Genomic DNA, 117,225 nt, shown 5'->3' with positions numbered 1-117,225 from the left:
GCAATAAAGAAAAAAAAAAAACTGGACAACTTAGAAGAAATGGACAAGTTTCTAGAAACAAACAGTCCACCAGAACTGAACCAAGAAGATATAGATCATTTGAACAGACCGATCACTATAAGTGAAATAGAATCAACAATAAAAAAACCTCCCTGCAAACAAAAGTCCAGGACCAGACAGCTTCACTGGGGAATTTTACCAAACATACCAAGAAGAGCTCATTCCAATCTTTCTCAAATGCTTCCAAAAAATTGAAAAGGAGAAAATGCTTCCAAACTCATTCTATGAAGCCACCATCACCCTGATACCAAAGCCAAACCAAGACACCACGTAGAAAGAAAGCTATAGGCCAATATCATTGATTTGCATAGATGCAGAAATCCTCAACGAAACATTAGCAAACAGGATCCAACAACACATAAAAAATGTCATACACCACGATCAAGTTGGGTGCATCCCCGGGACACATGGATATTTCAACATACATGAATCAATCAATGTGATACACCACAGAGAAAGGACAAAAATCACATGGTCATCTCAGTAGGTGCAGAAAAACCATTTGATAAAATTGAACACCCATTTATGATAAAAAATCTAACCAAAGTGGGTACAGAGGGAACATATCTCAACATAATACAAGCTATTTATGACAAACCTACAGCCAGCATGATACTCTTCAGTGAAAAGCTGAAAGCCTTTCCGCTAAAATCTGGAACAAGACAAGGATGGCCTCTGTCACCACTTCTACTCAACATAGTAAGCAGTGGAAGTCCTAGTCATAGCATTAGATGACAACAACAACATCAAGAACAACAACAACAACAACAAAAAGGAATGAACGGGATCCAAATTGGAAGAGATGGGTAAAATTGTCATTATATGCAGATGACATGATACTATATAGAGAAAATCCTCAAGGCTCCACACAAAAACTATTAGAGCTGATAAAAGAATTCAGCAAAGTAGCACGATACAAGAGTAGCATACAGAAATCAGTGACATTTCTTTACACTAACAATGACATATCAGAAAAGGAAAGTAAGGAAACAATCCCTTTTAAAATTGCATCCAAAAAAATAAAATACTTAGCAATAAATCTGACCCAGGAAGTGAAAGCCATATGTGGAGAAGTACAAAACACTGACTAAGGAAATTAAATATGACTTAAAGAAATGGAAAGATATCCCATGTTCTTAGATTGGATGAATTAATATTGTTAAGATGGCCATACTACACAAAGCAATCTACAGTTTTAATGCCATCCATATTAACCCAGGACACTTTTCACAGAACTACAATAAATTATCCTAAAATTTAAATGGAATCACAAAAGACCCAGAATTGCGAAGGCAATACTGAAGAAAAAGAACAAAGCTGTAGGAATAACCCTCCCAGACTTCAGACAATGTTGTAGAGCTACAGTAATCAAAACAGCATGGCATTGGTACAAAACCAGACATATGGATAAATGGAACAGAAGAGAGAGCCCAGAAATAAATCCACAAACTTTTGATCAATTAATCTTTGACAAATGAGTCAAAAACATACAGTGGAGTAAAGACAGTCTCTTCAGCAAATGGTGTTGGGAAAACTGGACAGCTGTATGAACATCAATGATGTTAGAACACTCTCTCACACCATACACAAAAATAAACTCGATATAGCTTAAAGGGTTAAACATAAGACAAGACACTATAAACCTCTTAGAAGAAAACATAGGCAAAACATTCTCCAACACAAATCTCAGCAATATTCTCCTTGGGCAGTCTACCCAGGCAATAGAAAAACAAAGCAAAAATAAACAAATGGGACCTGATTAAACTTACAAGCTTTCACACAGCAAAGGAAACCATAAGCAAAACAAAAAGACAACCTATGGAATGGGAGAAAATATTTGCAAAACATGAGACTGACAAAGGCCTAATCTCCAGAATATAAGAACAGCTCATACAACTTAAGAAAAAGAAAACAACCCAATCCAAAAATGGGCAAAAGACCTAAACAAGCAATTCTCCAGTGAAAACATACAAATAGCCAATAGGCACATGAAAAAATGCTCCACATCATTAATTATTAGAGAAATGCAAATCAAAACTACAATGAGATATCACCTCACACTAGTCAGAAGGACTGTTATTCAGGAGTACACAAAGGATAAATGCTGGAGAGGCTGTGGAGAAAAGGGAACCCTCCTACACTGCTGGTGGAATGTCATTTGGTGTAGCTGTTATGGAAAACAGTATGGAGATTCCTCAAAAGACTAAAAATAGACTTTCCCTATGATCCAGAAATCCCACTTTTGGGCATATATTCAGAGGGAACCTTCATTCAAAAAGATACATTCACCCTAATGTTCATAGCAGCATTATTTACAATAGTCAAGACATGGAAACAACCTAAATGTCCATCGACAGATGACTGGATAAAGAAGTGGTATGGTATACAATGGAATACTACTCAGCCATAAAAAATGATAAAATAATGCCATTTGCAGCAAGAGGGATGGACCTGGAGAATGTCATTCTAAGTTAAATAAGCCAGAAAGAGAAAGAAAAATACCTATGATATCACTTATATGTGGAATCTTAAAAAAAAAATACAAATGAACTTATTTGCAAAACAGACTCTCAGACATAGAGGACAAACGTGGTTACCATGGGGAGGGGGTGGGAAGGATTAATTGGGAACTAGAGATTTATATGTATAGAACAGATAAACAACAAGTTCATGCTGTATCTCACAGGGAACTATATCCAATACATTGCAGTAACTTATGATGAAAAAGAATATGAAAACAAATATATGTATGTTCATATATGACTGAAGGATTGTGCTGTACACCAGAAATTGACACAACATTGTGAACTGACTATCCTTCAATATATATGTGTGTGTGTATACATATACACAAAAAATAAAACAGGATCCCAGGAGGCCTCAGTGCACTTGTGCCAGCCCTTAGAAACCATGATAATGTGGTAAATTCCCCATTTAGCACATATCAGTATGGAGCAGATGACATTCAAACAATTCAGTGCAGATTCTTTCCAGTCCTGGCATTGCCCAGGTATCCTGGACCCTCACTGGCAGGTGGGCACAAATGGACTCACGTGCACATTGACACTGGGATCTCACCGGCTTGAGCAGGAACGTGCACAGGAACTCCCTTCCCAAGATAATCTTGGGAGGCCCCAAGAAAGTGGTTTACCAGAGTCCACACCCATCTAGGCATTGCCAGCAGTCCTAGTCTCTGGCCATCTCTCTGGTTGGAGCTCTACCACTGACGTACCACTATGCCTAGCTATGTGCCCACCACAACGATCGATCCATAAAAGCTCAGCTGTCTCTGGAAGGGGAAAGACAAACATTCCCTCCCTTGGTGGTAAACTCAGTTATAGGCGTCTCAGGCTGCGTTGCTCAGGCCCTGGATGTCAGTGAGTTACTGAGATGACATGTGGCTCACCCACACTCTCCACTAGGTCAGGGGAGCGCAGGCAGTTCAGCCGCAGTAGTAGCCATCCACTGGCCCTAAACTCCTATTCTCCACCCAACCACAGCAGACCTGGGCTGGCTGTGCCCCAGGGGCCTGGCCTTCATATACCTTGTTCCTGAAGTTAGGTGATTCTCTGCCCATCTTGTATGCTCTGACCTCTAACCAAGGGATCCCACTATATATCTCATCTGCACAACACACTGACCAAATTTCAGCTCCAGCCCAATCAGTTTCCCCATTGCCTGAAACCAACTTAGTGCTTAGTATTATTATCCTGGTTTAGTTTTTTTTTTTTTTTTTTTAAGATAAACTGAAGCCTAGTAGGTTTTAAGTAGCTTTTCAGAAGTGACATAGGTAGGAAGTAGTGGAAGAGGAATTCAAAACTTGATCTCTCTTGAGAGAACTTGAATGTCTTTGTCCTTCTCACTCCTGCATGTTGTACCCAGATGCCTTTTACCCTGTCTGACTTCCCCTCATCACCTGGGGAAGGCTTACTCTAACGTGTCCCAAGAGCAAACCCCAGATACCCACTACTGAACAGAGAGACTAAGGTAGGGGTGGAGGGAAAGGACTAAGCAGGGGACAGAAGGAGCCAGTGAGCCTGGGAGTGGGGCCTGGACTGTCACTGAAGTCACTGGCAGGGAGAGGGACTTGAAAGGTATGTCTTCAGGGACTCCCTGCCCTCCCAAATGGTGTGCTGGCATGGGCTGCTGGTGCTCATTGCCAAAGTCAAACACAGACAAGCTACGGAGGGGAGAAGAAACTAACAGAAATCATAGGCTTCCGGTTCCTAGTCTAGGGTGTGAGGATCTTGGAAGTCATCCCTCCCATCCTCAAAACAAGAAAAAATGAACAGACTGAAAAGAAACAACTCTTTCTAGACCCATCAAAGATCTGAGGTCACAGGGCAAACCACTGCCCTGAGAATTGGAGAAGCAGGCAGATGCTTTACACGGTATGATTAGAGAACCCAGGCCCAGTGTGGGCAGGGACTGGAACCAGCACTGTGACACGCAGGCCCCAGGTCCAGCTTCTCCACGGGATGAGCACTCCAGATGAGGGAAGCACAAGCCTCTCTCCTGCTGGTCAGGGCTGGCACAAGCTGTGGTCGCCGCTGTAATGCTCAGCCAACCCATGGCTGAGTCAACGGACAGCACTTACCAGCTTTGACAGCTGTGAGCCTCGGCTGTGGTCCGTGCCCGTGACGTCTTGAGGAAGGCCAGCCTTTCTACTGCAGGGAGTCAGTCTTGAACAAGTAAACCTCGCCCTCTAGCTACTTCAAGAATCAAAACCCAGCCATGGCAATCTCAGGTATACAGCTATGAGAAATGAAAACATATTTCCCCACAAAAACTTGTATACAAATGTTCACAGCAGAATCATATGATATAATGCATAATTGTGAGAAAAGTGGAAAATAAAGTATATTTTCATTTTTGTTTGTATCTGAAACATTGGAAATATCATTTAAGAAACTAAGTAGTTATCTAATAATGGTAGGGGGAACTAAGATGTCACAAGTGTGGAAGTGAAACTTCTCAATGTACAGTATTTTGTTATTTTAACTTTAAACGGTGAATGTGTTCTAAATTTGAAACAAAGTTTTAGAAACAATAGGAATTATAGTTCCCAACAAGACTTGAAATATTGTAAACATGAACAATGTTTTTAAAATACATATAACTATTCAAAATCTGAGTTGGGAATAACAGTGGTAGAAGAGAATCTGTGAATGTCAAACTTTCAAAATGAAATCAATAGATAATGTCTAAATTTGAAGCACAGTGTTTAGAAAACACAAAATGTCTTTAATTTATTTCACAACCTGTTAATGCATTTCATAATTTTATTTATTTATTTGTTTGTTTGTTTGTTTATTTATCATTAACTCTTTGTACCTTATAGAGATCTTTTACGCAACACTATTTCCCATGACAAAGATACATTTACTTGAAATGCGGTAATTCCTCCAGTTTTGTTTTAGTTTTTTTCTTCTATGAAGTTTAAGTAAAATTACAATGAACATTTTTGGTTTAAAAAAAAAACTTGTATGCAAATGTTCACACCAGAATTAATCCTAATAGACAAAAAGACTACAAATCTGTGGGGCCACCAGACCCGCCCCCGGGGTCACGAAAGCCAATCCGCGCGCAGGCTTCTCGGCCCCGCCCCGGCGTCCTCTTCCGCACCGTCCCTCCCTCCGCCCACTCGAAGGTCAGTTTGTCAGGCGGCCAGGGGGAATCATGTTCGAGCAGCTGGCTGTTCTGCGGTTCTCCCGAGCGGCGCAGGCCGTGCTCCCTCCGGCCAACGGCGGCGGCTGCAGCGGCGGCAGGGCAGTCCCTCCGGGAGGCGCGGTGTGGGCCGAGCGGCTGCCGCGGAGCTTCGTGCCCAGCTCGGCGGCGGCGGCGGCGGCGGCGGCGGCGGCGGCCCCAAGATGGTCCGCGGGCAGGTATTCGACGTGGGCGGCGCTCCAGCAGCCTGCTACACCGGCGAGGGCTCCCCCGACGTGGTGTGGTGAGTGTCCGCGCCCGGCCTGCAGGCCGCGCCCGCCCGAGGGGCCCCCCGCCCGGCCTCGGCAGACGCAGCTGCGGCTTCGGCCCCACGACCCGCGACCCCAACCCCGAGCGCGGCCCCGACCCCCGCAGGGCTGCCCCGCAGTCCGCGCGCCTGGGGTCTCGGGCATGGCCGGGCGGTTCGCGCTGGGGCGTTGCTCGCGGCGCTTCCCGGGCCGGCCCTCGCTGGGCGCGGGGGTGGGGGTGGAGGCCGGGAACGTGGCCTCCAGGGACCCCCAGAACGGGAACGGAGCCCCCACCTCCGGGTGCTCCTCGCAGCCTTCCCTTGAGGTCGGACTGTGAAGCCGCGAAGTCCTTCAGGTGCTCGCGGCGGCGGCCGTGGTCTGGGAAGCGGTTGGCAGCGGCGTGTGTGCACAGCCCTGAAGTCATCTTGTTTGCCCCCTCGCCTGCGTTTTCTGCGGCCGGCTTTGCTTCAGCACCTTCCGTGCTGCCAGGGCTGCTCTCTTGCGCGGGCTTTCTAAGCAGCATGAGCAGCACCAGTGTTGGTGTGGAATGTTTCAGTGTTGAAGTTTTTAAGTGGTTGTTGGTGTGGTACCGTTCGCGTTTCAGGAAGGGTAAGTCGGCATTCCTGTCTTGATTTCTTAAGGGGTCATTTGGAGTTGGGCCTAATTTGACTTTTTCCCCTTGTACCGCGCGTGAGCTCCGTTACTAGCGTAAAGGCACCCAGTCGTTTTAGCACAGTGACTGTGGACTTTCCCAGTTACTGCTTTAGTGCTCAGTGTGTTTGCAGCCCTGATGGAGTTCTTGCAGGACCACATGCAGGCTCCCTTTTCTGGCTCCACATCCCTCAGAAGCGTTCATGGAATGTGGGGGTGGGTGTTGTTTTTTATTAGAATCAGCTACCTGTGGTATTTTGTGCTGACAGAGACTTGTGGAGCTGATATTTTGTAAAGCTTAATGTTTCTCGAAAGACTTAAAGATTTTAAGGAAGAAATTTTTTTTTTCATTTTCTGAATCTGTTCGTTAGGAATTTTGCCTTTTCTGTGCAAAGTGCTTTCCTAATCATAGAGGATATAAAGAGTGGAGTTTGAATTGAGCCTTTCCAAGTGGGTGTGGTTTTGATATAAAGACAGGTGCAAGTGACAGTCTAAGCTGTGGAATCCAATCCTGGAAAAGGAATTAGGTGGCAAATTGTGGAGGACTTTGTAGGCAGAACAGAGTTCAATTTTATATTTGTGCAATGGAGAAACAGAGTTTTTGAAAAGAGACAGGCACACGATCAGTTTTGAAATATTTGAAGAATCTAAATAAACACTGGTGGAAATGAGAGGAGAAAACCGAGGTGGAGAATCAGACTGTGTGACCTTCTAGAGGTGAAGTGATGTAGTGGCGTGAAAGATGGAGATGTTAGAGTCAGTAAGGGGCTCTTATCAGAGGAGTGGTGGACTTTTCATCATGGCAGGTATGGGATGAAGCAAAGGATGATGAGGTCTTACAGGGTAAGAGGCTGAAGAGGTGGAATTTGGATTTGGGAGAGATTCTGAGACAGGACGTGGTGGTGTGGTTTGGGGAAGGTTGTTAATTCCAAGGCTTCTAGCTTGGGGCCATGGTGGCAGGAGTACTGTAGGCAGAGGAGGTTTGTTAAGGAGAAATACTGAGTTCTGGTTTGGACTCGTTAAGTTCATGATGCTGGTTTTTGAGGCCCTTTAGGCTGTATCTAGAAGGCATCCTGAAAATGAAAGGGATATGGCATCTGGAGATGAAAATTTGTGTAAGTGGTAGTCTGGTGTGGATGAACACAGCTTCTTATTTGAGATCTTTGGTTAGGTGAAATTGCATGCATGTATTCTGTGTGTTTATCTTTTTAGTAAATAATCCGTAGCATTCAGTAGATTTTCAAAGCATTCATTATCCCAGAGAGTTTAAGAACCAGGGAGACAGAACAGAAAGAGCAAAGGAGGAACCGTGACAAGCAAGTAGTTTTAAGAGGTGGGCAAAGGAAGCTGAGGACTGGTGGGATGTATAAGACCCAGGAGAAAAGGAAAAAAATGGTATGAAAGAGAGAAGCTGAAGCTGTATGCTTCATGACCTAATTAAGATAAGTATGTTGGATAAATTCAGCTTGAAACATTTTCTGAATGTGACTGAGAAGTCATGGGGTCATCTCCATAGAGATTGTAATTGAAGCCTTGAGAAGGCACAAGATAAGAAAAAGTGAGTGAGCTGAGCCAAAGAAATGCCTGACTTTAGGTGTCCATAGCAGTCAAGCTACAGAGGAGGAGGAGGAGGAGATGTGGTCAGAGACCAGAGACCTGGGAGTCCACATTGTCAGCAGAGCCGGGGGACAGAGTGGTCAATGGGGATCGGTACTGAGGACTGTAGAGAGCACAGTGCAGCTGGAGGACAAGCTGTTGGATTTGTTGACTTTCAGCTCTCCTAAAAAATAGTTTTAACCAAAATTTCGTTGTGCTCACATTCCTGGTGGTACAGTATCTGGTCTTGTTAAGGTGTCTGTGATGATGGCAGGCTAGTCAGAACTGCCATTTAGCCAATGCTTTCTGTTACTTTTTTTTTTAAGCATATGTTAATTAGTCGTCTTACCCACACTGCAGGGGTGGTTTCTTTCAGTTATTGGAAATTTGAGTCACAGTGAGTTTACTTAATTTGCCCACAGATACCCGACTAGGAAGTGGTAGAGCATCTCTGTCTGGTTCCTAAGTGATGCTCAACCAAAGATCAGAGTTTAGAAAATACATGCTTTCAATAGTAGAAAATATCTATTGTCTGCTTTCTGTGTGATTTGCTTTTTTTAGCCTTTTACAAAAACCTTTCATGCAAGGTCATTCTCTTAGAATTCATTGAGCTCGAGTTCTCTGTGAGGACTCAAGGGGTGCCTGCCCTTCAGTAGCTCCTGCTGCAGGCAGCGGGGTGCAGTTGGGTGGGAGCACGGAAGGGCTGGGTGGCGTGGGGCTGCCTGTGTCTGGCTTCACAAACCTTGGCACTGGGTATGGATGTATGACTGGGAGTTTGCCTTGAGACGTGCACTCCAGGTAGAGGAGAATGCACATGCCAGGGCACGGAGGTCTGAGCGCGGTACATCCGGTCAGGGAAACCAGTTGTCTGAGAAGGGAGGGTGTGGGTGGGCGCCTTAGGGAGAAGGCTGGAGGGGAGGCAGCTGGGATAGGTGGGGCCGAGTCCTGAAGGACTTTGTTTTCTAAGGAGCTGGGACTTGACCTGGTAGGTGAAGGTCATTGAAGGATGCCTTTTTTCTGCTGATTCCTCATCACATTTTGTGTTTCCCTCATTGTCTCTCTTTGACTTCCTCCCCACTGTGCTTGTTCTCTCTTCTTTCTGCTTATTTAAGGGTACTCAGTGGGTGTGAATTTTTTTCCTCGTCTCCAGGGGCATTTTGAAATGTATGTGGGTTTTGTTTTGCTTTTTGTTGTTACATTGATTGGAGGTGTTATTGGCCTTCGGTGTGTATGTGGTGGAGGTGGACGTGCCACACGACCCGCGTGCAGTGCACATGCAGCAGTCAGTCCCTGCACCGGAGGAGCGTCCTGTTAAGATGCCAGTGGTGTTTCCCTCCAGCCTGTCCCCAAGAAAGGCTGGGCCCTGGGCAGGTCCTGCCTCCTTCTGAGATTCATCTCCTCCATGACCTTGCCCTTGTTACTCTCAGCTCTAGCACTCTCCCCATCCTTCCCTGGAACTTTGCTGGGTGTTGGTACCGCCTGTTTGAAAGGCAGGACCAGCAGCAGTATAAATCCTCTACAGACGCTCCAGACCAGATTCCTAGCTGTGCTGGCTTAACTGTTAATGTAACTTTTAATAATATAGTCTCTTGTGTGGTTTTTAGAGCTCAAAGACGTGAGGAGATCACCTTACATGAGCAACAGAAAATCCAGAGTTTCTGAACAGTTTTGAGTACAAGTAAAATGAAACAAAATTCATTTTGATATTAGCAACATCCCTAATAATGCACTCCTGGTGGTTGGAATGATTGAGTCCTTTAAAGTTTGGTAGAACTTGTTTGTAAAGCAGTCTGAACCTGGATTTTGTTTGAACCTGGTTTTGATGGGAACATGTTAAACTACTGATTCAAAAATTTTTTAACACATGGTTACAAGATTTTACATTTTCTGTTTCTTCTTGATAATTTATATATTTCTAGGTGTTTATTTTACACTTATTGGAGTATTTTTTTTACCACTTCTAATTTCACTTTGACGTATTTAAGCAAATGTAAAGCATACCTTTTAAAAAAATTAATAAATAATGTAATTATTGTGCAAATTGTAGAATAGAACATTGTCAGTTCTTTAGAAATGTCTTATTAAATCCCCTTCTAGAGGTGACCGCTATCCTCAGTTTTGTGATAACTAACTACCCCCAGCTCCTACTCATCTTTCTAATCTCAACTGAAATAGTGCTGACATGGATAAGCTTTTCCTGACTAAGCTCCCCTTCCCCCCTGCAGACCATACAGTTCCGGTTGCAAATTACTGTAGCACCATTTAGAGCACGTAAAGCATTTTGAAATGTACATTTTATGATTAGTTTATTGTTTGTCTTTCTTTCCTAGACTGTAGTTCCTTGAGGGCTGAGCACCAAAATGGGTCCTCAGTACCTCTGAATGAATGAACGTGTCTGGTTATATCCATTTGGCTTTCTTCATGAGGAAACTGAAGCTTGAACTGTGTAGCGTAGTCATTCTTCCTTCAAGTGTGGAGTTTGCCACTTACTAGCTGACGGTGTTTACTTAACCTCCCCAAGTCCCAATTATTTTATCTGTTCCACAAGAATAAAAATAGTACCTACTTCTTAGGTTGTTTTGGGGGTTACATGAGGTGCTGGGAACATAATGAAGTACTCAGTTAGTGGTAGCTATTGTCATTAGTGTTGGGTCCTACCCAAGGCCATCAGCTGTTTAATGTGGAGGCTGCCCTGGGTACCAGTTCTCCTTCATGATTTTCTCCATACTGAGATCGTTTGGAATTCTTGCAAATTTATTCTGCTGTGAGCCAGAGTTCATCTTTGTACTTTCTTTGAAAAATGGGTTTGCAAACTACCCTGAGAAGGTGTGTGCACATGTGCCCGATTACAAATAAGAATCACCACCACCCCCGCCTGCCCCCTTGAACTAGATGGAAGGCATTTCTGATGTGTAAGGAAAACTTGTGCTTACTCAGGGAACAAGAAGGTTGGGAACAGGTTTTATAGGACTTTGAATATCAAATTAAGGTCTTTGAAATCAGGTATTTTGGAAATTAGAAATAATTAAAGGGTTTTAAGTAGGAGGTGAATTCTGTGCATGGAATTATTTGTAGAAAATTGCAGTCAGAATGGAAGGCTGGATTTGGGTGATGCTCTGAAAAAATCAGGAAAGTTAGGAGGGAGAGCTGGGCTTTTTGGGAGAAAAAATGAACTTTTATAGATTCAGGTTGAATTGCTTGTTGGACTTCTAAATGGAAGTGGCTTCAGGTTAAGTACATGGGACAGAGTCAGGAGAGAAACATGGGATGGAAATACTGAAACCACGTGTGTAGTATGACTAAAAAAGTAATTGAGCTATTAACACCTAGTACACTAGCAAAAAGGCTGATCCCACAGTGCTTCCCTGTGATAAGGAATTGTTAGCTATTATGTACTTCTGAATACACTTGAAGGTGATAAAACTGTATTTTAAATAGTATTCTGTAAGTTAGAGTTTTCACCAGTCAGCATGGCCTTCCCACTAGTTAATCTGATTTAGTGATGTACAATTTAGTAAACTGTGGTGGATTACCTTGGTTGTGTTTAAGGAGGGATAATTGAAGGAGACATGCTGCTTTATAGCTCTTCTCTAAAAGGCTGAAGAAAAGCAGTAAGTATTAAGCACTAGATTGATTTTACAAATATGTTACATATACCACATTCTTCAAAAATATGCCTCAAAAGGAAGGAGAACATGAAAATTAGGACAAAGCTCTTGACATGAACCTCAAGGAGGTGGTAGATTCTTAAGTCCCAAGATAACCAGCTTGTGTGGGGGGGGGAGTCTATCCTGAATACCTCACTGACTCAAATGATTGTCCTTTTATTTTTCTTAACTAGGATTTGTGGGGCTTGGAATAAACAGAGTTTATGCCAAAAGTTCATTGAGTAAAAATCTTATAAAAATTGTGAGTGTAAAGATTAAACTGTTTGCTTCTAATATTAAGATATAGTGTTGATATCAATCTGAAAATGATTTTTCCCCTTTTCCCTCCTTACCCTACTGATTTCTGTTTAGCTCTCAAAAGCTGTGGATGCTTTAAAATCTGATAACAAAGTGCGGACCATAACAGAAGTGAAGTCCCAGGGATATTCTGTGCTGGTATGTAAATATATTGTTTTTAAAACTGTAGTCTAATTTTTCCTTAGTGATAGCCTGTTTTCCATTATGAAGTGGTTTGAATTTTGTTACCAGCAATTCTTCTTTGTCTGTTTTTTTACTGCTTTACCATAAAAAAAATGCATGTCAGTATTAGAAACTTTTACAATATAGTGGAAAAGTTGTTTTGGAAGTTGAGAAAATAATTCAAGCCATTAAAATATTCATTTGTAGTACATGAATAATATTTATGAAAGGTCAGCTTGGAAGGAAGCATTGTGTCTTCTAGTCACAACAGTGTGTTCTGTATTTATGAGTTGTTTAAAAAATGCTGTATTTGAGTAGCAGTAGCTGCCCCAGGACAAAATGTTAAGCACAGATGTTCGCTTTGGAGGTTGGTGTTTGTGGTAGTACTCACTCAGGTATGTGTCCACAAGTTGTATTTTTAAATTGGTACCTACAGCAGCAAAAGCTGTTTTTTTTTTTTTTTTTTTTTTCTGTTTGTGCTGTGTTACCAAAAGCCAGAGATTAAGTTATCTTGCATTTTCCATATTTGTAAGTATTTCTGAGTCATGAATTTGAATGACTCTATTTCAGTTAGTAAAAAATGTAGCTGATAAAGATTAAAATGCTGATAATATGCAGTATCATTGTAATTTATGAATAAGTAAATGAAAGTAGAAGGAACTGAGGCATAACTTTTTTTTTTCAGTAAAAATATAAATGAGATAATCCACTTGAGATAATCAGACACCTGAGGGAACAGCATACAGTGATTTACTCATTCCACACGTATGTTTTGAGCATTTAGAGTCTACGAAGAGCAGTGCAGGGGACATAGGGGAAGTGTTTCTAGACAGAATGTTTTTACAGCTGTCTTAGTTGTGGCTGATTTTGGTCAGTTTCATTGTTAAGGGTCCTCAGTTTCTCAAACTTCAAACCCTGTATCTTCCACCTTAAAATATGGCAGAATTCTATGGTATTTAGGAACATTCAGGTATGAATGAGTTATATTTTAGCTTTTGATATAATGTACTGTGTCTAAAAGGATTAGTTCAAGCTTGAGTTTGGTAATCAAAGAGAGCAGGATTATTCTTGTCAGCAGCCTGGGAGATGATGTTCTGAGTACAGGCTTCTGCCCTTACATCTGGCAAATGCGAGTAATGCTGCCCTCCCGGTAGCGTTGTTGGAGGTGTCATGTGACAGTGTACGCCAATGCAGTGCTCATTATTATAGATGTTAATAGTTTTTATAAGGGCTTCATATATTTAAATTTTTTCCTTAAACAATATGGAAAACTTACACTGAGAGAATTAGGATTCTTATATCTGTGACCTTAGGACCAGGTGGATGGCTGTCTCTCCAGGTGACTGAGTCTAACACCATACTGATGGCTCTGAGGACCACTGAGAGGCTCATTGGTGAGACACAGAACAGTCTGGGGGCTTTTAAGGGAGGCCCAATTCTATGAATCTTTGAGGAGTGATGGTGGTGTAGTGAAGGCAGAATGAGACTTCAGAAGTAAGTGCTGATGGTCATAACTCATTACCGTCTGTGTTGGTAGTAGGTTTTATAGTTATACCACTATAATTACTGATAGAATTCTTTTTGTTTTACCTATTCCTTTGCTGCCCATTTGTTTTAGGTCTCCACAATATTAATGCTCTTTGGAAAAAGTTTCAATGCTTTAGTACAGTTTACAGGTATCTTTTATAGGTTGCTGTTTTGGAGACATACTAAGTAACATACCAGGTGCTTGACCAGATTAAATACTGCTGGGCTTGAATACTTTTTCCCAAGGGCCAAGCAAGTCTGTTTTCTTTGCTCTGTGTACTTTTCATGATCAGGATAATCTCCTATACTTTAACTCATAAAGTTTGTTACTGTATTTTGTCCAAAAAAAAAAAAGTTTGAATTACAGAAAAATTGGAGAAAATCATTTGTTTTAGTAACTCAGTGTATAATAGAACCATTCTTTTGAATCTCTCTGAAAGGTTTTCTTTTCTTACATATATTTGAAACAGACAGTTTAGTAGGTCTGTCTTTATTAATATGTATACATTAAGTGTACTATAATTCTGCATAAACAAAATCTCTTTACATACGTAAGAATATTTAAACATATTCTATATTAGTATAAAATCTTAATTTTAATCAGACCTCATTTATTAGTTATTGTTGAAGTATAGTCTTTCACATAATTAGAGCTTTAATTTCTGTTCTGAAGCAGTCATATTCAAAAACAAAATCCTCAAAAATGTAAATGTACTCATTTATTGGTTATGTTAGCTCCTCAACCCCCTAAAGTTACTCATTTTCCCTCTTCCCTTTCTGCCCCCACAAATGTTTCTCTTCTCTGTATGTCTGTATTCTAGTGGCACCTTGTCTATTTCCAAACACTTAAAGCTTGTGAAGTGGTCTTGCCTCAAATTTCTTGAGGACAGGAACTTCTATTTTCTTTTTTGAGAATCATCTTACATGTTCTAACAACACAGTGTGTAATAGGGACTCAGCAGGTATTTGCTGAATCTAATCAGCCATTACACTGTGCTGTGATTCACTGACTTTTTTTTCAGGGGCTATTGGGATGTGAGCAGTTTCTCTGAAATTCACTGATAGGGTCTCTGGCTCCTGATCTTGGTTGGTTTTCCATGTCCTTTTTTTTAATATGCTACAAGAACAGATAATTAAGCACTGTTAATAAAATGATCCCTCTATGCACTGCAGGTTGGACTGAGTGATTTCTGACTTCTCATTTAAATCTTTTATTTAGAGTCAACAATCGTATTTTACTTATCTTTACATTTTTAAAATTATATTTTAGTTTAAAAAATAGGTAGTATGTCAAAATGTATGAAATGTATACAATATGTGTGAAAAGTATACAGAGAAGTCCCACTCTTACCCACTCCCTGTACACCATTCTTTCCCAAATAAAAGTAGCAATTTTTATTATTTCAATTCATCCTTTTAGTATTTCATTGTACAGATGCATACAAATATACATGAATATGCAGATATGTAAGTGCACTCAGTAGAATGTTAAGATACTACTTAAAGTGATAAAGTGAAAACTACATTACAGTGTGAAAAATACATAGTATGAGAAGAGAGCTACATGTGAAGTGTTACTCCCATTATGACTGCACCTGTGTGAGCTCTGTCTACAAATAAAGTCACAGCTTAGGAGTGATGGTTTCTTTTTCCCACCTTCAAACTTTTGGTAATAATAATTACAGTAAGAAATTATATTAAGCTAATAGATACAAAGTAAATAATTTTGAAAAAATTACCAAGTATATTTAGTGTATTTTTCCATTTGGGTAACTAAAATTGTAACATTAATTGCATTTCTGAATTATTGTTGCAACATTTAGCGGGAAAAATTTCAGAATAAAAAGACCTTATACAGCTATTCAGATGCTTTCATTTTACAGAATCTCTGTGAGGTTAAGTACTTGGTTAAAGGTGGTGGCTCCATTGGAACTACTTCTGACTCTTAGGGCAGAGTTTTCTTTACTGTAGCAGTGATTTTAAATCTTTTGCAATATGAAGTCTCCTTTTTAAGTTCTTACAATTTCAGGCACTTACACACTGTAGTGGTCCTGTGTTGACTGAGAAGATATGTAATATCAAAATGCCACTCTGGGTACAGTAATCTATTTAGATGAATTTTCTATTTGACTACAGTAATACCTAGATCCAGAAAAAATATATATCGTAGTTATGGCTGGAGATGATGTTTCCTCCATGTACGTGCTTTCAGATAACCGTGCCGTGCCCTAGGACCGACTCCAGGTTGGGATTCGGTGTCACACGTATACTCCTCCTTGTGGATGCACTGCTTCTGGGTTCATGGCTTGCCTGTAAGTCTCTTAGTATCCTGAGAAATAACATTTTGATAGTCAGAACTCATTGTGAAATGTTTAGGAGTTAAATTTTTTAATATATTATCTTTGACGAAATTATGAAAAGGTCTTTTTAAACTAGGGTACTGCATCAGATGTAACTGATCCTGTCATCTGTTTATTTTTTTCTGTTAGTGTTCTAAGGCTAAGTAGCAAAGTACATATGTGTTGTTTTTACCATAAAATTTTTGAAATGAAGTTTTTTGAGAAATTACTGAGACTGAGGATCTTTTCTTTTGAAATTCCTGAAATAGATTATAAACAGTTCTTGGTAATTGATTCCTGTATGTAGAACTCTAAATTGAGTATTTCACTGAATTACACTAGTGTGGGTTTTTTTTTTTTTTAAGTAAAGGTACTTTTGCTTCTGCTTTTCAGTTCTAGTAAATTGTGTTTTGACTAAAAACTTCTCACTAAAATTGTCAACATGCTTTATTATTGAACGTTGTATTTTCAAATGGATGTAGATTTCATGACATGGTTAGATATGTGGAGGCCTCTGTCTAATGAACTTACCTAACTCAGTATTGTTTCAGAATCTCAGGTTAAATTATATTTGTGTATGTGAGTGTTAGTCCCTTAGAGACTTTATAAGTGAAAGCTAGATATCTACAGATCTGTGTTTAGCATAAGATTCTTTTTTTGGAAATTAAAAAAAAAATCTGTTATAGGGATAAGAATTTCTTGCAAAAATGCACCAATTTTAAGTACATATGTTGTTGATTAGTTTTGACAGATGTTTAAACCATGAGGGTAGTTGTGCTATAGAACATGTTCTTTACTTAAAAAGCTTTCTTTTTTCTTTTTTAATTGAAGTATGATTGACTTATAACACTGTGTTAGTTCCAGGTGCATGGCATAGTCATTCAGTCTTCCTATACATTACGAAATGGTCACTGTGAGAAGTCTAGTTACCATCTGTCAGCATACAGAGTTACTAAATATAATCGACTGTGTTCTACTGTACAGTTCATCACCGTGACTCATTTATTTTGCACCTGGAAGTTTGTACCTCTTAATCTCCCTCACCTATTTCACTCATCGTCCTACCCTTGCCCCCTCTGGCAACCACCTGTTTATTCTCTATCTGTGACTGTTTTTGTTTGGTTATGTTTGTTGATTTGTTTTGTTTTATAGATTCCATGTATAAATGAAATCATATGATCTTTGTCTTTCTCTGTCTAACTTATTTCATTTAGCATAATGCCCTTTAGGTCTATCCATGTTCTCGTAAGTAGCAAGATTTCGTTTTTTTTAATGACTAATATTCCACTGAAAATATATATCATATCTTCTTTATTCGTTTGTCTATCAGTGGACACTTAGGGTGCTTTCATATTTTGGCTACTGTAAATAATGCTGCAGTGAACATAGGGGTGCATATATGATTTTGAATTAGTGTTTTTGTTTTCTTTGGAAGGCTACCAAGGAGTGAAATTGGTGGATCGTATGATAATTCTATTTTTAATTTCTTGAGGAGTATCCATACTGTTTGCCATGGTGGCTGCATGACTTTACATTCCCACCAACAGTGCATAAGAGTTCCTTTTTCTCCACATTCTCACGAACACTTGTTATTTGTTTTCTTTTTGATAATAGCCATTCTGACAGGTGTGAGGTAATATTTCATTGTGGTTTTGATTTACATTTCCCTTGTGATTAATGATTTCATGTGACTTTTGGCCATCTGTATGTCTTCTCTGGAAAAATGTCTATTCAGGCCTCTGCCCACTTTTTAATTGGGGTGCCTGTGTTTTTGATACTGAGTTATATGAGTTCTTTGTATATTTTAGAGATTAACCTCTTATTAGCTCTATCATTTGCAAATATATTTTCCCATTCAAATAGGTTGCCTTTTTGTTTGTTGACAGTTTCCTTCACTGTGCAGAAGCTTTTAGTTTGATATAGTCCCATTTGTTTATATTTACTTTTGTTTCCTTTGCCTGAGGAGTCATTTACAAACAAATTATTGCTAAGACCAATGACAGGGAGTATACTGCTTTTGCTTTCTTCTGGTTTTGTGGTTTCAGGTCTTATATTTAAGTCTTTAACCCACTTTGAGTTAATTTTTGTATATTGTGGGAGTAGGTAGGCCAGTTTCATTCTTTTGCAATAACCATCCAGTTTTCCTAACATCATTTATTTCCCTGTTTTACGTTCTTGCCTCTCTTGTATATTAATTGCTCCTATAAATGTAGGTTCACTTCTGGGCTTTGTGTTCTGCTCCATTAATCTGTGTGTGTGTGTTGGTGCAAGTACCATGTTGTTTTGATGACCGTAGCTTTGTAGTGTAGTTTGAAATCAGGGAGTATCATACCTCTAGCTCCGTTTTTCTTTCTCAAGATCATTTCCCCTATTTGGGTTCTTTGGTGTTTCCATAAACATTTTAGATTTATTCTAGTTGAAATGCCATGGGTCTTTTGATAGGAATTCACTGGATCTGTATATTGCTTTGGGTATTGTGGTCATTTTAACAATATTCTTAATCCACAAGCATGGTATATCTTTCCGTTTGTTGGTGTTGTCTTCAGTTTCTTTCATCATTGCCCTACAGTTTTCTGAGTACAGGTCTTTTACTTCCTTAGTTAGATTTGTTCCTAGTTATTTTATTATTTTTGATGCATCTGTAAATGGGATTGTTCTCTTAATTTCTCTTTCTGATAGTTTGTTGTTAGAAAGGTAGAACTTAAAGTTTTGTACCCTGCAACTTTACTGAATTCATTGATAAGTTATAATAGTTTTTGGTAGTGTCTTTAGGACTTTCTATACATGGTATCATGTCATCTGCAAATGGTGACAGTAAAATTCTTTACATCTGTTCTTCTCCCACATTCACTGAACATCTTTATGATCTTTATCTTGAACTCTGTCAGGTAGTTTGCTTATCTCCACTTCAGTTAATTCTTCTGGAATTTTAATTTGTTTCTTTAAAATATATACTTTGTTGCCTCATTTTTCTCAATTCTCTGTTTTTAATTCTGTGTATTAGGTAGGTTGGTTACACTTCCTGATCTTGGATTAGTGGCCTTAGGTAGGAGATGTCCTATGGGGTCCAGCAGCACACTCCCCTCTGGTCACCAGAGCTCTGTGCTCTAGGGCTGCCCCCTATGTGGGCTGTGTGAACCCTTCTGTGTTGGCAGGGCTGACTGCTGTGGTTGTGCTGGGAGATGAGGCTGGCCTCTGACATGGCTGGCTGCCAGGCTCTGCCTTGTGCAGACGCTGCAGATCACTGGTGGGTGGGGCTGGGTCCTGGGGCAGCTGGCTTTGGGATCAGGTTGTCCTGGGGCTGGTGCCAGCCTGCTTGTGGGTGGTGCTGTTAAAATCTGTCTTATGCCCATATGTAGCCTATCCCTTCCCCTACTCCCACCCCCTTAAAACAATGACCTTCATTGCTTTTACCATAGTTTTTCCTCTTCTAGAATGTCCTACAAATGGAATCCTTCTGTAGATGGCCATTTGTATCTGGTTTCCTTCACTTAGCATAATGCTTTGAGGTTGACCCATGGTATATGTTCCAGTAGTTTCACTTTATTGCTGAGTATGGTTTTCATTATATTGCAGAGCATTTGTTTTCCATGCTGAGTAGTCCATTGCATAGATACACCACAATTTATCTGTTTAGCAATTACTTGTCATTTGGGTTTTTCCACTATTTTGACTTTTATGAACATTCACATATAAGTCTTTTTGTGAGTGTGTTTTTTTTTTCTCTTGGATAAGTACTTAAGAGTGGAATTACTGGGTTTTGTCATAACTGTACATTTCATTTTATAAGAGGCTGCTACTATTTTCTAGCCGTTTTGCATTGCCGCCAGCGGTGTATGATAGTTCCAGGTGTTCCACATTCTCGTCAACGCTTCATGTTGTCAGTCTTTAATTTTAGACATCCTGATGGATATGTAGTTACCATGTAATTGTGGCTTTAGGTTGCATTCCTCTAATGCGTAATGATTTTGAGCATCTTTTCTGGTGCTTTTTTGTCACCTGTATCTTTTTTGGTCAAGTATTTATTCACATCTTTTACCAATGATCTAGTAAAAATATAAATAAAAGATCATCTTTTTATTGAGTTACAGAGTTTTTAATATATTCTTGATACAGACCTTTTGCTGATGAATGTTAAATGATAAATGATAAGTAAGCATATTTTTACTCCTGCTCTTTGGCTTGTCTTTTTCTTAACAGTTTGTTTTGAAGAACAAAAGTTTTTCAGTCGAAGTCCAGTTAATCAATTTGTTTTCTTTTATGGCTTGCTTCTATTTTGTGAACTAAGAAAAATTGTCCTACTTCAAAGTCACAAAGACTTTTTCACTGTGTTTTCTTCTAGAAAGTTTTCAGTTTTTATGCTTTATACTTAGACCTATGATTCATTCTTAGTTACTTTTTGTATATATTGTTAAGATGTGGATTTAGGTAATGTGGTATAATAAAATATATATTTGGTTTTTGCCCTGGGTTCCTGGCATAGAGCTCCTAAAATCCTGGGAATTTCTTTGGAGTAATAAGAGTATCTTTTTTGTGCTAAGGAGATGCCTGAAGGCAGGGGCCCCAGATGACCTTAGAATGGGGCTGGTTGCCAGAAAAATCAATCCTGACTTTAGAGGGTTAGAACTTTCAGCCCTACTTCAGCCTTGAGAAGGTAGAGGGGCCAGAGATTGAGTTAATCACTACTGGGCAGTGATTTAATCAGCTATGCCTGTATAGTGAAGACTCAATTAAAAAACTATATGAACAATGAGGCTTGGGGCAAACTTCAGGGTGGTGAACACGTGGGATTGTTGGGAGGGTGAAACCTTTGTGCCCCTCCTCCCCTGTATCTTGCCCTGTACATCTCTTACTTTCGGCTGATCCTGAGCTGTATCCTTAATAATAAACTGGTAAATGTAAGTAAAATGTTTTCCTAAGTTTTGTGAATTATTCGATTGATTTATTGAATCTGATGAGGGGTTTGTGGGAACACTTAAATTTTTAGCTGGTTGGTCTGAAGTCTGGATTATCTCCAGGACTTAGGACTGGCATCTAAAGTGAAGCAGGCTCATGGACAGTGCCTTTAACCTGTAGGATCTGTGCTGATTTAGGGGGTTAGTATCAGAATTGAACTGAATTGTTGGACACCCAGTTGGTGTCAGAATTGGTGAATTGGTACATAAACCACCGCCTCTCCCCCATCATAGGACTGGCTGGACTGACCCTCAGAAAGTGCTTTACTTATTATTACTGGTTTATTTTAAAGGATACAACTCAAGAACAGCCAAATGGTAGAATGCATAGGGCAGGCTTGGGCTGGAGGGTGTTTAGAACCTTCCATGCCCTCTTGGGTGTGACACACTCCCAAACATGTGTTTGACAACCTGGAAGCTTCTTTTTTCTTTTCTCTTTTTTTTTCACCAGGGTTGTGGGGAGGTAATTAGGTTTGTTTATTTATTTGAGGTGCCAGGAGTTGAACCCAGGACCTTGTGCTTGCTTAGCAAGCACTCTACCACTTGAGCTACACACTCCTCCCATCCCCGGAAGCTTCTTGAACCCAATCATTAATGATTTTTACAGAGGTTCCATTACATAGCCACGATTGATTGAATCATTTGCCATTAGTGATCAGTTCAGTCTCTGGTCCCTCTACTGTCACCATAGGTTGAAGGGTAGGGGTGAAAGTTCTAACCTCTTATCATGGCTTGGACCTTCTGGTGACCAGCCTCCATCCTAAAACTCTTAAGTGGCCCTCCAACTGTCATCTCATTAACATAAACCCAGCTATGGTTGAGAGGGGCTCATTATAAATAAAAACAAAATACTTCTATCACTCAGGAAATTCTAAAGGTTTCAAGAGCTCTGTGCCAGGATACAGTGACAAAAACCAAATGCATTTTTTATTATACTTCAGGGTTTTTTTTTTTTATTCATATGTATGTCCAGTTCTTTCACCATTTATTAAAGACTAACTTCCTCCACTGAATTATCTTAGGACCTTTCTAAAAAGTCAGTTGAGTCTTGGGAGTTATACCCAGGCTCTTATGCTCTTTACTGTCTCATTACTCTGTACAAGTCTTGAACATACTCGGCTAGATTTAGTCCTAAATACTGCATATTTTTTAATGACATTGTAAAGTGTGGAAATGCAATTGATTTTTGTATATTGACTTTGTGTCTTGCAACTGTATTAAACTCACTTTTTAGTTCGAGGAATCATTTTTGTAGATTCCTTGGTATTTCTATGTAGATGGTCAAGTCATCTGTAAAAAAGGACAGTTTTACTTCTTCCTTTCCATTCTGTTGGCCTTTTGTTTTAGTCTTATCTTAAAATTAGGCCCTTATTACAGTGTTGAATAAAAGTGGTGAAAATGTCCATCCTTGTCTTTTCTTCAGCTTTAGGGGGATGCATTCAGTCTTTCACCATTAAGTGTAATTTAGCTGTAAGTTTTTCATCAGTGTACTTGACTATGGTGAAAAAGTTTCTATTCCCAGTTTGTTGAGTTTGTTTTTTTAATCATGAATTGGTGTTGAATTTTATCAAAAACATTTTTGTACCTATTAAGATGATTATATGGTTTTTCTTTCTCAGTCTCTTAATATGGTGAATTGATTGATTTTCAAATATTAAGCAATCTTGTATTCCTGGAATACACCCTTCTTGGTCATGATGTACTATATAGCTTTTATATATTGCCGAATTTAATTTGCCAGTTTTGTTGATGAATTTTGCACTTCGTTCATAAGGGAAATTGGTTTTTAATTTTCTTTTCATGTCTCTGTCTGTTTTTGGTGTCAAGGTATTATTGGTCTCATACAGTGAATTGGGAAATGTTCCGATTCTGTTTCTTCTGTCTTGCTGGACAAGCTTGTGTAGAACTGGTATTTGTTTCTTACATGGTTGTTTGGTAAAATGTACCAACAAAGCCGTCTGGTCTCGGAGCTTCTTTGTGGGAAGATTTTTAACTAAGATTTTAATGTCTTTAGTGGATAGAAGACTATTCATGTTATCCACTCCTTTTTACATTTTGATAAATTATGTTATTTAGGGATATTATATGTTTTATCCATGGTTTTAAATTTATTGGCATAAAATTGTTCATAATATTCCCTTATCCTTTTAAGATGTCTACTGAATCTATATTGATATCTCCTTTTTCATTTTGATACTGATAATTTATGTCATTTTTCTTAAAAATTCTGGCAAAACATTGATTACTTTTTTGATTATCTCAAAGAACCAGCTTTGATTTTTCCCCCCTGTTTTCTGTTTCATTAATTTTATTAATTAAGTAATCATTTTCTTCTATGTGCTTTGGTTTTAATTTACTTCTCATTTTCTAGCTTCTTAAGGTGGAAGCTTAGATCATTGATTTCAGTCCTTCTCGCCTGATATAAACATTTAATATTACACCTTTAATTTCTTCATTTGAACATGCCAGAGATGCCATTAAAAATGGCTTAGAGTACTCTTTTTGTGGAAGTAATAATATTGGCTGTTGCTAATTCATTTCTGACCTTGTTTCCATTTTTAAAAAAATACTACCTAAATAATATTTTATGCTCTTAGATATTATTTTCTTTTTTAAAAATAGGAAGTATGTATTAGCAGTAACTTGCTGACTCATCTCTCTGCTCCATTGTTGGCCCACTGTAGCGCTTTCCCCTTAGTGTAGCCTGAGTAATCTTAAAAAATAACCACTTCACACTTCCGACTCCAAATAGTCCTCAGAAGTAAAGTGTGGTGGGCTGAATAATGCCCCCCGAGGGTGTCCGTGTCCTAGTCCCCAGGACCTATGAATATGTGCTCTTACAGCGCAAAAGGGACGTCACAGGTACAAGTAAGTGAGAGATCTTGAAGTGGAGAGGTTATCCTGGGTTATCCAGTGGGGTGAATATACAGACAAGGGTCTGTATAAGAGGGAGGCAGGAGGATTAGAAGTTGAGAAATGAGAATTAGGAAAAATTACTATGAGGGAAGAAATGACAGCAATGCGGGGAAGAATCCCTGAGCCGAGGAACGTGGACAGCTTCCAGAAGCCGGCAAGGCAAGGGAGCTCATTCTCTGGTGCCTCAGGAATGCAGCCCTGCCAAGTTTCAGACTTCTGACCTGGAACTGTAGGGTGATTCCACTGAATTTGCAGTTATTTGCGGGGAAGCTGATACCAAATGTGTGAAGTCTCCTGCCCCGGCTGCCTCGCCTTCCCCGCCGCGTCTCTCCCCTTCTCCCCCTCGTCCATCCCGCTTGGTCTCGCAGCCCTCGTTCTCTGCTAGAAAGAGCTCAGCTCCCCTCAGACACATTGCGCTCAGCGTTCCCTTTGCTTGGAAAGGCCTCTGCTCAAATGTCATCTCCTTAGAGAGTTGTTACCTGGGCATTTTCACCAAAACAGGCCCTTCCACTTCCCCTCACTGTCTGTCACATTTTCCTATTTTAGCTTCATCTTCGTACTTCTCAGTTCCTCAGTTTATTTTTTAGTTGTTTGTTATCAGTCTGCTTCTTGTACAGACAAGCTCAATTCCTGGAGTCGGGGCAGCAGCCCAGCACCCGCACGGTGCTGAGTCCACTGAAGGTACTTAACAGGTAGTTCATGGGATGAAGAATTGAAGAATTTTCGTTGCTGATGAAGTAACGTTGGCCAAGTGTCATGGTTAAGTAAAACGAGCTTTGTGTTTTGATACAGTGCGTGTATAGGTGGCTTATAGGGTGAAGAAGAGGCAACTGCCTTTGGCCATTCTCCCCAGTCCCCTGTCCAGGCCTGCCCAGTTAGGTCATGCTGCCTTTGGTGGGGAGCGAACATTAGAAGGCACCAGAGGCCAGAAGAGGTCTTCCATGCAGAAGTCCCCTCTTTCATGAGGCCGGGGGAGTGTAATTCAGCCCGTGACCCTGGGTCAGGTTCGGTAGAGCTCCAGCAGCTAGAAGGGCAGAGCTGAAAAAATTAGAAAAACATTGAATTTTTATCAGTCTGCCTCTGGCAATTTATGTTTAGCAGGACAGTTTGCTTTCTGAGAGGGTCCCATGGGAGCCAGAGTTAGACTAGACTAGGGTTAGGCAAACCTTTTCAGTAAAGGGCCAGGTATTTTAGCTTTGTGGGCCTCTTGCAGTCTTTGTCATATGTTATTAATTTTTTTTTTAATTTTTATGATGCTTTAGAAAAAACCAGACTGTTTGTAGCTTGAGGGCCATGTGAAAGCTGGGTGCAGAGTTTCTGCAGGGTGTGGTGTTCTTACCCCTGGTTCAGGCTCTGTTCCTTTGTCTTGTCTGCTTGACAAAGTCCTTTTTCTGGGACCTGGCCCCTCACCTGCAGCTGGAGAAGCCACACTCAGCATCCTTGAGCTTCACAGGAAGATGTTAGACATCTGACCCTTGGAGGCTGTGTTGTGTGTCTTAACATACATTAAAAGTGCCCTTTTTTCATGTGTGATTGATGAATGATTCTGCAGACAACTCTGCAACTCACCATTGTACAAATACTTTGTTCAGTGAGAGCATCACTGAGTGAATGCTAGATTTGAAGGCCACTACCAGTTAGGAGGATCTTGAGAATTAAGGTTCCTGGAAACCTCCTGATTAGAATTTCCATGTGAGTAACTTAGGACTTTGGGAGTCAGAATACGATTTGAGAGACATGGAGGTAGTCAGTGTATTCACATTTTCGAAAATAAAAGCAAAGCCAACATGGTTAATGCATTAAATAACAATGTAATTTACTCATTTAAAATATTTGTAATATTACGTACTTGTTATCTCTTAACTGTGAACCTCTGGGAATGTTCTCCTCTTGGATTATACGAAATATCTGTAAATTGGTTTTGCTTTTGTACAGATAGAAGAGCCCTTACTGGGTGTCTGTGTTTAAGTGTTGTTTTGTTCTAGCAGGCAGTTACTCTCCTGGAGGATCTGCCCAACCCTTTTGAGGCTTGTTTTAAAAGTTTGTGATGCCTTTACTAAATTCCTGGGTCTTCTGTGTATTCTCTTGTTTGCTGCTGGTCATGATGTGAACACCAGGAGTTGTTCAGGCCAGAGCTCCCTGTTGTTCTTTCTTCGATAATTGCCTATGAAATGGCAATTGCCTCAGCTTAAAGCTTAAGCGAGCCCCATGTAGTTTATTGGAGCCCTTTCTCTGAGAGGCGCTCTCCTCCTCTGGTTCCCTGTCCTGCAGATTCCAGCCACCCAGCCTCCCTGAGCTCTCATGTCTCTGCATCATCAAGATGACTGTGCTGATCTATTTAGGGCCCCCTGCCTCACACCCCAGCCTAGGAAGTGCCTAGGAAAGAAAGCTGGAACAGTCAGTGGGCTCCCAGATCAACCTGTCACTACTTGTTGATCAGCTTCTGAAAGATATGTCATATATGTGGGGTGAAGAAGGGCTCGTGCTCCAGTACCACTTACTCCCCCACAGTCAGAGGTAGAGGTCTGCAGTTCCCTTAGTGGGGAATGGTGTTTAGCAACCAACATCGAGTGCTCAGGATGCTCATTGTTCCTGGGGCTTCTCTGTTTCTAGGCCCTTTTACTGCACACAGCTAAGAAATAGAGAGGTAAAAAAGTTAGATTATGTATATACACACACATATTTATGTCAAGGTCTGTATTTATTGTTGAAAACCATGAGTTCATACAAATAACTCTATTTCCAGTTCATCACCACAGGATTCACTTTTACTCTCTCCCATTCTGTAAATGTCTTATTTGCAGTATGTTTACTCATTTGCTCAATCCTATAATAATGGAGAAAATAGTTTTCAGAATTACTGACGCATACCACTGTGATAAATAAGCTTTCTAACCAGAGTTTAATGTTTAGAGTACTTATGTCTTTAGACTGAGGGTAGAGAGTAAAAATAGCGTGTTGAAAAGTTATTTACATTATTTCCCCTTTGGTTAATTATGTTTTATTCATACGAAGTAAAATTAGGTTTCCTCACTGGTTTATTTCACTTTGAGTATGTGAAGTGTCAACACAATTTCAAAAGTCAAAGCTATCCATGGAAGTGTCACTACCCCCTTCCTCCTCTAATCCCTTCCGATTTCCAGCCTTGAGGGTTGTTAATGAATCTCCTTAGTTTCTAGTTTATCCATCATGTTTCTTTCTGCAAAATTAAGGATGTACTTGTTTACGTATTTCCATTCTTGTACAAGTAGCGTCCTGTACATACTCTTTTGTCCTTTACTTTTTTCAGTTAACAGTATATCCTAGAAATCACTCCGTATTAGTTCACAGAAATGTGATGATAGCTGAAGTATATTAGGGTTAATGAGACTTTCTGAAGATGGTGCTATGTCCCCAGTTTGCAGGCTGATGACACGGATCCTGATCCTGTTTGACAGGGAGAAGTGACACGACTTTAGAAGAGAAGCCTTCACGTAAGCCAGGGGGCCTGGGATGCTGGGCAGAATGGAGGTTTTGGGTTTGGGTTGGTGAAAGGACACTTCACTGTGAGGAAAAACGAAGCCCTGTTTATTAGAGCCTGAGTTCTGATAAAATTCTATGTCAGAGCACTCATTTTCATTAAATGGGGAGTTATTATAAATGAGGAAAATTTGCTATGTAGATTTTTTTAAATTAATTTTTTTAGAGAAGTTTTAGATTCACAGCAAAATTGAGAGGAAGGTACAGAGATTTCCCGTATACCCCGCCCTGCCTCCACTCACGAGTAGCCTCCCTCGTTATCAGCATCCTCTGCCAGAGGGGTGTGTTTGTTACAATGGATTAACCTACACGCTTACAAGTGAGTAACCCTACCCAAGGGTTCACTCTTGATGTGCGTTCTGTGGGCTTGGGCAAGTGTAAAATGACAGGTATCCACCATTGTCGTATCATACATCGTATTTTCATTGCCCTAAAAGTTCAAAGTGATCTGTGCTCAGCCTGTTCATCCCCTTCACGCCCACAACCACTGATCTTTTTACTGTCTTCATGCTTTTACCTTTGGCAGAGTGTCAAATAGCTGCGATTATGTAGTATGCAGCTTTTTCAGATTGGCTTCTTTCACTTAGTAATATGCATTTAAGTTTTCTCCATGTCTTTTTCATGCCTTGAGAGCTCTTTCTTCTTATTGCTGAAAATTTTTCTGCTGTATAGACATATCACAATTGGTTTATCCATTTACCTACTGAAGGACACCTTGGTTTCCTCCAGGTGTTGTTGATTATGAATAAAAGCTGCTGTGCAGACTTTTGAGTGGACATATTTTCAACTCCTTTCAGTAACTACCAAGCAGCATGATGGCTGGATTGAGTGGTAAGAGTCTGTTTAGTTTTTTAAGAATCCACCAAAATGTCTTCCAAAGTGGCTGTACCATTTTGCTTTCCCACTGGCAATGAATGAGAGTTTCTGTTCGGCATTCTTGCCAGCATTGGGTGGTTTGGTCAGTGTTCCAAATTTTGGCTATTCAAATGAGTGTGTAGTGTTATCTCTCTGTTGTTTTAATTTGCATTTCCATGATGAAATGTGATGTGGAGCATCTTTTCATATGCTTATTTGCCATCTGTATATGTTTTTGTGAGGTGTCTTTTAAGGTCTTTGGTTCAGTTTTTAATCAAATTCTTTATTTTCTTATTGTTGAGGTTTAAGAGTTCTTTGTATATTTTAGATTACATTCTTTTATCAGATGTGTCTTTTGCAGATACTTTCTCAGTCCATGGCTTGTCTTCTCATTCTCTTGACATTGTCTTTTGCAGTGCATAATTTTTAGTTTTAATGAAGCCCAGCTATCCTTCATTTCTTTCATGGATTATGCCTTTGATGTTGTATTTATACATTGAATTTAATAGATCAAATTGGGAAGAACTGATATCTTAAACATTTTGAGTCATCCTATCTGTGAACGTAGACTATCTCCTCTTAGTTCTTTTTTGCTTTTGTTCATAAATTTTGCAGTTTTCCTTGTGTGGATGTTGTACATATTTTATTAGATTTATATCTGAGTGTTTCATTTTTTGAGGTCCTAATGTAGCATTTTAAATTTCAAATTCCACCTCTTCATTGTTGATTTATACAAAAGCAGTTGATTTTTTAATATATTAATCCTGTATCCTGCAGCCTGGTGTAATTGTCTATTAGTTTCAGGAATGTTTTTTATTCATTATTTTGGACTTCCTACATAGTAAATAATCATATCTGTGAACAGTAACAGTCTTCCTTCCCTATCTGTATTACTTTTTATTTCCTTTTCCTGCCTTATTGCATTAATAAGGGCTTCCAGTATGACTTTGAAAAGAAGTGGCTTTTACCTGATTATAGTGCAAAAACCTAAAGTTTCTTCACCTTTAATTGTGTTAGTTGTAGGTCTTTAATAGATATTCTTTATCAAGTTGAGGAAGTTCCACTTTATTCCTACTTTATTGAGAGCGTATGTCATGAATGGGTGTTGAATTTTGTCAGATGCTTTTCCTGCATCTATTGATATGATCATGTGATTTTTTTTTTTTTTTCAGCCTGCTGATGTGATGGGTGATTTTAATTGATTTTTGAGTGCTGAGCAACCTTGCATATCTGGGATAAGTCCCACTTACTTGTGTTGTATAATTCTTTTTATACATTGTTGGATTTGATTTGCTAGTATCTTCTTGAGGATCTTTGCATCTGTTCATGACAGATACTGGTTTGTAGTTTTCTTGTAATGTCTTTTTCTGGTTTTGTTATTATGGTGTTGTTGGCCTCATTGAATGAGTTAAAAAGTATTCTCTCTGCTTCTGTCCTCTGAAGGAGATTGTAGAAATTTGGAATAGAGTTGACCCTTGAACAACACAGATCTGAACTGCACAGGTCCACTTACATGCAGATATTTTTCAGTGGTAAATAGTACACTACTATGTGGTCCTTGGTTGGCTGAATCCATGAATGCATAGAAACTGTGGATCCAGGGGGCTGACTGAAAGTTATACACAGATTACCCCTGCATTGTTCAAGGGTCAACTGTTACTTCTTCCTAAAATTTTTGGTAGAAATCACTGCTGAACCCATCTGGGCCTGGTCCTTTCTGTTTGGGAAGGTAAAGTATTTATTCAGTTTCTTAAATAAACATAGACCTATTCAGATTATCTGTTTCTTATATGAGTTTGGGCAGTTTGTATCTTTCAAGGAATTGGTCCATTTCATACAGCTTACCAAATTTGTGGGCATAGAATTATTCATAGTATTCATTTTATTATAATCCTTTTAACGTCCATGGGATCTGTAGTGGTGTCACCCTCTTTCATTTCTGACACTAATCATTTGTGTCCTCTCTCCTTTTTCCTTTGTTAGCATGGCTAGAAGCTTATGTTTTATATTGCTCTTAAAGAACCAGCTTTTTTTCCTGTTGATTTTCTCTTTTTTGTTGTTGTTTTTGTTTTCAGTTTCATTAATTTCTCTTTAATTTATTATTTCCTTATTCTGCTCACTTTGGATTTAATTTTCTTTTTTTTTTCTTTTTTTTAGTGTACTAGGGTGGAAACACAGATTATTGATTTTAGACATTTCTTCATTCATAACATGCATTCGGTGGTCTATAAATTTTCCTTTAAGCACTAATTTTTCTGTATACCACAGATTTTGATAACTTGTGTTTTCATTTTCATTTACTTCAAAATATTTTAAAATTTCTATTGAGATTCCTTCCTTCCTCCCTCCCTCCCTCCTTCCCTTTCTTCCAGTTATATAGTGCTTGAGATCTCTTCTTTGACTCATGTATATTTTAGAAGTGTGTTGTTTCATCTGAATATTTGGGGGTTTTCCCATTATTTTTCTGTTCTTAATTTCTTGTTGAATTCAGTTGTGGACTGAGAGTAGACGTTATATTTCTTTTCTTTAAAATTTGTTAAGGTATGTGTTATGGCTCAAAATGGGGCCTATCTTGGTGAATGCTGCATGGGAGGTTGAGAAGAATGTTTATCCTGCTGTTGGATGAAGTAGACTGTAAGTGTCAATGATACCAGTTGATTGATGGTGGTGTTGAGTTCAGTTATGTCCTTCCTGGTTTTTTGCCTACTGGATCTGTCTATTTCTGATAGAGATATATTGAAAATTTTAATTATGATAATGGATTGTTCTATTTCTTCTTGTAGTTGTGTCAATTTTTGCTGCATGTAGTTTAATGCTCTGTTGTAAGGTGCATATGTGTTAAGGATTGGTATGTGTTCTTGAAGAATTGACCTTTTTGTTATGTAATGTGCTGCTTTATTGCTGATAACATTTGCGGCTCTGAAGTCTATGTGTCTGAAATTAATATGTCTACGCTTTCTTTCTTCCAATTAGTGTTAGTATGGTATATTTTTCTATATCCATTTACTTTTAATTTATATGTGTCTTTATACTTAAAGTGAATTTCTTATAGACATACGTAGTTCAGTCTTGTTTTTTAATCAGCTCTGACAATCTCTGTCTTTATTGCTGCATTTAGACATTGATATTCAAAGTGATCACTGGTACAGTTGGGTTAATATCTACCATGATGGTTACTATTTTCTATTTGTTGCCCTTGTTCTTTGTTCCTTTTTATTTCATCTACTCTTTTTTTTTTTTTTTTTGGCCTTTTGTGATTTTCATCGAACATTTTATATAATTCTATTTTCTCTCATTTCTTAGCCATATAAGTTATATTTCCTCTTTTTACTCTTTTTTGTTGTTGCTGTAGAATTTGTAATATACATTTACAATTAATCTAAGCCCAGTTTCAAATAATGCTGCTTTATGATATCTTATAATAAAATAATCCTAATTCTTCCTTTCCATCTTGTGTAATTGCTGTCATTTGTTTCACTAATGATAAGTATATATAAACATGTGTACAGGTTTATACACATATATACACACATGCACATATACATAAGATATATCCATAAGTATACATAACTGAATACCATTATTATTTTGAACAAATTATTATCTGTTAGTTCAAAGAAGAATAAGAAGAGTAAAAGTTTTTATTTTACTTTCACATTCCTTTTTGGATACACTTCCTTTCTTTATGTGGATCTGTGTAATTTTTCCTTCCCTCTAAAGAACTTTGTTTTTTTAATATTTCTTGCAAGACAGGTCTGTTGGTAGCAAATTTTCTCAATTTTTGATAAAGTTTTATTTTCCTTCACTTTTGAAGGATGAATTTGTAGGTACAGAATTCTAGGTTTGGTATGTTTTTCTCTCCACATTTTAAATATTTCACTCCAGTCTCTCTTTGCTTGCATGGTTTTTGATGTTGGGTGTAATTCTTTGTTCTTTTATGGGTAAGATTTTTTTCCTCTGGCTTTCATCAGAATTTATCTTTGACTTTCTGTAGTTTGAAAATATTATGCCAAGTTGGGGTCTTTTTTTTTTTTTTTTTTTTTTATTTATTTATTTGTTTGCATTGGTGTTCTTGGTGTTCTCTGAGCTTTCTGGGTCTGTAGTTATGTGCTGACATATATTTAAGGAGATTCTCAGCCATTACTGGTTCAAATATTTCTTCTGTTTTTTTCTCCCTTTCTTCTCCTTTTGGTATTCCTAGTATGCACATATACTTTATACTTTTTGTGCTTGTCCCTCAGTTCTTCAATGTCGGGGTTTTAATTTTTTTTCAGTCTTTATTCCCTTTTTCAGTTTTGGAAGTTTCTGTTGTGATAGCCTCCAGCTCAGAGATTCTTTCCTCAGCTCTGTGCTGTCTACTAAGAAGCCCATCAAAGCTGCTGTTCATTTCTGTTACAGTGTTTTTCATTTCTGACATCTCTTTTTGTTTCTTTCTTAGGGTGTCCATCTTTTCTTGCATTTCCTGTCTGTTCTTGCATGCTGTCTACTTTATTCGTTAGAGCCCTTACCATATTAGTTATCATTATTTCAAATTCATGGTCTGTAATTTCAACATCTCTGCTACATCATGTCTTTAAATTGTGTTTTTGTGATTTGGTATGCCTTCTACTGTTCACTTGATAGCCTCACATGATGATATGCTGGGTGAAGGACCCGCCGTAGATAGGCCTTTAGTGATGTAGTGAGGTGGCGGGATGGGAAGTATTCTGTAGTGCTAAGATTAGGTCTCAGGTTTGTCAGCCTGTGCCTCTGAACTGTGAACTTCGCAGGTGTTTCTCAGGGTTTTTCCTGCCCCCTTAGGTGGGACTGGATGGCTAGAGTGAGCTGGAGTTGGGTGTTCCCTTCCTCTAGGTTGTTAGGCTCTGGTTAGTTAGTTTCCCCTGAAGGCAGGCCTTGTTAAGAACAGAAGTCTTTGATGTTTCAAAATGGCTCCTTTTCCCCATCCCCTGCCAGAAGGAGGAAGGAGTTTTTCTCCAGTATTTACTCTGAGAAGCCGATGAGGCTCTTGGAGGTAAATCTCGCACATTGTTGGGTACCCTGGAGTCTTTAACCCACAGAGTTGTTCCTACTGAGCCTCCAGCAGTTCATCAGTTGCATTTCAGGGTTTCCTACCCTGGCGGTGGTTTCCACTGCTCATGAGTCTCTGCTCTGGAATGTTGTGGTTCTCTGTATCTGCCTGTTTTGTTTTTTTTGTCTCGGGGGCTGCAGTTTGCCCTGTGCCTTCATCTGCTCTCTTTCCGATCCTAGAAGAGTTGCTGATTCAGTCTGTTCAGCTTTTTACTTGTTAGGACAGAGTGACAACTTCTTGGCTCCTTACATGTGGAGCTGGGAACTGTATGTCTCTATAACTTTTTATAGGTTGAAATTTTATATTTCATTGAATTAAAGGGTAGTTTCAGATCCAGAATGAAGTCTAAGCTAAAAGTTCTTAAGAATTAGTGTTGCTGTTAAGGTTTGAGAAGCTATGAGGGTAGTCATAACAAGAAGACTATGTTCCTGAGCTTTACCTGGTTCTCTCCCACTCAAAACCTTGGCTAGAAGTTCCCTGTAATGATTGGGGCTTACCTTTATGCCTTCACCAGTCAAGAATCCCATTCCTTGAGAACAGAGTAATCTGAAGCTGGACCCATTTGTTATCATTTATAATATATCATCTAGTACACAACAAGCATCAGTTAGGATTCTCTCAGTTTCATGTTACAGAAAAATGGATTGTGTACTTACTTAAGCTGTAAGGTTGTTAGGATTGCTCTAATTGAGTAATTCTGGATTGTTATGAAGTTCCTTTGGCTTCACTCTTTTCTGTCTGCCAGCTTCATTCCCAGCTTGGTAGCCTGAAGCTTCAGTAGTTCAGGGCCTCCCATCCATGTATGACCATGTTGAAATGAAGATAACACTTTTGCCCAAATTCAGGCTGGAGCCCTCAAATTGATTTTGATTTGACTTCTTGGGGGAAGAAAGTATGCTGGTTAGCTCAAGCCAGCCAGAACTGACCCCTAGATGTGGGAGTGGATTTAACTTCTCTCAGAATACATGGAATGGGGGATGAGGGGTAGAGGGTGGGCTAGAGGCAGACACCAGAACAAAAATAAGTGTACCTTTAGGAAGTGGGAAGAAGGCGGTAGATGCTAAGTAGACAGCCAGCATTCATGAATTTTAAAATTCCTGCTATCAACTGTCTTCTGTTATGGTCCAACTATAAAGAAGAACACAGATTCCTTTAATTTATTCATTTATTTATTCATCAGATTTCTTGGAGGGGAGCCTGTTGTGGTCTAGTTGCTGTTCTGGGATCTGGGAATACAGAAGTAAAAAAGACTGAAGTCACCTGTTCTTGTGGAGCCTCCAGAGGTATGAGGGTGGAGGAGGCAGTTAAAAAACACTAATGTAAATGTGTACTGTGTCCAATAAGTGCTCTGAATGCAAATTAAACTGGGCAAGAAGAATGAGTTGTTGTGGCTGGTGTGGAGGATTGCTGTCCTGTACTTGGTGAAGAGGGAAGTTCTCAGTGAGGGGATAAATGAGTAGAGAGTCCTGGATACGTGAACCAGTGAGCCTTATGGGTGTCTGTGGAGGAGTGTTTTCAGGCAGAGGGGGGAAGCAAGAACAGAGCCTGGAGACAACATCATACTTTGCAAGATAATGGAAGAGCAAGGAGGCTATTGTCTCTGGAGCAGGGTGAATGAGAGGAGGGGAGCTAGGAGGTGATGTCACAGAAGTAGGAGTCCGAGTGATGTAGTTTTTGCTTCTACTCTGAGTGAAAAGAGAATCTGGAATTTTTTAAGCTAAGGAGTGACCTGATATGACTCAAGTTTTAAAAGGCTTGCTTTGGCTGTGTGTTGAGAACAGACTGTTCCAGAACTTCTGCCTTTTGATCCTCAACAGTTAAGATTGTATTTGGACCAGTGTACCAGTGCTGGAGGTAGTGAAAAATTGTTGGATTCTACATGTATTTTGAAGGTGGAGACAGGGATTTATTGATGAAAAGGAGGGGGTGTGAGGGAGAAGAGTCAAGGTTGACTCTATTTTGATCTGAACATTGGAAGGATGGAGTCACCATCAACTGACAAGTGGAAGAATGCAGAAGGAGCATGTTCTGTGGGAGGAAACTTAATAATTGGGGGAGGGGAGTGTTTCTGGAGTTCACGATGCATATCAGATATTCAACCAGATGTGTCTAGTAGGCAGTTGAACTTAGGAGTCTGTAGTTCAGGGTAGAGGTCTGGGCTTGAGGTAAAAATTTTGATATCATTGGTATACAGGTGGTATTTAAACTTCTGAGTAAATGAAATAAGAGCAAGTAAAATAGTCCAGAAGATGGTTAAAAAACAGAGGGAGGTGAAAGGAGAAGAAAAAGAACTAATGGGCTATCCCCAAATGCAGCGGTCAAAATAAATTCAAATTTATTACCTATCATAGTCAATGTCAGTGTACTAAATTCTTTAGAAGACAAACAATAGCTGGCTTAAGAAAAGTTATCACTAAGCTGCTGTAAGAAACACTTAAAACATAAGGATATAGGTTGAAAGCTGAAGGGTGGAAAAAGATACACCATTCCAATACTGACTAAAAGAAAGCTCATATAACTATATTGGTATCAAATTAAATACACTTCATTAGAAATAGTTATTAGAGATAAAGAGGGTCAGTAAGTCATGATAAAAGGTTCAATTCCCCAGGTAGGTATAATGCTCAACTTTTATGCTGTTAGAAAAGGCCTCAAAACATACAGTGCAAAAATTGACATTTTTTATGAATTGTACTTTTATGAAAATAGGAAAATATTTCTCCTTTTAAGAATTGATGCTTTATGATTTTCATTCTTTTTTAGAGGTCTTCTGAAGAACAGAAAATTTACTTTAAAAAAGAAAGTTAAAACTCTCTCTTTCTAGTTACTGTATGGGTCATTGGACCTTTTTATGAATCTAAGATGCTATAAATTCTTACATCACTGTATCTTTATATTGGAAATTTCATCATCCTAGATTTTATCATTAGTCTTTATTCCCAACTATGCTAAGAAAAACTAAAATAAAAAATGGAAGAATGAAGGAATTGTCTAGAAAGATGATGGAATACTCAAATCAATGCTATGGCATTATCTTTGAGTCTTTATTGCATTGCCTCAAGAGTTGCACGTATTTTAAGAAAATACAAATGAAGTCTGGAGGTACCATCTTTGTAGTCTTCTTTTAGTTTTCATTGAACACAGTTGAAAATTTAGAACTTTTCATTTTCTATCCATAATGGTTAAGAGTAGAAAAGTTGACAGAGGAAGACATTTTACAGTTGTTAGATGGATAAAATAATGATCAAAATAGACAGTAGGACTCTAGGCCCTAATTACAATGGTGAACTTGATCATATGAGTGAAATCTTAGACTGTGAGTCATCAGATGGCAATATCCTACATGAATTTTCTTGAACTCAAGAACTGATCAGTGACAGTGTATTTCTGTGGTTTCTATAAAGGAAATACGGGCTTTGCATCAAGTTAGTCATTAGGCAGAAAGGGCTTCATCATGCAGTATTTTGTGACAAAAAACTAGACTGTCCCATTTTGCCAGAAGGATGTGTGACAATATTCTTGAATTTCATATAATGCTGTGCATGAACTTGATGCAGTTTGCACTTGAAGAGTGTTGAAGGCAGGTGTGTATACAAAGGTGATAGGAAGAGAACATGTAATAGAGAAAAGAAAACAAGTCATTGGCTTGATCATTCTGATGGATGTTTATAAATCTGCAAGTGAAAATATTTTACAGTCAGGGAACAAAGAATATGGGTGTCAAACTTATAAGCCATCAAAATTTTCAGAAGCACTACATTTCTACAATGCAAGTTCAAGAAGCAGCAGAAGTAATGATCATCTATTAGAGATATATTTGAAATCTGGAATCAGATTTTATAAAACTGTATGTCCCACATGTCAGTTGATGACCAGTTTTATTCAAATGATATAGCCCTTTCATGTGTGTTTGTGTATGTATGTGTGTGTGGTGTGTGTAAATGTGAGTACATATGAATATAATCACATACGTATTTGTAGGTATGTGTGTGTATAATATACATATGTGCACATACCAGGAAAATATAAAAATATGGGGTTTCCATTTCAATTTTGACTAGTTTCCAGCTAACTTGCTTTTTTTTAAACATTCTTTATAGATTTATAATCATTTTACAATGTTGTGTTAACTTGCTTTTTTACTATCCTTTTATTTTTCTGTATTTACCATCCTTTTATTTTTACTATCCTTTTATTTTTATTTTATTATCTTTGCCTCCAGCAGTTGATGACTGTGCATCCCTTTCAAGCACACATGAAATATTCATGAAAATTAACCATCTGCTTGGCTATAAAACCTCCACAGATTTCAAAGGCTGAGTTCTGTCACTATAGGCAGTTACAATAGAAGCCATTTACAGAAGGTAATTAGAAAAAGTCCCATACATTGAGAAATTTAAAATAATTTCTAAGCAGCTTAAAGCTCAACAAAGAAATTAGGAATTTCAATGGAAATGAGAACATATTCAGAATTAAATTCTAGCAAAATACTTTAAAAGTTGTGTAATATAGTTAAGATTGTATTTTAAGAAAGAATAAATGATCAGGATGAATAAACTAAGAATCCAATTTAAAAAATGACAAAAGTAACTACAGAATAAACCCAGATAGGGTAGAAGGAAGGAGATGAAGATGAACATAAACTTATGACATAGAAAACACACAGTAAGTAGTGAGGATGATAAAGTCCAAAGCTGGTTCTTTGAAAGTCAAATAGTCAAACTTCTGGAGGGGAAAGCACCAATGCTCTCATGAGTTCAGGGCCTGCCATTGTCTAGAAGGCCACAGTTAGGGATGTATTTAACCCCCAGCCATGCAGGATGATCCACTTTTCTGCCACCATGTCTTGAAATTCATCTGCATTAAACTTAGTAAATCCTCACTTCTTGGATGATACGGGTCTTTTGGGGCCAGGGAACTTGAACTTGGCCCTGCATAGGACCTCAGTCACATGCAACTTGTTCTGCAGCTGTTCTGGTTGGACATGATGCCTTGGCCAATGTGGCCCCTGGGCTCCCAGTGCGCTGGGACTTTCCAAAGGCACCTGGAGCACCTGTCTGGAGCCTAGATTGGGGACAGCATGAAGTTAGACATGAATGTCCACAGGAAAGGGCTGTCTCCAAGGCCCCTTGGAGCAGTCCATACAAGCAGCAGGCAGTGTGCACTACTGAGGGGGCTCCTGTTTGCAGCCACTGCACACCAGGCCCCCTGGGGAAAAGAGCATGGCAGGCTTACTTGGCTGCAGAATTTTAAATTGAATTACAATGAACATATGGAAAATTACACAAACCATAAGTGTATAATAAATTTCTACAAAATGAACTCACCTGTGCAGTCACCACCCACATTAAGAAATGAACGCTACCACTGCCAGCACACCACAGTTCATTCCTTATGCCTCCTCTGTTATTAACCATCTCTCACCCAGAAGATGCTGGTGTTTCTCTGATTTTCATTACCAAATACTAATTTTGCCTGTTTTCAAACTTTATGTAACTGGAATTATCTAGCATGTACCCATCTAAGCTTGACTTCTACTCAGCATGTTTGTGGGATTCAGTATGTACTATTCGTCTAGGAATCGTGTCATCATATTTGGGAGTATTTCACAGTTCGTTACGCTGTTGATGAATGTTTAGTGTGTTGCTGGTTTCTGCTATTCTGAATAATGCTTCTATGAATGTGCTTCTGCCTGTAGTTTTTTAAATTGAGTTATAGTCAGTTTACAATGTTGTGTCAATTTCTGGTGTACAGTGCAATTCTTCAGTCATACGTGAACATCATACTATTTTTCACCATGAGCTACTATAAGATATTGAATATATTTCCCTGTGCTATACAGTATAAACTTGCTTATCTATCTTATATGTACTGTGCATTTTTTTTAGTGTACATATCATGCATGTGTGCACTTGGGGTGGGATTGCTTTCCAAAGTGATTTTTACTGATTTTTATCCCTAGCAGCATTAAATCAATTTCCATTCCTCTATATCTTCACTAACACTTTAACTCTGTATTGCTTATAAAACTTATGTTTTTAATTTATGTTTCCTTGTTGATCAGTTATGTCATATTCCTTTTCATCTCTTTATTAGCCGGTGTGTTGCCCTCTTTTTTGAATTGTCTGTATCATTTGCCTGTATTTTATCTTCCCGACTTACAGCCCTTTATATGCACAGGACACGTGTATTTCAGATGCCTTTTCCCACTCTTTCACTTGCATAATCCCTCGCTTAATGATATCTTTTGAGGAACAGAAGTTTTTAATTTTAGTGAAATCTAGTGTTTTCCTTTTAGACATCTTTGGAAAAATCTTTAAAAAAATCTTTTTACTAATGTCTTGAAGATATCTTTGGATGTTTTCATTTAGAAGTTAATTGTTTGACCTTTCACATTTAGGCAGTAATTCACCATTAATTGATTTGTTTGTGTATATGATATGAAGGGTCAAGAACTGTTTTTTCCCATATGAAACTTCAGTGGTCTCATTCCCATTTATTGGAATGTTCCAGCAGGGCCATCTTTGTCATAAATCAGACAGGTATTTTCTGGACTTGCTGCTCTATTTATCTTTGAGCCAATTTGAAGTTTTTTTAATGACTAGCTTTACAGTGTATCTTCTTTTAGTATGTTTTTCAACTGTTTCTTCTTCAAGAGTATCTTGACTGTTATTGGGCTTTTGCACATCCATTTTGTCAGTTTCTAAAAGCATTATGGTTTTGATTGGAACCACACTGAATCTATTAATTTGGAGAGAATTTACATCTTTTAGTATGGTGTCTACCAACACTCCATACAGTACTACTCCATAAACACGGTGTAGTTCTCCATTTATTTAGGACTGCTTTAATTTAGATTTTGTAGGTTTTTGTGTCAAGATCTTATACATCTTTTGTTAGATTTATTCCTTGGCTGTTTGATTTTTTAATGTTAATATAAATGATGTCTTTTTAAAATTGCACAAATTTCCTTTGCTACTATGCAGAAAGACACTTGATTTTTGTATATTGAACTTGTATCTATTTTCATGATTTGTAAATTGTTTTGGCTATTCTTCATGTATAATTAGGTCATCTGCTAATAATGGCAGTTTTATTTTTTTACCTTCTTATCTTTGTAATTAAAAAGTTATTCTTATTACACTGACTAGTACATCTGTTCCCATCTGTAGAGATTTCTTGATCTCTGGGAGGAAATAACTGACCATTAAAAGTGATGTTAGTTATAGGTATTTTATAATTGCTTTTTATCAGATAAAAGAAATTCTTCTATTCCTAGTTTGCTGTGACTTTTTAATTAATAACAAAGCTTGATTAGAGAGGACACCAAAAACACAAGTAATAAAAGAGAAAAATTGATGAATTGGACTTCATTACAATTAAAACTTCCAAAACCCATCAAGAATCATCAAAAGATAAGCCACAGACAGAGAGAAAATGTTTGTAAGTCATATTTCTGAAAAAGACTTGTATAAGAATAAAATGAATTATTTAGGGAAAAAATGAGCAAAAGATTTGAATAGACACTTTAAGAAACTAAGGCACCGTGAAAAGATGCTTAACCTCATTAATCATTTGGGAAATGCAGATTTAAAACCAGAAAAGATACCACTTCACATCCACTGAGATGGCTGTGATAAAAAGGCAGACTGGTGTTTGTGACCACGTAGGACAACAGAGACCTGTAGGCATTGCTGATAGGAATGTAAAGAGGTGCGGCCACTGCAGAAGACAGTGACAGGTTTTATTTATTTATTTCAAAGTTAAATAGAAATTTACAGTGTGACCCGTTAATTCCACTCTACCCAAGACAAGTTAAAAAATTTCTCTACACAAAGATTTGTCTGCAGATGTTCATGGCAGTATTTTTATTATAGCCAAATGGTGAAAACAGCCCAAATGTCTATCAACTGATGAGATGATAAACAAAATGTTTGTCTGTCTCTACAATGAAATGCTATTTGGTAATGCAAAGGTAAAAAGTACTGATTCATCTCTGTATCATGAATGAATGTGAAAAGCACTATGCTACATGGAAGAAAGAAACAGAAGACCATATATGAGTTTATTTATATGGAAGGTCCAGAAAAGGCAAAGTTGTAGAAAAACAGATTAGTGGTTGTCTGGGGCTGGAGGTGGGAACAGGGAGTGCCTGCACGTGGGTGTGAGGGATCTTTTTGTTATAATGGAAATGTTCTGAAACGATTGTGGTAATGGTTGTACAACTCTGTAAATTTACTAAAAAAATTGAGTTGTGTATTTAAAATGAATTGTATTTTATGTAAATTTTACCTCAGTGAAGATGTTAAAAAATGGGTGTTGAGTTTCATCAAATACTTTTCTGCACCTGCTGAAAATTTATATGACTTTCACCTGTATTAATTTTAAAAATTAAAAAATTTAGTATTAAAGCAGTTTTATATCTTGGACTGAGTATAAATTGGTCTTGGTAGATTTTATTTATGTTACCACTAGGTATGATTTGACTAATATTTTGTTTAGGATTTTTTGAGACTTTATTTATGAGAAAAAATGGCCTGTCATGTTTTTTTCTTACAATGTTCTTTTCATGTTTTTATTTCACTGTTCTCCATATAAGCATTTGTAAGATTGATGGTAAATGTTTTTCATTGTACGTTTTGAAGAATTTACTGTTGAGGCCTTATGGGCATGCAGTTTTTGTAGGAAAGTTTTGAATTACGTATTTAATTTCTTTAATACATATTTGTGTCTTCAGATTTTCTATTTCTTTGTCATCTTTAGTAAGTTGTGTTTTCCTAGGAATTTGTTCATTCGTCCTTTTTCAAATTAACTGGGCCAGAGTTATTAATTATAGTCTGCAAAATCCTTAGTACTGGCCTTCTTTCATTCTTGATTGGAATTTGTGCTTTCTTTTATTTTCCATTATGAGTCTTGATAAAAGATCTTTTATTTATTTCAGTTTTTCTTAAAGAGCCACCTACTTTGATTTTTCTCTCTTGTACATTTATTTTCTACTTAAATTTTTTACTGTAGTTTTTACTATTTCTTTTCTTCTATTTTGGGATTTTCCCCCCTATTTTCTATTTCTTGATAGGGTTATTGATAAGGATATTTGACTGCTTGCTTTATCACTCCTGTGAGAGGTCTGTTAAAATCCACTGTGGTTGTAGATGTGTCCATTTTTGCCTGTATTTTGGAGCTGTCTTTTTTATGTTTTTTATTTATAGTTCTTATGACTTTTTACATGGATCATCATATTTGTTGTCATAACGTGACCCTCTGTCTTGAGCCATGATTCTTGCCTTTGTTCTCCATTGTCAGAGATTAAGATGACTTTACAAGTTTTATTTCACTTGATGTTGGCATGTTTTTTACCCTTTTACTTTAGCCATTCTGTGCTCTTATATTTTAAGACATATCTCTTGTAAGCAGTATAAAATAAGATTTTAAACTCTTCTCTCATAATCTGTGTGAGGATTTTCCTGTAGTGTTTCTTTTAGTGTGGGCTTGCTGACATCAGATTGTGTGTGGGGGGATGTCTGGGTGGGTGTGTGAAAATATGTTTATTTCACCATCATTTTTGATGGATTTGATTCTTTTGGAATTCTACGTGGGCAGTTATTTTCTTTCCCAACTTTAAAAAGATACTCATTTTCTGTCTCACACTGTTGTGTGGATAAAGGTGTGTTCCATGACTTCTCTGCTGGGACTGCTGTGCAGTGAATGGGCCACAAGTGTTACAAGCAAACCTTGATTCCCTTTAGCTCCTGGCATGGCTTCCAGCAGCCTGGTCTCTAACCTGAGTGTGCTTTTCAAAGCATGCTGTGTGGTTGCAGGGTCAGAATGTTGGTAAAAGCCCCCCGTCAGACCTCTGGTTGGTGTGTTAGAGGGCACTGTCATGGTGTCCTGAGACCAGAGGACATGATGGATCCCATGATGCAGTTACAGGGGCCCCTCAGGGCCACCTCATCCAGAGTCCTCGTCTGTCTCATCAGCTTCCACTTTTTTGTTGCTTTGGCTCCTCTTTCATCCACTCCCTTCCCCCGTATCATACTACATTTAGCTACTTCTGTTAACCAATATGTATTAGCTAACACGCACTAAGCAACATTTTATATTCTCAGTTTACAGTTATATTCTCAATGTTAAATGATAGTGAGTTGAACAATAATTTCATTAACAAATACATCCTACTAATTTAATGTAGCATTTTTTTGGCCCTACTAACTTTTTTTCTATGCTAAATTTTAACTTTTCCTAGAAAAAATTAATTATGAAGATATTATATCAGACATCCAAAAACATTTAAAGACTAACATATTGAGTAACCATCACCTAACTTAACACAATATTGCAAATAAAATTGAAGTTCTCTGTGTCCATTGCCAGTCACCTCCCTCCGCTCTGCCGAGGTCACACGAATTGAATTTGGAATTTATTACTTCCATGCATGTTTACATCCCTAAGTAGCATTCTTCTTTTAAAAAGTATGTAAATAGTTATTATCCTGTGTATCTTTCTGTAATTATATATAATTATAAATGTTATGTTTATTTCTATACTTACAAATTTTTCAACATTGTTAGTTTTATCCATATTTATACTTTAATTCCTTCATTTTAATGATGCACGTATAACATTCTGTTGTATAAATATGGTCCAGTTTTATTATTAATACTTTTGTTGGTTAACTAGGTTATTTCCAATTTTTTTTGCTATTTTTATATATGTTACATTGAATGTTATAGTACATGTTTCCTTGGGCGTGTGTTTGAGAGATTTCATAGGGTATGTATACCTAAGAAGTGATGGGTTGTGGGATGTGTGCTCAGTCAGCTGTAGTTCTCACTCCCACAGGAAGTGTGTGCGCTCAGAATGTCCCGGCCTCAGCTGATACTTGATTATTACTTGTCATGATCAGTTCTAGTGGGCTAATGAGAGAGTGAGTAGCTGAGCTTATACCTTCTATCCTGTAATTATACTTTGTCTTTTATTTGTCTGTTTATTTAAATAGGGACCTACCTTGTCTCAGAGAAGTTAATTTTATAAAAAAGAATGTCTTTGTTGAGCCACAAACAATCCCTTAAGGAATTCGTTGTTTATTTGTGTCTGTTCCCCAAGTTATGAGCACGTGGTAAACTCATAATTATGAAACTGTCCATTTGTATATACTTTCAAATGATTGATTCTGAAATGTGATCTGTGGTCACCAAGTGGGCACCATGAAGGCACAGTGATTTTCATAGCAGTGAGGTGTGATTTGCCCTTTTCACTGAGTTGGCATTTGCACTGATGGGGCAGAAGCAGGAGTGGGTAAAGTGCCAGCATCTCTGCAAGAACCAAGAAAGTGGCATCAATCTGCAGTTATTTATGTTAACATGAATAGGTTTATTTGTATTATTCAGTGAATAAATAAATATTTAAAAATTTTTGTTGTTTCATTTTATAATAGAATAGCTATTGATAGATTTATATTACATAACCTAAAAAAAGCCTCTTCCTCTAAGAGTATGAAGAGGGCCTGAGACCACAAAGTTTGAGAACCATTACTTCAAGCACATGGTAGATATATGAACAAACAAGTATTTTATTCTTTCTGATGCTGACCAGGGTCTTTGGGATGGAAAAGTCAGATAATAGAATTCCTTTAGTAGATAAATTCAGTCTTATCTTCAAGTTATATGTGACTCTTAAGTCAATTTTCAATTTGTTGCCTTGAAATTTTGTTTATAACTATATTACATTTGTAAATAAAATATTTTGCAGGCGGTGACCTTAAGGAAAGAGTAAAAATGAATTCCGATGGAGTTGCCCCTTTTGTCTCCAAAATAAGAGCAGTGATTAATGAAATCGGTAAGCACAATTAAATTGTTTAACATGCTGAAGATGACCTTAAATGTCAGATTTAAAAGTTGCCCACTATGTTGTATATAAGCTTTGACTAAAATATATAATTAGATTGTCATGACCTATAGCTGGTTGTAAAGCAGCATGGAATATATTTAATTTGAAAAATTTTGGAAAATATTTTATAATGAAGATGCCTCCTATTTATGATGACGTAGCATATAGAGGTAGTTATTAGGAAACAGAATAATTTGGCGTAAGCCTTTGATGTAAAGTGTCTATATTTCTTAAATAATTGCACCAACATTTATGGATTTGGAATTTTTTTGTGTTTTATGTAAATAGGATCATACTGTTTCCTTAGACTTCTGTGTAATGTTTATATTTCTGTACATATCCAGTTACTTTTTTATTAATACTTTTTAATATATTGCTGCATAGTAATCCATAGTCTTATCCATAATTTTAAATTATTTCTTCATTAGGGTTTTTTCTTGTTCTTTTGGTTTTTTGTTTTTGTAGGTTTTTTGCTGTTTTTGTTATTTATGATAAAATAGTGATTATCTTTGTACAGAGTCTTTTAGAACATTAGTATGTGCTTATAGGCTAGATTTCTAAACATGCTGTTGCAGTTCTGAGTATCATAGGTTCATTTTCCATGTTAATAACTCCTACCAGATTACATTGCAAAAAGTTTATAGTAATTTATATTCTTATCAATTGCATGACAGTACCTGTTTCCTCATATTCTTGTTAGTATTTAATGTTGCTGTTTTTTGAGTTTGCCAGAGTTACAGAAAAAAATACATCTTAGCATTTTAATTTGCATTTCCCCAGATGCTAGTATCATGTTATATCTTTTCAGATTAGATATACCTTTCCTCTTCTGTAAATGTCTTTTGTGTTCTTCATCCTTTTTTATATAGCATTATTTAATAAATATTTATTTTAAAGCCATTTTTATGTTAGTCATTTGCTGTAAATTTATTACAGGTTCATCTCTGAATGTTCCACCCTAAATCAGTTCCAGGAGCTTTAAATATCTAGAGGGTACTTAGTTCCCTTCATTATTATTTTCTTTTTTCCTTGAAGATTTTCCTTGCTAAATCTCACATATCAGTTCTTTCAAATAAATTTAGAATTACCAGTTTGAAAGTGAAGAAGAAAAATACTTTTGTGAGACTGTGATTGGAATTTCTCCTGATCTTGTTTATTAAGAACTGACATTTTTATGATACTGAGTCTTTCCGTCCACCATGTGCATGGCTGTCATTTTGGGGGGATTGTTCATGTTTTAATGTTCTTTGAAGCTTCCTTCATGTTGCCTTTGGTCTTGTATCTTTTTTCCGCTCTCATATTTCTCCCTAGCTGTATTATAGCATTTATTCCTTTGAGTGGAATGCCTGTATTTCTGTTGAAGTCTGGTTGTTATTATACGTCTGTAGGAAATTGGTTAAATTGTATGTGCTTATTTTGTATCATGCCAGCTTACTAACTACTGGTATCAGTTACTGTTATTTCTGAATTGTGTTTTCCAGAAAACAGAGAAGTTTTATTTTATATAAGCAATGCAGTTTTTCTCTCTTTTTTTTCCAACATTTTAATCTTAACATATTTTTCATATATTTTTATATTGGCTAAGGCTCATGGCACAATATACAATGTTAAGTGATCATGTTCATCCTACCTTTGAGTTTGGTGAATGCTTTTACTGTTTTGCCAATAATTATCAAATTTAGGGAGTTTTCTTCTATTTCAGCTTGCTTAGGAGTTTGTTGCTCTTTTATAATCGACAGTAAGGGTTAAAGTTCGTCAGCTTCCCTTTTGGTGTGTGTCAGGATGCTATACATTAGAATTTGTCTCGGTTCGCTTTTATTATACTAAATTGTATTAACAGACTTACTAATGCTGCACTGGCCTTATGTTACTAGGAGAAACACCACCTGGTCATTGTGGTTAGTTGTTATAGTTGTATTTAATATATGGTGCTGGATTCAATTATAGATTTTGATATAGTCATAGCTGAGATTGATCTACTTCTGTTTTTTGTGTTACCCTTTCTGGTTTAGTATCATGATTATACAACCTTCATAGAATGAAGTGAAAAGGTTTTCATATTTTTCTGCTGTATACAGGGATATCATCTGTTATTGGAAATATTAGTAGAATTTGACCCATGTGACATCTTTTGGGATCTTGTGTGGTTTTGTAATTGTTTACTTGTATTTGGCTGGGGGAGGGGCTAAGTTTTAAAATATATGTATTTGTTCTTGTCACCTTTCTACCTTTTGTTTATCCTGTGCCAGGGCTGCTGGGGACTCTCCTCTGCTTCTCTCTCCAGCTTCAACCACGTGGTCAGGTGGATGTCTTGAGGCAGAGCAGGGACTGGGTTTCCATGTTAGTCAGAGAGCTTGACCTTGGAAGGAAAAGTTGATGCTGTCTCTAATTTCATATATGTGCTAGGACAGATGGCTAAGACTGGTTCAGTTGTAAACATTACCCTGATGTTTCCTCCAGACCTTTTTCTATTTTATTGATTCTGAAATGGGACTTTTTCTGGGACTTTTTAAATGAAGGACTGTTCCTGTTTTTGTAATGGCATTTTCTTCTCAGTGATTGTAGCTGTAGCATTTCTGTTCTGGATCCTGATCCAGTGTATTTTTTTTCTGCTTCTGTGAGTTCCCCAATATTTGTTAATGATTCTCTTCATTACAGCATGACATTGGCTACAAAATTTTTAAAATGTCTTTTGTGGTGACTTAGATTTTTAGGGGCAGGTTAACACTGTCTTGCTCATCTGTTCAGTTAGTATATTAAACCAGATGCTGGCAAACTTTTTCTTAAAGGAACAGAGCAGATATTTTAAACTTCAAAGGACACCTTGGTTGCTTCCAAGTGTTGGCAATCATTAATAAAGCTGCTGTACACATCTGTGTGTAGATTTTTGAGTGGACATGTTTTCAACTCCTTTGGGTAACTACCAAGGTGGACGATTGCTGGATCATATGGTAAGAATCTGTTTAGTTTTATAAGAATTTTCCAAACTATCTTCCAAAGTCGCTGAACCACTTTGCCTTCCCACCAGCAATGAAGAGAATGTCTGTTGCTCTACATTCTTGCCAGCATTTGGTGTAGTCAGTGTTCCACACTTTGTCTATTCTCATAGATGTATAGTGGTATCTCCTTGTTGTTTTAATTTTCATTTCTTTGATGACATAGGATGTGGAGCATCTTTTCATATGTTTATTTGCCATCTGGTGATGGCATGTGTTAAGGTCTTTTGCTCAGTTCTTAATTGAACAGTTCTTTGTATATTTTAAATAACATTGTTTCATCAGATGTGTCTTTTGCAAATACTTCCTCCCAGTCTGTGGCTTGCCTTCTTATTCTCTTGACATTATCTTTCACAATGGGGAAGTTTCTTATTTTAATAGGGTCAAGCTTATCAATTATTTCTTTCATGGATTGTGCCTTTCATGTCATATTTAAAGAGTCATTGCCATACTCAAGGTTTCTAGGTTTTCTCCTATGTTATCTTCTAGGAGTTTTACAGTTAGATCTGTGATCCATTTTAAGTTAATTGTTCTGATGGGTGTAGGTCTATGTCTAGATTTGTGTTTTTGCCTCTGGGTGTCCAGTTGTTCTAGCATCATTATTGAAAAGACTATCAGTGTTCCACTATATTACCTTTATTCCTTTGTCAAAGATCAGTAGAGTGTATTTATGGGGTTGACTTCTGGGCTCAAATAGTTCTGTTCTTTGATCTTTCTAATCCTTTGCAAATCTCGATTACTATAGCTTTATAGTAACTCTTGAACTTTGGGGGGTGACAGTCCTCCAACTTTGTTCTTCTCCAATATAGTGTTGGCTATTCTGGCTCTTTTGCTTCTTCATATAAATTTTAGAATCAGTTTGTGAGTAGCCACAAAATAACTTGCTGTGCTTTTGACTGAGAATTGCATTATACAGATCACATTTGGAAAAGTCAACATCTTGACAATATTGAGTCTTATATCATTGCACACAGAATATCTTTCTATTTAGCTATCTTTAATTTCATGCATTTGGTAGTTTTTCTCATATAGATCTTCAACACATTTTGTTAGATTTATATCTAAATATTTCATCATTTGGGGGTATTAATATAAGTGATATTTGTTTTTAATTTCAAACTCCACTTGTTCAGTTGTTGGTGTACAGAAAATGGTTGACTTTTGTATATTTGCCCTCTGTCCTACAACCTTGGTATAATTGCTTATTTGTTCCAGGAATGTTTTTGTTAATTATTTCAGGTTTTCTGTACATAATACATGATCATATCTTTTGCAAACAGAGCTGGTTTTATCTTTTTTCCCAATCTGTATTACCTTTTATTTCCTTTTCTTGTCTAATTGCATTAGCAAGGACTTCTAGTATGATGTTGAAAAGGACTAGTGACAGAAGACATCCTTGTCTTGTATCAACTGCTCAACTTTGACATATAGTGCTAAAGCAGCCGCAGACAATGTGTAAACAAATGTGTTTTTCTGTTACAATAAAACTTCATGCGTAGTGAAATTTGAATTCCATGTAATTTTTATAGGTTGTGAAATAGTATTTTTGAATAATTTTTTTCTAGTGCTTGAAAAATATAAAAACCATATTATCTCATAAGTTTTACTGGAAGAGGCACAGGGCCTAATTTCTTCCCTTTTTTCCTCTCACCTTCCCTCTCTTTCTCTCTCCCTCCCTCAGTGCCTTCCATCCATTCATCCATCCATCCATTTCTGATATCTTACGTCTTATTTATTTTTCCTGTTTTATGGAATTCTAATTTTCCACTCTTTATTTACATATTTAAAAAAATCTACTGACTTCCACTTTTAATTTGGACAGCTTGCCTTATGCTTGGCTCAGGCCTTTTCATTGGTTTTTGCTTTTTTGGTGATTTAAAGATTTTAAGGTCTATGAATTCTTTGATAACAGCCTTACGTGTTGTTCATGGAAAATTAATGGTGCATAAGACTTAAAGATGAGTTGGAGAGTGGAGGGAATAGTAAGAAAAACAAAACAAACACCAAAAGAAAGTTCATCAGATTCTTAAAACATGTAAAGGGGAAAAAAGAAGCATCACGTTAGTAAGATGTTGAAATAAGTAACAAAATTACCATTAATGTCAGTGAATTAAAGTTGTTAAAAGACAGATGTTTAGAGCTGATTAAAAAAAAATAAAAATCACCTGTGTATTGTTAATAATAGCCACATCTGGTGTACTTTTTTTAATCCAGGAGATTACCAACCAAAAGAAAGAGCTATATTGATATATACTTGGAGAGAAAAAAGAATTATTAGTAAGAGAGAGAGTCACAGCATATGATAAAAGTTTAAAGTTTTTAGGAAATGCCATTCTAAACTTGTATGTATGTGAAAACATATTTCAAAATGTACAAATAAAGCTATATTGGATATAGTATAAATTGGAAAATCCTTTATCATTGTGGATAAATTTCAACCCATCTCTCCCAATTTATCATGGAGTCAAAAGATAAAACTTAAAAACAAAGATTTCAACAACTTGAATATCCAATTTGATTTAATAGACACTTAACCCCAAATTAGAGAATGTGTGTACTTCTCATGAATATGTGAAACATTTATAAAAATGTATTATGTGCTGAACCCTAAAGTCTTCATTAAATTTCTGAAGATTAGTATATAGAGACCACACTGTACACAATGCAGTTAAGTTAGGAAAAAAATACATAATGTAGAGATTTAACAACATATATTTGTAAATTTAAAAAAGATGATTTAATGATTTAAATAACTCATTAGAAAATGACCAAACCAAGCTTAAGAATGCGATAACTGAAATAAAAAATAACACTAGAAGGAATCAGCTGTAAATGAGATGACACAGAGGAGCAGATGAGTGAGCTGGGAGACAGAGTAGTGGAAATCAATGAAACTGAACAGAAAAAAAGAAAAAAGAATAAAAAGAAATGAGAGCATTTTAAGAGACCTACAGGTGAGAGGAAGGTCTTGATTGTAGACACAGCAGCGATTATAAAAATTCCATGAAAAAAATCATGAAAATCTTTATGCCAATAAATACAAAATTTCTGTCTGAAGAAATTATACTGTGGAATCGTCACATAATGCACTGAAGAAATTGAATCCATAGTTGACAGTTTTTTCACAGACAAAGCCCGAGGCCCAGTTTTTACATGTTAAGTGACTTACATTTCAGATTCTTTGCCTAGCCGGTGAGGAACAGATCATTACAACCCTATACTACCTCTTCCACAGAACAGTGGAGTGAGAGTTCCTTCCTAAACTCATTATTCCACATCAGCAGCACCTTCATGCATAAATACGACAAAAACAATGGAAGAAAGGATTGAGAGGAGCCACTCTCACCTGTGAACATAGATGAGATCAGTAAGTTTATTAAAAAGACCAAGTTGGATTTTCACAGGAATTCAAGTTGGGGGAGAGAGATTTCCACTTGAAAATATTAAATTTAATTCATGGCAATAGCCAATTAAAATCATAGGTTTTTCTCAATAGGTTGAGAAAAAGAATTAGAGCAATGTCAAATCTATCACAGATAAAGCTCAAGGCAAAACCAGCAATGGCAGAGCACGTCTGTTCCTGTCCTGTCTTCTTAGTAAATGCTCGTTAGTATCATCTCCTGTTTTAGCACTGAGATTTCAAATCAAACAGGCTCTGTACTCACAGACTATAAAGCAATAGTAGAATAGAAGAAAAAAAAATCAACGGGTCTCCTAAAATCAGAAAAAAGACAGAATGCCCTCCCCACCTCTGTTCAACATTGTTCTGAAAATTCTGGCATGTGTGCAAAAGCAGGGAGTAAAATAAAATAATGACTGAAAAAGAAGAAATACAACACTGTCTTTCTCTAGTAGTGATTGTCTCCACTGAAAATCTATAAGGATCAAGAAATTATTAGAAATAATTTGAGTGTTGCAAGATAGCTGAATATATGATTCATATTAAAAAATAATTTATTGCCTTTCTTGCTACCAGAAACAGACAAGCGTTATCAAAGAAAGATAACATTGACAGACAGTAGGAACAAAAATGGATCTAGAAATACATGCAAGCTGTTTGGAAAAATTATGAAACTTTACTGTAAGAAATTTAAAAAATTAAATGGAGACATTATCTTATTGAATACAAAGATTCAGTATCAAAAAGATGATTCTCACAAATGAAATTAAGTGCATTAACTTTGTGAGGAGCTTAGTGGGTATAGACAGGTTCCCAAATAGCTGAATATTCTTTAAGAAGAAGAAAATAAGTGTCCTTGCCTTATTATACTCAAGACCTATTTCAGAAATATAGAAATTAAGATGGTATATTATTGGCTTTGGGATAGACAAATTGACCAGTGGAGTGGAATACAGAATCTAAAGCAGGCCCGTGAAGTAGGGGAACTGCTGTTGAGAGAGGAGGCACTGCAGATCACTGGGGGCTGGAAAATACATGACTATAGTTATGGAATAAAACAAACTTATATAGTCTTGATGGAGTGAAAAATTTCTTAAACACAAAAAAACACAGAGAAAAGTTGATATGTTCTATGAAATTGAACTTAAGAGCATCTATTTGTTAAGACACTCTAAAGAAAGTAGAAAGAAAAGCCACAAACTGAGAGAAAACAATTGAAACACATAGCTGCCCAAGGATGGATGGATGGATAGATAGACAGACGGACAGATGCACACACATGAATCAACACATGCATATGTACATGAAGCCTGGAAGCCAATAAGACAGAAAAATGTTTCCCACAAAAGGAAAGAAAAATGGGAAATATGCACAGGAAAGATGACCATTCTCACTGGTAATCATAGACATGCAAATGCATACCGCAGTGGGACACTGTTCTGTACCTACCAGGTTAGCCAAAAATTCTTAAGCCTGCTATTACCAAGAGTTAACAAGGAAGTGGATCATTAGGAAGTGTATACACTTCCAGTGGGAGTATAAATTGGTGTGGCTGGTTAGGAAAACAGTTCGGTGTTGTCTTATAGATTTGCGCATCCACATCCCCTATGACTCAATAGTTCACTTTTTTTGGTGGGGTATTTACCTAGAAGGGTGACTTTAGGACTGTTTTTACTAGACCCAGAGCAACAAATATATTTTTAGTTTGGTCCAGTAAACACATAGGGGTGGGTGAGTATCAAAGGTTCATGAAATAACCTTTCTTGCATTGCATTTTGATACTATTTTATAATATTTTTAAAACTTCCCAACTTTGACCTTCTAATGATTGCATTGCTACTTGGAGTTTGACACTACACTATTCTATAGGTATTTTGCAGGTGCATCTCAGGGAAACTTTTACCTGGATTTAAGACAAAGACTATTTATAGTAGCAATATTGTTCAGAATAAAAAGCTGAAAACAACCAAACTGCAATGACGGGGGAATGGATAAATGTTTTGGTCCTTTTGTGCAGTTGGATGTAGACAGCATTGCAAATAAGTGAGTAACTTAACACATGTAACAGCAAGGATAAATCTTTGAAAAATGTTGAATTAAAACAATATATAACTTTTTATAAAACTGAAAGCATGCAAAACTATATAACTTGGAGATATGTAAGGAAGTAATGAAATCACATACACAATACACACACAGAGGAAAAGTGTGAGAATGATAAACACAGACGTCAGCGGTTACCTTTGGGTTTGGAAAGGCAGATGGAAGAATAGGTGAAGAACGCTTGGACAGGTAGGGTATATTAGTTCTGACCTGGTTCTTACTTTGGTGATTTTAAGGGAATTATTATTATGCTTCATTATGTGTACATGCTAAATATGTTCTTTATATTTGCCAAATTAGGTCAAAGATTTTAGTAGATTCATAGATCTTGAGTTCTGCAAGCATTTCTTGTGTTATTTCTTGAATTATTTTCTGCATTTTTTTCTTCTATCCTTTTTTCCTTATTTTCAAGAGAAGCCAGAATTCTAGAGTTTTAGAAAATATCTCCTAGTTTTAAGGTTTTTATTGAGGGAGGAAAAAACCCTTTGAGTGTCATACAGTTGATTTATGGACCAGATTTTGCACATAAGCCTCCAGCTACTTTGGGGTCCTTACCCTCTAGTTCTCCTCAGATAGTTCATTTTCTGTAGAGAAGGGCTTCCTGGGGGTTCTTTTCCCTGGAGGAAATGGCTTGTCTGGTGGGTGTTAATGGATGCTGGTAGAGGAGGATCCTGCCTTGTACTCTTGAGGCTGTTTTCACATACAGATGTGCTGGTGCCTGCTTATATGGACCTGAGGATTGTTAAATTGTCAGGAATTTTGTGAGCTGGTTTTCAGCAACTGTATACATCTTAAGATCCGTCATCGTAGCTGTATCAGTAATAGTACAAATCAGAACGTATCCTTCCTGTTTGATACCACTTTCCCCTCCTGCCTCCTGTTACATTGCCATTTTTCATTCCCTGCGGTTGTCTTTTTGAGATACTACATTATTTACTTTGGATAAACACCCAGAAGTGGGGTTCCTGAGATCACATGGTGGTTCTACTTTTAATTTTTTGAGGAGCTATATGCTGTTCCATAGTAGTTGCACCAATCTACACTCCTACCAACAGTCCACAAGGGTCCCCTTTCTCCCAAATCCTTGTCAGCACATGTCATCTTTTGTCTTTTTGATGACAGCTGTCCTCACAGGTATGAGGTGATGTCTCATTGTGATTGTGGTCTGCAGCTCCCTGATGAAGTGGAGCACCTTCTCATGCACCTGTTGGCCAGTGTACGACTTCTTTGGAAAAATACCCGTTCTGTTCCTGTGGCTACTTTACAATCAGATTGCTTTTGCTTTAGTAATTGAGTTGTGTGAGCGTTTTATATATTTTGGATATTAACCCCTTATCAGATAGATGATTTGCAAATATTTCCTCCCATTCCGTATGTTGACTTTTCATTTGTCAATGGTTTCCTTTGCTGTGTAGAAGCATTTTCCTTTTATTAGCCCCACTTTTGGTGTCAAATCCAAAAAATCCACTGGCAAGCTAGTATTAAGAAGCTTACCATCTGTATTCTCTTCTAGGAATTTTGTGGTTTCAGGCCTTATTTTAAGTCTTCATTTTGAGTTGGTTTTTGTGTGTATTTAAGATAGGAATCTGGTTTCATTCTTTTGCATGTGGCTGTCTAGTTTTCTCAGCACCATTTATTGAAGAGACTGGCCTTTCCCTATTGTGTATTCTTGGCTCTTTATCAGAAATTAACTGACTATGTATGCGTGGGTTTATTTCTGAGGTTTCCAACCTGTTCCATTGATGTATGTATCTGTTTTTAATGCCAGTACCCCAGCATTTTGAGTACTAGCCTTGTAATATAGTCTGAAATCATAAAGCATGATGTCTCCAGCTTTGTTCTTCCTTCTCAAGATTGCTTTGGCCATGCGGGGTATTTTGTGGTTCCATACAGTTGTTACACATTTTAGTATTTATCCTAAGAGGTATTGTAATCATTCATGAGTTTGGAGCAAGCTCATATTTTTCAGAAAAATCACTCTGGTTTCAGTGTGGAGAACACCTTGAATGGGGTTTCAGGGTGGGAGGGGCTGGATAAGTTAGGAGATGAGGGTGTATTTCAGAGTAAGAGACAAGCTTTATTTGTACTAGGGTAGGAGTGAAATGGAAAGAGAGGCGCTGACCTGAGACAGCAAATGTAGGGTGATTCTTGAACAAGGGTTGTTCTTGTCTGCATTCTATCAGATTAATCACCACATTCATGTAAAGCTCTTTCTAAGGGAAATACAATTTTCACAAAGTTCACAGAGTGTACTTCTTATGAGAATAGTGAGAGAGAGAGAGAGAGATCTGAATATTGCACACAGTGTCCTGGAAAGGGGAGCTATTTATTAACTTGTTCCTGGGAAAGACCCTAGCAACTCTCTTCTGATATTTGCCCAAGAATTACCCTGAAACACTCAGTAATGAAGAACTTCATTGCAAAGGCTTAGTTCAGTAGCTCTCAAACCTTAGCCTCATCAGAATCATCTGATGAGCATGTTAACAGATTTCTGGGCCCAACCCTCAGAATGTCTGATCTGGAAAATAGGGATTGGGGCCAGGTATTTTTCAGCTAAATCAAGTTTCCCAGGCAGTGCTGATGTTGCTGGCCTGGGGACTAGTGTAAGAAGCACTGGTTAATTAGTGGTGGGGTAGCCAAGAGGTGAACTTCTGGGATTAGACACAAAACTCTGTCCCTTTCTAGTGACGGGACTTGGGGAAATCACTCACCCATTTGTGCCCTTGTTTCCTTATGTGGGTCTTGACAAGGTTTAGAATGAGGAATGTTTATAAAGTTAGGGTGGGCACACAATGAACATAAATACATTTTTATGAAAAAGAAGATGAATTTTATGTGCCTCCAATATGCTGCACGTCTCAGTGTAGAGTGGGACTGCTAACTCTTTCAGTTCATTCTTGGGAAATGCTCATCAAAGTTCAATGTGATAACAAGTCTTCAGTCAGTAGCCTTGAAGGGAAACCTAGCTCTGCTCCATCTCTGCCTCCTCAGTCCTGGTAAATTCCTAGTAGGACTGTGTGTTAGGTGATTGCCTGCCTGTCCCCTCTCTCTCATCCCCACAACCTTGGCACTGAGCCTGCCCCTGGACAGGGTGTCTCCTCTGGGAATGGGCAGTTGATGGAGGTGGCTAGAGAGCTGACTCACCCGTGCTCTTGGAAGGCAGCTGTGGGCAAGTTTTCCCAGGTTGCACAAGCCATGAGTTTCTGAAACAGAAGGAAAGACATCTCCTGGCTCCTGGCTGACCTCATGGAGACAGTCGTGGTGTGTCAAGAGGAGGGAAGGGAAGGAGAAGACCCATGGAGACCTGTCATCTGAATGTTAGGTGCTCCCAGGTTCTTTATTAATAAGCAATAAATGGCTCACCTACACATTCCATCTCTAAAATTTCCATGGGTAAAGGCTGGAATGTTCTTTACCTGGAATTTGCACATGGGAATCTAGTTGCTTTCCAGAGAATGGGGTGGAACAAAAGTAGGGCCAGAAGATAGGTTAGCTTCTGCTGAAACCACCCCTCAGTCAGCCTTCAGGTATAGGGTGGAGCTGGGGGAGGTAAGGCAGAGTCGGTGTAGGCTCATTTTGAGCTTCTGAAGAAAGTGTGAAATCCAAACGATGGGCGGCAGGAGAGAAAGTTTGGCTCGATAATTAGGTTTTCTCAACCCTAAATTTAAACCTGGGGCAGGGAAAATGCACCCCTTTACCTGGGCCTTCAGGCACTGTGCCCTCTTTGGGCAATGTCCGAACGTGATAAGTCCTCTCTGGAGCGACCTTTCTCACCATGTAGTTACTGTGCAACATTTGTTGAGTTCCCACAATGGGAACGTGTTTAAAGCTTGGCCTGGCTCTGGCCTGGAGGAGTTGTGGGTTTTGTGTTTGGGACATGAGGACACTGAATTTTGAGTCCTTTGGGTCCTTGCTTCTCTGTGGGGAAATGGAGGCAAGTATCAGGGCCAGGAGAGCTGGTGAAGTTCAAGTCAGAGATTCTGCCCTTCACTCTAGTGATCTTGTTTTTACCTCCACGTTGGTGTGGCCCCACCTAGCAAAAGTTCTTTTAGGGGAGATACCAGTTATCTGAATGGTCAGCAAAAAATGATGTTTTCCTATTATGGACAAAGTGTAATGAAAGCATCCAGTGGTTTGAGCCAAGGCAAAGATCTGAGAGTCTCTGACATAGTTTCTAACATCTAAGATGCTGCCCACTTAACAATAGTTCATCTAAAGCCTAGCAGAGAATTCAAGTTTTGTTTGGCAGAGTAGTAATTGGGTGAAAAGTGTAAATTATGTCAAAATAAGAATGTGTTATAATTAGAAATAAAGAGCTAAAATCTATTTCCTTTAGTTAAGTAGTATAATTGGAACTTCTCACTCCTTAGCATGGCTTTTATAAATGCATGCTTAATAGTTTTATTTGCTGTCAGTAATTAATAGATTATTAATGTTTTCCTCACCTCTGGTGATAAATTTTAAATTACAAAAATTATCCAACAGCTTTAACTTAAACAAGAAACTAGATATTGAAATAAATTTGATACTTTTTTATTACAAAAAATTGGGGAATTCACATTATTGTTTATTCATGTCTCCCTTTAATCAGCCACCCTGGGTGATCCCCCACCACAGGAAATAAATATGCTATGTGCCTCCAGTGCACAGATAAATGGGGGCTCATGGTCACTGTTAGACAGACTAGACCTTTTGAGGAAGACTGACCTAGCATTTTTCTGGAAGCACAGGGCAGCAGAACACCCACCCATGGTACTGCAGAGTGGTTTCAGGGCATCCTGAGTATCAATTCCCAGCCTTGGAGACAGAGTCCATCAGCTGATCATCTCTGGCCATAGCTCATCTGTGAGTCCCAGCGGGCCACTTGACCAGCAGACATTTACTAAGCACCTACTATGAGCTAGAAGTGTTGATGTGCTTGGGACGCCTCAGTGAAGAAAGCAGGTAAAGATGCCTGCTCTCTAACAGGGACACAGACAGTTATGATAAATGCAAGAACACTTATCACATGTCATCATTATTCTCCCTTTGCCAAGATGCAAGATTGCCAAGAAGGACTGGTTAGACTAACCACGAGGAGGCAGCCTACCCCGGGGGTTTAGCCCTGATCCCATTGCTAGCAGCTGGGGCCACCTGCCTTCTACTGTGTGTTAAAGGCAGCTACCACTCAGGCCCTGGGGGATTTTACCAAGGGCAGAGTCCACAGTTGAATCTCTGTCCCGATACAAGGGGACACCAGAGGGCTTCAGAAAGGGGTTGTGTGTGTTTAGGGATTCGGAAGGGCAGGTTTCTGCTTCACTCCCTGCCTTAGACTGTCCTCTCACTGCAGGGATCACCAGTCAGGGCTGACAGTGGGACAGCTTCTTCAACAACTAACTCCCTAAGCCTGGATTCTGGGGCTGGGGGCAGCCTTCGGTGGGGCAAGCAGAGCATCTTCCAAAGACTCGCATGCCCTCTTTGGGAACTGAGAGCCAGAGATAAGCAGTCATTCTATTGTAATTTTTTAAAACCATATTCTGCACTGCTGTTTTTTTTTAAACATCTCGAAGTTTGGAGAGTTAATAACAGAAACATAAAATATATTTAAACTCTTTAAGATATGATTGGAGATCTTGAATCAAGCTTTAAAACTAAAGTAACTTTGAGATGAGATCAAAGTCAGAATATTTAGTGAGGATCTTTAGGAAAGTTCATCCTCAGGCCAGGATGATCCTGAATGAAGTGCCACTGAGTGGTCAATTCAAAGGGGGCAGATTAGCACCGAGTTGCTCCTGTGGCTGCTTAAATAAGACACAGATGAGGTTAATTTTTTCTCATTCACTCAATCACACTTCTTCTGCAAGGATGACTGATAATTCTCTCTCTTGTAATTTTCTTTTATGATAGTGATTTTTTTTTTTTTTTGCATTGCCTGGACAGCTCAATACGGACAGCACAAATTTTTCCATCCTATTTTAGTTCTCAAAGTATATTGATTTTTAATTTACGAGTCAATTTTCTAAGCAAGCATATTTTATTTAGCATGAAAAGTAGTGCCAATTTTAAACATTATAGAGTTATTTCTCCAAGGAAAATCACAAGCTAGAAAGAGAAGTGAAAATTTCATTTGATGAGATTCAAATGGCAATTGGCAGTTTGTAGAAATATTTTCTTATCCAGAACAGTAGCTGGAAGTCCATTTATGAAATGATACCTAGCCAATTTCTGTGCATTTTGCAGAGAGAGGACAGATTCTGAGGAATCAAAACAAGTTTGCCATTGTCTTGTAAGCCTGATGTGAGAGACAAGGGGAAGATGGAATATATAAAGCTAAAGTTTCCCCTTTATACATATAAACACATATATTTGAAATCAGTACATTAATAGATCATACAGTGTTGCTTCTCAGAAATTTTCTTTCTGTGTTTTCCTTGTCTTACCCCCGTGTGCCCCCAAGCTCCCTCCTTGCCTCATGCACAGGTATGACCACAGGACATGGTCTTTGGTTTTCATGGCACACGTGGAATTTTCTACTACTATTGTCCATTGCGCACATGCCTACTTGCATGTATGAGCATAGATGCAGAGGGCTTTTCTTTGTTGTTTTAAAAATGGGATAAGACAATATACACTATTTTTGCACTTGACCTTACTTTGTAATTGCTCATGGACATCTTCCAAAGTCATTAAATATGCCTCTAATTCATCCTTTCTGATGGCTTTGGTGTGCATGAACCAGAATTTATTAACCGTTCCTTTGTTAATAAACATTCATTTGAGTTCCTCCCTTTGGCCAGTAGGAACAATGCTGAAAGAAATGCTTAGACGTCCTCACAGTTTTAAAAAAGAACTTTACTTTTTAAAGAAGAGTTTAGGGTCACAGCAAAATTAAGAGGAAGGTACAGGGACTTCTCATATACCCTCTGGCGCCACACGTGCATAGTCCCCTCCATTGTCAACCTCCCCCATGGGAGTGGGGCATTTATTACACCTGATGGACCCGCACTGACACATCATGATTACCCAGTGCCCATAGTTTGCCCTAGCGTTCACTCTTGGCGTAGCATATCCTATGGGTTTTGACACATGTATAATGACACGTATCCATTAGTACAGAATCATATGGAAGTTTCACTGTCTTAAAAATCCCCGGTGCTCCACCCTTATCTCTCCCTCCTAACCTCTGGCAATCACTGATTTTTCTCCTGTCTCCATAGTTGTGCCTTTTCTAGAATGTCTAGAAGTTGGAATCATACATGTCCTTGCATTTTTGTTTCTGTGGGGTAGATGAAGGTGGATACAGAATTCTGAGTTTTGATTTTCAGTCCCCTTTGGCTCTTCTTTATCTGCCATAGGTGATGGAAAGGTCAAAACTCACCTGGCAGAGCCTTCACAGCAGAGAACAGCCATGGGCCTGAGTCTGTGGAGGGGAAGTGGCCTTTGCCTGAGCCTCTTCCAATGCCACCTTTTTCCTCCTTGGAGTGCAGCTGATGCTAAGACCATTTTTAAAGCCTCATTCTATAATTTAGCCATCATTTTAGCAAGTGTTTATTGAGCATTTACTCTGTTCTGGCAGGAGACTTGTAGGACATAGATATAACACAGGCCATATGGTCCCCTGACTTCATGAAATATGCAAGTGCTTTGTAGGAACAACAGAAGGGCTATAAGGCCATAATGCACAGAGCTAGAGTGGTCTGGGGAGATGGTGTTCATAAAGACCTACTGGGGACTCGGACTGGACCAGGAATGGAAAAGGGGAGGGGCCTTTTGGACAGATAAAGCTCTGAGGTAGAGAGGGACATGGCCAACTCCTGTCTGTTGGAGCAGAGAAAGGGTCAGCATGGTGAATGGCCAACACTGGAGACAGGAGGGCCCAGACTGGATGTGGCATTGCTAGTCTTTCAGGGGTCTTGAACTTGGCTGTTGGTGAGGAAGGGATGAGCATGTCAAGTTAGGGATGGCTGTGGCTTAGACCACTAAAGTGGGATGAGATTTAGAGTTAAGTTGATGGTTTTAAGATGTAGCTTTCCCCCACTTTTAAGATTATTGTAAAACAACATAGCAATGAAAATAATGTACTCCCCCCCCCCCCAGATTTGTCTGATTATCTATTTAGAATAAATTTTAGAAGTGATCCTCTGGAGCAAAATTGATATCTGTTAACATTTGGTACCTCTTATCAACCTGCCATCTCCAGCAGCTGTGGGGTTGATTCTCCCCATCAGCATGGCAGTGGGCACTGACCAGACCCACCACACTGGGTGCAGCCAGTGTCTTAAATATTCCCAATCCGATGGGCAGAAAATAAGGTCTTGTTATTATTTGCCTTTATTACTTCTGTGGTTGAATTTCTCAGTAACATTTCGACGTCACAAAACATGTTTCACTTTATAGTTTCCTAAAATGAAACGTGGGAGTGAATAAGGTCCATTCTAGGACTTTCCATCTTTTAAAAACGCATCTTCCACTGGTCACCTGATGAATTGCTCTTCTCTGTAGATGTAATTATGCTCCTGGAATACGTGTTAATTTACTTTCAACAGTGAAACAGTGATGACATCAAATAGGGTCAATCAAGAAAATGGCTTGAATCAAAAGAAAACACTGTAGCACCGTGCTTTTAAGAGACAGGCATGTCCTCAGTGATGGCAAGGTGAAGTACCAGATGTGGGGAAGGCTTTTTATCTGATGATTCTGTAGGAATGCAGTTTATCTTTTTGAACTAAGGGGTAACCAAAAGAGACTGAAAATACCAGAAGTAGACACCGTATTACCCAGCGTGTGGCGGGTACTCCTAGGTGCCAGGCCCTGTGTAATAGGCACGTGAGCACGTTCCCCTTCTCGAGTGGATTTTCAACCACCCCCTGAGGTCGGCCAGCCAGTGACAGTGCAGAAACTGGCATAAACCTGGGAAGCAAATAACAGCACAAATGCCCAGATTAAGCCAACACTCTGGCTTCTTGTGTATTACTGATTCTCTCCATTAACAGTGGCCACTCACGGTGACCTGAAGTGCCAGGTGCTCAATATAAACCCAAAGTTCTAGTATCATATGTGCCAACTAATAGCAGCTCATAGAAATGATGAGAGCTTTTCAGGAAAGAAATCCATTCCTTTAACTCAAAAAAATTCTTGTATTCCTTTATACTTTTCCAGAAAAAAACATTGTCCCCAAAACACCACTCTTCAACATCCAGGTTAACACTGATCAGGTTGTAGAGGAATCTCAGGTAGAAAAGTGAACAGGTCCTTGGAGCCTGCAAGGAAAGTTTGTTCACAGTTTGTCTGGAAGGCTGCACATCAGAAGTTTCAGGAAATTCTTCGACCTGGGTGCTCCTGCCCACCAAGAGGCACACACAAGAGAATCACGTCTGCATCATCACAGTGTAGCCACTCACCACATTAATAGTGTTACCAAGTCCAAACTCATTCTGCTCGCTGCATGACAAGCCAGTAAATCAGGAGACGAGGTGTTGGGGCAAGGAATAGCTACTTTATTCAGGAAGCCGGCAGAATGACAGGATGGCAGGCTCATGTCTTGGAGAACCATCCTGTTCCAGTCAGAATACAGGCTCCTTTTATACAAAAACAAAAAACAAAAAACAAATGGGAGGGGGTGTGATTGGCTGTAGCAAACTTCTTGGTGTAGGAATTCTTTGTTCCTGCAGCTGTCAGAGTGGGCCAGGTCATGGTGCTCCTCAAAACCTCCAACAAAACAAATGTTACTCTCTATTCTGCAACTTTGTTATCTTTACGTGAGTGCAGAGGTAGCAAGACTAAGCCTAGAAAAAAAGGGAACAGTGGTTAAAGCCAAAGGATACGATCTAATTATAGAGTCAGATTTGTTCTTGTCTATTGCAAGATCACAGAGGCCTGTTGGTATCTGGACCCCAGGGGGTTGCTGAGCTAATCCAGAAACATCCTCACTGAAGCAGTTGCTCCTTTGGTTTCCTCTTCAGTGTGTGCTTAACATTAATTAAAAAATCAGTCTCCTTTGCTAACCCCAAAAGACCAAATAACGCATTCTTCTTGTTATGAGCGAGCATAATGAAGCAGAGTTACATTTCCATATACTTAACTGCTGTTTTGTTTTTGTTTTTGTTTTTGTTTTGTCTTTTTTCAGAGAAGGCACATGTTTGTTAGTGATCTTGGAGTCACTTCTCATACCTGGTGATCATGAACTCTTTTATCATGTGCTTTGGAGACTTAACTTTTCCCAAAAATCAGGGATTTAAATGACAGAAACAGAGCCCACAAATTAAAGAACCATTTCTGGCCAGCTCCCAATGTCCTCCATTGAAAAAGAAGTGTTTTGTGTGAAGTATTTATTTCTCTTGGTTCCATTTCATGGATGTGGCAGGATGTCAACAGTGCGAGTTGATTCAAAGTGGTAGCTTCTCTGTGCTTTAGTCACAGCAAAGGGGTGTGTATTGGTCAGTGTTCTTGAGACAGAGCCAATGGGATGCACACACAAACATTTATTAAAAGTAATTGGCTTATGAAGTTATGTACATATATATATTTAAAATATATGTTTATTTGTTATAAGGAATTGGTTCATGTAATTACGGAGATTGGCAGGTCCACATCTGCAGTGAGAGCTGGCAGGCTGGAGACTCAGAAGAGCCAGTGGTGCACATGAAGTCAGAAGGCAGTCTGCTGGAGAATCCCTTCTTACTCTGGGAAGGATTGGTCTTTTTGTTCAACTTGGGTCTTCAACTGATTGGACGTGGCCCACCCAAGTCAGGAAAGGCAATCTGATTTAGTCTTTCAACTTAAACGCTAATCGCATCCCAAAAGACCCTCACAGACATAGCCAGAAATGACCAAATATCTAGGCCACCTGAGACCCAGTCAGGTTGACTCACACTTAACCTTCACAGAGAGGATGCTGTTTTAACCTGGAAATGAGTCAGTCTGTGAGCAAAAAAAATGGAATAAGCCTGGAGTGTGTGTTTCTCTCATTCGTTTTATTTAGATTTGTGTGACATCACACAGGGTGGCTGAACCATGATTTATTAAGATCCCTGGTGAATGGACATCTAAATGGTCTCTGTACTTTTGCCTTCATGTCCGTAGCCTTGAGAACCTGTGGAGGTATTTCTGAACGATGCATTCCTGGAGTCAGATTACTGCCAAATTGCCCTCCCACAGGGGCTCTGAATTTCCTCTCCCGCCTTTCTCCTCATCCTTGTTAGCCCTGAGTACTACCAGTCTTCCACATTCCTGCTAATCTCAGCAGAGAAAAGTGACCCTGTTGCTTTAATTTACCTTCTCTGATCACTGTCATCCCTTTACATTTCTTCCATGAACTGCTTGTTAGCTCTTTGGATGCTTTTAAACAAGAAACATCCCACCCTCAGAGCTTCCTTTGCTAGACTGAGAGTTGGCGGGCCTGCTGTGGGACTTGCCGCTTCGTGCTGAACCCAGGGGCTCTCTTCCAAGGTTATTAATCACATCCTGCATTGAGTGCTGGACACTGTAGTTTCCCCGCAATTGTTTCCAGCAGTTCTCCTCGTCATTCTTCTGAGGTGAACTCTGATTTAGCTCTATTTTATGATGAGAAACTGAGACCTAGAGGGATTAACTCACTTTTCCAAGGTTAATATACCAACACTGGTAACCGCTCGGTTTACTAGTATTAACCAGAGTTTAATACATTGCGTCAGGAGCAAGTTTGCAGTGTTAATGAGAAAAAAATAACTACTAGCATCACTGGATAATTTATTAAAGTACAATTTTTGCTTTGGCTTCATAATTTTCTTCTTCCATCCCCTCAAAGGCCTTGCCTCAGGGCCATCCTCAGGATAGAAATGAATTGTACAGCTGTTCCACTTTCTTGGTGTGTGTGTGTGTGTGTGTGTGTGTGTGTGTGTGTGTGTGTGTGTGTGTGTGTGTGTATGTGTTTTAAAACCAGACTAGACTTTGGGACATGGATCTTCCAGGAAGGAGGCTGTAGGCACAGAGGGACAGGCTCTCGGGACAAAGAGGAAGCTCTAACCCTGCAGGAAGAAACATTTCCCAGCCCAGGGAATCCCAGGGGCTATGATGAGAAGCTGTGGTGGGCAGGCCCAAAGCCCTTACAGAGCTTTGTGGGAAATGGCTGTGCACCCACACAAGCAGTGAGCCTTGTCAACCAAAACACAGAAGACCTTTCAGAATAATCTGCTTGGTATTAGGCTCCCAGGACCACCATGTGGCCCCCTGGAGAGCTGGGAGGAGGTTCCCATAAAGACAGAGATTGAATTTTCTACCAGCTGTGTGGGATAGGGATTTCGACGCAGATCTCATTTAATTTTGAAAAAAATGAGACATTTCTTGCATTCCCATGTTAATGTTTGCACGTTCATTTTTATTACATAGAAAGAGCATATCTCAGGCAATTACTAAGGTTTCCAAGGTGTTAATCAACAAAAAATGCAGCAGAGTCAAATATCTTTAGCTCAGTGAGCAAAGGAATAAATGGGTTCCAGACCACTAGACAATGACAGTTTGATTGAAGCCTGGTGTCTGGTTCCTATTAGCCAAAATGGAGGCAAAATATGTGTTCAGGGTTTCCTGCCACTTAATTTAAAAAGTAATTTGGATTTCATGGGCCTCAGTTGAAGTTTGGTTTCGGGGATCCCATAGGCATGAAACCACAAGAAGCTGTAATGAGCTAGACAGGCTCATAATTTCTTTGCCGTATTGTAAAAGCAATAATCACCTCTCAGAATATTTGGAAAAGAGACAACAGTGACTCACAATCCCACTCCCAAATACAACTTGTAGTCTTCTCTTGCACATTCTTTGAGTGTTCTTCCTGTGACAATGGCAGAAAGGACGTTATATCAGCGTGCATGTGTTTGTGTCCACGGCAGCGTGAAGACGTCTTATCAGCATACACGTTTGTGTCCACAGCAGCATGAATCACAGAAGATACTGCATGTTCTATGCCTTCACAGCATTGTTCTCGTGGCTTTACATCGTCATCATGAGCACTGCTTGTCTTCTTGCTGATGGTCCATCAGAGATAGACCCTCATTTCCTTCTACATTCCCATGGTGCTGAGTTGTTAGGATGCTGTCAATATTTTGCTCCCAGAAATAATGACATGGCCACACCTCTGCACAGACAGCCACGAGCCGAAGGCAGGACCTCCCATGGATCTGCCTTCATGCCTGTCACCAAATTGCCTCCGAAAGAGCTGTGCCAGTTTATACTTGGCAAAGCCTGCTCCTCTAAACCTTCACAGTGTTGGGCATTCTTCTTATTTTTCAGATTGGTTAGCAAAAACGGTGTATCCTTGGTCTAATTTTATGCTTTAAGATCACTAATGATTTTGAACATCTTCCCATGTGTTAATTAATGAGCGGTTGGGCCTCTGTTGTGAGTCTACTTCAGTGACAGTGGCTGTGTGCATTTTAATTGCTATGTCTGGTGTACAGAGAAGACTGGGAAGCTCATTTCCCTAGAACTGATCTTGTCTTCTCAAGATGCAAAAGAAAAGTTGAGACTTTCAGTGAGTGACGCACCTGTAGTTTAGAACAGCCCCTTCCTGGGTTGTGCTCAGCTGCTTTGAGTGTCGGTCACATCCTGGCTCTCCTCTGCTCGTGGCCACAGATGCTGTGGGATCCTGGCCTGTTCCTGGCTCCTGGGTCTTCCCATGGTTCATCTTATAAAACTAATTCCCATAAAAAAGATGGGGCTCATGTGCCATGGTTTTTGAGTTCATTTTGAACTCATTAACTAACCAGCAGGGAAGACATAAATACTGACCCAAGTTGGTTAGAAGTCTGTTTAAGAAACTGGAATTTCTGCAGTTCGTTAGGAAAAGTGTGGGTGAGACTTCTCGGGTGTGTCTGAATGGTCATCATTTCCTGCAGTCTTAAATGGGAACACAGACAAAAGCTCTCTAACTCACAGCTTCTCAGAGATTTCTGCAGAGACTTCCCGGAGTTTTCTCTGTCAGCTTGGCTGAGCGGCAGTCCCCAGTTATACAACCAAGCATCCATCTAGGTGCTTCTGTGAGGGTATGTTATAGATGTGATTAAAGTCTTCAATCACTTGTCTTTAAATAAGGGGGATTATCCTGGATGACATTGGTGGGCCTGATCCAATCAGTTGAAGGACCTCACTGAGCAGAGCCTAGGCTTCCCTGAGGAAAAAGAAATCTACCATTGACAGCAGCTTCAGTCTCTGCCTGAGGGTTCCTGTTCTTTCCCACTATCTACCTGACAAAGTTCATACTTGTTCAATGAGACCCCAAAACCACGTGAATCATTTCCTTATGACAAACCTCTTAATACAGATCTCCTACTGCTTCTGTGTCAGTGACTGAACCCTGGCTGACATACTCCCCATTGCCCTCATCATCTGCCTCCCACTCCATCCCATCCCCTTTCCTCTTCCACTCTGAAAGGACTTTGTGTGCATCCCATCCTCCACTTTTCCCTTGGAGCCACCTGGGCAGACAGTGTAGACAGGAAAGTCAATTACAGATAAGAAACTATAAACCAGGAGGCACCTTAAATGTTTCTGTCCCCTTCCATCCAACATTTCATTACAAAAATTTTCAAACGACAGAAAATTTGAAAAGGTTATAGTAAACACCTGTACAATCTATATCCCACCACTAACATTTTATCACACCTGCCTCTGTTAAGTTTCCATCCATATATTCTTCTCCTCCTTCATCAGCCCATGTTATTTTTTGATGTATTTCAAAGCAAGTTGTGGATATTAATACCTTTCTCCCTAAGTGCTTCAGCATGTACAACATTAATTAAAATGTAAATATTAATGGATAGCTCTTTTTTTGAGGAACATTTCATACAATGAGATGCACAAATCTTAAGTGGACCATTCAGTGAGTTTTGAGAAGTTCTTCCAGCTGTGTGATCTGAGCTTCACCCACAGGACATCTACATCACCCCAAACTTCCCCCATGTTCCTTCCCAGTTGTCCTTTTCGTTCCCCACCAGAAGCTGCCACTGACTGTTTTCCCTCCGCAATTAGTTTTGCTTATTCAAGAAATTAATAGATATAGAATCACAGAGTCCATATTCCTTTGTGTCTGGCTTTTTTCATTCAACATGATGTTCTTGAGAGTCATCCATGTTAACTATGTCAGTTGTCCCATTTTGCATTTCATTGTACAAATACATCATGATTTGTGTGTATATTCTCCTACTGATGGGTATATAGTTGTTTTTGGCTGTTATGAATAAACCTGCTATGAATGTTCCTGTAGAAGCCTTTCTGTGCATATATGTTTTTCATATCTTTTGGGTTAATATTTAGGATTGAAATTGCTCTGTCATGTGGTAGGTTTATGATTAAGTTTATATGAAGAGACCAGACCTTTTCTTAAGGGGGTTGCACTGGATCACACTTCCACCGGCAGTGCTTGGGGGCTCTGACTGCTCTATATTTTCACCAGCATTTCAAATTGTCAGTCATTTATTTTTAGCTCTTCTGGTGGGCATTCATTGCAGTCTCATTTTGATTTTAATTTACACTTACCTGATCATTAATGATGTTGAGCCCTTTTTCATGGTAACACTGTCTTTTGGTCACATGTTTACAGACTCCTTGAATCATTGTCACCCCCAACTTTGTGGGGAAACATGGCAATCTGGTCAAGAGTTACATTCTGAAAATCTATCTTGAGTGGTGTCTTCATGAAGCCTAGGTCAAATTCTTGACTCCAGTGGGGAATCTAGAGGCAAAAGGCCTTATACAAATGCCAAGTTCCCAGCCAAAGTGACATTCTAAAAGGTCAATAAAGCCCAGGTCTGCAGTACATGACTAAGGGAGCTACTGAGAACCATGGGAGTCAGTGAGAACCATGGGCATCAGTGAGGATCACGGGAGTCAGTGAGGATCATGGGGTAAGTGAGGATTATGCGGGTCAGTGAGAACCATGGGGTCACTGAAGACGATGGGGGTCAGTGAGGTTCATGAAGGTCAGTGAAAATCATGGGGGTGAGTGGGGATTGTAGGGCTAGTGAGGACCAGAAGGACTAATGAGGCTATTGGCCCTGAGATTTGGGGTGTCTTGTCCACCTCCATGCATTGGCAGTGAGTTGTGTAGGGATGTCTTGGGAAGGACTGTTGGGGGTAATTTTTTGAGTAGGGCAATAGATTTCATTCTTATGAATTAGCATGTGATATTCATAGAGTAAAATGATTGAATGTTTTTCTGCTGTATATACCATAAACATTTCTCCCAGGCTATTGCTTGAGAGTCCAGCTTCTGACATAATGACTCTCCAATCTGGGAGTGGAATTATGATGGTGTTTTTCAGATTTTAATGTGTAATTTAACCCCTAATGTATCTGCCATTCTGCCATAGCTGACAACTATGGTTCAACAAAAGGCTTTAACTAACAGATAAATTGACAGAGTCACTCAGCACAGACAGAGAGGTTTGGTGGTCAACATTCCTCAAAGCAGAACTTTCAGGCTGAATCAAGCATGTGCCTGGAAAATGATTTGCCCTTCTAGCCACTCTGAATCATTTCCTTAAAGGGGAAGATGGGTGGGAGCTGGTGGTTCATACCCTCTGTTCCAAGCAAAATACATTATGCAAAGCTGGACTTCTACAAAGGATCCAAACATGAGGAGTGATTTTTACATTTTAAACAGCTTTTGTTGGTTAAGAGTTCACTAGGGATTAATTTGAATTTCAGGTCCTTCTCTAGTCAAAACACAATTTGATTGTTCAGAATTCATCAGGCAACTGATTCTCCCAGGCAGATACAGGACCAGAGCAAGAACTGGCCTCCCCAGACACAGGGTGGGGGTCTTGGTCCCCTAGGAGACAGGACAGCATAAGGCAGTATGCATGCTGGGAACACCCCCTCACCCCCTGGTTTGTGTTGGTCCTACGTGGTCGAGCAATGCAACACTGCTATAGTCTGAATGTTCGTGTCCGCCCAAATTCATATGTTGAAACCCACCACCCTCCACAAATTTTTGGTCAACTAATCTTCAACAAAGGAGGCAAGAATATACAATGGAATAAAGACAGTCTCTTCAGCAAATGGTGTTGGGAAAACTGGACAGCAGCATGTAAATCATTGAAGCTAGAACACTCCCTTACACCATACACAAAAATAAACTCAAAATGGATCAAAGACTTAAACATAAGACAAGATACAATAAACCTCCTAGAAGAAAATATAGGCAAAACATTATCTGGCATACATCTCAAAAATGTTCTCCTAGGGCAGTCTACCCAAGCAATAGAAATAAACAAATGGGACCTAATTAAACTTACAAGCTTCTGCACAGCAAAGGAAACCATAAGTAAAACAAAACAACAACCTATGGAATGGGGGAAAATTTTTGCAAATGAAACTGACAAAGGCTTGATTTCCAGAATATGTAAACAGCTCATACGACTTAATAAGAAAAAAACAAATGGGCAGAAGACCTAAACAAGCAATTCTCCAAGGAAGACATACAAATGATCAATAAGCACATGAAAAAATGCTCAATATCACTAATTATCAGAAATGCAAATCAAAACTACAATAAGGTATCACCTCACACCAGCCAGAATGACCATCATTCAAAAGACCACATATGACAAATTCTGGAGAGGCTGTGGAGAAAAAGGACCCCTCCTACACTGCTGGTGGGAATGCAGTTTGGTGCAGCCACTGTGGAAAACAGTATGGAGATTCCTCAAAAGACTAGGAATAGACTTACCATATGACCCAGGAATCCCGCTCCTGAGCATATATCCAGAAAGACCCCTACTTCAAAAAACACCTGCACCCCAATGTTCATAGCAGCACTATTTGCAATAGCCAAGACATGGAAACAGCTTAAACGTCCAATAGATGACTGAATAAGAGGAAGTGGTATATTTCTACAATGGAATACTATTCAGCCATAAAAAATGACAACATAATGCCATTTGCAGCAACAAAGATGTTCCTGGAGAATGTCAGTCTTAAGTGAAGTAAGCCAGAAAGAGAAAAATACCATATGAGATCGCTCATATGTGGAATCTAAAAAACAAACAAAGAAACAAACAAAACAGAAACAGACTCATAGACATAGAATACAAACTTGTGGTTGCCAAGGGGGCAGAGGTTAGGAAGGGACAGACTGGGATTTCAAAACATAGAATAGATAAGCAAGATTATACTGTATAGTACATGGAAATATATACAAGATCTTGTGGTAGCTCACAGCAAAAAAAAAAAATGTGACAATGAATATATGTATGTTCATGTATAACTGAAAATTTGTGCTCTACACTGGAATTTGACACAACATTGTAAAATGACTATAACTCAATAAAAAATGTAAAAAAAACAAAAAAAAAAAAACAAAAAACCTAACACCCAGTGAGATGGTGTTAGGGGGTGGGGCCTGAGGAGATGAGTAGCTCATGAGGGTGGAGGCCCCAGAAATGGGATCAGTGTCATTCTAAAGAGGCCCCCAGAGCCTTGCACCATGTGAGAACACAGTGAGAAAACAGCCGTCTCTGAATCATGAAGTGGGCTCTCACCAGACACCAAGCCTGCCTGTGCCGTGATCTTGACTTCTCAGCCTCCAGGACATGCGAAATCGATGTCTGTTGTTTAAGTCACCTGATCTAGGGAAATTTTGTTACAGCAGCTGGATGAAGGGGCGCTCATCTGGAGTCCCTGCATTAGCACTAGCTACATTGCAGAGACTGAGAAATCTGGGGGAGTAAGTGGTTATCTTAGTCAGCTGGGGTTGCCGTAACAGAACACCATAGACTGGGTGGTTGAAACACCACAAGTTTATTTCTTACAGTTCTGAAGGCTAGGAGTCCAAGATCCAGGTGTCAGCCAATTTGGTTCCCCAGTGAATCTCTCTTCCTGGCTTGCAGATGACTACCTTATGGTTGTGTCCTCACAGAGAAGAGAAACAGAGCAAACTCTCTGGTCTTTTCCTGAAAGGACACTAATCTCATCATGAGGGTCCCGTCCTTATGACTTAATCTAAACCCAGTTACCTCCCCAAGAACCCATTTTCAAATACCAACACACTACGGGTTAGGGTTTTAACAGCAATTTTGGGAAGGCACAATTCATTCTACAGTATTCTGCCCCTAGCCCCCCCAAAATTCATGTTCTTCTGCCATGCAAAATATATTCATTTCATGCCAACAACCTCCAAAGCCTTCATTCATTCATTATCAACTCTCAAGTCTAAAGACTCATCTCAATCAGGTATGGATTAGACTTGAGCTATAATTCACCCTGGAAGCAAAATTCCTCTCCAGCTGTGAACTTGTGAGGCCAGACAAATGTGCTTCCAAAATGCAATGACAGGTCCCAACCAAGTACAGAACAAAGTGAGGAAGATTCGAGAAGATCTTAAGACTTGAGAATAATCCTCTTTGGTTCTGTGTTCAGCTGTCTGGACCCACTGGGGCGGCACTTCTGCCTTGAAGACCACTGGGGTGATTTATTATGAGACTGTTATAAGGAATTGTCTTATGTGGTTATGGAGGCTAAGTCCCAGGTCTGCAGGCAGCAAGCTGGAGACACAGGAGGACCCAGGAGAACCAATGGTATGGTTCTAGTCTCAGTCCTAAAGCCTGAGAAGTAGGGCAACCGATGGTCTAAGTTCCAGGCCTAGTTCCAGTTAGAAGGCAGAAGACTGATGTCCCAGCTCAAAGACAGTCAGAGAGAGCAAACTCTCCCTTCATCCACATTTTAGTCTAGTCAGGCCTTCAGCTGATTAGATGCGGTCCACCGACATGGGGGAGGGCAGTCTACTTCAATCTACTGATTCAAAACTAATCTCATCCAGAAACACCCTCACAGACACAGCCAGAATCAAGTTTAACCAAATATCTGGGCACCCCAATCAAGCTGACACAGACAATTAGCCATCACAGTGACTGACTGACGGAATGAATGAATGGTATCAAATTGTTCACGGCTGTAGAAGCAGTAAGGACAGGACTGCAGGCTTCCCAGGGCATCACCAGTTAATTCTTTGAACCCTTCAAACTGACTAAGATGATTTCTCAGAGAGTCCCCAAAAGACATGGCAGCAGGGGCGGCTCTAAGATGGGTGAGGTGGAGGTGGGATGGCAGTGGGGTGGGGAAGAAGGCAGTGGGGTGGGGAAGAGATCAGTGGGTCTCTGCCCCTGACCTGGGGTCACCACCTCACCTGGTTTGGTTTTCTCCACAGTTTGTGGGCCATCCTGTGTCCTCTGGCTCAAACCTTCTCCCGGGCCAAGATGAAACAAACCCAACAAGAGAAGTCATACGCACTCAATTTCTCTCCTTGGTGGCTAACTTTGCCTCGTTCCCCTCTCACCTCACGCCAGCCTACATCATCTGGGCCTCACCAGGTTGGAAAACCTCCGGGCCTGGGCTTTCTCCCAGGTAAATGAGTGACTGAATTAGACTCATACTCTGAAACTTTTCTGTTATCTTTTGTTGTTGTCCTCTTAACTGTTCCATTGTGCATTTCTTGTTTCCTCGACTAGAAGGTTGCTCATTCAGGGCAAGGACTGTGGCTTTATGCACCTTGAAATTCCCACCTCATTTTACAGCCTTGAGGAGACACCCATCTCTTGCATTTTTGCTGGATTGGGCTGCATCACGGCTACCAATCCAGCCAGCCACCGGGATGGTGGGAAAGGGACATGCACTTTTGTTTCTGTTTTAAAAGCAAATGAAAGGTGAAACTCCAGCTGATGTGAGAGAAGACAGCTCTCTGAAATAAGCAAACATGGGACACGGTCCTCATGGCGAACTGGTTTGAATTTAAGCAAGTTTCTTCCCTGGAAGAGTGTGAATTATCACCACAGCTCTTGCTCCAGTGATCAGCCTGGCCTGTTTTCCTACCTGAGGACATGTCAGACGTGTGTAGAATTAGAGAAAATAATACAAGGGTCGATGCATTCCTGCTGTAGGAGAGACTGCGGTGCCCCGCCCACACCCCTCAGGCTTTGGAGTTCCGTGTAGACAGTTCCTTCAGATGCCCGTGGTTCTGCCTAGGGCTCAGGACTTGGTGGACAAAGCCCTTGCCCTCAGGGGGTGGCCCTTGGGACTTCCATAGTTTCTCAGAACAGCCCCAGGTGATGCTCATGAACCCCTGCCCCCCATATTTGGCTTCCTTTCCTTTCCTGCCTCCCTCATGTGCCTCTGTTCACCTCTCGATTCCTGTACCAGAGTCAGCCTTGGGGGATCCAACCAAGACATCCCCAATCTAGATTCAGAAATTATCAAGATTTTGCCACACTGGCTTCCTGTCTTCCCTTTTCTCTGGAGTATCTGAAAACAAATCCCAGATGTCACGAGATGACACTGATGGTTTATGGACCTGCTCCGGTGGGGGAATGGAGCTGTCTCCCTGATAACGCTCCCACATGCATTAGCACAGCCCCATCCCGCTCCCCCCCGCCCCACCCCACCGCAAGCCGGGGTTCCCAGGCGAGCCATCTGGACACAGACTGGGAATGTGCCAGCCCATGTATCACTTTTTCTTTAAGTGAATAAACTTAAAGCTTCGAATTGTGGGTAGGTGTGATAAATTGTGGAAGGAAGATTCCCTTTAAAAGAAAGGACCTTTCATTAGATGGAAGATAAGGAACAGGAGAAGACCACACTTAGCAAGCAAGGCCAGCTGCGCTTGTGGTGGGGGAGCAGCTTGCTGTGAAAGACACAGAAAAAGACATCTGTTGGCCCCAGTGGTTGCTTTCAAGGGCATTGTTTTGTCAGGGCCAGGTCCCCTCCTTTGCCTGCACAGGTGAGGGTGAAGTGACACGGTCACTTCCCAGGCTCCTTAAGACACGAGTGAACATCACAGCTCTCTCTTTCAACGGAACTGAGCAGCTGGTTTCCAGAGGAACGTTGGTTGGTTACATCCTGTCTCGAGGTTTCCTCTTACATTGTGCCTTGCTGATGGCAGAGATGCGTGCACCAAACACCTCCCGATATTTTGATTAATGGAATAGACAAGACTCCTGCCGTGTTCCCTGGATGTTGGCAGAGAACACAGCAGGTTCCACACGAGTGGTCCAGGGGCCCGAGGTAAGTGAGTGGCTTCCAAGAGCCACTGAAAGCAGGCCAGATGCATGTTCTCCCTGTATTCCCACCAGATATCAGGGAGGATGATGGAGAAGGGAAGTGGGTGTGTTGATGATCTCCACGTCACAGCTGGGAGAACTGCGGCCAGAGCCCTGTGTGTGGGGATGGATTTGGGTACAGCGCTGGGAGACTGTGCACCCTTTATCAGCTTAAAAAAAATTTTTTTTGAAGGGGAGTAATTAGGTGTATTTATTTATTTTAATGCAGGTACTGGGGATTGAACCCAGGACCTCAAGCAAGTGCTCTGCCCCTGAGCTATACACCCTCCCCGCCCACCCCATCCCCCCCCCCCACCGCCACTATCAGCTTTTGAAAGTTGCTCTTGGAAGCTGTGCTTTTAGTCCCACAGTTACGCTGTCAAGCCTTCACTGCCCCAGAGGAGGGACAGGTGGCCTGTCAATGGAGCAGAGCCCCTTGTGCGGTGGGTGACTTTGGCCTGTCCGTGAACTAATATTTGGGGATTTCTGCTCTGGGTACCTCACAGCTTCCCAGAGATACCACAGGAGGTGGAGACAGCTGAATGAGGGCTGTGTGTGCTTCTGTCCTCTGCTGATTTACAAGCCCTCGCAGGCAGCACTTCACATGATCCCAGTGAGGCTTGGGAAGAAAGTCAAAGGATGGGGTTAGCGATGAAGGAAAAGGCATTGCCACAGGCTGGCTGGGAATGCAGGGAGCTGCCCCAGTGCCAAAGGCTACGGGGACCAGCATTGCCTGAGGCCCCGGTGTGAGCATTGGGCGCGGGGTGTCTGGGGGCTGTCCCACAGACAGAGCTGGCCTTCAGTGCAAGTGGGCCTCCGCTCCTGCTGCCTGATTCGGGGTGCTTCCTGTTCCCCCAGAAGGCAAGGTCCTGAGGGATGATGGCTCCAGGCCAAACAGCTGTTTGGAACAAGGTGGTGAAGGAAACAACAGAGTCAAATTTAAATTGAAAAGATGCTCTGTTACATCCATTTTCATTCGAAACCATTTAGAAAGAGAAGAGCTCTTTGAAATCAAAAACACAACTTAGTCCATAGGGACTCATGATCTCTCTGCAGACAAGCACTCAGTTCGGGCTCCCAGCAGACCCCCGAGTCTTTCTCTGCATGGTCCATGTGCTCTGACTATGCTGGGGCCGTCACAGAAGGTGCTGGCTCCGGACTCTGGGGAGAGGCCTGCAGCGTGACCCCACACACCTCCTGGATCCCCAAGAGTCATGGGTGGGGTTTATTTTATTCTCTGTTTTGAGGATTCAAACATATCACTGTGTCAGTGACCAGTTTGCTATCTTTAAGGGCCAACTCCATCAAAGTGGCAAATGCCATCTGTCATGGGCTGAACTGTGTCCCCTCAAAATGCAAAGGTTGAAGCCCTAACCACCAGCACCTCAGAGTGTGACTGTGAACAGAGGGCCTTCAATGAGGTGATCAGTGTAAAATGAGGTTATCAGGGTGGGTCCTAATCCAATACAACTGGTGTCATTATAGGAAGAGGTGACATACAGAGGGAAGATCACGTGAGGACCGGGGAAAGGGCGGCTGTCTAAAAGTCAAGGAGAGTGGCCTCAGGAGAAGCCACCCTGCCCTTCAAATTCCAGCCTCCAGAACTGAGAAGGAATAAACATCTGTCGGTTCAGACCCCATTCTGGGGTGTTTTGTTACGCAGCCTGAGAAAAGTAACACCCTGTCTGAACTAATACACTGTCGTGCAAATGCACTCCCTCCAGCCGGCTCTGCATCCCCACGCAGCAGGGGAACTGGATTTCAGGATGCTTGGATCTCACCCAGGCTGTCAGGTGAGTCTTTTTTTTATTATTCTGTTACACTATTATGCTTTGAAAAATGTATCAGTTAATAGTTTTCCATTTTTATAGTGAATCCTGAGCCATGGGCAGCAGCACAGTGAGGTGAGCTTCGTCGCCCAGAGCTGACGAAACCGAGTTTTGAAACAGGGTTTCAAAAGGAAGACTTAAGACCTTAGTCAGCAGCGTTGGTGGTAAAGGTCTGATTCCTGTTGGGGCTTTTTGAAATATCAAAATTAGCATGTGGATGCTTTTTACTGCTTTCCTGGCCCCTTAGCTGTGCAAGGGCCTTGGCTAGGAAAGGCAAAATCAGAGAAAAATCCAGAACAGTCCAGTACACTGATTGTTGTGTAAGCAGGGCTAATCCCCTTAGTTGGGGTCCTTTTGGGATAACTTCTACACAGACATGGGAGTCACACTTGGAGAAGTATGGAAATTAAGAATTTATTATACTCACACAACCCAGAGAAGGGACCCAACATACCCAGAGGGCCACACACATCACCCAAAGCTGAGTTGAGCTTGGCTGGCTGGAAAACAGGCCAGGAGAGGATGGTGGGTGAGCACCTTTGTTAGGGTCCTGAGAAAGGCAGCCCTGGCAGGAGGGAACCCTTCTTTGGCTACTTTGAGCTTAGGTCAGCAGAGAGGAGGAAAGAGGTTGGGAGTCCTCCTGAGATTTATTGCCTGGGCACAGTGGAGAGGAGGCTGGCCCTGTGAGGCTCACACAGGTGGGTGTGCAGCTGTGGAGTCCTGAGGCCACAGGTGTGTTACAACTGACCACATGAGCCTCAGTGGTTCTCACACAGGGTGAATTCCTCTTACCACTACGTGGGGGAGACGTTGAATGTAGACAGGAGGTGTTGCCGAGGTACTGGACAATCAGTGTGAACATTGAGGTTAGAAATGGGCCCCCCAGTTTGATGACCAGTACTTAGAAACCAGTATGTAGCCAGTCTCCCCGTTCTGCAGGAGGAGAGAAAGGAATATAGGCCTGATACCTCTGGGTTTAAGGAATTTGCTAACTTCACTTAAATAATGAAATGATATCACAACCTGTGGAATCTTTAAAAGGAAAAAGAGGACACTAATGAACTCATCTATAAAAGAGAAACAGACTCATAGACATAGTAAACATTTTATGATTACCGGGGGAAAGGAGATAGGATGGGATAAATTTGGGAGTTTGAGATTTGCAAAGGTTAATCACAATATATAAAAATAGATAAAAAACAAATTTCTTCTGTATAGCACAGGGAACAATGTTCAATATCTTGTAATAACCTTTAATGAAAAGGAATATGAAAACGAATATATGTATATATATATGCATGGCTGGGACATTGTGCTGTACACCAGAAACTGACACATTGTAACTGACTATACTTCGATACAAAACATGCTAAAAAAAAACAACAAAAACAACAACAACAAAAACCCTTTAGTTTTGTTTTGAAAGATTTCCCACCTTCTCTAAGTTGTTGGAGGCGTATCCTCACCAGAATGGTTGACGTTCACACAAGAGGATCTTTGACCGGCAGGTAATGAAAGGCTCAAGGACTCTCAGTGACCATTTGGGTCAGAGGTTCTTGGGCTTCTTGGGTCAGAGACAAGTTCTGGATATTTTTTGAGCATGTTCTGTGTGGGCAGCAGATAGCTGTAGATTAGCTGAGATATTTGACGTGGTTTGACTTGGGGAGGTGGCAGCACCTGTCCCCGTTGCAGCTGCCTCCACCACTGTAGCCAAACTTACTACTAGAGATGCAGGGCCAGGTGCCTCACCCTCTGCCTGTGTGAAGAGAATGGAGATAGTCCGATGGGGCAGATGTCACGGGCACTCCTGACGCCATGAAGAATGGCAACGGGATTTGACTAATCTAAACAGTGAACTTAGTCTTGCAAGAAAAGGGACAAATCTCACGAAATTTGGCTTCACTGAAGAGGGTAAGTGGGGAGGTGCTCTGAGAGAGGCCGGGCTCCTGCTCCCCAGACTAGGAAGTTACACAGGCAGTCAGACATTCTCCCCTTAACAGGCATGCCAGAGAGATCCCCCTCCCCTGAACAGAGGACATAGCCTCAGTTAAAGGGTAAGATCTCGTAAGATTTGGCTTCTTGAAGAGGATAAGGGTGAGGTGCCATGAGAGAGGCTGGAGCACTGCCTGACGGGGAGGGCAAACAACATAGACCATTATAAATGTTTTCATAATACTCATGCCAGTGTGATTCGACTTTCCTGACAAAGGGACTTAGCCTCAAAAGATAAGGAGTCAAAGCTCCTGAGATTTGGTTCCAGTGAAGTGGGTAATGTGTAAGGTGTCATTGGAGAGTCTGGGCTACTGCTCAGTGGAGCAGGGAAGCCACACAGAGAGTAAAAATTCTTTTATTAACAGGAGCAGAATTGGAATTCCTCCCTTTTGAGGTGGGGACTTAGTCTCATGAGAAAAGGGACAAATCTCGTGATATTCCTTGGGCTTTTGGAGCCAATGGAAGCTGTATTCATGCTCATCTGAGAATTTCACAGAGTCTTAAAGGTAGTGTGTGGACCTAGTCTCCAGAGAGATGAAGGACACCATCAGAAGATGAAGCCATTTCTTCCCTTCCAACAAGATTAGAATTGGTTTCCAGTGAGGGATAATGACTTTGTACAGAAGAGCCGGCCTGAGTCTCATGTAAGAACAGGCATATCTCATGCAATGTGGCTCCAGCTGAAGAGGATTAAGTGTGAGATGGCCTGAGAGAGGCTGGGTTACAACTGGCCAGAGAAGGGAAGCCATACAGTCAGAGAAGAATGCTTTAATTACAGGCTTGCAAACGGGATTCCTCTCCCATGAAGAGGGGAGTTAGTCCACAAGAAAAGGGAGAAATCTCACGAAATTTGGCTCTCCTGAATAGGATAACGTGAAGTGCCATTAAGGAGGCCAGGTTACTGCTTGGTGGAGAAGGGAAGAAATACAGGCATTAAAAAATGCTTTTGTTAGCCAGCTTTATACAGGATTCCTCGCCCTTGAGCAGGTACTTAATCCCACGAGAAAAGGGAGAAATCTAGTGAGATTTGGCTCCACTGAAAAGAATAAGGGGCGAGGTGCCATGAGAGAGGCCAGGCTCCTGCTCAGTGGAGAAGGGAAGCCATACAGAGAGTAAAAAATGCTTTATGAACAGGAGAGCAATAGGAATGCCTCTTTTTTGAGTTGGGCACTTGGTCCCGCAAGAAAAGGGCCACATCTCCTGATATTCCTGGGGCTTTTGGCAGAAGATGGGCTTTTGGAGCCAATGGAAATTGTATCCACGCTCGTCTGAGAATTTCACAGAATTTTAAATGTAGTGTGTGGACCAGGTGTCCAGAGAGATGAAGGACACCATGGGACGATGGAGCCATTTCTTCCCTTCCGACATGATAAGAATTGATTTCCAGTGAGGGAGAATGACTTTGTACAGACTGAGGGTCCTGAGTCTCGTGGAGGAACCAGCATCTCTCGAAACTTGGCACCAGCTGAAGAGGATTATGTGTGAGATGGCCTGAGAGAGGCTGGGCTTCTGCTGGCCAGAGAAGGGAAGCCATACAGAGAAAATTGCTTTTATTACCAGGCTTGCCAGTGGGATTCCTCTGCCATGAAGAGGGGAGTTAATCCCAAGAGAAAAGGGACAAATCTCACAAGATTTGGCTCCAGTGAAGAGGATAAGGTGTGAGGTGCCGTGAGAGAGGCCGGGCTACTGCTCCGTGGAGATGGGAAAACATACAGGCTGTAAAAAATGCCTTCATTACCTGGCTTGCCTACGGGATTCGTCTCCCTTGAGCAGGGGACTTAATCTCGTGTGAAAGGGAGAAATCTTGCAAGATTTGGCTGCGATGAAAAGTATAAGAAGTGAGGTGCAGAGAGAGAGGGCGGGCAACTACTCCCTGGAGAAGGGAAGCCATAGAGAGGATTAAAAAAAAAAGGCTTTTGCTAACAGGAGAGCAATAGGAATTCCTCTCTTTGGATTTGGGGACACAGTCTGACGAGAAAAGGGAGAAACCTCCTGATATTCCTCGGACTTTGGGGAGAGGACGGGCTTCTGAGGCTGAGGGAGGCTGGATTCATGCTCGTCTGAGAAGATTAGAGAACCTTAGAGATAGTTTGTGGACCTAGTCTCCAGAGTGTTGAAGGACACCATCACGAAATGGAGACAGTTTTTATCTTCCAAAAACATGGGAATTGATTTCCAGTAAGGGGAATCACTTCCTCCAGAGGGAGCGGCCTGTGTCTCACGAGAAAAAGGCGTATCTCGTGCTATCTGGCTCCACCTGAGAAGGATTAGTGTTGAGGTGCCCTGTAGGAATCTGGGTTACTGCTCATCAGAAAGGAAAGCCTTAGTGTGAAAAAATGCTTTCATTCAGAGCCATGTAAACGGGATTACTCTCTCCTGAACAGGGAACATAGGGTGGTGAGTGAACCGACAAATCTTTCAGTAGAGTTTTGGCTCCACTGAAGAGGGTAAGTTGCCAGGTGCCCTGTGAGAGGCTGGGACGTGGCTCATTGCAGTAGGGAAGCCACACAAGCTGTAAGAAATGCTTTCACTTAGCTGAGTGCCAACAGGTTCACCTAGTCTGAATAGTGGGCTTAGTCTCAGGAGGAAATGGACAAATCTCACGAGATCTGGCTTCAGGGAAGAGCTAAGTGGGGAGGTGCTCTGCGTGAGGCGGGGCTCCTGCTCACCGGACTAGGAAGCTATGCTGGCAGTCAGAAATTCTTCCGTTAACTGTCGTGCCACAGTGGTCCCTCTCCCCTGAGCAGGGCATGTTGTATCATGAGAAAAGGAGGAATTCTTGCACCATTTGGCGTCCCTGTCTCTGGCATAGGACTTGAACATTTCTGAACTATTTTGTGGCAGAACTTTTAAAATACTTGACTTTGGTAATTAAGACATTAATTTGGTTGTTTTTTTTTTTTCAGGTGTATGGTGGCTGATGAAGTAAGTATTTTCATGATTTTTATGTCTTTTACACGATTTCCCAACCAGTTTTTATTGACTCCTATTTACCATGTGCTCTGTATCTTTCATATTGACTATATGTCTTTATGGAGAGGAGAGTGGAAAGAATAAGAATGAGAGTATGTGCGTGCATGTGTGTGCAAGGTGTACATTTGAAGCATGTTAGCGTTAAAAGTAGTGATCCAAAATTCTATATTGCTGGTCTCAGACTGCAGCCCCAAATGAAACTGAACTCTTTTTCTGCGTGTCAATATACTGCTTGCTTTGAAGCTAAATTTTTAGCCTTTTATTTTAAAGGTTATTGTTAATTGTTTTGTATGAGTGTGAAGCATAATGTAAAAGTGGTATTTTATTATCACTAGGCAATTTGATAGCTTTAAGCAACGTGTACCTGTATATATTCATATTCATTTGTTTTTCACTGAAGTGGGACTTCTTATTACATAGACTGATACTTTATGTACATTCTCAGAAAATATATTAGAACTGAAGAAAATGGATACTGAATTTTTTAAAAAAAATAAGTGAAACCATAAAAGATTCTCCCAATTAACTGTCTTATAATTTTAGTTATATATAGACGCACCAATGGCTTGTGTTGACAGTCTCTTCTTCAGGAAGAAAATGAATGAGAATATAACATGAAGGTGAATGCCATGCAAAGTGTTGATATAGAGTATCTTGGTTTATGCTGCCTTATAATTACCAAAGTTTTTAGTTTAAGTCTTCATTCTATAAGTATTTGTTTATATTCTTTTTTTTTTTTTGGATTCGGGTCTAGTCAGTTTACAGTGTTGTGTCAGTTTCTGGTGTACAGCACAATGCTTCGGTCATACATGGACGTGCATATATTAATTTTCCTATTCTTTTTCACTGTGAGCTACTACAAGGTATTGAGTATAGTTCCCTGTGCTATACAGCATCAACTTGTTTATCTATTTTATATATACCAGTCAGTATCTGCAAATCTCGAACTCTCAGTTTATCCCTTCCCACCCCCCTCACCCCTGGCAACCACAAGTCTGTATTCTATGTCTGGGAGTCTGTTTCTATTTTATATGTAAGTTCATTTGTATACGTATTTGTTTAAACTAGATGTTATAGATAGAAACATAGTCATTTCCTGTGAAGAACTTGAATAATGTAATTAAAGAGACAGAACACAGACATTTGGGAAACAACAGAAATTTCTATTTTGCAGGGGAGGGATGGTATAGCTCAGTGGTAGAGTGCATGCTTAGTATGCATGAGGTTCTGGGTTCAATCCCCAGAACCTCTATTAAAAAAACTAATTAAAAAATAAACTTAATTACCTTCATCTCCCAAGAAAAACAACAAAAAAAAATACAAACAATTTTAAAAAATCAATTTCTATTTTGGAATAGAATGAATTCCAAAAGGATCTTCATAAATTAGTAAATTTGAGAATATAAAATGAGTGAAAGAGGCTTATGCTTTTAGTCCCTGAATATGTTTTCAATAGAAATATAAACTCATCCTTCAAAACTTCAAAACTGGGCATAATTGTTTAATATAATATGTATAAAATAGTGTGTGATGTATGTATGAATGTGTGTATATGTGAATCAATAATTTTTGAAAAACAGACCAGTTTTATGTCCACAGAAAATATACTATAAAAGGTAACATTATCTTGACAGTTTTCCCAAGCAATTAATGGGGAAAATCTTAGTAGCTATGACATGTCATCACTACCTTGTTCTTCAGTTTGATGTCCTGGCAATTTGAATAGGACTTAAATATACACAATCATTCATGGATTGAAATAAACACTTTATCAGCACCTTAACTCTTTTTAGCTTTTGTTTTCTCCAACAAACTCCTATCTTCCCAGTTAACATTAGACTAGGGATTATGCCAGGTTCGTGATGAACGCTTAGCCAGCAAGAGTTTGTCACTATACCAATTATTTCTCATCTCCTATTAATTACAGTTACACTTGTCATGTGTTGAGTGATTTGTGATCTCTCAAAACCATTCTAAGGTTTCAATTTAATAAATTTAAAAGAATGATTTAGTGTTTCCTCAGCATTTAAAATTCCACTTTTGTGTCCCTCATATCTTTTGTCTTTTCACCAGCATTTTAGACTCTCATTCTTTTACACTGTTTGACTTGACAGGATTCAACATAAGAAACTTCATCAGTAAGGTTAATTAAGGAGAAACTCTCAATTTTACAGACAAGTTCAAAAAACAGGCTACAGAAGTAAATATCATGATGTACAGTTCTAAGATTACACCTCAAAACCACTAATATGCTCTGTTAATGGTAGAGTTGAAATGCCATTTCTTTTTTTAATTAATTTATTTATTATTGTATTATTATTATTTTTTGGCAGAGGGGAAACTAGGTTTTATTATTTATTTTTAGAGGAAGTGCTGGGGATTGAACCCAGGACCTCGTTCATGCTAAGCATGTGCTCTGTCACTTGAGCTATACCCTCCCCTCTGAAATGCCATTGCTGTGGAATCTTACTGAGTTAGTATGGATGAAGGTTGTTAAGTTAGAAGTCTTGAAGTAGAAAGAACTTGTATATATGTAAATTATATGAACCCTGCCTTAACCTTCATTCTGTTTCTTAATACTGTTCTTCTTTTCTTATTCTAATCACAAAATGATAGTAAAGTCAGAGAAGGAAATGTAGTTTATCATTTGAGGTCAACCACATTTTGATTGTTAAGTTAAAACATCTATTTCAATGTGATGAATATTTGACTCATCAAATAATAGCTAAAAGCTTTCGGAGAGCAATTTTACATCTATGCTGTTGAACCTACTTTTTTCAGATGCTTGAATACACACTTGGAGTATTGTGTAATTTAGCTGTCTGCTGTGATCTTGCCTCCCTCGCTTTAGAAACAAACGACTTCCTTCACTGCTCACACAGTGTAACTGCCCCCTCTTCTATTATTTTTCCACTCTTATCCTTTCCTCGTGTCTTCAATCTTTGTGGAATTATATAAGCTGTACATTGTATATGATAGTCGTTAACTTAAAATTGGAATGATGAGTTAAGTTCTGTTTAATTGTCTAATTGTGTGATCATTGCGTACTTCAGTTATAAAACTGTATACTTCACAGAATCAACAAAGCTGCAACTTTTATTAAAATTAAGTTTGCAGATCTAGCTTATACAGTTTTAATTCGCTTTTCCTCTTCTTGGTTTAATGTAATCAAGTGTTGTTTCAAGAACTAGGTAATAAATATGCAGGAACTCCTGTGAATTTCTATTTCTTCAGTAAGGGAATTCAGGCCACAGTCTGTTGTCAGGCTGTTGTACTGTTATCTTAATTGTTTTTCAGTAATTTTTTGAACCACTGTGTCTTTGCTCAGTTATTGTTCAATTGAAAATTATTGAAAATTTTTATTCATGAAAAGATTTTAAACATGAAAAATACTTCACATTAACAGAAGCCAGTTAATTTAATTGGATATACTTGGGGGGAAATATTAAACCTACACACTCCCTACCTTATTTGTCAGATATTTAAAGGCTGTTATTCTTTGTAGAAACTTGGTGTCCAGAAAATTTTTGTAATGTTCATTTTTTTACTTAAGAACATGGGATTAACATCCTGGATTTACGTGAATAGCCAGATGCTGTGTCACTGGGGACAAAATTTTGTCAGTACATGGATTCTGTCATGACTATTGAATCTGTTATCAAAGTCAGAAAATTCCTGCTTTCATCCTCCTATGTAACATTTTTTGTTAGCACTCTACTTAGTCTCCTCCCGCAACCTCCGTACATACATGTACACACACACACACACACACACACGCGTGCGAATGTGCGCGCACACAACTTTTCCAAGTTTTCCTTCCTCTTACTTGAGAAAACATTTAGCATCAGGGAAATAGTATACTAAGTGAAGTGTTGCTTTCTGTCCTTTTTCAGAAGAAAAGGAAACCATTTGTCAAGGCTCAGCTACTTGGCATGGCCTACTCTGTGGCTGTTTTGGGACATACTAATAAACTTGGAACAGAAGCCATAGAGTTACCATTGTGGATGCTTTTCTTTTGGTGAAGGTGCTTCTCTGGAAGAGGAGTTTGGAGGGAGAGGCTGTGGAACCTGTTCAGTGCTTGCAGAAGCTTTTCTGCAGGCTGAGGTCAAGTTTGAAAAGCTTTGTCAGTTTCTCCCCAGGCAGAAATCTGTAGGTGTCTGGAAACACTGAAGAACCCCTTTGGAAGATTAGTTCTGATCAGAAGACATTAACATTGACATTGTGATATAGACTCTGTCAACATTAACTTTATAGGTTTGAGGACTAAGAAATTAAACTAGACCTGAAGAATTTTCCTTTTCCTTTTATATAAGCCTACCCTGGTTTGACAAAGTGAGCTGAGATGGCAATTTTTATTCCGTTTGCTTATACAGATTCTAAGTACCCTTTACCAGACCCAAGTTGAATTGAACATTCTCCTCTTTGAGCTCTTATTGTATCTGATTCGTAACCCTTCTTTGCTGGGGGCCCATTTTTGTCGAGTGAATGGACTGATTAAGGAGTTAGCACTTACTTAACACATATGTGCCAGTTTCTGTTCTAGTGATTGACATGTATTAATTTAGTGCATCCTCAGGGCAACCCTACGGAGGAAGGAGGAGTAAGTAGAACCACCATTTTCCAGATGAGAAACAGAGGCACAGATATATTAAGTAAATACAGCTAGAACATGCTGAGAGCTGATATCTAATCTGAAATATTACAGCTCGCAAGTCTATTATTGCTATTCTATACAAAGTCTCCAGGTACCCAACTTCCTGTGTCTTGAAACAGGATTCTGAAGTACAGAAGAATCAGCAGGACACAGTGCTGAAACGAATGAAGGTGAACAAGAGAATGAAAGTGATGGCATTAACATTTTGTGACAAAAGGTTTCTGTTATTGTATATGAGTATTGCTACCCCTCCTTTCTTGCCATTTCCATTTCCATGAAATACCTTTTTCCATCCTCTCACTTTCAATCTGTATGTGTCTTTCTCCTTAAAGTGGGTCTCCCATAGGGAGCATATTGTAGGTTCTTCTTTTATTGTTCAATCTGCCACCCTATGTCTTTTGATTAGAGCATTTGGTCCATGATAATTCTGTATCAAATTGAGGAAATGCTCCTGTTTTCCTAGTTTTCTAAGAGGTTTTGTCATGACTGGATGTTGGATTTCATCAACTGATTTTTCTGCACCAATTGATATGATTTATTTCTTTTTTGTTATATTGCGGTAGTGAATCACATTTATTTACAATCAAGCATTGAACCAGTCTTGCATACCTAGGGTAAGTTCTACTTGGTCACAGTGTATAATTCTTCTTAAATATTCTTGGACTTGATTTGCTAATATTTTGTTGAGGAATTTTGCCTCTATGTTCATGAGAGATACTGGCCTGTAGTTTTCCTTTCTTGTAATAACTTTGTTTTTGCTAGTAAGGTAAAGCTGGCTTTTATGGAATGAGTTAGGAAGTGTTCCCCTCTTTTCCCCAAATGACAGAGCTGAATCAAATGAAAATGGCAACCCTTTACTGTTGCTAAAGTCCTCAAATTTTCCATTTTTCCCTGTTGCCTGTAGAATAAAGCACTTAATAAGGTGGCTGCTACATATCGTTCATTCTCTTCTGCTCTTCTCAGGCGTTCTTCTAGTGGCACTTCCATCTCTCCGCCTATTGTACAACCTACCACTTACTATCAGTGTCATTTTGGACAGGTTAGTCATATTGGAGCCTTAGTTTCTTTGTGTAAAGTATAGAATAATAATGCTTTTTCTCATGAGATTAATTATGTTAAGTAACAGGAAGACTGTATTTCAAATATGCCTTTCCCTTATTCTTCTATTCCCACACACCATGACTTTTTAAGCTTTGTTATCTCTATGTATGTTCTTTTTCTTGCATTTTTTAAATTTTTATTTTTTATTGAAGTATAGTTGATTTATAGTGTTTCAAGTGTATGGTAAGTGATTCAGTTATACACATAAGTATCTATTCTTTTTCAGATTCTTTTCCACTATAGGTTATTACAAGATATTGAATATGGTTCTCTGTGCTATATAGTAGGTCCTTGCTTTTTCTCCATTTTGTGTATAGTAGTGTGTATCTTTTAACACCAAATGTCAAATTTATCCTTCCTTCCCTTTCCCCTTTGGTAAACCATAAGTTTGTTTCCCATGTCTGTGAATCTGTTTCTGTTTTATAAATAAGTTCATTTGTATCTTTTAGATTCCACATATAGTGATATATGATATTTGTCTTTGTCTGGCTTACTTCACTTGGTATGATAATCTCTAGGTCCACCCATGCTGCTGCAAGTGGCATTATTTCATTCTTTTTTATGGCTGAGTAATATTCTAGGGGTTGTATACCACCTCTTCTTTTTTCCATTCATCTGTTGATAGACTTTCAGGTTGCTTCCATGTCTTGTCTATTTTAAATTGTACTGCTTTGAATGTTGGGGTGCATGTATCCTTTTCTTTCTTTTTTGTGTATGTATTTTTCATTGAAGTATAGTCAGTTTACAGTGTGTGTCAATTTCTGGTGTACACCATAATGCTTCAGTCATACGTGAACATACATACATTTTCATATTCTTTTTCATCATAAATTACTGTAAGATATTGAATATAGTTCCCTGTGCTATACAGTATGAACTTGTTGTTTATGTTATATTAGTATCTGCAAGTCTCAAACTCCCAATTTATCCCTTCCCACCCCCTTTTCCTCCCTGGCAATCATATATTTGTTTTCTATGTCTTTGAGTCTGTTTTGTGTGTACGTTCATTTGTCTTTTTTTTAATTCCACACATAAGTGATATCATGTGGTGTTTTTCTTTCTCTTTCTGGCTTACCTCACTTAGTATGATGATCTCCAGACCCATCCATGTTGATGCAAATGGCATTGTTTCTTTCATTTTTATGGCTGAGTAGTATTCCGTTATATAAATATGCCACGACTTCTTTATCCAGTCATCTGTTGATGGACATTTAGTTTGTTTCCATGTCTTGTAAATAGTGCTGCTGTGAATATTGGGGTGCATGTATCTTTTCAAATTAGAATTTTCTTCAGATGTATGCCCAGGAATGGGATTATTGGATCATATGGTAAGTCTATTATTAGTTTTTTTAAGTGCCTTCCATACTGCCTTCCATAGTGACTTCAGCAATTTACATTCCCACTAACACTGTAGGAGGGTTTCCTTCTCTCCACCTCCTCTCCACCATTTATTGTCTGTAGACTTTTTGATGACAACCATTCTGACTGTTGTGAGGATACATTTCTTTGATGTTTTGATTTACATTTCTTTAATAATTAGCGATGTTAAGATCTTTACATGTCCCTATCTGCCATCTGGTTGTCTTCTTTGGAGAAATGTCTGGTTAGGTCTTCAGCCTATTTTTTGGTTGGGTTGTCTGCTTTTTTAATATTAAGCTGTATGAGCTTAAGCTGTTTGTTTATTTTGGAAATTAGTCCCTTTTCAGACACGTTGTTTGTAAATATTTTCTCCCAGTCCATATGTTGCCTTTTAGTTTTGTTTGTGGTTTCCTTTATGGTGCAAAAACTTTAAATTTAATTAGGTCCCATTTGTTTATTTTTGGTTTTCTTTCCATTAGTCTAGTAGAAGGATCCATAAAAATATTGCTGTGATTTATGTCAAAGAGTGCCCTGCTTTTGTCTTCCTCTATATTTTTGTAATATACAATCTTACATTTAGGTATTTAATCCAATTTTTACTTCATTTTTGTATATGATGTTAGAGAATGTTCTAGTTTTTTTTTCTTTTACATGCAGCTGTCCAGTTTTCCCAGCACCACTTTATGAAGAGACTGTATTTTCTCCATTGTATATTCTTGCCTCGTTTGTTGCAGCTTAATTGACCATAAGTGTGTGGTGTTATTTCTCGGCTTTTTATCCTGTTCCATTGATCTGTATGTCTGTTTTTGTGCCAGTACCAGACTGTTTTGATTCTTATATCTTTGTAGTATAGTCTGAAGTCAGAGAGTGTGATTTTCTCAGCTCTCTTCTTTCTCAACACTGTTTTGGCTCTTTGGAGTCTTTTGTGTTTCCAAACAAATTAAAGAAATTTTTTGTTCCAGTTCTGTGAAAAATGCTGGCAGTAATGTGATAAGGATTGCATCAAATCTGTAGATTGCTTTTGGTAGTGGGGCCATTTTAGCAGTATCAATTCTTCCAATCCCAAAAGATGGTGTATCTTTCCTTCTGCATTGTTCTCAATTTCTTTCCTCAGTGTCTTATGGTTTTTGGTATACAGTTGTTAGTGTGTAGAAATGCAACAGATTTTTTGTATATTAACTTTGTATCCCTCAACTTTACCAGATTCATCGATGAGCTCTCATATTTTTCTGGTGATGCCTTTAGGATTTTCTATGTATAGAATTATATCATCTGCAAACAGCGATAGTTTTACTCTTCCTTTCTAATTTGGATTCCTTTTATTTCCTTTTCTTCTCTGATTGCTTCTAAAACTGCGTTGAATAAAAGTGACGAGAGTGGGCACCTTGCCTTGTTCCTGATGTGAGAGGGAACGCTCTTTCAGCTTCTCATGGTTGAGTGTGATGTTGGCTGTGTGTCAGCTTTTCTACAGCGAGCAATACTTCAGATCAGGTCCGCGATTCACTAACACCCGCCTCCAGTTATTCTAGGCATGGAGGTAATGGAGAAAAGATTCCTCTAAGTGGGTTTTGGGGCTTGGGGGTGTTTTAAAACTTTATTAAAATGTCTAGTATAGAGTCTTCTTGCTTTCCTTCAGGTCATCCTTCAGTTTGAAATTGTCTTGAACACTAGCAATGTACAAATGCAACTGATTGGATTTTCAGTTTTAAAGACGTTTACCCTGGTTTCTTTGGAGTCTAATGTAATTGTGTTCAGGGCTTGGTTATTACAGTGTTCTCTCAGTAGTCTTGGACAAGTATCAAAATGACACAACAAGTATCAAAATGACACACCAAGGTGACAGCAATGGTGAGTCAAGATAGAGTGAGACACAAAGCATCTTCTTGGAATATAATGTTTACAATTCACATAAGCATTGAAAGGCACAAAGCGCTAATGCCATTGTCTGTATCACTGTAAAGCACTACTATTATACCTTAATACTTCCAAGTACATTGTAAGAAGGATCTTGCAAACATTCCTGCCTCTCCAGTTTTTATTAAATGGAATGTTCTTAATGGGATAGAAATTATTTCACATCAGGAGGAGTGTTTAAAATTAATTTTCACCCTATAATCTACCTTTTTCTTTTTTTTTTTTTAGTAATAGGCTTAAGTTTCCACAGAACTTAACAGCCCAAAGGGGCCACATCTGCACTGGGAATCAGACAACAATTCTGAACATACATAAATGCTCCAGACTTTTCATAGCAGCTAGAGATTCTTCTCAATCCAGGTCTTATTTCTTTACATTAGAAATTTTAAAAATCATTTTCCCCTTTAGCCATTGATTAACCTACCTTTTACCCCTATATTCAACAATGTTACTGAGGGTCTTCTATTTGACAAGTTATCACTAATACAGATTAAGGAACTTGCCCACTATTTGAGAAGCTTTCAGGCAGGAAATGAAGGGTGTGATGTGGAGAATACTGGAAATGCTGGAAATGAAGTTTACAATATGACTAACACTCCTGTGGTACCTTTGTGGAAGGAATCATTAATTTCAACCTCACTGAGTCAGAGGGCTGGTGGAACAGGTAGATTCGAGGTGGGTCTTACTGAAGAGGTAAGCAGAAAAGCAGCGCTGAAAAAGGGAAAAGGAAAATGGAGTTTTTCAACTAGGTGATCTTCCATACTTCACAGGCTGCATTTCACAGAACTGAGGGTGGGACTGAGGGTGTGAGGCTGTGAAGTCTCTACTTTCTTCAACTACAGCTCCCTCACTTTTTCTGCTTTATAAATGTTGAGTTTCTGTGTAATGTTTTATTTGAAAATGGCTTACATTGTTTTTTAAAAGATTAAGAACTGCTTTTCTAGATTCTTTGTGGTTCTTTGTGTATTACAGTTATATGAAATGTATATCTTTCTTAACTTTAATCTAATTATCTTGATCTAATTTTAATCATAAGTGATCCAAAAGTTTTCAGTAGAATAATTCAATCTTTGGCATTTTCTGCGAGTTTTAATTTTGCTCTCCTTTTCTCAAGCTATAAAGTTAATTAAGAAAGTTAAACTACAGTATATTTCAATGGTGATTATATTTTCCTGTTATTCTGAAGTTTTATATATTTAAGCTTATAGTAAATGACATATTTCCAAAGAGTAAAAGTTTTTAGGACATCCAAGCATCCAATTTTTTTTCTTTTACCATAGCAGTTTTGAAAGAAAGATTTTTTTCCCCAAAGGTTTTCTATATATTCCTGCTTCTTTAAATGTTGTACACTATGCATAGTTTAACCGTTTTTTTAGTTACTCAAGATTATCACCAACTGAGACAATTTTGGCCCTTTCCTCAAATCTCTTAGGTTGTTTTTAAGTTAAGTGTCTACTTATTCTTCAATTTTTCTACTCCAAGGCCTTTCTCTTCCCTGTCCTGAATGTTTACATATAATGAAATGGTTCTTCATGTATTTTTATTAGTATTAGTACTGACGCTATTAATGATAAATAGTATTACCAAAGATAAATGAAGTAATAGTCTTTGCTATTCTGTCACTTTTCAATTCACATTTACTTAAAATCCATATTTTAGATTATTCATAATATATCGATTCATCAATTGAGTTGGTTGTCTTTTTAAATTCTACCTTTAGTCTCTAACACTTACTACTTTTTTATTCCAACATCTTCATAATATTTTTAATTTTCTTTTCCTTATTATTTTATGACATAGTGTTCACTGTGAATTTAATAAACTATTTTAATGTCACTAATATTTCAGTGAAGTGAAATCAAGCCCAGGCCAGATCTTAACATGTGCAACTTCTCCACATAAATTAACTTTTATTATTTATTGTTTATTGTTATAGTCATTAATACTTTACAGGTAACATTTGTTTTGTTTCTAAACCCAATCTGAATTTATTTCTCAGGAAGATTTTCTTGGATAACATTTTCATTAAAATTACTGAAGTTCAGATACATTACATTTTCTCTTGTCAACTGGTTCCCCAAAGCCAGAGTCAGTTTTTTATTTTGACATGGATAATATGTAATAAATCAGGACTGGGACTAGCATATGATGCCATTATCATAATTGTGGACAAATCTCATTTCTTTTTATGGATTGAAATTGAATTTATTAGGTAATAATTGACAAGCTGTGCACTTTTGAGCACACTCTGTATATACATTCATTTAAGACATTTGAAGCTGTTATTAGTTCTAGTAGAAGACAAAGGATGAGACAGAACAGAGAAGTTACACTGAGTTTATTGGGAAAACAAGGTGCATTGCTTAGCCAATAAAAATGTCAGAAACAAAATATATTTCACCTTGCTATAATACTTCCCTGGGGCTTGTGTGACACTGCATTGTAAGAGAAATTATCTGTAACTCTGTCTAATACAGAAACAACCTATTGAAATTCCACTCCAGGGAAGACGAATATATAATTTGGACCCAGGAAAATTTACCTTGACGTGAGGTTGTTGATTTTTAGCCCCCCAAATCATCTCTATATTCTCTAAATATATAAAAATTAATTTTTAAGTATTTAGTACTTTTAAGAACATGGGTGGTTTTCTCTTTCTTATTCCTTAATTGTTCTGTTTTTTCTTTATTGCCTAAGCCAATTTAAACAGCAATTTTTCTCTTTGGTAGCACTCTTCTCTTAGAATGACAGATTGACTTTGCAGCCTTATTTGATTCATACTCTTTGTTTCTTTTTTAGCAAATAATGCCTAATCTCAGGCTTTGGTGATCATCTTTTACTTTTTAACCTTTCAAAGCTATCTACCCAACTCATTAGGGCTCCATCTTTAGTCAGCAGTGGCATTCTGGCAACTGGTAGAGATGTGGTGAGCATTTTGTTTTTTTCTTGCTTGTTTCCTTTGCATTTTATGTAACCATTTATAATTCTTAACCTTTCTTTTAAATAACCTTTTCTTATGAAAGCTTCCTTTTAAATTCTTTTGTAATATATATATATATAAGACCCATCTTTAAAAGGATCTCAGTTCTGAATTTGAATAGTGAATCTCTGACATTGCTTAATTAACGTTTTCAAAACTTACTGGATTAATATTTCAGGTTCTTTCTAATGGTTCTACAGTGATTGCTATGTGTCAACACAGGAATTGACAGATATTACAAGTACTTGTTCAACTGAAAGCATTCTAATAACCTTGCAAAATTTTTGTCTCTGAAGTTTTTGATTGATTTGCATTTGATTCCTTGTGTTGAAAGCAGAAGTAATTTTCTCATCAGGAATAAGTGGTGACCTTATTTAGTTACTTCACTTCTACCATGATTTTTATGTGTCATATACCTGAAGAAAATATTATATTAATATACTGTGAATTTCAACATGATGTTCCTTTTTCTTTATTGTGATGTTGTCTTCAAATTAATTATAGTGTTGCCACATAAAGAAGGATATAAAACACCACACTGTAATTGTTTATACTACTCAAGCATAATATTTATTCATCTTTTATAAAATCTCTGAGTTGATCTGTGATTGTTATTGGCAACAATCAGTTTCCCAAGTGCAAATGTTCACTATCTGCTCTTTGTTTCTTAGTCCTTGCTTTTGTATACTTTTGAAAGACTCCTTTGTTTACGTGTGTGATCAGCATATTCAGTGTTACTATACAACATGGGTAATTTTGTACCTTTCATACATTCTTCTTTCCTTTAATGCCCTTTTTGCTTTCTCTGTGCTCATTACAGCTAGCAGTTATTTAGTGATGTAAGTTTTTTATTCTTCCAAATGCCAAATACTTAAGTTTTTATTATAATGGCTTAATAGCACCTTAATTAATTACCTGAAACAACAGATAATTTAGCAAAGCAATGTGCAAATTAGATTCCTTTTTAGAGCCTTTATTAAACTTGTGAAATTAATCTGTTTCTATTAAAATGTTAGTTTATCTAAATAGACTGTGAAGTTAGAAGCCAAATCCTGTTTTTGTTAAAGTATTCTGTGTACTATACAGCAAAATAGACAGCATGGTGTTTAACTGCCCTGGAATTGAAGCTGAAGATCAGTTAAGTAATAACAGTCCCCAGAAATTATTAACAGGTTCAAGAATAAAATCCTGGAAGTGTTCATTTTGGTTTCATCTTATTTTTTCTCTGGAGGAGAAAATGGCCCAAAACCAGACAAAAACACTCTGGGATATTTTCCCCCAACTTTTAATCTGCAGAGTAGTTATTCTTGAAATGCAGCCTGAGAGTCAGTCACATGAGGGTCGCTCTAGGGGTTCTTATTTTTAAAAGTCTAGTTCTTTTAAGTCAAGATTGGGGGAGTTGGTGCTCCAAATCTGAATTTTTAACTAGAATCCAAATGATTCTTAAGTATAATAGATTCTAAGAACTTAGAACATTACCAAATGATTGGATGAGTTTTTCTCTGCTTTTCTTTCTTTTTTTTCCCCTCAGCATCTATGACAGTGTTCTTTGTGTTGTGTGGGGCTCTCATTTTCAGGAAATCTCCAAGGCACTAATCCTATAATACATATGGAGAAAATGAAAATAATCTTATTACAGTTTGTTCACTTGATTTGAATTTTACAAAACACATTTGTAAAACATGTGGAAAGCTTATTTCTGAACTATTGAGCACTACTAGTCTTTATTATCCTGCCATGATCTTCTGTTAATTCAGATTTTACCTTAGTGAGAACTGTTTGAATGATAATACATATACATCTGAGCACTTCACATTGTAGTTACCTCATTTGTACCATGGTGTGACCCTTTTAAGATTAAATATGAATGCAAGGGGGGAAAAATAATTTTCCTTCTACCTTTCTGAGTTCTTGGTTGAGACTCCCTATAATAAGATAGATAAACAAGAGAAAAAAAAATAGAAGTTTATTAACATGTATTCAGGGGAGATAACCCAGGAAAAATGAGTGAAACTCCTTAAATGGCCCCAGGTACCAGCTTAAATACTGTCTTTAGCTAAACACAAAAGAAAGATGGGGCAGGGGCGGGGGAGTGAGTTATGGGAAGTTACCAGGAAAAGCATGGTAAACATGGGTAAGATTTCTTTACCCATATTTAGGTCACTGCCTTCTCTGTTGGTAAGAGTTTCTTTTAAGTGTCATTTCCCTATTTTGGGTATGGAGAAGGAGATACCCTGAAAATAGATACTTCTTTTTTAAATGTAAATTTTCCTTTCAAAAGGATAACTTCTGCTTCATCTTCAGAGCTTCTCCTGTGTCTTCTCTTTCTCAAAACTTCAAGTCAAAGTAATCCTTATTCCGAAGAGGCATATGTTGAGGTGGCATTTTCTTCTAACCTTCAGTGAATGTCACTAAAGGATTTGAATACAGTATCAGTAGATCACTGCCCATGTCAACAGGTATAACGTAAAATTCTTCTAACATATGATAGTCTATGTTCATTGTTCTTTTTTTCTGTTCTGAAATTCAAAACACTGCAGTTGTTATTTATTTTTTTTGAGCAAAGTTGTTTTTCCCCAGGAAACACATAAATTATTCCTTTTATGTCTTCCCACTTACTCCCTTGAAATGAATAGCATAGTACACAGTCTCCATGTTGTTACAGACTGAAAATCCAAGCACATTAAGGAAAGGTGCCTTCCTCTGAGTCTTGACCTGATCACCAGCAGGACTAGGATGAAAAATCATGCAACCCTCGGCTGCTTCATTTCTGGCTTCCTCATTTTTCCTGTGTGGGTTTGACCAGCATTTTTTTAAAAAGGCCTTCTTTTATTCTGCACTTAAATATGTGTGTTGAATTCCTGCTCTTCCTCTCCTCATCCTTTTCCCCTTGCCCCCTTTCCCTCCCCTCCCCCACCTTAAGCATCAGAGGACTTCTGTAGTCTGATTTTATAAGGTCAGTTGATGTCAGATTTGCGCATAAACACTTAGCAATTTAATACTCAGAAATTTGCTGCTTTTGAATATCTTCCTGTATATTTTTAAAAGAACTTTTCTCTCTGTCCTTTACTGCCCTCCTGTAAGTAATATTTGTTCAGAGGGGATGTGTGCACAGCACAGAAGACTTAATATGAGCTCAAAGTCAGTATTTTCCTTCCAGCCCTACCCCTTCAGTCCCTCCCTCCAGTGGTGACAGTATCAGTAGTTCCTTCTGTCCTCCTCCTTTCCTTTCCTCCTTCCCCTCTCTCTCAGCACTAGCTGGATCATATTCCCATACTGTCTTTCATTTTAATATACTGTTTTGCAGCCTATGACTTACAGTGTTTCCAAACCAAAATATAGATCTACTTCATTTTAAACAATGATTACATAGCACCTCATTGTACCATAATTTCTCTAACTGGCCTTTTTATTGATCTAGCATGCTACGCAGGTATATCCCTGAATAAATTCAGAAGTGTTGGACTTGGATGGTCCAGTCAGTATTTACATCCACAGCAGTGTACAAGTGCCTGTTTCTCCACACCTTCTCCAACACGATTGTCGTATCTTTACTTCCTGTTAATTTCATTCTGAAGGTGAAAAAAAGGTTCTCAAAATTTTGATTTGTTCATTTGTTAAAGTATGATTGACATTGGGCATCTTTTGATGTTTGTTGAACATACTTAACATACGTGAGAGTGTTGTTCAGTTCTTTTCTCCATTTTTCTATTGAATTATTTGTCCTTTTTTTCCCCCCCTTTGGTAGAAACTTTTATAAATTGAGGAACTTGTCTTTTGTCCTTTGTATGACTAGTTTTTTTCTTGGTTTCCATTTAGTTCTATTTGTATTTTCCTTTATGCTTTCTGGGTTTGACATAATGAATTAAAATGTATACTCTGAGTTTTAATTTTTATTTTTACACATCTTTTTTCTATCACTTTTATCTGTTCCTTTTTAATATATAAATACTTGATCTATCTGGACATTGTGTTATAGTAAGGGACGAGGCAAAGACCTAGTTTTATTATTTTTCCAAGTGGTTAGTATAGAGGAAGAAAAAGTTTTTCTTGACCCTCTTAGGGTCCCTGGCTGGGTCTGAAAATTAAACTGACAAAGACAGATTGACAGGAGAAAAGCAGTTTCATGTATGTTTTCATGTACATGAGAACCATCACAAGAGAATGAGGACTCAAAGTGACCAGAGCAGAAAGTTTTTATACCATTTAGACAAAGAAACAAATACATTTGTGAAGAACTGACAAGGCAGTGGGGTTTGGGCTCGGGGTAGTAAATGGTGAAGAAGTAACTCAGGGGATAAAGGTTAGTTTAACAAGGTTTGTTTGTAGATTCCTCTGGCACCTCCCTGGACTAATAAGAGTCTGTCTCCAGGAGAAAGAGAGTCTATTTCTTACCTTCAGGTGGAAAGCAAGCTTTTTCTGCATACACCACTTCTCAAGTGCATTCAGCTCAAAATAGTTTTTATATCAGAGAGGCATTTGGTGGTCAACATATTCTGATTTCCTTTAGAAGCTAGTTTTCCTAACAGCATTAACTGAATAAACCATTTTTTTCATTGGCTTAAAATGCCACCTTTATCATATACTCTTTCCATATGTACCTGGCCGGATCCTGCATTTTCCTGTTTCATTGATTATTCCTTCCAAAGCACCCAACTTTTTTCATCATAATTTGGAACTAGGCACTTACCTAAATCTTGTAGGTGATGCTTGGGTATTACTACCAATAGTTGTAATCCTTTTTCTGTTGATTCTTTTAGTTTCTAAGTATTTGATCACATTATCTGCAAATAATAAACTTTTTGCCTGTCTGTTCTACTATTTACATCTATCATTGCTTCTGTTTCTGATATTAATGGGAATGTTTGTTCCCCATTAAACACACGATACAGCCTCTTTGGTTAAGATACGTACTTTTTCTAATGCAGAGAGATTTTCCTTTTAGTAATAGTTAATACTAAAGAGTTTTATCAAGAATTAAAGCTGAATATTTTTAGTTGCCTTTTCAGCTTTTAAAGATTATCATATGATCTTTTCCCTTGAATCTATCAACATTGTGAATTATAGTGACAGACTTTCTTACATTGAACAGTCTTTTTTCCTGGACTTGAACTCTTCTTGGTCATGTTCTTCTATTAACGGTCTCCTGAAGCGTGTTCTTGGGTTCTAGTTTAAATGTTTGCGACAGTACTCACTTGTGAAATTGATCTTCCGTTGTCTTTTGTGCTGCCTTTCATGCTGTAGTACCCATGTTATGCTGACTTTTTTAAATAAAGAGAATTTAGAAGTTTTTTCTTCTTTTAGTACTGTCTGGAATAATTTAGTACCTTTTCTTGTTGGCCAGCCCTTTTAAAATGTAGGACAGCCCTCCTGTCCTCCCTCCCGGCACAACTGATAATAGGTTGTAGAGTGGGGAGGTTTTCCTCCAGCTTTTTATTTGGAGGTTATGTCACCCTCACAAAGGAGTTGCAGGAATGTGAACAGTACAAAGAACATCCCCATACCCTTCGCTCAGATTTATCTGTTGATAATACTTTATCCCATTTGTAAAGTTTGACTTTTAATAAAACTTTCCTAGAGACTTGGGAAGAATAAAACTATGATGTTAGAAATGTAATAGTCAACTGCTGGCACTGGAAGTGGTATTCCTAACGTACACTTGCTTAGATCCAGCCTCTCTGTCCACTGCAGGGCCTCCTCGCTGCTTCGCTTTTTGCTGTCCCTGTAAGCCCCGCGTGGGAGTACAGGCCTACTTGAGTCCAGCCCAAGTGGTTCATCAGCTCAGTGTCTTGTCTTTAGAGAGAGAAGTTTTTCACCTTATCCTGCAGCCCTCTAAGGCCCACCTCCTTTACAGCCTGAGGGTCTTCGTGTTCTTCCTTCTAGGGAAAGCTTTCCCCACTGTGGGAAAGAGCTAGTTCATCAGGGAAGGCTAATAGTCTGTTTCTTAAAGCATGGCCTCTTCTTGAGTAAAAAGATCAAGCCTGTGTGTGATTTTCCTCTAGTCTGTTCTCTGCTCCTACTGTGAGAGAATAGACCTCTGTGAGACATGAACACACACACACACACACACACACACACACACACTCAGGCTTGTCTAAGAATAAACAACTTTCAGATATGCCATCTAAACCTCTCTATAGGAAAGAAAGTTATAGCTTTATCTATATGAACATGGAAACAGCTCTGCTAAGACATATATATATAAATATATATATATATATATAAAATAACATATACATAATAAATAATAGAACACAGGATTTCAGGCTGACATTCTCCTCTGTGGATTTCTGTACTTACTTGAGTTCCTCGCTAAGATGTTAAACCTACATACCTGAAAGGGTCCTCCCGAGTGGTCTCTTCTAAAACAAACAGACCACCTGTTCTAAAGACAAGTCCACATCTCTGCCCTAAAAGGTCCTAACTGCTTCTGAATTTAAAATTGAGAAAATTTTCTAGTTTTGAAAAATTCTCAGTCAGTAGGCATCTTCTGTATACAGTTGCTAAGTAAGAGCAATCATAATATTAAACATTGAAAATGGTATTCTAGGGTCAGGATCATTGTTATTTAATTGCTCTTAATAACTTTATGACATAGGACATTTAGAGAGCTTAAAATTGTTCTCAAGTAAAAGAGTAATTCATTATTTTGAAAATATTAGTAAAAGTATACCCTTGAAGTCCCTGTGTTCCTTTAAATTACTCTGTGTAGTTACCTAGATGGTTGTACGATTATTGAGTAAAGGCTTTTGTTCTTAATATGTGATTTAGCCCTAATTGTTATGAAACAGTAGACAGTTTCCCTTTATCGAACTCTATGGTAGTTGGAGCCAAGGGCTTTGAACTACCTATTGAGCGGGGTTATTTCTTTATACCTAGACCACTTGAAGTGTGTTATTGAATGTTACAATTGAATGTTAGGCTATTCAGAATTCTTTGAAAAATACTGAAATCCAAGTACATATTTAAAATGTTTATTTCTAGGTTATAAGTAGCTTCAGACAATTATTTCCCTGTTTATATTTATAAATTTTATCTAGAACTCAGCTATCCTATACTATGTGTCACTTCCTTCCTTAATGGGAACATGAGATTACACTAATATACTTTTATTTTCTAATATGAAATCATGTTTTATTTGTTTATCTCATCAAACTTTATCTACTGATGGTGCCCCAAAAAGTAATAATCAAAAGCAAATACCTACAACATAAATACCTAAGAATGTTAGCAACTGACTGCTTTACTTTGTGTTGATAAATATCTTTCTAATTTCCAGAAATCATCATTAGTCATTTAACTAAATGATCTTTTAATAGACAGATGATGAAGAGAAGATTTGGGGTTGTTACTATGAAAGCAAACTGGATAAAAACTGTACAGCAGAAAATTAGCACAGAATTGTAAATCTGCTATACTTCAATAAAAAAATAAAGTAACTGATGATTTTATTCAAGACAATCAAGGAAAAGGTGGACAAAAGATGAAAAATTTCAACAGATTTTAATCTATTAAAAATAATCTAAAAATATTTAAAAACAGATTCTGGTGAATATTTTAGAACTGAAAAATAATATATCTGGAATTAAGAACTCGTTTGTTGGGTTTAATAAAATATCAAATTAGGTACAAGAAGACAGGATGGGGGAAATAGAAGATAAAAATATTCCAACATCTGATCAGGTCAGCTTCCCAACACACCGAGATTAGTTCTTATTCTTATCTGTACTTAGGCTAGTTCCATCTCTCTTCCCCTGTATCCTCCATCCAAAGCTTCCCTTTTCCCAGCTGTCTTCTTCTCTACCTATTGTTTCAAGTCCTGTTTCCACAGATCCCTGCTGAAGACCTGCATACTTGATCTCAGTAGCAGACAATATTGGGAAAATTTGAAAACTGGTTCATCAATGGGTGGTTGGCAGGCCCACACAGAACACTGCTAGTCACACTACCTGAAGTGCACAAAAGTCCACTTTGGGTGATTGTCACCAAGTAAATTCAGCAACAACATAAGGTAAGGACCCAGTGATACAATGTGAGTCCCAGAGAAAAAATCTTATTTCCCAGGAAATTAGAGTAGCAAAACAGACCCCCTTTTTCCAGAGAAATTGAAATTAGGAAAATGAGTTATGAAACCGTGGAAGGAAGCAGAACCAGGGACTCACAACTGTGGCGCAGAGTTCAGTGGCATGTTCTTCTGTACACCCAGAGTAAGGCCGTGGCTCAGTGCCTGGAACCGTGCTCGTGGTCAGAGTCGTTGCAGGAAAGCAGCGACATGAATGACCCCATGCCAGGTAAACGTCTCAGATTCCTACATTTCTGCTGCCTTGGAACTGAGTTGTTACCAGAATCTAGTGTAAGTGGTTTCAGCTCTGAGAAATGGAGGGCTTTGAGGACAAGGAAACATATCAGTCATTATACCACGTGCGTATTTGCTCTTTGGTTCAGATTTAACAAAAGTAAGTTATATAAAACTTTGTTGTTTTCTCTTAGGGTATATATATATACCACCATCAGGGATACCTTAAATTTGTCTTTGTAGGCCTAAAGTTTGGGTTGTTTTCTATTCCTTGGAAAGAGATACAGAATATTAAGGTGTTAAGTTATTTAATTTTATACTAAAATAGGTAGGGTATGTGTGCATTTGTATATGTGAGTGCACGTGTGTGTCCATTCCTAAGTTGCCTTAACCTGTTACCAAACCTTGTCTCACTTAACCTCAATTTTATTTTTAAAATAGTAGGTAGAAAACAAATTTTTATCTTCAATTGGATCTTGTTTCACTATTAAAAGCTTTTAGACTGTTCGGACGGATCTTGTTTCACTATTAAAAGCTTTTAGACTGTTCGGACGGATCTTGTTTCACTATTAAAAGCTTTTAGACTGTTCGGACTCAATGGTTGAATGTTGTGCCTCGGAACTTTGAAATGGTAACAAATAATATAACTGCTCTTGGACTGAAAGCTTTTCAGTGAACCTACCTCCCTTTTGTTAAAAACTGCAGACTGCCTGGGTTTTGCTTGCCCAGAGAATTGAAGTCCTTGAGCTTTATTTAGTCGTTCCTTCACTCATACCTTCAGATAGTATCTGAGCCCTTACTCTACACCAGGTCAGAAACAAAATCACTTCCTGCATTCCATTTACCACGTTCCCTTTGGCAGTCTTTATTACAATCAGAAGAATGTTTTCTTAAGCAATTTACACAAATTTTCTCTTTTGACTTGGGGTTTGATTTATACATCAATCAAATATGTTTGCTTGAACTGTCCTATGATTACTTTTGGTTTTTGTTAATAGCAGTAGTTAAAAGAAAAATACATACACAAAACCAGGTTTTCTTTCTTTTTTGCAATGTTTTTTGAGATATAATTGACAAACCATATTGTAAGTTTAAGTTTAATCATTAAATGATTACTACAGAAAGTTTAATGAAAAAATAAGGGTTTTTTAATGGTGACTTGCTGTGTGTCCAAGACTTTATTTTCCTCTTTTCTTCTTTAATTTCACTCAGCATTTAAAACTTATTTTACATTCATTGTTTTAGGTTTCTGTGTCTTTTTTTCTTTGAATAGTCCTATAAGCAATGTCTGTATCTTTTAGTCTTTCTCTTTCTCATTGTTCATAACAGTGACTACTCTTTTTAAAGTCAGGATTATTGAGGTATAATTAGCTCACTCCTTTAGGGAAATTCACCTTCTTAGTGTACAGTTCTGCGAGTTCTGCCCAGTGCGGTCACACACTGGCACCACAAGATGCAGGGCAGATCCCTCCTGCTGCTGCCTCCTCCCACCCACAGCCCCTGATGTGTTTTCTGTCCGTGTTGTTTTGCCTTTTTTTGAATGACATAAAAGTGGAATCATATCGTATCCAGTTTCGGGGACTGACTGCTTTCACGTAGCAAAATGCATCTGAGATTCACTCATGTTGCTGTGTATAGCACCAGTTTGTTCCTTTTATTGCTAAATGGTATAGCACTGTGTGGATTTACCCCAGTTTTTATCCATGCACCAGTTGAAGCACATTTGGGTTGTCTCCAGCTTCTGACTCTTATGAACAAAACCACTAGAAACGTTCATTTAGTAACTGACTTTTTAATGGATGTGGCTTAGAGATGGGGCACAGATGATGTAACTGTGGAAGCAGTCAAGTGAGAAGAGACCAAAGACGCGGGCTCTGCTGCTGTTGCATCCAGTTCACTGTGACCTTGGACAAATAATTTAACTCTCTGTGCTTACTTCTCTTGTCAAGTGTGCATGGTTTAGGACTTAGTCCAGCTTTAAAATGACGTGATATTGTGCTCTGTAGGTAAAGTGTGTACTCTTGTTTCTCTCAGAGGAGAATTATATATGGTCACATACATTTTTATAAAATTAAGTTTCATGAAACCAGTATAACTAATACTTAAAATTAGTAGGTGTCTCAGTCCAATCACAAATGACTTGAAAATAATTTGTTTAATAAATTTTAGATGTCATTATAATCGAACCTTTTATAAATTATGTAATCCAGTTGATTATACATTGGAAAAGTATTTTGATAGTAATACTCTTAAATAAAAACATTTGATAAATATTTTCTTTCGAAATATTTTAGCATTTATTTATTTTCTTGTTTTTAATTTAGATGGGTCTAGGGAAGACAATTCAAGCAGCTGGCGTTGCTTCTATAAGGAGGGATGGCCTCTTTTAATAGTGTCATTAGTTCCTTTAGGGTATATTTTTAAAGTTATATGTAAAAAAAAAATATATATATATATATATACACACACACACACACACACTTTAAAATTATTTGAATATGCCTACTTTATATGGACCTTAAATATACTTTAAACTATTTTAGGGTATAAAAATACATTTTACAATTTTTCAGTGATTAACTTGAAACTCATGAACTTCTGTTATCGGCAACAATGGTAGGCTTTGCTTAGAAGTTGTTAGTTAATATGCAAGTTTTATGTAAAACAAAATTAATGTTAACCCATTCCGCCGCGCGCTGCCGCGGCCAGTTCTGCTTAGACCCCCGCACCGTCATCTGAAATAAACATACCTACGTGTAAGTAAGTATTCGTAAAATATTTCCCCTCTATCATCTTTTATAGTATTCAGGTCTTCTAATTTTTATTATTATTTTGGAAGTATACTCTTGCAGTTAAATAGTGGCTGTTATTTTTGGGATATGATAGTATTACAACCCCAGAGGATGACTTTTCTGCAGGATGTCAGCTAAGGGCAGAAAACCTTACCCACTGTCTTCTAGGAACTTAAAGAAACAGCTTTAGGTTTATAGTAACATGTGACAACATTATTACCGCAAATACATTTACCTCTTTTTGTCATATGCCTGTGAGGCCTGGACCGTCTGCTTGTCAAGACGTGGCAGGATAATAGCTGCGGTGACCTGTGACGCCCTTGTCTTCTGTATTTTGCTCTTAGTATATGAGTTAGTTAGCAGTATTAACCCTATACTTTTCATCAGCAGGCTTTTCTGTCAGTAGGTGCAGTAGGAAATTCATCAAGTCTCTATATTGAATAGATTCATTCAGGGCTTAAATGCAGTTATCCTTAAGAAAAAAAATTGTCATGTTGGTACTGGCCATTTAGGAGATCTGACTTTTCTGTTAAAGGGTAGAGAACTGCAGAAGATTGACACTGCCCTGTGTTTTTCACTGGTGACATAGAATATGCAAAAGTGACATGTTTTATTGTTAATGAATTTATTTATCTAATTATTTCATTCTGCAAACTCACTGGGAGTGTAACAGAGATGAATAAGGTACATTCCTTACCCTCACTAATCTTATAAAAGAAATAAATATGTAAATGAATAATTTCATTATAGTGTGATAGACAATATTATAGATGTATGAATTATAGAGATAATTTAAAAGAGCAGAGATGACTTCAGCCCAGTGTATCTCTGGGTGAGGTTGTACCCTCCTCCTGTCTTCCTCACGCCTTACTGCCCCAGGGCAATGGCCATTTTTGCTGTCACCATGATAGGGACTCTACTGGCCTTTAATGGGAGGGTTCAGGAATGTGAAATGCACCACAGTACCCTGGACAGCCGTGCAATACTAAGTGTCATCCTGCTCAAGATTTCAGTAGCACTTGAGTTGAGAAACACTGCTGTCCTCTTTTTTGGAAGGCTTCATTGTATAGTCAACTAATATTTGTGTACTTTTTATGTATGATTCCAGATGCATGGAAACAAATATTCTCAGAAAGTAATGTTCTTACCCTAGTAAAATGTGGCTAGCTGTATGTTAAAATATTCAGAAGACCATTTAACCAAAAATTTGGATTCTAATTTATCATATTTGAAGATGGTAAAATCTTAAGAGATATTAGGTTTCAGCAATGTGCCATCTCTTCTTTTTCCTCCTCTCTTCTCCTTCGTATTTCTTCCCAAAGAGTTACATTGTTTTTGATATATTGGTTACTAAGATATATTTAAAGTGCATGGATTTTCTTTTGTAGGAGAATATCGGCCAGCAAAGTGCCAGTTCTGGATTATGGTCTGTTAACCACAGATGCCGAGACGTTGACAGATGCCGAGACATTGACAGATGCCCAGATGTTGACAGATGCCCTGAATAATCAGAATTTTAGAGTCATTACTGTGGGTGAATCTTGCTCCATGACGTCCAGAAATGCAGCTCGCAGCAGGATTTCACTGCCACTGGTCCAGAAAGCCACATCAGCCGTTCTTCTTATAGGAACCCCAGCTCTGGGAAGGCCTGAAGAGGCATCAACATCCTTATACTTTGGGCTTTAAAAAAAGAACTGAATCGATCACTGTTTTTGTAATTTTTAATTTTAAATTTGATGCCCCTAGATGCCATAAGAGCACATTGGGAATTTCTAGACAGCTGTTCATGATTAAATACATCTTTTGCCATGGCTGCTTTTATCTGTTTACATGTGAGCCTTAGCCATGCTTATAGTTGTATATAAAAAATAGCATCTACCATTATTATAAGATGTTCATATTTAGTACACATTTGTAATATTCTTCATATTTGTGTTCTTAAGGTTTTTCTATAGTCTTAACTTTCAATTATCTAGTTTATTTTACATCTCCCTAGGATTGGGGTTGAATCTCCTCTGTACCTTTTAGACTACATTACATAACTCCTCTCTCTTCCTCTTTCACTTCAAAATCCACATTTGGGAAGGTAGAGGGGTGGGTACAGCTCAGTGATAGAGCACTGTGCTTAGCGTGCACAAGGTCCTGGGTTCAATTCCCAGTACCTCCACTAATAACAACAAATGTAAATACAAAATCCACATTTGGGAAGGTAGAGAGAAAATAGAAGTTATGTGCAGACCAGGGGGGATATCTGCTCTGAATGGAAGAATAAGGCATTTGTTTGATGCCCTATTTAGCTTTTACAGCTCTAAGAGGCAGATGGGGTATGGAGTAATTAAAAGGCTGGGAAGGAAAAATGAAGGATGAAACACTATTAAGGGTCAGTGTAACCTGGGGAAGCCCTGTCTGTGAAGGAGCGCCCAGTCAAAAAAAAAAAAAAATACAGGCTTGTTGCTTGGTAGGGTTGTTGTGAGAATTAGAAGAAATACTGCTTTGAAAGTGCTGTGTCCTGGGCCTGGCATACATAGTAAGCACTCAGCTAAGGGTGTCCTTTGTTGTTACTGGTTATTAAGCCAGGCCCGAGTGATAGCTATTGCACAGCACCTCTGCTGGCATTTTGAACTCTGCCCTGGAATTCTTCAAATATGCAGAACAGTACATAGACAATGATGGTAAAATTCTCAATTTCACCTTTTTAAATTTTTTGCTCTTGGATACATACTGGAAGTGGGAGAGTAGACCCCAAGTAATTTACTTATGTTCTAAAATTATGTCACTGAATAATGGGATTTATTATGTGTTTATGAAAAATATATGATGTATCATTTAAGAAGGAGAGTATATAAAAGATAGGTATATTTTAAATGATAATAGAAAAATGAATCCTCAGCTATTGATTACCTAGCACAGGAAAGAGGATGCTGGCAGTACAGCAGTGGCTCCTGTGCACCATGTGATTACACGCCAGCACCTTCACTCCTCACCCAGGGCACCACTGTTCTCAGCAAGGGGAAGTCCTGGTTTTCTGGATCACGATGATTCTACAATTTGGGGATGTTGCAACTCTTTAAGAAAAAAATATAAAATTACAAATCCTAAATAAGGAGTTCTGAAACTGGTGAGTCCTCTAACTTTGTGTTTCTTTTTCAAGATTATTTTGGATATTCTGGGTCCCTTGAATTTCCATATGAATTTTTTGTAGAACTTGGTAATTTTTGCAGAGAATCCAGCTTAGATTTTCATAAGTATTGTGTTGCATCTGTAGGTCACGTTGGATTGTATTGCCATGTTAACAATATTGTCTAGAAATCTATGAACATGGGAGATCTTTCCATTTATTTGAGTTTTTAATTAAATTTAATTTTCCAACTGTGCTTTGAAGCTTTAACAGTATAAGTCTTATGCTGCTTTTGTGAAGTATTCTTTTTAATGCTATTGTTAATAGATTTTTATTGATTTTATTTGTGGAATGTTTATTAAAAGTATATAGAAATACAGTCATTTTTGTGCATTGATTTTGTATCCTGCGACCTTGCTGAACTTCATTTATTAGTTCTAATACTTTTTAGTGGGTTCCTTAGGATTTTCCATATACACGATCATGTCATTTCCAAATAGAGATGGTTTTACTTCTTTCTTTCCAATCTGGATGCCTTTTATTGTATTTTCTAGCATAAATAGCCAATTCTTGCCCTGGCTAGAACTTCCAGTACAGTTTTGAATGGAAATGGCAAGTGTGGGCATCCTTTTTGTTCCTAATCTTGGGAAGAAATCTATCTTTTATTGCTACATATTAACTATGTTAACTGTGGGGTTTTTGTAGATTTCCGTTACAAGATTGAGCAAGTTCTTTACTATCTCTTGTTTATTGTGTGTTTAATCATGAAGGGATATTGAATTTTGTAAACCTCTTTTCTGCATCTATTGAGGCAATCATAATGGTTTTTATCCTTTATCCTACTGATAGGGTGTATTGTATTAGTTGATTTTCATGTTAAACCAGCCTTGCATTCTAAGATAAATCTCGCCTGGTCACAGTATATAATCCTTGTATATGTTGCTGGATTCACTTTGTTAGTATTTTGTAGATGATAGTTGTGTCTATATTCATACAAGATATTGTTCTGTAGTTTTTTTGTTGTATCTTGGTTCAGTTTCTTATTGTCTTGGTATTGAAGTAGTGCTGACCTCAGAGAATGAGATGAGAATTGTTCCCTCCTATTCTTTTTTTTGGAAGGGTTTGCAAAACACTGGTATTACTTAAAAAAAAAAAAACATTTGGTGAATTTGATGATGATTTCTGGGCCTGAGCTTTTCTTTGTGGGCAGTTTTTAGATTAATAATTCATTCTCTTCACTGAATAAATTTCTATTCAGATTATCTATTTCCTTTTGAGTCAGTTTTGATATTTGTGTTTTTTTAGGAAGTTGTCCATTTCATCTATATTATCTAATATAGTGGCATCCAGTTTTCATAGAATTCTTATAATTCTTTGTATTTCTGTGAGGTTTATAGTAATGTCCCCTTTTATTTCTGGTTTTAGAAATTTGAATTTTATCTTGGCAGTCTAGCTAAAATTTTATCAACTTTGTTGATCTCTATAAGAACCAACTATTGGTTTCACTGATTTTTTTTTGTATTGCTTTCCATTCTCTATTTTGTTTATTTACATTCTTTATGTTATGTCTTCTGTTTGTTTGGGGTATAATTTGCTCTTCCTTTCCCAGTATCTCAAGGTGAAAATTTAGATTATTAATTTGAGAACTTTCTTCTTTTTTGGTATAGATATATACCAATATAAATTTTTCTCTACACACTGCTTTCACAGCATCTCATTTTTGGTATGTTGTCTCCTCAAATTTCATTTATTGCAAAGTCTTTTCTAATTTCCAGTTTACCTTGTGGTTTCTTTTTTGAACAGTTGGGTATTTATAAGTATACTGTCATATAAAAAGGATGCAAAGCAACAAAGCCACTTTGGGAAACACTTCGGCCATTCCTCAATAAGTTAAAAATTGAAATACTATAACCTAGCAAATCCCTTCTGAGGTATATACTCAAGAAATTGAAAACATACGTTCACAACGTACAGATGTTCACAGTGCCATTATTCATGATATCCAAAAAGTGGGGAGAAGCCAGTGTCCATAACTGCTGAATGGATCAACAAAATGCAGCCATAAAAAGGAATGAAGTGCTGATTCACTCTACAGCGTGGGTGAGCCTTGAAGACACTATGCTAAGTGAAAGGAGCCACACACAAAGACTACATATTTTATGATTCAGTTTTTATGAAATGTCCAAAATAGGCAAATTCATAGAGCTAGGAAATAGATTAGTGGTTGCCAAGACTGGGAGAGAGGGAGACTGGGATTAGTGATGAGTATAGATTTTTTTTTTTGGAGTCATAAAAATGTTCCAGAATTAGATAGTGGTGATCAAGACACAACTTTGTGAATCTACTAACAAGACACTGATTTGTACACGTTAAAAGTCAGAACAATAAAACTGGTATATGAATTTATATCTCAAGCTGTTATTTTTTTTAAAATATTAAAATAACACTACTAAGTGCAGTGTATTAAAGTTATAAAAATGAATAGATTTCATGATACAATTGATGAAAGTGTTAATTGGGACTTTTTTTTTTTTTTTTACAGTGCAGCATGGTAACATCTATCAAATTTTAAAAAGCATATACCTTAAATTTACCTGTTTCATTTCTAAAAATGTACCCTATAAACCCATCTAATACAGATGCATATAGGGGATGGACAGACAAGACAAATGAGTGACAGGTGTAACTGTCAATGCATATACATACACCTACACCTACATATATATATATATGTGCACTCATACACATAGACTTAACCAAGTTATTAATTTTTAATAATTGCATAGAAGCTAGAAACAGCCTATATGTCCATTATCAGAAGACTGTTTAAATCTTTCAGTCTATCTACATAATAATGGGTTGCTCTGCCACCTTTAAGTAGTGTTTTATTATTTTAATAGATTGCTTCTATGATTTTAAAACTAAAAATTAAATATATATGTACTTTAATGATGTCTAGGACATGTTTGGGGGGACAGAATTCTAATTGTGTATTATAATATGATCCTTTCCTGTGAATAAAAGAGAATATATACATAAGCTTATGTAGGCATGCAACGTATATATATGTACACTGAAGAAAAGGTTAGCATTTATTCCTGAAGAACAGGATGGCAAGGATGAGTGGATGGAGGGGAACGAGGAGCATTGAGGAGGAAAAAGTAGATTTTTTTTTCACTTTTTACTTTTTCATTAAGTGGATTCATCATAGTAATAATAGTTTACTAGAAAATATAACATATTGAGAACACTTGTGTCAGCTTTTCATGCACATTGAAGCTCTCTTTCCACAAAAGTTTGGAACGTGGACCGACTACGCCAAAAGATACTGTAATGCACACATCAGGTATGACAGACTGTCTCATATTTACCGTGAACATTAAGCGTCATCAGTTAGCCTTTGTCCCGATGTTTTTCAAACTTGTGGTAGCCGTAGAATAGTTTCAAGTAAAATCTTGTGTGGATGACCCATATGTAAAATAAATAATCAAAGTTGACAATGGCAGTTTTTCTTTATTTTTTACCTTCCAAGCATTTCATTTTTGAAATTATTTATTTGTATTGATACCTGTGCGAGTTACGAAAAAGTGAAAAGTAAGTGCCCATTCCACCCAAGGCTCCCAGTCAGCCATTTCCCTCGCAAGTAACCAGTGGTGGTGGTTTCTTGTGTATCCTTCTGGAGGTACTCTCTGCATGAAAAAGCACGTATGATTATGTATGTGTAATGTTATTTTATTTCTACATAAACTATTTGCTGTCTTCACCTCCTATGTGTTGGAGATCACTGTTTATCAGCTACTAGAAGAACCTTGCCCTCCTTTTTCCATGCTGCATGGATTCCACTGCTCAGATGCACTGTAATGTACTTATGCAGTCAGCTATTAACAGACAGTTGTGTGTGGTGTATAGCTGTTGCACGCAATGCAGCAATGAACATCCTTGCAGGTGCTGAGAAGTAATGTATTAGAGTGGCAAAGAGCATGCAAAACTAGAGCTAGACCACCTGTGTTTCATGTTCCTATTCAGTATTTCCCAGGTGTTTCATTTTAGGACAGCAACTTTATCTCCCTGTACCTTAATTTCTTCAGCTCTGTAAACAATACTTTTTCCTGCCTCAGAGAGTAATTATGAGGCTTACATTTGCTGTTACCTATAAAGGACTTGAACAATGACTGGTACATAGTGAGCACTCAATAATTATTAGCCATTTTAATATTTCATGTCATGAACATGGAAATAAATCTGTAAGATAAATTTATTAGAAGTGGAATTGCTGGTACAAAGGGCATATGCATTTTTATATTTAATCAACATTTGCAAAGTATTCTTATATCAATAGAAGACATACAAATTTATATTCCCACCAGCAGTAAGATTTCCCCCCCACACCTTGATAGCATATTTAAATAATTATTTCATCTTGCCAATGTGATCTGGTGGTAATTTAATACACGTTTGTCTTACGTTGTTAAATGCAGTCAAGCATGTTTTCATATATGTGAGACTTGTGTGTACTTTTTTTCTGTCAGTTGTCTATGTTCTTTGCCCTTCTTTCTACTAAACTTACTGGCTTTTTTTCTTATTGATATGCTGGAAATCTTTATATATTATAGCAGTCAGCTCTTTATCTGTGATATGAATCCCTCACCTTTTCTCTCTCTGTGAGAAGTGATCCCATGTGGTAAACAGGCATGTGCATACCTCTCAAGGCATTTTCTTCTAGATTCCATTTCAAAAGTTTTGTGTTATTCCTTTACTTCTTTACCTTGAAAGCCCTATGGTTCCATAGACACTGATTTAGATCAAGGCGCTTCCTGGCATTTTAAGTTAGTCTGTGGAATGTTAAACTTTTTCCCCCATAATGTTTGATTCTATAAAGTTGTCATTTTCACACTATAATGTTGCAGAAACCAAATTATGGTTAGTTCTTCAGTTTTAGACCCTTATGTCATATTTGAAATGTCATGACTATATCAAAAATAAAGTTAAATGAAGCTTGAGCCAAAATACAGCTTTTCCTTTGTAAAGTTTATTACATACGTAAGTAATGGCAAACAGAAGTAGACTAATGTGAATGTGATTCAGAGATGAGAAGTCTAGGTACAGGCAGCCACATACCTGGTTTGGTTTGAGAGGCACAGAGAGTATTACTCAGAGCATCCCAGAGCCAAAATCCCTTGCATCATTCACTCTACTGGGTTATATTTAGAGCTAGCTATAAATCTAGCTATGATTTGGAGAAGACAGCCCATTGAGTTGTCAGCCATGAGCACATTAGAGCTAGGAAGACTTTGCAGGCACACAGCCCCTGCCTCTGTCATTTTATGGGCACCTGGCAAGGTTAAATGGCTTGCCCTGTATCTGACCTCCTCTTACATATTTTTTTTTTCACTTTCCTGGCAGTAAAGAAAATTTAGGGAACGGCAACTTTGATAAATATTCTTTTACATAGAAAAAAAGGACACATAGGTAATCCAGCCAGGATTGGCTGCTGGCATCCTCTTAGCAGCAGCCCCTCCCTTGACGTCATGCTTAAAGGTTAGGAATGTCTTCACAGTAATTTATCAAGTTTTCTGAACTTTCTTTACAGCTGATATTTTGTGCCAGTTTTACCTCTTAGGAGAAACAATTATCTAAATTTTTATGAGAGGGAGAATGCTAAGTGATATAGTACATTTTAAAGGTCTTTATAGTCACTGCCCAAAAGTGTTAATGAATAGGTCATGTCAGCTTCAAGAAATGTCTTTGATGGAACTGCACTGTGCTTTGTCCTTCGCACTGTTGCATTTAATGTTCTCACCCATGGCTAAATAGAGGTCAGGTCTATCCCATTGCCAAATGGCTCAAATCTGAGAGAAATAGTATACTGGATGGCAGAGGTAAATTTGAAAAATAATTCGACAAAAATTCTGTACTTTATGCTTAGAAAATCTGCTTTGTGTGGAAGAGATCTGAGAAATCCTCACCTATTATAAGTAGTTCAGTTTAGTTTAAAAAGACTTCTGGTTTTGAATAACCGTAGGCTAAATTAAAGGCAAGTGTCTATCATAAATAATAAAAAATAAAGACATATTAGGACACAATCAAACTGGCATCCAGAGTAAGGGATGCTTCTGCTCCACTCCTTGATTAGACTACATCTGGAGTTTAACTTTTACTTAATCCACTCATTCAAAGAATATTTATAGGGAGATGGGTAGAGCTCAGTGGTAGAGTGTGTGCTTAGCACGCACAAGGTCCTGGGTTCAATCCCCAGTGCCTCTAAATAGATTTTAAAATAAGATAATTTTTAAAAATATTGATAAGGTGCCTGTGACCTGCCATGCCTGTGCTCGGTATCAAGCATAGATTAGAGAACAAGACTAAAGTATGGATCAGAGAACAAGGTCCCCAGCCTTCACTGTTTTCAAGTCAGATGCTCACCAGATAATCACAGCTGTGATGAGTGTCATAAAAGGGAGGCAAAGGGCATAGTGGCAGAGTTCAGTAGAATTATTTCAGTCACTACAATCAAAAGGACCAAGAGGCGTCCTGTGAGGAAGTGATACTGACTTGCGTTCCAGGATGAGGACTTTTACGCAGTAAGGCTCAGAGCAAATGAGGCTGCCCTGTCTTTGAGGAAGTAAAAGAAGTCCAGTTCAGCTGATTATTCCTGAGCTAACTGAAGAGCGGGTCTCAAGACAAGATGCAGTTAGGCAGGGTCATGTCATACAGGGTCTTGTACTTCCTGTAATAGCAGTCAGAAGGCGCTGGAGGGGGTTTTGTGTTACTTTTTTAGTTACCAGTATTGCAGGTTTTTTTTTTTAATTACACTACAGTATACTTGAGGAAATGTACCATTTTAACCATTCTTGTTTAGAGTTCAGTGATACTGAGTTCATTCACCTTGTTCTGCAACCATCACCACCATCTGCCTCCAGAACTTTAATGAGCACTGGCACATTTCCCATTACATTCCCATTATTATAAACAATAATTCCCCATTCCCATTCCCCTTGTCCCCCCAGCCCCAGACCCTGCATTGGGGGATTTTAAAGCATGAAATACATGCATGATTAATTAGTTTTACAAGTTCTATTTGTTATTTTTTAAGATAATGTTTTCACATGGCTCAAAATTCTAGTCCTATAGAAACTCATACGCTTTCAAAAAAAATCTCTTTCACCTCAGTTTTTCTTCCTTTAGGCAACTATGTGTAATTTTTAATCTTTGCACAGAAATTGTGTGCATTTGCAAGCAAATGACTATTTTGGATACTCTCAATACCACAAAGCCATAAAAAAGGCTGAAGGTATTTATGTATACAAAACAGGACAAGTAAGGGAAGTACAAAATAACGTGGATGTTTATAATAACTAGTTAAAAATAGTAATTTGCTTGCAAATGCACACAATTTCTGTGCAAAGATTAAAAACTACACATAGTTGTGGTGTCAGAGGGTAAAAATATTATCAAGGAATGAAATTTAATAGGAAGGTAGATTTTGGCTTAATATAGAAAATAAAATATGCATACTTATTTATGTATATAAAATACTTAAAACAATAAAAATATGTAACACACTACAATAAGAATGGAACAGAAAAATACTGTAATTCAACACTACTACCAAGTAAGTTGTTTTCATTTTTCTTCATTTCTACCCTTGTCCGTCGGTCTAATAACTCTAACAGAGCCTGCATGTGATGCCATCACCTGCTCCTCTCAATTAGCACCACTTGTCCCATGCTTTAGCATTGTCTTTGCGAGTTGTTTTATTTTCTTTATTTTTACTAATTTAAAGATAGTTTATTGCTCTTGGAAAAATAATTCATACTTATTTTAACAAATGAAACAAAGAGAAATGAGTTTTTAAATAGGTAAAAACTGAACTCTCACTGCCCAGAGGTACCCAATAATAATGTGTTTTGGTAACTTTCCCTCTAGACAGCTTCTCTGCTGAGGTGCATGGTGGTAAGTAGAGAGAGAGAGAGAAAATTTTATATAAATAGGGCTATGTTATACATACTTCTATAATACACTTTTTTCATTAAACACAATTTTTAGGGTATATCTTTCTATATCAGTAACTAAAATACGTCATTTTTATTAGCTTCATGGTATTACATTTTACATATGATGCTATGCCATGTATTTTAGATGTGTTATCGTCAATACTTTTAACAATCCTACAAAGATGATGAAATTATGGCCATTTTATAGACAAGTAAACTGAGATTTAGAAA

The 117,225-nt window shown here is 38.4% G+C and overlaps 1 protein-coding gene and 1 non-coding gene across 16 annotated transcripts; one reads left to right on the top strand and one right to left on the bottom strand.

Moving 5' to 3' along the window:
• The first annotated feature begins 5,449 nt into the window (after positions 1 to 5,449).
• LOC106730885 (uncharacterized protein FLJ37310-like) lies at positions 5,450 to 109,379 on the top strand. 15 transcript variants are annotated; one of them, XR_004314989.1, is made up of 10 exons: positions 5,470 to 6,010; positions 12,281 to 12,364; positions 27,523 to 27,598; positions 28,374 to 28,475; positions 34,748 to 34,850; positions 45,316 to 45,402; positions 74,108 to 74,304; positions 77,478 to 77,785; positions 82,720 to 82,738; positions 107,271 to 109,379. XR_004314989.1 is itself a non-coding variant. In XM_032467402.1 (3 exons), exons 1-2 carry the CDS (start codon positions 5,547 to 5,549, stop codon positions 12,303 to 12,305), a joined length of 489 nt encoding a protein of 162 aa, XP_032323293.1. In that variant the 5' UTR covers positions 5,450 to 5,546; the 3' UTR covers positions 12,306 to 12,364; positions 13,702 to 13,949. The 15 variants fall into 15 exon arrangements, 1 of the variants encoding a protein (XP_032323293.1); XR_004314985.1 differs by lacking the exon at positions 34,748 to 34,850 and adding an exon at positions 16,128 to 16,227 and having other exon boundaries at positions 5,471 to 6,010; XR_004314983.1 differs by lacking the exon at positions 28,374 to 28,475 and adding an exon at positions 16,128 to 16,227 and having other exon boundaries at positions 5,472 to 6,010.
• LOC116659690 lies at positions 38,679 to 38,812 on the bottom strand. Its single transcript, XR_004315058.1, has one exon. It is a non-coding gene; the product is annotated as a small nucleolar RNA SNORA70 (small nucleolar RNA).
• Positions 109,380 to 117,225: the final 7,846 nt, after the last annotated feature.

This window comes from Camelus ferus, chromosome 24 (assembly GCF_009834535.1).
Source record: "Camelus ferus isolate YT-003-E chromosome 24, BCGSAC_Cfer_1.0, whole genome shotgun sequence".
In the NCBI taxonomy this organism is placed as follows: domain Eukaryota; kingdom Metazoa; phylum Chordata; class Mammalia; order Artiodactyla; family Camelidae; genus Camelus; species Camelus ferus.
This window is presented reverse-complemented; position numbering and strand designations above follow the sequence as displayed.

Coding starts and splice junctions, on each gene's coding strand:
- LOC106730885 (XM_032467402.1), top strand. CDS start 5,547: ATGCAAATGTTCACACCAGAATTAATCCTAATAGACAAAAAGACTACA. Junction 6,011..12,280: donor GGCTCCCCCGACGTGGTGTG/GTGAGTGTCCGC, acceptor ATTTCTGTTTAG/CTCTCAAAAGCTGTGGATGC.